General features: G+C 44.9%; 3 protein-coding genes and 1 pseudogene across 12 annotated transcripts; 3 read left to right on the top strand and 1 right to left on the bottom strand.

The window, feature by feature from the left end:
* Positions 1–919: 919 nt before the first annotated feature.
* Acaa1a (acetyl-Coenzyme A acyltransferase 1A) lies at positions 920–10,188 on the bottom strand. Of its 5 annotated transcripts, none has more exons than XM_006511923.2 (13): positions 10,057–10,188; positions 9,531–9,829; positions 9,298–9,391; positions 8,436–8,493; positions 6,964–7,043; positions 6,708–6,750; positions 4,648–4,746; positions 3,406–3,486; positions 2,445–2,635; positions 2,116–2,295; positions 1,807–1,862; positions 1,579–1,724; positions 920–1,258 (listed from the first exon to the last, which is right to left on the bottom strand). In XM_006511923.2, the coding sequence occupies exons 2-13, from the start codon at positions 9,699–9,701 to the stop codon at positions 1,183–1,185; spliced, it is 1,275 nt and encodes a 424-aa protein (XP_006511986.1). In that variant the 5' UTR covers positions 9,702–9,829; positions 10,057–10,188; the 3' UTR covers positions 920–1,182. The 5 variants fall into 5 exon arrangements, with proteins under 5 accessions (XP_006511986.1, XP_030099879.1, XP_030099878.1 ...); XM_030244019.1 differs by having other exon boundaries at positions 10,106–10,169; XM_030244018.1 differs by having other exon boundaries at positions 9,958–10,083.
* A 1,009-nt stretch (positions 10,189–11,197) lies between these two features.
* On the top strand, positions 11,198–15,282 carry Myd88 (myeloid differentiation primary response gene 88). The gene is made up of 6 exons (NM_010851.3): positions 11,198–11,584; positions 12,506–12,640; positions 13,030–13,210; positions 13,371–13,462; positions 13,706–13,881; positions 14,317–15,282. The coding sequence occupies exons 1-5, from the start codon at positions 11,257–11,259 to the stop codon at positions 13,858–13,860; spliced, it is 891 nt and encodes a 296-aa protein (NP_034981.1). The 5' UTR covers positions 11,198–11,256; the 3' UTR covers positions 13,861–13,881; positions 14,317–15,282.
* Positions 15,283–28,531: 13,249 nt separating this feature from the next.
* On the top strand, positions 28,532–112,784 carry Oxsr1 (oxidative-stress responsive 1). 5 transcript variants are annotated; one of them, NR_045693.1, is made up of 19 exons: positions 28,789–29,211; positions 46,299–46,411; positions 56,693–56,801; positions 60,351–60,479; positions 66,529–66,670; positions 78,232–78,287; positions 82,427–82,536; positions 83,972–84,073; positions 86,333–86,466; positions 91,118–91,166; positions 91,949–92,014; positions 96,331–96,453; positions 99,992–100,027; positions 104,088–104,234; positions 105,610–105,674; positions 106,508–106,560; positions 108,428–108,496; positions 109,441–109,505; positions 110,000–112,784. NR_045693.1 is itself a non-coding variant. In NM_001359582.1 (19 exons), exons 2-19 carry the CDS (start codon positions 29,142–29,144, stop codon positions 110,072–110,074), a joined length of 1,584 nt encoding a protein of 527 aa, NP_001346511.1. In that variant the 5' UTR covers positions 28,789–28,959; positions 29,089–29,141; the 3' UTR covers positions 110,075–112,784. The 5 variants fall into 5 exon arrangements, 4 of the variants coding, with proteins under 4 accessions (XP_030099862.1, XP_011241234.1, NP_001346511.1 ...); NM_001359582.1 differs by lacking the exon at positions 60,351–60,479 and having other exon boundaries at positions 28,789–28,959; positions 29,089–29,211; NM_133985.2 differs by lacking the exon at positions 60,351–60,479.
* Positions 112,785–119,523: 6,739 nt separating this feature from the next.
* On the top strand, positions 119,524–130,725 carry Slc22a13b (solute carrier family 22 (organic cation transporter), member 13b; annotated as a pseudogene). Its single transcript, NR_033303.1, has 6 exons — positions 119,524–119,901; positions 120,541–120,644; positions 128,263–128,477; positions 128,661–128,769; positions 129,880–130,095; positions 130,293–130,725. The product of NR_033303.1 is annotated as a solute carrier family 22 (organic cation transporter), member 13b (transcript).
* The last annotated feature ends 10,429 nt before the right edge of the window (positions 130,726–141,154 follow it).

Here is a 141,154-nt window from a genome sequence, read left to right as displayed (position 1 = left end):
CAGGTGTTGAAGAACAGACCCAGGGAAACACCAGAGACCGGAAGCTGAGGCGGAGCAAGCTGGTAGGACTCTAGAGACTGGAGCCTGGGCAGCAGCTGAGGCCAAGGGTTGGAACATAACCTTCCTGGGGTGCCAGCGGTCAGAGAAACTGCCCCATGGAGCCCAGAGCCGAGCTAGCAGGGGAACCCCATTCTCCAGTTGTTGGCTTCCTGAACATTCAACGGCTGTAGTTCAAGACAGCAGCCATATGAGAAGGGTCCATTAACAACTCACCATGGAGGGCAGAGAGGGCTCATGAGGTTGAAGACATGAAAGCCTTTACCCATCTCTGGGGGACTGGGGGGGGGGGGGGATGTGTGACCAAACATAACCTATGCAGGTAAGGAAACACAGACAAACTCTGGTTCATTAAGCGGGACCTGAGTGGAACCACCTTTGACCTGTTGCTGGCTCTCTATCTGCAGAAGAGTCATTTTGTTTGTCCCTCCTTTGGAAAAGATCACATGACAGCTCCATAGAAGGGAGGAGGGGAGGGTGACCATGGGAAGCTAACCCCGGGACCTATCCCAGGAGCAGTGGGCTAGACCGAGTCCAGGTGCTGGAAGGTATGCTGGGCTGCAGCTGTGGGCAAGAGGCTCTTAGGATAGGATGCCTCCTATACATGGTGCCTGGGGATATCTAGTCCCCAGCCGCAGCCTCTGCTGAAGAGTTCCACATGGCCCAGGGTTGGAGAGCAGGGGCAGTGGCTATGGGCTGAATGACTCCTGGGATAGGGGAACCTCCTCTAGGTCAACGGTGTCCACTGAGGTCCCGCATGACAGGTCTCCAGATCTCACCGGAGAGACCCTGGTTCTTAATCATTCATGCACAGAATCCAGGAGGCGAAAGCTGACCCCTGAAGGAAATGACAAGCACCAAACTGAGACAGTACACATTTACTGCATCCCTCCCTCAAAGGTACAAATGGCTTTGCAACCAGGGTGTCCCATGCTCACTTCAGCACTGTTCAGGGTACCTGACGGGGCAGTCCCACCCTCTGTTCCAACATCAATTATGTTTTCTAAAGTAAAGTGCTGTGACACACCCCTCCACTGCTGAGTGTCCCACGCAGACGGCTTCTGTAGCGTCCCTCTCTGGACACCACTGTGGCACTCTCTGGGTTGTGCCGCCTGCAGCCAGGCCTCAGTTCCCAGGGTATTCAAAGACCGCAGCAGCTCCCATCCCAGTCCCGATGCACATGGACACCACGCCGTAAGCCCTGGGAAAGGAACCAGTGTTGGCTCGCGCAGCCAAATCCCAGCCCATGCTCCCGCCAGGCAGAGCTGCAGCAACAAGGGCTCATGGACAGAGTAAGAACCTGCAGAGCAGGACTGTGGGAACTGAGTCCCAGACAGACACACACCCAGGTGACAGGTACCTGGTTATGCTGTTTTTGAAGCAAGGCTTCTGGAAGACAGGTCTCACCCCTCCACTCCCAGTTCAGAACACCTGTGTGTGGGTGCTCGCCTCCCCAAGCCCCAGCTATCAGACACCCCAGCTCGAATAACCCCCACAACACCCCACAAGGAGCAGCCTTACCGTCTGCCACGACGCTTCAGTTCATTGAGTAGCGTGACAACCTGCCTTGCTCCCGTGCAGCCCAGGGGGTGGCCCAGGGCTATTGCACCCCCCAGCGGGTTCACCTTCTCTGCAGGAATTCCTAGCTTCTCCACACAGTAGACGGCCTGGAAGGAACCAGAGCAGCAGCTGAAGCCGCCATCTGCTCTGAGCTGCTCCGATCAATCCCACCATAACACCCAGGCTCACCTGACTTGCAAAGGCCTCATTGATCTCAAAGATGTCTATGTCATTCACAGTCAGCCCTGTAGACAAGATTTGGATCAGAGCTGACAGTTCTGGGCAGGACTCTAAATCCCCTCAGGCTCAGCCCCAAGTTCAGCTCTATTGTGTCTGTCAGGTGAGTGGGTTCTGGTAGTAGGCTAGGGAGGTCTTGGATGTGAGGTGCTAGCCTGACTCACCTCCATCCACAGCACCCACAAGCTCAAACCCAGCTCTCCCAGCCCCAGATACAGGTCTTGCAGGATCCAAGCACAGGATGAGAAGGAGCCACCTCACCTGCTTTCTGCAAGGCTGCAGGGATGGCATAGGCAGGTCCGATGCCCATGACGTCAGGAGGGACCCCGACCACTGCATAGGACCTCAGGACCCCAAGGATGGGGAGGCCCAGTTCTTCAGCCTTGGACCTCCGAGCCAGCAGGACGGCAGCTGCTCCATCACTCACCTGACTGGAGTTTCCTAAGGGAGGAAGGGTGGGACAAAGAGGCATCAGGCCAAGCCAAGGAGAGCCAGCCCCCCACCATCACCTTCCCAGGGGGCCTGGTCAGCTCCAGGTCTCAGAGTGGAACAGGCCACCACGATCCTCCTTACTCCTGGCCTGCGCTCACCAGCCGTGGTAGAGCCTCCATCCTTGAAGGCAGGCTTCAGCTTGGCCAGGCCCTGCATGGTGGTGCTGGGACGGACACCCTCATCCTGAGACACGGTGATGGTTTTCTTGTCACCCTTGTCATCCAGGACAGTGGTTGTCACAGGCACAATCTCAGCACGGAAGCATCCTCTGCTCTGGGCGCTTGCTGCCCTGCCAGCACCATGGGCATAAGACATAGGCATGTTTGGGATCCATTCTTGCCTGTCCCTAGCCTTGGCCAGCTCAGATCATGCACTTCAGGATTTGGAGTCTGGAAAAATACCTGGCCCCTGAGGAGCTCGGATGGAAAGGAGTTCCTCGGGACCCTACCTTTTGGTAGGTACAGGATGCCTGAGGACAATCATAGCCTCTCCTTCATCTGCCCCATGGTGCTCGCTAGATCACCTCAAAGGGGAGGAGGAAGTTTGAAGATGTTGGCCCTCTTTACAACCCTTTTAAAATTAAATGTAATTTGTGTGTGTGTGTGCATACATCCCCACCCCCCATAGCATCTATATAGAGGTCAGAGGTCAGCTTTGCGGAAGCAGTCCTCTCCTTTCACCTCTTAGGGAACAGTCTCATTTCTGACGTTACATCTAAGTTCTGCAAATTGCTAGACAACAGCTCCTAGCTGCTTCTCGCATCTTTGCTAAGAGCCCTCCCTCCTGAACCAGACCACGCACTTCTAGCCTGCCCAGAGATCTCAGGCTTTGTACTTCTCTGATGGCAGCTCAGCTTTGTCTGAGGTCACCTCCCCAGACTCAACCTCGTCCATGATTTGGGAAGCCAGTGCATTTGCCCAACCCATCATGATGCTGGCCACTGTTACCTTCCAAATAGAGCTATGAAATCTGTCCCTTGGCAAAACTCTACCAGGTCCACTCTCCAGCTCCCCCCCAAATCCCGCATCCCCCCAGCCCATCCTGTCCTGCCACACTCACTTCTGCTGGGAGGCCAGCGCAAAGTCATCCTGCTTCTGCCGTGAAATGCCAAACCGCTCAGCCACATTCTCCGAGGTCATCCTAGTGCACACACAGGAAAGCAGAGGCCGTGGGTCTGCGGGCCTGAGGGCGCCAGGGCCACACTGAAGGACTGTGCTTGCACCTCTGGGTGTCCATGTCAGAGAGAGAGCTTCCAGCCATGCCCCAGGCACTCCTGGGTCATCATAAATACTGAGAGCCCATGTCCACAGACCTCAAAGGGGGAAGAGCGGCCTGAACTTCCTACAGAAGGAATTGTCCCCTAGTGAGTCGTCTCTGCCCATAAGAGAAGGGCAGGAAGATGCTAGGGACACGATCTGGTCCCAGTTTCTCCTGTGGCTTCCAGGCTACTCTTGGAAACACACAGGATGTGGAGAAAGACAGGTCAGGCTAAGGTTCTCCTACGGTGAGCCTCCCAGAATCCCTTGCCCTTGGACGCGCATTGAGGAGCGCACACAGACATGGTTGCAGAACTATATAACTGGAGAGACTTCCCACAAGGTATCTCACGGGCCTGAGCCCTCCCCTACAAGTCCAAGAAACCAAGCTCCCTGTGTCCTCAACTGTTGGGGCCTCCCAAGGCTCTGGGGACTGTTCCCACTGCCTACCCTGAGACATAGCACCTCAGACACAGTGATGAAGAATGAGCTACATTGGAAATGTGTGGAGTCAGAGAGGAGTGTGAGTGTGTGTGTGTGTGAGAGTGTGTGTGTGTGTGTGTGTGTGAGTGTGTGTGTGAGTGAGTGTGTGTGTGAGTATGTGTGTGAGTATGTGTGTGAGTGTGTGTGTGTGAGTGAGTGTGTGAGTGTGTGTGTGTGAGTGTGTATGTGTGTGTGTGAGTGTGTATGTGTGTGTGTGAGTGTGTGTGAGTGTGTGTGTGAGTGTGTGTGTGTGAGAGAGAGTGTGTGTGTGTGTGAGTGTGTGTGTGTGTGTGTGAGAGAGAGAGAGAAAGAGTGTGTGTGTGTGTGTGTGTGTGAGTATGTGTGTGAGTGAGTGTGTGTGTGAATGTATGTGTGTTTGGTGGGAGGGGGGGTCCTCAGGAAAGCGAAGTCAAGGACAACATCAATCTCATACCTATCAAGCGCATGACAGCCAGGGGAAGAAGACGAAGCGAAGTACTGCCAGCCAGAGAAGAAAATATCCTGGCGTCTGGTCAAGGACAGGCAGAACAGTGACCACGCACAGCCGCCTGTGAACACTCACCCCATAGGAGTCAGGCAGTCTCTGGCTTTCTCACTCTCCAGCAGGCGGGAAGAGATATTCCCAGGGTTCCCCATCCCAGACAGGGACATGGACTCCACCCTAAGGAGGAGGAAGAGGAGTGAGCTTTAGGCTCTAGTAGGAAGCCCTAGGGACAGCCAGCTATGTGGCAAGTGCTAGGGAATAAAGATCAAGGGAGCCCTTGGGGAGTGGGGTAAGCTCTCTAGGAAGCCTGAGGGCAGAAGGCCCATGGGATGGGGCAGGTGGAGGTTACAAGGCAGCTGAGCCTGCTCTCCCTCAAGCTTAGGACCCAGCACTTTACCAGACATACTCCCAGTGCTGCTGCAGGACTCTGGCAGTCCCCAGGAACAGTCTTCTGGTACCCACCCCTCAGCCCGGGACAAACGCCCAGAGCTCGGCCAAGCTCTCAGCAATATCAAAGTCAAAGGGAGAAAGGAGAAATTCCCTTAAAACAAGCACAGAGTTAATGTCAATCAAAGAGAGACCTGTCTGGAACAGGCAAGGAGGAAGTCCAGGCAGTCGGCGTCCAGGGCTCGGAAAGGGTGTGTGGGTTGGGGGTAAAGCTTACAGACAAGAGCAGATGACCTTAACCGAGAGCTTTCTCTACCTCTAGCACTAAGTTTTTTCTACCTCTAACACTAGCTTGAACTCTTTTACAGCATAAGAGCCCCTCAAATGGTGTCACCACACAACACAGACCCCATGGTGCCATCTGATCCTCTCGTAAACTTCACAGAGCTGAAGTAAGTGTCCCTTTATAAAGCTGAGGAGAGTGAGGTCTGAGCGGTAGGGGAATGTCCTCAGCTGTCCAACCTGGACCACAACTAGGCAGTCTGGCCCCAGAGATAGCCCTCAGCTAGGGGATGGTCAGGTCGTGATGTGGGCATCCTATAGATACACCTGCTTTGTTTCCAATACCAGGGTAGTCAAGCTAACTTCGTCGAGAATCCCCCAAGGAACTCACAGAGCCCTAGCTCTTTTCCGTCAGCCACATCCGCTGGCCTCACTGTGACAAACACAATGAACAGCAATGGCCAGGCTGGCTGTGACCTATGGCCATCACAGTCCTCATTTGTGGACTTGGGTTGTCTTCCTACCCATACATAGGTCAGGACAACCTGGTGCAGGCAGCCAGGACCTGGCCATAGGCCAGCAATGCTTCCTATCAAAAACTATTCTGCAGAACCAACCGCTAGCTCCGAAGCCTGCCAAGGCCTCCCTTAACTGTCTTTCCAGCTTCGGACAACCCCAAGTCTAGATCCTAGCACCCTGGACTGCAATCTAGGTGGTGTCAGGGAACAGATACCCAGCAGCCTCTCCCTCAGAACGCAGATGTACCCGAGTGCCAGACTGGTGGCAGGAGAATGGCTGAGGAGTAAAAGCTGTATAATAAAAGCTGTCCCTGGGGCTGGGGCTGGAGAGATGGCTCAGTGGTTAAGAGCACTGGCTGCCCTTCCAGAGGTCATGAGTTCAACTCTCAGCAACCACATGATGGCTCACAACCATCTGTAATGGGATCTGATGCCCTCTTCTGGTGTGTCTGAGGAGAGTGACCGTGTACTCATATACATAAAATGAATAAATAAAAAATAAAAAATGAATAAAGCTGTCCCTGGCTTTACGATGGCTTCCAACCTAAAAGCCCTCTTGTCTCACTAGCTGGAATGGGCTGGGATGGACAGGCATGAGCCGCTGGGCTTTACTCTGTATGTCTCTGAGTTTAGAGAACCAAAACTGACATTCCTTTCTGTACAGGCAGAGAGGACACACGAGCACCCTGGGGGCACTCTCAAGGGCAGTGCTTTCTCAACATGCATGCCTATATGTCCCACCTTAGCAGTTCCCCAGGGTACCTTAGAGACAAACTCCCCTTCCTTCCCAGTGCTCGGGCCACTCCTAGACACATTTCTGGAAGCCCAGCCTATTCAGCTGTCTTAGTTGGTAGGGAGAATCATGGAATCACAGCCCCTCAGAACTGAGGAGAGAAAAATTAGTTTGATTGCTGCATTGGTTAATAGGGTCCGGCAGGAAGGCGATCTTACCCACAGGCCATGCCAATGTCATAAGACCCATTTCTGATGCCACCTGCAATAAAAGCACTTCATAACCACCCCTGACCGCAGCGGGCCTGCCCCGGAGCGGCATGGCCTGTCCCCTCCCTCACAGGAGACCCAGGAACACCCAAAAAGACTTGGGATGTGGCCATGGGTGTTCCTCTTTTCTCTCTGCCGATGGTCCCGAGGGTCAAGGACCAAGGTCAGGGTACACTCATGGGCACACCCAGCAGTCACCACTTACCAGCAATGTTGGCCACTGCCTGCAGTCCCGATGAACACTGTCTGTTGACCGTAGACAAAGGTACAGTCTCTGGGATGCCGCTGAAACAGAGGGGAGATGGCAGTCAGCCCTGGATGTGTGGCCAGCCCTGGACGTGACCCAGTCTTATGGAAAGTAGGTCCCATGAGTCTTCAGGGTCCCAATAATGGCCCATAGCAATGCACAGACCAGAGGGTAACAGCTGGCCTTGCCTCCACTATGGTAGATATATACAACTTCTAGAAACCCCTGAGGAACTCACAGAGTCCCAGCCCTTTCCCGTCAGACACATCCTCTGCCCTCACTGTGACAAACATGACCAACAGCAACAGCCAGGAACTAGGCTGGCTGTTACCTTTGGCCATCAAAGTTCTCATTTGTAGACCTGGGTTGTCTTTCTACCCACACACAGGTCAGGACAACCCAACGCAGGCAGCCAGGATCTGACCATAGACCAGCAACTACTAGGTAAACCCTGTCGCTATAGCCACTTGCAACTGAAGAAACAATTGGAAGCCTTGCCATGAGACCTCGTTCTTGGGCTGGTGGCCAGTCTCTTCGTGGTCAAAGGAGATGTCTACTTTTCTTTGTCAAGAGAGCAAGATCATCAGTGGCCCACAGTTTCCCCTGCCCGAGCTTCGAATCTCAAGGTTGCAGAGCTCACGTTTGCAGACCCTTGGGTGCAATGTCTGTATCTACAGGGAGGCACTTGGCAACCCAGTGAACAAGAAGGTCACTCATCTTGAGAGTCAGTCTTCCAAGCTGTCTATGTAGGGACTGGCCAGAGCTAGGTGAGTAGGAGAGAGCTCTCTATGGGGACAGAATAGGCAGAGTGAGTGTATAGGGGGCAGCCTGCACAGCAGAAGAAGGGAAAGTCAGAATGAAGAAGCGGGTGAGAGATGAACTGGAAAGTTACAAGAGGAACTAGGAGGCTAAGCCGACCCATCCCACATCTCTAGAGGGAAGGTTTTTCCCTGTTCTGACTCTGGCTACTGTTGCTACTGTTTCTCACCCACGTGGTAGGAAGAACTAAGGGAGGTGGGTTTTAATCTACACCTGGAAGTAACTGGACGACTGTTTCCTCACCTGGAAGGCCAAGATGACCAGGGACCCTGGCTTCCCCACCCCTCCCCTCAAGCTTCTGATAACTGACTGAGCCTGGGGTTCTTAAGTGGCTCAACTAGGAAATGAAGAAAAGGCCCTGATCAAGTGGTCACGTGATTATTAATCTGCCACGTGAGGACAGAGTCCATGCCTCCAAAGGGTAAACAAGCTGGCTTTGGGAAACACCTGGTCACCTTTGCTCCAGTCCCTGCCTCTGGGCCGGGTAACACACCCTTCAAAGCAGGAGCAATGTTGGGTCCAAGGATTCTGGCTGACTTGGTATCGAGTATCCAATCTGATAACCTGTCACCTACAGACTGGTTAATCCCTACCAGAGGGAAAAGAGTTACCTCAGAAATTGGGCGATGCGTGCCATGACAGCCCCGGCTCCTGGCTCAAGAACATTGCCTGTAGATAGAAAACGTATTCAGTACCAAGTAGTGTCCTGCATACTAGGGTTCAGCTGGGAGTCCCAGAGAAGAGACATTCCAGATCTTTCTTCCGGATCACTTTAGGGTTTTCCCAGGCTCATGTGAAACTATAAAAGTTCAGTGTGTGGAAAATAGGGAGACAGCTACCCAACAGCTTGTCATCCACCTGTCCAGTGATGGAGGGCCAGAGCATGCTCCTCTAAATCACAGGCTTGGGGGCAAGGGCTTGCCTGGTAACAGGAGAGACTCTAGAGTAAGAGACACTGTGCAGAGCCATGGGCAAAGGGAGTCTGCAACTGCTCACCTCCCCAAGTGTCCTCCGCCAAGCCCTGCGTTGCTGCAGGGACGAGGAACAGGCTGGCACCTCGGGACAAGACCGTGTCCTACTCTATGTTCTAGTTCAGGTAAAGCAGGGGTTAGGACAGGGTGGGGGTGAATCCATCTGCACCTGTAACCCAGGACACCATGTAGGTAGAGAACTGCGTTTTCTCACCTCCTGCAGTCTCCAGGAACATCTAGGCTTCTGTGGTGACCCCCAGCCATAAAGTTATTTTTCATTGCTACATCAGAACTGTAATTCCGCTACTGTTAAGTATCGTAATGTAGATATTTGTGTTTTCCGATGATCTTAGGCGAACCCTGTAAAAGGGTCCTTCAACCATCCCACTTAAATCGGTGGAGTCTGTAGTCTTGCTCAGTGAAACCCAGGTTCTCGGAGAGAAAGTGAAGCTTCGGGAGGAGGGCGGGGGAGGGCCGGTGCAGGACCCGCAGGGGAGCTCACCCACGGAGATGTCTCCCAGCTGCTCAGGCTTTAGCCTCACGTCCTGGAGAACCGCGGTCAACACGGCCGACAGAAGCTCGTCGGGGGTGGTGTTCTGCAGGGCGAGGCGCAGCAGCGGTGAGCCCAGCTCCCGCATCCCCGCCCGGGGACTCTGCGGTCACCGGACCCCCGACGGCAGAATTCCATCCGCGCTGGCCGCCTTCTGCTCCCCTCGCCCGCCCGAGGGGCCTCACCTTGAAGCCTCCACGGCTGGCGCGGCCGATGGGGGTGCGCCGTCCGTGCACCACCACCACGTCGGAGGCCGAGGCCTGCGGGAACCTAGCGGAGCAGGGCGCAGCTTGCAGCGCGGAGCTCGACTCGGGCCGGCCGGCCAGGTGGCCCAGCACTACCTGCAGCCGATGCATCGCGGAGGTGGGTCCTACCTACTCGTTTAGGTTCTGGGTGCAGAGCTTTAGGAACAGGAATGATGGCAGGCGCAGGCGCAGGCGCAGGCGCGGGCGCAGGCGCAGGACAGCCTTCTACGTCGCAAGGCCTGAAAGGGGATCACAACCCCGGTAGAATGATACTGCGAGAGGTAGGATGGGGTCTTTAGAGGGCCTGCCCACTCCTAGGTACAACCAATTAGATTAAGGGGAGTCTGATTGAGGGCCGCCCACTCACCCCTTGCCCCAGAGTCCCGCCCAACGCCCGTCCTAAGACGCTTTCTCTCCACTCAAAGCCCCGCCCGCCAATCCTACGGAAGCCAATCGTAATGCGCACTCTTAATCCTCCTTGAAAGGCAGACTGGAAACTTCCAAGTTTGCACAACCTTTTGTAGACATTGGGGAAGGAGGTTTCCCAAACTTCTGGTTTCCTAGGATGAACTCAGCCTCAAGGGAGTCCCTCCCCTTGAGCTCAGCGCGCAGCCGCGTAGAAGGCGGAGCCCGGCCCATGGCTTCTCTGCTGAGCTAGCCCGAGAAGACCCTTGTCTCCCATCAAAATTTGCTGTGCTCAGCCCCGGGTCCCAAAACCGAGAACTGAGGACCTAGAAAATGTTGAGGCACCTAGTTAAGCCCCAACCGGGTTGGCTGTCACAGAAGCTCTCTCAGAAAACAAAGTAATTTTGGGTTCCGGGCTGGTGTGAAGAACCGATTAAGGTGCTGAACGGCAGGCAGGTTCTAACTGTAACGTGCCCCACTCGTCTTAAGCCTGTTGATCTACGTTTGTTTGGGATAGTGCCATTAGTGCCCACATTCCCCTAGGAATTCTACTAAACCCGGGGATGGGGGTGGAGGGTGGAGGGAGACCCAGTATTGGAGATTGACACCTAAATAGATTAACCAAGTGAATTAACGAAAAAATCTTCCTTGGGTCTAGACCCAACGTTAAAGAGTAAGGTGGTAGGTTCCGCGTGTTTTTTGCAGACCCCGGGAAGGTAGTGCTGTTTGTCTCAGAAAACAAAGGACAAGATACCCTAAATGCCAATTTATGGGCAAGGTCGTGGGCTTTCCCCTTTAAAAAGCAGAGTCACAAGTGACATCAGATAGCTAAAGGTAGACTGAGCCTTCGGGTTACTACTTCCGAAGCCAGTCTGTCTCTTCCCTCCCTACTACCAGAATATAAATTACTGTACAGAAGGGCTGTAACTCCTTCAAGTCCTAAACAAGGCTGATTGAGCTAACCATGCATAATAACCACTACCAGATCGCCTAGTCCATCCACCTTGATCGGTGGGCCAAGGCAGATGCCAGAGGCGGTTTATATAAATTCTCACACCTTCGAGGGGAGGTGAGCAAACGTTAGAAGCACAAGTGGGTTGACTTTTAGGCTGGGTAGTTCTGGCCCCGTAGTCTAGATTCTAGCAAAGGGCGGAGCTTCTCGGAAAGCGAAAGAAGGAGGGGCTGGCAGGAGACTTAAGGGAAGTAGGAAACTCCACAGGCGAGCGTACTGGACGGCACCGGGGGCCCAGGGTTGCCTGCCATGTCTGCGGGAGACCCCCGCGTGGGATCCGGGTCCCTGGACTCCTTCATGTTCTCCATACCCTTGGTCGCGCTTAACGTGGGAGTGAGGCGCCGCCTATCGCTGTTCTTGAACCCTCGGACGCCCGTGGCGGCCGACTGGACCTTGCTGGCGGAGGAGATGGGCTTCGAGTACTTGGAGATCCGAGAGCTGGAAACGCGCCCTGACCCCACTCGCAGTTTGTTGGATGCCTGGCAGGGGCGCTCTGGCGCGTCTGTCGGCAGGCTGCTAGAGCTGCTGGCCTTGTTAGACCGTGAGGATATACTGAAGGAGCTGAAGTCGCGCATCGGTGAGGAAACGTGCTTCCTGGCTTTGTGCCAAGGATCAACGAGGCTAGCCTTGGCATATTAATCTTGTTCATTTTTTTCTGGGGTGCGCTAGGGAGGAAGAGAGTGACAGTCGAATTTTCTGTCAGTATGCAGGTCAGCGTAGGGATTGGGAGAGGGGTCAAAAACCCTGAGGAAAGATGGAAAGAGCCTAGGCAAAGACCTTCAGTTGTACCAAGAGTCAAGATCTGCTTTTCTCGCGGTATCTCAGTTGTGTCAGGATCAACCGGACAAGTGAGGACCCCTTCCATCACTCACTGGCACTCAGCACAACACCCCCGCCCCGCCCACAGTGAGGTACACCTTGCTAGATGGGGGTCACCATTCTCATTGAGCACTAACTGGGTGCCTGAGCCCTTCTGACATTCAATCCTCTGCTCCGATTGCTCTGTGCCCTGCTAGATGCCCAGTTTGGCTCCATTCTCTAGAGCCTTAGAAAGGGAAGGCAGGAGGAAGGCTCAGAGAAGCAGGCTGACTTTGGAGTCCTCTCAGATGCTCATTTTGGGAGAGTCCAAAAGGAAGTGTTAGTTTGTAGAGCCATCCATGGTACCAGTGGCTGGGGAAGGCTCGGCCCAAGTAGGCCCTTTTTAAATTTTTTTTTTAACATTTATTTATTATTATACATAAGTACACTGTAGCTGCCTGCAGACACACCAGAAAAGGGCGTCAGATCTCATTATGGGTGGTTGTGGGATTTGAACTCAGGACCTTCGGAAGAGCAGTCAGTGCTCTTACCGGCTGAGCCATCTCGCCAGCCCCAAGTAGGCTCTTTAAACTAATTCAGGATTTTGAGTGTGTGTACAGCAGCAACCTGGGGCATGGGGGGCGGGGGTGTCGGGGATGGGGTGGGAGGAGGAGCCTCTACACCCTTCTCTTCTCCACAGAGGAGGACTGCCAGAAATACTTAGGTAAGCAGCAGAACCAGGAGTCCGAGAAGCCTTTACAGGTGGCCAGAGTGGAAAGCAGTGTCCCACAAACAAAGGAACTGGGAGGCATCACCACCCTTGATGACCCCCTAGGTAAGGGCCCAGTACTGTGCCCCTAGGTAGAATAGGTGGGCCACAGCCTCAAACATGTGACCTGCAGAGGGCATGGATACCGGAAGCAGATGGATGGACCTGGGACCTTGGGCAAGCTGCTCATTCTGAGCCTTGGTTTCCCCATCTAAGAAATGGGAATAATGGCAGTCCTCTCCCAGAGTGGTTCTGAGACTTTAATGGCATGCCTCCATCATAGTTAACCGGGATTTCATCTGGGAGGAAGTTATCTGTTCACTGGTAGAGAGGGCATGTATATGACATTGCTTTGATATGGATACAGGCCCAGGTTCCCTTGATGGAAGACTCCAGGTTGGGCTCCTTCCAGCCTTCTGCAGAGGCTGATTGATTCCCTTGTCCCCTGTCCTCAGGACAAACGCCGGAACTTTTCGATGCCTTTATCTGCTACTGCCCCAACGATATCGAGTTTGTGCAGGAGATGATCCGGCAACTAGAACAGACAGACTATCGGCTTAAGTTGTGTGTGTCCGACCGTGACGTCCTGCCGGGCACCTGTGTCTGGTCCATTGCCAGCGAGCTAATTGAGAAAAGGTTGGTTAAACATCTAAGAGGGTAGGTGGGTGAATGCATGAAACCCAGAGGTCCAGATGCAAGGACTGTCCTGCTAGCTGGGCTCTGTCCCGCCTGGGTAATGTAGTCCTTCCTGACCCCATCCTCTGAAGGAAGTCACCGCAGTGCCACTCTCCCTCAGGTGTCGCCGCATGGTGGTGGTTGTTTCTGACGATTATCTACAGAGCAAGGAATGTGACTTCCAGACCAAGTTTGCACTCAGCCTGTCTCCAGGTAAGCTTAGGCCTGCTTTGGTCAAAGAGAGAGTAGAGATATAGCCTTAGGATGATAGTCCAGGAATGCAAAACCAAAGCACTACAGATCTCTGAGGACGGACCTGTGTACTTCCTTATGTAGTGGATATGTATCATGGATACCTGGTTGGTGGAGAGCTGGTGTTAGCCCGTGCTTTAGGGACTGAGCCTGTCCCACCCTAGGGCCCCACGTGGTCCTAATACCACACCCTTTGGCCTTCAGGTGTCCAACAGAAGCGACTGATTCCTATTAAATACAAGGCGATGAAGAAGGACTTTCCCAGTATCCTGCGGTTCATCACTATATGCGACTATACCAACCCTTGCACCAAGTCCTGGTTCTGGACCCGCCTTGCCAAGGCTTTGTCCCTGCCCTGAAGATGACCCTGGGAGCCCTAGGTATGTCAGTCTGTCTGTGTTCTTCCGCTTGCCTCCTTTGACACTGTAGTGGGGAGCTTGTGGTCCGTCTATCCCTAGACATCTACAGTAGCCAGATGTCATCTCTCAAGTCCTTACGGAACCAGTGACTGCAAGTGACATTATGACTTGCCGGGTTGCCAGCCAGGACAGTGTTTATCAGGGCTGCATGAGTCTAAGCGAAGGACTAGTTGAGCTACATCTCAGACATCTTTGGCCTCAGGGTCTCCTCCTGAGAAACAGGATATGGAGATCAGGCAGGGAAATAGTGAGGCACTCTTCTGGCTATCCTAGGAGACCCAGTGTGGGCTGAAGGGGAGCTGAAGGAGCACACACTGGCTGTTAAGGAGCACCACAGGCTTGCCAGGACAGCTGCTTTGACCTGCCAACCTTAAACTCCCTTTCTTCCTCCCACAGGGCAGAGGGGAAGATGAGACTGATGCGGAGCCAGATTCTCTGATGCCGTCCTGTCTACATCTTTGACTCCCCTGGGCTCAACCCGTGTTCAATGATGACTGGCCTGAGCAACTAGGACTGCCTTTCCTCCCAGCCACCCATGCCTGTGCACGCACCTCAGTACACACATGCCTCCTCGCACACACAGGCATCTGCATATGTGTGTTTCCTTTGGGACAGCTCCCAAGGATAGCTGAGTGGAAGAGTTCTATCATCAAGGGGGCCTGGCCATCTCCCTGGACAAAAGTGGGGTGCCTTTGCTACAGGTAGTGGCACGGGCCTATAGTTTCAGCATTTGGGAGGTAGAGGCAGGAGAATCAGGAGTTCAAGCTTATCCTTGGCAACACACCTAGTTTAAGGTCAGCCTGGGCTACATGAGAGCCTACCTCCCCCATCCCCTACCCCCAGAAAAGAAGGAAAATCTGGGGGCACTGTGGATTTCTCCTCTCTTTTCTCTACCTGTTGAAAGCAAAGTCTAGGAAGGCCCCAAACATGATAGCATTTGGGCCCTTAGTAAGCTGAAGATAAAAAGGAGAAGCTGTTTGGCTTCGCCCCACAAAGCAGCTGCAGGCTCAGCTGTTTTCTCCCCAGCAGCGAGGTTTGCATCTTCTTATTCCTTTCACGTTCTCTACCATAGAGGCAATGTCATGGTCCCTCTCAGGGTACACCCCAGGGCCCTGAGTCCCCAAGAAAGTGAGTCTCCCCTCAGTGTCTGGGGGAGGAATGAGGCCTCTGTGCACGGTCTCATGGGGCATTTCACTGCTTGATGTTGAGCATTTTAAAGCAACCTGGGTCAAGTGTAAACCTCCTCCACCTGTGTTAGAGGTTTCATGGGAATGTCAATAAAGAAAAGAAGGGCTCGTGTTTGTACTTTGTACTTCTGTGTGTGAATTTATAATAAAAAGTATTCTATTTTGAGAAAGTGTACTTGTGACTGACGGTATGTGTGTTAAGGTGTTTGGAAGCAGAGAGGTAGGCTATGAGTTTCTAGTATAAGAGAAAGTGCTCTATAATGTGGTGCCCCCTAGGGCTTCTAGATGGCTGAGCCTTGGGCTTCCAGATGGCTGAGTCTTGGCCTCACGGGCTTGGGCTTCAGCGGGGACCAGATGGAGCTAAAGGTATCGTCATCAGCTCCAGAAACCTGCTCCTACCCAGCAGCCTGAGTCTTTTTTAGCTTAAACTATGTCCTGGCCCTGGTATGTAGTCTCAGGGATTGAACCCAGGATCCATGTTAGGCAAAGTATGTCTTCTGAGCTGCATTCTCAGACTACCATCTGTCCCTTGATTATGGAGTCACACCAGCCATTGGATGACCAAGTGCTATCTATACACACAATGCTGATGCTACATTTGTAGTCTTCAGATTGAAGGAGATTGTGTGAGGAGTGTAAGAACTCGGATCACCTTTCCAACTTCCTCGGGATCTGTAATTATCTCAAGGAAGAGAGTTTTTAAGCCAGGTAAGGTAGTGTGCCTGTGGTTCTACCTACCTGTGAGACTGAGGCAGGAGGACTGTTTGAGCCCTACAGTTTAGGAAACAGGGAATTCTGCCAAAAAAAAAAAAGTTTTAAAAATTGTTTTGTTTTGTTTTGTTTTTGAGGTAAGGTCTCTACTATGTAAGTCTGGCTGTCCCAGAACTTTCTATGTAGAGCAGATTGGCTTTAAACTCACAGAGCTCTGCCTACCTCTGCCTCCTGAGTGTTGGAATTAAAGATGTATGTGTCACCACACGCAGTACTTTAATTTTTAAAGGAACACTTCTTGTTTCTGCATCTCTGAAAGTTCATGTATTTCCAACCACCCCTGCATTTCAGAAACTTGCTTTTTTGAGGATCTGTTTGTTCCCTGGGGCCAGGCCAAGGCAGAATATAGAAACTAATCATGCTCTGATCTAAAGGAAACTAGACAGCAGTAGAAGAAGCAAGATACAAATGCAGAAAGTCAGAACCACCCAGGAACCAGGCAGTGGAGCCTTGGGCAGCAGGTATGCTGGCTGGACCAAAGGCACGCATCCTCCATGTCCTGAAGATGGGGCTCTGAGAGGTGGTGAAGGAGACAAGGTAAACCCTATGCTGGGAGACATACTAAAGGAAAAGATCTGATCGAGAGGCATGCCTAGGATGGAGACTAGAACAGTCAGATGAGACCTGTGGGGCTCAGGGGAGATGACCGCAGCCATAGCGTGCAGGCTGCAGCGGGGCCCTGGCTTCCATGTGGGCAGCAGGGAGTGCTAGACTGAACTATGTTGGGAGGAGCAGAGGAGTGGCTGCCCGGAAGGTGGATTGGGTAGGTGGAAAAGCTGGGTTGCTGTGTCTGCTTTCAGGAAGCTGCTTGAAGGAGGATGAGAACGGAAGTGGTGGTGAGCTGGCCGTGGTCCCCACGGCTTCCTCTTTCCTTGGATCACACCCAACTGGCCTTGTTCTCACATAGCCAGGCTTGCAGCAGCCACATTGCAAGCGCTCAGTTGTTACGTGTAGATGGCTCCCACTAGACTGACCTACTTTGAAACCCCCGCTACTGACCCCTGAGCCAGTAGCATCAACATCACCCCCTCTGTTAGATATGAGGCCTCTCTTTGTCGGGAGGAGGCACTGGGAAGATCATTTATCAGGATGCCTGTGCTTTTTAATCTCTTAAACGATTTTTAGTTTGTGTATGTGAGTGCTTAGCCTGCATGTTTGCATGTGTACCACATGCATGCCTGGTGTCACAGAGGGCAGAAGAGGGCGTTGAATCCCTTGGAACTTGAGTTATAAATGGTCATTAGCCACCAAAGGTTGTGGGCGCTGGAAACTGAATGTGGGTCCTCTCCAAAAGCAACAAGTGCTCTTAATCACTGAGCCAACTTTCCAGCCCAGAATCCCAGGACCCAAGAGTCCTTAGGTGTCGGGGTCCAGCCTCCACACAGGACTGGAGTTCTCAACTGGAAGCAGGGATATCTGGAAGGCGCATAATAAACAGACACAGACTACTTTTTGGGTACAAACTGACAGGCAAGTTTTCAAGGCTTAAAGCTGCTTTCTCTCTCTCTTCTCTCTCTCTCTCTTCTCTCTCTCTCTCTCTTGCTCACTCACAGCTTGAAGCTACACACACTCTGCATTCTCTTGCACACTCTGTTTTTCTCCTGTGTGCTTTTCTTTTCTCGGCCCCCCCCCCAACTCCTACACACCTCTGCGTGTTCCCCTTTCACTCTCACACACACTCTCTCTCACACTCTCTCCACTCACTCTCTCTCTACTCACCTCATGCGCACCTCATGCACACCTCGCTCTCTCTCCACTTGCTCTCTCGCCTTTAACTTGCCCCAGTCTTTTACTGTTACTCCAAAAAGCAGGTATAAAAAAAGACATTGTGTAATCATTGCCAAATCAAATTCAAAAGAATAACCCCATTCCACAAAGAATCAAGAATTGCAACTGTTCCCCAAAGTTTCAAGCTTCCCTACTCCCAGGCCTTTGGCCAAAATAATAATAATTGCAAACTTTAACTTATTTTACTTCAGAGCTCAGAGCTCTGATGTCAGCTACTTGCATTTTCTTGTGAGGCTCCAATGATAAATGACGTGGGCAAAGCTGCCAGGCAGTGACCAGAAAGAATCAAGTTAACCCTTAACTCAGTAGTTCCAGTAGCTTCTGCTTCTGCACATTGCACACAATGACTCTCCTAAGAGTCCCAGTGTTTTGACTCAATATTATATAATTATATAGTATATAATTTTATGTATTCTATAATTTCTTATCCAGGAACCACTCTTAAATGTTGTCCAAAACTTATTTCATAACTTCAATAGCTTTTTCCTTTCTCAGGGTCCCAATGTTGGCTCTATTTCACTTTCTAATAATTTCTTCAAACTTTCTTTGCAAGTCAAACGTTAATCCGGAACCACCATTGTGCAGGTGTTACATTGTTTCCAAGATGAGAGGGCACAGAATGCACCTGGGCCATTAGGACTGTGCTGTGCTGTGCTGTGCTCCATGCCTCAATTTTTAATTGTTTAAGAATCATTACATCAGGGAACACCTAGTTTCACAGAATTCACCAGAGCAGAAGGAGAAAGAAATAGGAAAGTAAAATATAATAGAATAATTATGCACACCAGAGCCAACAGAAAAGCAGTCGCACACAAATTAAATCTATACAGCCATTGTCCAGGGCTAAGGTTAAGAGAATTGGGAGCAACTGTTTTGTTTGTTTGTTTGTTTGCTTGTTTGTTTTTTCAAAGAGCTGCCATGGGCTACTGAGAGGTCTCCATCCTGGCCTACTGCGGGTAGACCCTTATTTCAGATGGTGGGTCCCCTGGAGGAATGTGTCTCCTGCTTCTCAGGGTCCCAGACACTATTCTTTTTTACAAGGAGTTGTCACGGACTTCTGAGATGTCTCCATCCTGGCCTGCTGTGGGCAGTCCCTGTCATGGTATGCTGTCCCCATCATCTGACCAGCATTCTGAGGTTCTATGCTCATTCTAGGCTATCAGCATGGCTGAATAGAGAAGGGATTTCTTTTTTCTTTTTTTCAAGTTGCTTTTTTTTTCTTCACAGATTTTTTTTTAAATCACATCTCTGAGTGTCTTAGTTAGGGTTTTACTGCTGTGAACAGACGCCATGACCAAGGCAACTCTTTTTTTTTTTTTTTGTTTTTGTTTTTTGTTTTTTTTGAGACAGTGTTTTTCTGTATAGCCCTGGCTGTCCTGGAACTCACTTTGTAGACCAGGCTGGCCTCGAACTCAGAAATCTGCCTGCCTCTGCCTCCTGAGTGCTGGAATTAAAGGCATGTACCACCCCACCCCCACCCCCCACCCCCCAGCGACCAAGGCAACTCTTATAAGGATAACATTTAATTGGGGCAGGCTTATAGGTTCAGAGATTCAGCCCATTATCATCAAGGTGGGAGCATGGCAGCATCCAGACAGGCATGGTGCAGGAGGAGCTGAGAGTTCTACATCTTCATCTAAAGGTTGATAGCAGAATACTGTCTTCCAGGCAGCTAGGATGAGAGTCTTAAAGCCCACGCGCACAATGACACACTTCTTCCAACAAGACCACACCTCCTAAGAGTGGCACTCTCTGAGCCAAGCATATTCAAACCACCACACTGAGAACAATAAGCAATGCAGTAGGCATCTCAGTGATTCCAGGTTGAGAAGCTCTGACCCACACCTCAGCGTCAATATTCTTCTTCAGGCTGTGTGTGATGACTTCCCTCAACACTAGCTCCTATGGTCTGAGGACATGACTTGGCCAAGTCATATACCCTAACCAGATTCAATGAAGCCTCTGGAAATTTCCAGGATGCTGAGTGCAGAAGGTTGAGTTCTGGGGCCTGGGAGCACAGACGTGTAAAATGGAGGGGAGCTGGTGGCAGCACTTGGAAGCCCTGTGTCAAGCCTTGCTGCTTGAGTTTTCAGGCATGTACAGCAGCAACTGCTCTGTGTGTTTAAATAAGTCTAGGCGGGGTTCAAATCACGCGGTTTTCTCTGTATCTCTTCCTCTTCCATTGGGCTCTAAGCCTCAAGATGCTGGCGGACCTTGGAGGACTGTGGGTCCCCTGAGTCTCTGGTTTGCTGATGGGCCAGCACCTGCAGATTTAAATGTAGGAGCAGAATGCAGGGGTATTTACAGAACCGTGGCCTCTCCTGTCAAGGGATTACTGATGACTGCTCTTTAAGTATGCTCAAAGGTCACACTTCAGGTGCTTCTAGAAGTCCTCATCCTGGGATCACTTGGGGTTGCTCCAGATCATCAGCTTGGAAGAGTTCCACTCATCCCTCCACTTGTCCCTCGGTCTTCCTTTGTCCTGCCTATCCTTGGCAAACAGCTCCCTTGCCAAACTTTTCTCAAGTTATCCACTGTGGTGCTGTCATTTATTTCTCACTGGTACCCGATGCAGTAATTGGTACAGGGAATGGCCTGAAGATGGGGTTCTAGAATGGAGTTGATCACACATGTTCTGTTGGAAAGTGACAACCTGTCAATCCACAGCAAGCATCATCATCAAAGAAAGGAAAGCTCACACCAGAGGTACGGGTGCTGGGCGAGCCAGACTATCTGAGCGCCAGTGCCAGGAGCTACCTGCTACACTGATCCATCAAGTTGGACTGGCACCTCAGGCTCCCATTGTGCAATGAAGTGCTATGTGCTGAGCTTATCCAAAGGTACGAGGAAGTCTTCTTACCCACAATCCCACCCACTAGGTCTCCACCCGTGCCTTTAAAGGAACACGTTTCATCGGTGAGTGGAGGAAAAGAAAGCACAGGTTTCATTCAGAGAGGAATCGAACAACTCTCGTATGCAGCCTCCTATGGAGTGGCTGGAGAAGCCAGTGGCGGAGGGCTGGCTTTGGTGGGACTGCTGCAGGTGGAGATCCAGTGTGGGATGGAAAACCATGCCAGGAAGTTTGGTAAGATAGAGCAGGCTGAGACCTGGAGACCCAGCGTGTCCTAAGTCAGGAGTCTGGCAGGGAGCTGGGAGTCGCCTTAGCCTTGGATGTGTGCCCACTGTGTCTCCCTTACCAAACTTCCTGGCATGGTTTTATGTCCCACAGTCCAGATCTGATTTACTCATGGGTAGTGACCAATGGGTATGTCAGCTGGTCAGGGATTCGGAAAGGACAGACTCAAAGACCAATGACAAGGAGGGCAAGGCGGGGTGCGGGGGGGGGGGAAGGTCTGTAGATGGATTGTTCACAGTGTCCCACATAAATGGTTATCCAGTGGCATTTCTTGGGAAGACTCTCAGTCGTCAGGAGATGACTCCACCTGGAGACATCAGTTGGCCTCATTCTCAGATGTGCTAGTATTTGCTGTTAGGTCTGTTTATAAAGAGACCATAGTGCGAGGGAAAGGGACCGTGGTGGCATCACAACACAGATTTCTCTCTGGTTAAAGAGGTGGACATCTAGTCAGAAGCAATGAAAAAAGGGGGCTGGAGAGATGGCTTAGTGGTCTGAGCACCATTGTTCCTATGGAGGATCCAGGTTTGATTTCCAGCATACGCATAGGGGCCCAACCATCCATAACTCCAGTTCCAGGGAATTCAATCCCCTCGTATGGCCTCTGAGGGTCATACATATGGTGCACAGACATACATGCAGGCTTTCAGGTACTCATACATATAAAATAAAGTAAATGAGTCTTAAGAAAAGGAATGAAAGGATAGATTTAAGTAAATGAGGGAGATATTCTGATAAGGAGCAATCTGGAAGAGTTAGCTTAATCGTAAGGACAGTTGTTTTTATGAGGTGAAGTCATGGGAGTTGAGCCTTGAAGTGAGTCTGAAGAGTTTATGGAAGATCCCCTCGCAACTCCCTACAGAGGCATGAGAAAATGTGAAGGCTCTGAGGAGAGAAGGGGCTGGATAAGGACTAGAAGGAAGGCCTCATGGACCACAGGACCTAGAAGGCAGGCCCCCAAGGATCTCAGGGACCTTCCCATTTTGTTTTATTTTGTCTAAGAGTTTCTTGTATAAGTCAAGCCTTGAACTTGCCGAGTAGCCAAGAGCTTTGAACTTCTGATTGTCCTGCCCCAGTATAGGGATTAGAGGGCTGTACCAGTTGATTTTGTGTCAACTTGACACAAGCTAGAGTCAACAGAGAGCAAGGAACCTTAGTTGAGAAAATGCCTCCATGAGATCCGGCTGCATGGCATTTTTTTCTATTAGTGATCAGTGGGGGAGGGCCCAGCCTATTGTGGGCGGTGCCATCTCGGGACTGGTAGTCCTGGGTTCTATAAGGAAGCAGGCTGACCAAGCTAAGGACAGGAAGTTTGGGGAAGCAAGCCTATGAGCAGCATCCCTCTATGGCCTCTGCATCAGTTCCTGCCTCCAGGGTCCTGCCATGACTTTTTTCAGTGATGTGGAAGTGTAAGCCAAATAAACCCTTCCCTCCCCAACTTGTTTTTTTGGTTACAGTGCTTTGTCCCAGCAATAGAAACACCGAGACAAGGGCTATGCCACCATGCCTAGGTTCCTCTGTCTGTCTGTTTGATGGTGCTCTTACTTTGTGTCTACCTTCTTTGAGAGTCCTTTAAGCTATGTTTATATGGCTGTGGTATATTTCTGCTGCTATACAGTACCAATTATCTTAATAGTTTCACATTTTACTCGTGCGGTTTCCTTACTTCCCCATTCTTTTAAATGTTGCTGTAGGTATTCTTGGATATGTTGCTTAAAATAGATGCAAAAGAGTTTATCTTGGCTGTAGACTGTACAGTGGAGTTTGGGGTTCAGAGCAGAAGCATGGTTTCGACTTTGCCAAGATAATCAAGCTGCTTTCCAAACTCACATTCCCATTAGGATGAGAGGATGAGAGTTTCTGTTGTCTTTCATTTTGGCAAGCATGCAATATTCTCTCTTTTAAAATTGTTTATCTGGAGAATGGTGAAACATCTATTTTAGTTACACACACACACACACACACACACACACACACACTATGTATATATATTTAAAGCCAGTGTCTCAATCAGCCCAGCCCAGCCCAGCCCAGCCCATCCTGTCCTGGAACTTTCTATATATTGCTGTGATTAAAAGCAACTTGGAAAGGAGATGGCTTGCTTGTCTTACAGAGTTATTTATCATGGAGGGTAGCCAATGCAGGAACTCAAGGCAGGAATCTGGGGGCAGGAATAGAAGCAGAGGCCATGGGAATGATGCCATGATAAGCATCCTAGCGAGGTTTGACTTATTGTCTATTGAGATGGTGGTCTCATGGCGGCCAGGTTAACCATGCATTCGCTGATGTAGCTCAGGGTGACCTAGGTTTGACTCATTGTCTATTGAGATGGTGGTCTCATGGCGGCCAGGCTGACCATGCATTCGCTGATGTAGCTGAGGGTGACCTGGCTCTCTTGCCTCCACTTCTCAAATTCTGGGGTTACAAGAATCTGCCACCATGCCCAGCTTTGAAGTGGGTCTATATATTTACTTGTTTTTGAGCACAGTGAATATAGGTTGCATGAGAATGAGTTCCTGAAAGTAGGAGGAGCACAGATGGAAGAGTGAAGTAAGTAGGCTTTAAGGCCTACTCTAGTAGTTACTCAGTCCCACATGGCAAGCAGGCAAGGGAGCAAGAGCAAGGCTCCCTCCTTCCAATGTCCTTATATTGTCTCCATCAGAAGGTGTAGCCCAGGTTAAAGGTGTTTTCCACTACACCTTTAATCCCAGATGACCTTGAACTCAGAGATTTAATCTTCTGGAATCCATAGCCACTAAGCCTCAAGATCTCCATACCAAGATTCAGATCAGAAACTTCTATCTCCCAGCTTCCAGATAAGGGTCATTGGTGAGGCTTCCAATTCTGGATTGTAGTTCATTCCAAATATAGTCAAGGGGCTGGTGAGATGGCTCAGTGGGTAAGAGCACCCGACTGCTCTTCCGAAGGTCCGGAGTTCAAATCCCAGCAACCACATGGTGGCTCACAACCATCTGTAACAAGATCTGACGCCCTCTTCTGGAGTGTCTGAAGACAGCTACAGTGTACTTACATATAATAAATAAATAAATCTTTAAAAAAATATATAGTCAAGTTGACAACCAGGAATAGCCACTACACCTACTAACCCTGTAATGGGTAATGTTGACAGCACCTAGGAACCGGCCACCTCAACCAAATATTTCCCATTTTGCATTCAATTAGCCTGAATTAATTAAGCTGCTTTGGTGCAAGGTTGGAAGAACCTGGCACTCTTCTCTAGCTCAGAGCCCAGTTTGATGCTGAGACTCCACTGTGGGCATGGACTTATTATTTGTCCCCTAAAATTCCCTTTACACTTACCCTGCATGTCCTAACTGTCTGTCCCTGTGGACATTTGTGATCTGGATTCACCAAGATGACAGTCCCTCACTGGGCTCCAGATTCCTAGCTTAGGTGCTTTCCTCCACAGTCAGTTCATGTGGTTGATCAACAAACACTCTGACCTAACATGTTCTTCTGTAGGGTATTATGTCAAACACAAAGCAGAGAGCACTCCCAAGTGGGGTATGGTTATTGTCTCTTCTCGTGAGGAGGGATGACATCACATCTCATGTAACATGTAATAAGGACTCTATGGGAGGGACAAATCCAGAATACTATAATTGGCCCCTGGCCTGATAGGGAATTGAGAAAAACAGCTCATGACAGAGACATGACATCATGCTTTAAAAAAATATATTCATGGGGTGGGGCTCAGTGGTTCAGTGCCTACCCAGGATCTGTGAAGTCCTTAGTTCAATCCCTGGTACTGCCAGAAAGGGAAAAAAAAAATCAGATTCCTCATAGGGGTTACCCACTAATTTCTAGACTTCAAAAGCAGTTTTACTTAAAAAGCCCATAAACCTTGAATTCTAATCATTACATAACTACATGCTATTACCCAAGACATCACTGGTCTCGAAATCTGTCTTTCCCTCTCCATTCTGCAGATGCTAATGGCAAAACTCAGTGCATGCAGCTGCTTCAACGAGAAAGCATGAATATTCTTTTACATCCAGTTTCTCAGTCCAGGGATAGATGGTGGTAGGTCATGTTCTTTGGCCTGTTGCAGAGTTTGCCTTCTGAGAGTCTTGGTACATGAAACACATCTGTAGCTGCCTGTGTGCTCTCTGAACCCACAAGCTTGCTTTTCTAGGCACTGAGCTGTGGAGGAGTGTGGGAGAGTTAACACTATAAGGGCAAAGATACTCCTGATTAATATCTCACCTTCTGTGTGGTCCTGAGGATTGGCATTCGTGAATGCTAGGCTAGCAAGAACTGCACCGTCAGCCACACTCTCAGCCCTTCCTTGTTTCTAGTCTCTTAATACAACAATTTTGAGATGTGTCTGCCTTTCTTTCTTTCTTTCTTTCTTTCTTTCTTTCTTTCTTTCTTTCTTTCTTTCTTTCTTTTGTTTTTTAAAAGATTTATTTATTTTAATGTTTGTTTATTTATTTATTTATTATATGTAAGAACACTGTAGCTGTCTTCAGACACTCCAGAAGAGGGCATCAGATTATTTATTTATTTATTTATTTATTTATTTATTATATGTAAGTACACTGTAGCTGTCTTCAGACACTCCAGAAGAGGGCATCAGATTATTTATTTATTTATTTATTTATGTATTTATTTATTATACGTAAGTACACTGTAGCTGTCTTCAGACACTCCAGAAGAGGGCATCAGATTTCGTTATGGATGGTTGTGAGCCACCATGTGGTTGCTGGGATTTGAACTCAGGGCCTTTGGAAGAGCAGTCAGCGCTCTTACCCGCTGAGCCATCTCACCAGCCCGCCTGCTTGCTTGCTTTCTTTCTTTCTTTCTTTCTTTCTTTCTTTCTTTCTTTCTTTCTTTCTTTCCTTCCTTCCTTCCTTCCTTCCTTCCTTCCTTCCTTCCTTCCTTCGTCCTTTAGACAGGGTTTCTCTGTGTAGCCCTGGTTGTCCTGGAACTCACTCTGTAGACCATGCTGGCCTGGAAAAAGAGATCTACCTGCCTCCATCTCCTGAGTGCTGGGATTAGAGACGTATGCCATCACCATCTGGCTGTGTTGTGTTGTTTTTTAGGTTACACAAAGAAGAATGAAGCCCATCACCCACACACTAAGCCCTGATTAATAATATCCATCAACAATTATCCTTCTCTTCTCTCAACTCTTCCATTCTTTAGAGAGCCTCTTTGGGTTGCCCTTAAATAAACTTTGCACTCAAATTCTGGTCCTAGAGCTTGATTTGGGAGGAAGGGAACTGAACCAACACAAGAATGCCTTGAGAATGTGGGGAAAAACAGATTCTCTTCCTGTGAAAAATATGCCATACTCTCAAGAAACCAGGGTGGGATATGGGGAATATTTGAATATAAGGATCAGGGTTCCAGAACCATTCCACATTTCCTTTCCTCTCTTCCTCTAAATGATTATCAAGGGAGTCACAGGCATAAGTGGGAGAAAACCATAATTTTACTAATAGTTTCAAAAGCAGATTTCTGAGTTTGAGTCCATCCTGGTCTACAAAGTGAGTTCCAGGGTAGCCAGGGCTAACAGAGAAACCTTGTCTCGAAAAACCAACAAAACAAAACAAAACAAACAAAAAACTCAACAAAACAAAACAACAACAACAAAAAAACCAAAAAATCCTCCTCCTATTTAAAGCACACTTTACATAGCTGGCTCCCTTTGCTCCGGGTTCGCTGAGGTGATGTCACGGCGTCACGGTCACACCCTTGAGACATGCAAGCTGCGCCTTTCCTGTATGGTGCTTTATGATTTATAAGTACTTATTTTTTTTAAGTTTTATTTATTTTATGTATGTGAGTACATTGTAGTTCTCTTCGGACATACCAGAGAAGGGCATTGGATCCCATTGCAGACAGTTGTGAGCCACCATGTGGTTGCTGGGAATTGAACTCAGAACCTCTGGAAGTGCCAGTGCTCTTAACTGCTGAGCCATCTCTCCAGCCCAATTACTTAACTATTAACTTAAATGCTCCCTACTGCTTACTACAAAAACTCCATACTCCAGCAAAAAAAAAAAAAAAAAAAAAAAAGGGGGGTGGGGGGACTAAGTCCCTGATCACTGTTGTGAGAGTGCTCACATGCAAGATATTTTAAAGGCTGAATCTTGCTTGAGCTTATGGCCTCAAATACCCAATTCCTGGCTTCCTTCCTCATTAAAATCATGGTATTTTAACCTCGACTAGGCCACAGAAAGTCAGGGACAGGGGAAACAAAATGACCAGATTTATAGAGAAGGTTCCTGCTCTACCAATCCACTGAGGTACATGAATGAGGAGGTAAGCAAGAACACATTAATGAATGCACTATAATGTTATCTAATAATAATTAAGACCCAGTATCTTGAAATTTCACCATGAAACTGGTAGTTCCTTTTCTTGGGGGAAGGGGAAAGAAGGCAGTCCCAAATTCTAAGTTATATAATTTATTTTCATGGTAATGAAAGAAAATTGTAAAGTGTATCCGTGGTCCACAGAGCCCAACAATTCCAGATTATTTTTGGCTTATTGGTTTTCTATTGGTACACACCATGAAGAGTTCCAATCTGTCCCCACTTCCTCTCGATGTTACTTTTATTCTTCTTCCAGCAAGAAAAAGTTATCACACGCACTAAATGTGTCACAAGTAGTGGCTGCAACAAATTTCTTCCTTCCTTCCTTCCTTATTTTTTTTTTTAAAGATTTTATTTATTTTATATATATGAGTACACTGTAGCTGTATTTAGACATACCAAATGAGGGCATTGGATCCCATTTCAGATGGTTGTGAGCCACCATGTGGTTGCTGGGAATTGACCTCAGGACCTCTGGAAGAGCAGTCAGTGCTCTCAACCACTGAGCCATTTCTCCAGCCCTGAAACACATTTCTACAGCAAGACCTTGCACCTTTGCCGGGTCTGGAATATTCTGTCCTCCCATTTTCTGTTTGCTGAGATCCCCTTAGCACTGTAAGGTCTGGCCCAAATGGGACCTCTTCTTGAGATGTTCCATAAGTCCTATCAACCAGACGCGCTCATGGCCTTCCCACCGAAGAGCTCAGCAGTGCTGCTCAGCTGAACACTTTGTCCGCAGCGACCCTGTCCAGGTTGATGTTTTAATGTTTTGTTTCACCAAAGCGCGATCTTCTAAGGCCAAGAAAACGGAACTTATTTTTGTGAAGATGACAAAAGCCAGGGCCGGGGGCCTAGAGCTGACCCCTAAGTCGCGTGACAGAAACCACTGAACAGTCAAGGCGCTGCCTGGGCAGAGACAACTAACCTAGGTCCCAGGCAGGTGCTGTTTCTTTAGACCCGAAGCGGAGAAAAGACAGAAACCGCTTCCTCCCGGATCCTGGAGGCGGCGCTGAGTACTTCCGCCTTAGGAAAAAAAAAAATGTCATCACGGGCCGAGCTTCCGGCTCCACTCGGGAGCCCGCAAGACCTTTTATCCTAGTTGGCCTTCGTCCGCGCACCCCACCCGGCCGCTCCCTCGGGCTTCTCCACACCCCGGGGCGCGGTTTGCACGTCTCGAGGGTGTGACCGTGACGCCGTGACGTCACCTCAGCGAACCCGGTCCTGAAAGGTTTTGGCGCTCGGTAGGAACTGGGAGTCAAGTTCCCGGAGGCGGGACTAACATATGACTGATGTCCACACGCTCCAGTTGCCGTTCTCATGCTTTCTCAAACCAACCAATGAATGCAAAGCAGAGAGGGCAACGCCCCTCCCTCAGCTTCTAGAGGAAGCGCCGCTCCTTCGGTTTAGCACTCAGTGGCCGCCATGCTTGGTGTGGCTCCTCGTTCTGCGGCAGTTTGCTCTGTTTTGGCTTTCAGACGCCCTCAGTGAACTCCTCCACGAGCACTTCTGCTCTCTAACTATCGACTTCCACTCTTTCCGGCTTCCTTCTCGCTTGCCTCTTGTCCGGCCACACTCAAGATGGCGGCCGGGGGGCGGCGAGCCGCGGCCAGGCTTCCCCGGCGTGGTGACGTCAGCGCGCTGCGTGTCGGCAGGTGGAGGGAGAAGGGAAAGTTTGGCCCGTGCTTGGGGTTCGGGTGGAGGGCGGGACGGAGGGGCAGGGCTGGGTAGAAGCTTGTTTCGCGGTGCCGCGGAGGTTAAGGCCGGCTCGTGGGCTGGGCCGGGGACTGCGGGACGCGGAGCCGCGGGAGGCGAGGTCGGTCGCAGCCGCGCGTCTCCGCCTCGGGGCCGCGCTTGACCCGCGCGCCCCGGCGTTGTGCGCCCCAAGGCTGGGCCAAGCGGCGGGTTGGGGGCGGCGGCTGGGCGTGGGGAGGCGCGCGGCGAGGTGACCTGAGAGCCCGGAGCGTGAGGAGCACGGAGCCAGGCGCTGCAGCCGTCATGTCCGAGGACTCGAGCGCCCTGCCCTGGTCCATCAACAGGGACGACTACGAGCTGCAGGAGGTGATAGGTGAGAGCCGAGGGGCGACGCGCCGGGGTTCTGGGCCCGAGCCTTGCTGGGCACTGGTGCGAGCCGTGCGCCTAGGGTGGGGCTCCCTTCGGAGGGAGAAGCGTACCTGAGACAGATGCGTCCTGTGCAGAAGAGCCATGTGGATGGGCGGCAGGCCTGGCTCAGGGGGCACTAGGGTCCGTGGGCAGAGCCGCGTGGCTCTGGGATTGTGGGGTCTGTGCACTTGAGTCCATCCCTGCATCCACGCGACGATGCACTATTTCGCAGGTGTGAGGCTGAGGGCAGCTCCAGGTACCGGTGCTGAGCAGGTTAGACCCGCCTCTAGCTCTTTACAACTGACTTCTCAGATCCCGGAGGCAGACGTCAACTACATAGAAAGAATGGGAAAAGCGGTAACAGGTCTCAGTAGGTGGCCGGAAGGAACCGGGCAAGATGTTATAAGGAGTGGTTTGAACAAGTTACGTGATTTCAAGGAAAAGTTGAGCCCTCAAAGCGAGTCGGAGGAAGATCGCCTTTCCCCCTCCATTGAGGAATAAGAAAATACTTAGACTCTGAGGAGAGAGAGAGTGCTTGATAAGTTGAGGGACCAGAAAGAGGGCACACATTAGTCTCAGGGACCTTTAAAGCTATGGTAAAGATTTGGAGTTTCAAGTTGTCCTTGGAGGGCTTCAACTAGGGACCATGGCTCGCTCCATAAATCTGGCTATTATGTGTGAAGTGGCCCTGAATAAGATCCGAGAATACCAGTTGGTCGACAGCAAGCATGGATTGTTACTCTCAGAGGTGCAGCGTGCTTGAGGAGGTTAAGCGGCTAGGGATGAGGGAGAGTTTGTAGCCCAGCAGTAATGCAGTGGCCATAGAAATCGAAGGGAAATGGGTTTAGCAAAACAAAGGCTTAATCAGCAGACCACTGTTTGTTGGAAGAAGTCTGTCTACACTGATAGCATTCTACCTTAAAATTAGCTTTACAATAGAGACCTGCCAAAAATCCCAGAGCTTCCTTAAAGGTGCCAGTGTTTATTTCTCGGTGTTAAGGAGAGCAAAAACAAAAAGCCACCAAATTTCGTTGTAGGTCTCTGTGTGGCTCTGTGTAGGTTTATGTGCTCGTGTAAAGGCTAGCTTTTCACGTTCTTTTTTTGTTTGTTTCTTAGCTTTTTTTGGGGGGGGGGTGGAGGGGGAGGAGAAGGATAGGGTTTCTCTGTGTAGCCCTGGCTGTCCTGGAACTCACTTTGTAGACCAAGCTGGCCTTGAACTCAGAAATCCGCCTGCCTCTGCCTCCCAAATGCTGGAATCAAAGGCGTGCGGTGCGCCACCACACCCGGCTTTCCCTTGCTTTTTGATGAGTCTCTTTAGTTGATCCGGAACTTACCTTTTGACTAGATTCCTAAGACGCCTGAGTCCTCCTGTCTCTGCCTGGAAGCACTTGGATTTCAGGCTCTTTCTAGGATCCCTGGGCCTCCCACTTCACATGGGGGCTGGGGATCCAAACTCAGGTTGCTAGTGTTCACTCAGCACACATTCTACACTGAGCTATCTCCCCAGCCCCCTCCTCCCCCCCCCCCCCGTTTTTTTTTTTTTTTTTAAAGGCAGGTCTCTGGTTGCTCAACTTGGCATCAGATTTGCTGTGTAGGTAAGATGGTTGCCATTTCTCTACATTTCAGCTTTATGCTTTCTCTGCCAAGCCTGATGACCTGAGTTCCATTCCTGGGACACTAGCGGAAGAAGGAGAAGCTTATATCCCCCCCAACCCCCAAGTGCAATGAAACATAAAAGATGCTTCATCTTTAAGTCACTTCATAGGTCTGTCCTTGCTGCATATTGGGTCTTTGACTGGTTGAACTAGGCATGTCTCTGTTTTTGTAAAGACGCTCTTGATTGGTTGTTTCTTGGGAACTTACTTTCATAATGAAGAGAGAGTTTAAATGGGAGACTCCAGAGTGATGTCAGAAAAATAAAGAAAGGGGATTCTGTTATTCTGGAAGAGTAACATTGTTCTTCCCTTCTGGTGGGGTGTGCATCCCTTCTGGTTGTCTACAGCTAGAGGACTGGTTATAGTTATCATCCCTGATGCTTCTGCTCTTCAGCTACAAACTCTGAGAGCTGCAAGGGCTGTGGAGATGGAGTGACACTAAGTTTGCCCAATGATAACTATAGAACAGGATGTCTTAGTGGGCAGTACAGAGGGAGTCTGGTAGTTCTGAGAGTAGATTCACACCCCACTCATAGAGTGGTCCATGGTTCGTCACAGGTTAAGAATGCCAGTGTGATTGGGTCACCTTTTACAAAACAACCTGCCAGCTGGAGAGATGGCTTAGAAGTTAAGAGCATTTACTACTCTTTTAGAGGACCTGAGTTTGGTTCCTAGCACCAATATCAGGGGCCTCACAGCCGTCTGCAATAGAAACTCGGGGAGATCAGATTGTTTTTGGCCTCAGGCACCTGCACATACATGACATTTGAATATAGATATGCACATATACACAGGAATGAAAAATAAAAATAATTTTTTTACCATGAATTCCAGTCATAACGTGATTTTTTCTTTTAGTATGTTTACCGTGTAACCATCATACCATCCAGCTTTAGATTATTCCTGTCATCCCAGTGGGACGCGCTTGTGTTTCCTGCTCCCAGTCCCAGGCAACCACACATTTATTTTTGCCTATTGGTTGTCTTTTCTGGACATTTTACTTAAATAGGATCCTATAATAATGTGACCTTTGGTGTTTGGCTTCTGTCACATAGCACACTATTTTTAAGAGTTTGTGAATGTATAATTTATACCCCATAAAATAACCTGATTAAAGTGTACAGTTCAGTAATATCTTAGTAAATTTACAGAGTTGTTCAGTCATCACCACAATCCAGTTTTAGAACATTTCTCTCATTCCAAAACGATGCCTCATGTCCATTTGCAATAAGGAGTAACCCCTGTTCCACCCCAGCCCAGGCAGCTAAAACCTTACCTTCTGTCTGTATAGATTTTCCCTCTGGACATTTCATATAGGAGTAATCATATAATGGATACTCCTTGGTATTTGTCATCTCTTACTCTGCATACTTGCTGAGGTTCAGCCATGTCCCATAGCATGCAGTAACAGTTACTCATAGTTCCTTGGACTTGGACGGCAGTTGATGGGAATTGGGTTGTTTCTCTTCCTTGGCTTTTCGGGATAAACTGCTTGTATTCATGTCAAGTCTTATTGGACAATGCTTTATTTTCCTTGTAGAAACCCAGGAGTAGAATTGCAAGGTCGCAACAGTAAGTTCTACTTCTCTCGGTAAACCACCAACATGTTCGTTCTCTCAGAGTGCTTGCACCATTTTACAGTCATCTGCTTTGTGTGAGAACTACCATTTCTCTACAACTTAGCCGCCTGCAGTTTGTCTTCTTTTGTTTCTTTTGTATGTGTGACTGTATCGTATGTTCAGGGGCGCACCAAGGCCTCACACATGGTAAACGTGTGCTTTGCTGCTGAAGTCCATGGCTAGCCCTGTCTCTGGTTACCGCTCTTGTAGTGAATTGGTCCATCTCTCTGAGGACTAATGATGGTGAAGATGGTTCTGCGTGCTTGCTTAGACGTTCACACACTCACCTTGACCTCTCTTGCTTGGGTAGTACTTTGGTACCTTTTAGAGGAAAGGCTCCCCTCTGGAGCACAGGCCGGTCTCAATTGGTGGCAGGTCCCCCCCCCCCTTCCTCCCACTGCCCCTCCCTTTCCATTTTTCATTTTCATTTTCCTTTCCCTTTCTTTTTTCCTCCCCTGATACAAAATACCATATAGCGGGCTGGTGAGTTGGCTCAGTGGGTAAGAGCACCCGACTACTCTTCCGAAGGTCTGAAGTTCAAATCCCAGCAACCACATGGTGGCTCACAACCATCTGTAACAAGATCTGACGCCCTCTTCTGGAGTGTCTGAAGACAGCTACAGTGTACTTACATATAATAAATAAATCTTAAAAAAAAAACAAAACAAAGAAAAAACAAAAAAAACCCATATAGCTCTGGCTGTCCTGGAACTCCCTATATAGGCCAGGCTGCCTTCGAATTCACAGAGATCTTCTTGCCTCTGTTTCCCAAGTGTTGGGATTAAAGGTATGCTAACATGCCTGGCTCTAGAAATTTTGATTAATTTTTTATTATTATTAATTTATTTTGAGATAGGGTCTAGCTATATAGTTCTTACTGGTCTGGAACTTGCCTAGGTAGATCAGGCTGTCCTGGAACTTGAGGCGATCCTCCTGCCTCTGCCTCCACCTCTGCCTCCAGACGTTGGGATTATAGGCCTCAGCCTGGCTAAAAATTTTACATTTTAAGGAAGTTTCTTTTTATATTGATTTTGCTTTTGCTGTAGATATATCTAAGACATCTGTACTAACCCAATATCATAGAGATGTTTTGATAATTTCTTTAAGTATTGTAAGTGTAGCTGTGATATCTAAGTCTCTGATACATTTCGAGATTTTTTTTTTGGTATGGTGAGAGATAAAGTAAACTGCCTTCTTTTGTACCCAAAGATATTGAGATGTAGAAGATGAAAGAACAGCTTTTGGGAATTCTCTCTCTCTCTCTCTCTCTCTCTCTCTCTCTCTCTCGTTGGTTCTGGGGATCAGGTTCAGGTCAGTAGGTACCTTTACCTGTGGGCCCTCTCATTGTCCCCTTGTTCTTCTTTATGGTAAAACAAGGTACCTGCCCTGGGACCATGGTAAACATATATGTTGGAGCTCAGAAGGCTTCCTTTAAAAATTTTTACCATCTTAAAGATGTTTTGGCAAGCCTTAAAGTCTCCTATGTGATTATTGTAAAAGGTGTTAATATCCTCACAGTTAATCATTTTAGTAACTTTGAGCTTGTTTCTCGTCTAGTTTTGCATGAGAAAATTTCAGTATATTATGGCTGGAGAGATGGTTTAGTAGTTTATAGCACTTGCTATTATTCCAGAGGATCCAGGTTCAATTCCCATGTTTGGTAGCTCACAGCTGCCTGTAAGTCCAGCTACAGGGGATTTGACACCTTATTCTGGCCTCTCAGTGTGTGTGCACACACATAAAAATAGAATGTTTAAAAAAGGAATTTCAGCATGGTTATGCACGCTGTATTTGATATGTGTGGAAGCAGTTTTAAAAATAAGGAATTTGTGATCAAATTGACTAACCTTGTCTTTACTACTTAATAGGTTTGTGATTGTGGGCCCATTTTCTGTAGCCAGTTTTAATATGGTGTTCTGATGCCAATAGTACCTGTCATGGGGACAGTTTGGATTGAGAGTGCTGCTTGTTTCTGCATACTGTTCAGCATGTGTTAAATACTTCCTAATGTCGTTGTTATTGTCTGTTTCCTTTGTCTTCCTTCTTTTTGTCGTTTTTTTTTTTTTTTTCCTTTCCTTTCTTTCCCTTTCCCTTTTTTTTGGACAGGGTCTTGAAATAGCCCTGATTGACCTGGAACTTACTATGTAGACCAGGCTAGCCTCAAACTCACAGAGAACCATCTTCCTCTTTGCCTCCTCAAAGGCTTGTACCACCATGCCTGACCCCTTTGTCTTACATTTCTCAGATTCTGATATTATGAACCATGAAATTCTATGTGATTTCAGCTCTTTAAAAAAAAATTATTTGTGTGTGGGAGGGGGCTTGGTGATCTACGTACATCTATATAAGTAGTTGTCTGCATCCCTTGTGTGGTGGACAGAGGTGGACGTTGGGTGTTTCCTATGCCTCCCCACTTTGTCTTGTCTCTGCACCTCTACCCTCCACCCTGTGCTGGGGTTACAGTCACACGCCCCAGCTTTTGCACAGGGTTTGTGTCTGAACTCAGTTTTCATGTTTGCACATTAGCCACTTTCCCCACTGAGCTATTATTTCTCCAGTCCCATGTTGGAATCGGAATCTTGTAATAAACATTTGAATCTGCTTATCAGCTTGTTGCTACATCTTTGCATGTCCCCTCTCCACTATTTCAGGTTTCATTCAGGTTTTGGTGGATTGGATGTTTATGCTAGCTAGTCAGGGTAATACACCTGTATAAGGCTCTGCACCATGCGTGACGTCAACACTGCACTATGGTGACAGACAAAAACCAGCCTGGCAGAAACCACCTTGGCTAGGAAGGACTGTGCCGTGTGGCATTTACTGCCATAGCCGAGTCTTAGTAATAACTGCTTACTTCAGATCAGGTTTAAAACTGGAAAGCTTTAGACTAGTTTTAAGACTTCACCCAGCTTTGACAAAGGCAACGCTCTAGCTTTATCATTTACTTTCTCTCCTTACCATTTTAATGTTTATGAGTTTTTCACTAGCTGCACATTTGAATCTTTAAAATTGTGGTTTCCAAATGCAGATTCTGGAGTGTTCCTTCAGACTTGTGAAAACCCTGATATTCTGTGTGTAGTGATATGTTTTCTGCTTAGTTGGGTGGGAGAGCCATCATTAGATCCTCAACTTGTTAAACCAGACACTGCACTGGTCTCCATGTGACATAAAACACATAGCTATGGTTTAGTACTGAGCTTTCCCTCCCCTGCATGGAAGCCTGAGGTCCAGACCTCACATCGTTACAGTCTAGCTTTCATAGTTAAGTGGTGTTCCTCTCACCTCTGGTTTCACACTTACATCTAGTCCAGAAGAGTGTAGCAGAAGGACAAAGCCTTGACAGACAGATGAGTCAGCACCTTTCAAAGATCCTTTCTTCTTGGGTACCTTAATTGGTGACTTTCTTTATTGGCTTAAACTGTGTAAGTTGGTCATTGCAAAGGAGACTGGGGAATGAAGCTTTCTAGTAGGTAGTACACTATTACTTCAATAAAATAGCAGAAAGTTGTGAATAAAGCTAGTGTGTTGTTTTTGTCAAAATTAGGTGAGTAAGGGCTGCAAAGATGGCTCAGCAGGAAGAGCACTGACTGCTCTTCCAGAGGTCCTGAGTTCAATTCCCAACAACAACATGGTGGTGGCTCACAACCATCTGTAATGGGATCCAGTGCCCTCTGATATGTCTGAAGACAGCTACAGTGTACTACTCATATACATAAATAGTTCTTTAAAAAAAAAAAAGCTGGGTGGTGGTGGTGCTCGCCTTTAATCCCAGCACTTGGGAGGCAGAGGCAGGTGGAGAAACCCTGTCTTGAAAACTGCCCCCCCCCCCCCCCCAGTTAATTACCTACCAGTACCAGTTAAGGGCATAGTATTGGAATATAGTTTCAGTCTCTGAAATCCTGCTTTCCCTTGCACTAACTGGTTGACCTACATCTTCTTAAAAATATTTATTATTATTCTGTGTATATGTGTTTTGTCTGTGTGTAGGTCTGTGCACCATGTGTGCCTGGTGACTGAGGATGCTTTAAGTGTGTCAGCTCCTTTGGAACTGGAGTTACGGATGGTTGTGTGCCCTTAACCTGAGGCATCTCTCTAGCCCAGGACCCAAGGCCTAACTTTGCTTGTACTGCTTTGTTAGCATTATTTGTGGCACCAATGAGAGCTGAGTGATGGGATTATTGTAATGATCAGATGGGAAGCAAAAGGTATTTATGAGAAGTTCAACATAGTGAGAGCTCAGTTACCATCAGTGTGCATGATGATGGCAGTGAAGCAAGACCATAGAGACCCGGCACCTCGATGCTCTCCTAACCCAGCAGTTTCTTCCTGAAGAATAGCCCATGATTTGATTAATATGTTCAAGTCTTTATTGTACACCTGTTATATACCAGGTACTGGAGGGAAAGCAAATGCAGAAATCCTTCCTCTCCTGAAGTTAATGCCCCTGCTATGATGAAAAGGGAAAGGATTATAGGTTGCTAGAGATAAAAGTGAGAGTGCTTATGTAAATAGGTCAGAGAAATCGTCACCTTGGGGAAGCCTCACCTTGGGAAAGCCCTACCTAGAAGTTGACATCTGAGGAAAGACCTGAAGGGCATGAAGCAGTAATTGGTATGTTTGTTGTAGAAAGTTTGTTTCAAGCAGGAACTGAGCAGGACTGTGAGAATCTTGCCAGTGTGAGAGAAGAGGTAGGGGTGGCAAGAGCAGAGTGTGGAGTAAGGTAACACCGGGTGAAGAGATTCTAAAGATAGTGTGGAGATAGAAGGCCATCAGAGTCTAAGTCATGGCAGGGACTGATGCTGTGTATTTGTGTATACGTGCGTATGGCCTCATGTGGGCATGGAGGTCAGCTTGTAAGCTAGTTCTCTTCTTCCACTGCGGTGGTTTGAGTGAGAATGGCCCCATTGGCTCATATGTTTGAATACTTGGTCCCCAGTTGGTGGAACTGTTTGGGATGGATTAGGCATGGCCTTGCAGAGTCAGACGGGTGTCACTGGATTGGGGGTCAAAAGACTCCTGAGATTCCCAGCTTGCTCTCTGCCTCTTGGCAGAGAATCAGGATGTGAGCTCCCAGCTGTTCCTTCCTTCTGACATCATGGACTCTGCCTTGTTGTTTGATAACATTTAGGTTTGCTGTTTCATTGTTCGTTCATTCACAGTTAGTGGAACTTGTGGGTTCAGGAAATTAGAACTAAGCTAAAACCATCCCATTGTTTTTATAGTAGTCCTATTATCTGTGTTTTGTATTCTGAGTTTTTAGTTACCTGAAGTTTTTAAATGGGAAATTCCAGAGTAGCACCGTGATATTGGCTGCATTGTTCTCTCTGCACGCTGTGGTTGTCCAGTGTGTTAGTGCTGTCTGTGAGGAGGGCTCAGTGCCCAGTGCTCACTTGCCTTCTCTGTCAGAGGTATTCCCTGACTAAACCATGTGCTATTGTACTCACTCGTGTTCAGCGAGCCCTTAGTGATGGGCCCATGCGGAGCCGGTGGTGCTGGCAGGTCTCATCCATGACAGGGTTTCCCGGTGGTGCTGGCAGGTCTCATCCACGACAGGGTTTCCCGGTGGTGCTGGCAGGTCTCATCCATGACAGGGTTTCCCGGTGGTGCTGGCAGGTCTCATCCACGACAGGGTTTCCCGGTGGTGCTGGCAGGTCTCATCCACGACAGGGTTTCCCGGACAATAGCACAGAAGCTGCATTTGCAGCGCTAGCTTTTTTTTTTTTTTTTTTTAAAGATTCGTTTATTTATTTATTTACTTATTTACTATATGTAAGTACACTGTAACTGTCTTCAGACACTCCAGAAGAGGGAGTCAGATCTTGTTATGGATGGTTGTGAGCCACCATGTGGTTGCTGGGATTTGAACTCAGGACCTTCGGAAGGGCAGTCAGTGTTTTTAACTACTGAGCCATTTCTCCAGCCTCATCTGTCATGTTCTTAAATTTGTGAGTTGACTTGTAATTAAAGAACAATTAACAAAATTATCAAATTTCTTTTTCTACCACATTTTTTTCAAACCCAGAAATCTACAATTATTTTCATTTCAATATAATAGAAATGCTTTTTTAATGAATAAAAACATACATCATATAAGTTGCAAAAAAAATGCCATATTTCCTCATTAAAAACTATAGACAACAGCACCCACGAGGCAGAGGCAGGTGGATCTCCAGGAGTTCTAGGTCAGCCTGGCCTACAGAGTGAGTTCTAGGACAGCCAGGGCTACACAGAGAAACCAAACCCTGTCTCAAGAAACCAAAAGACCCCCAAACCACTAAAACCTATAGACAGAAAATCATCATCATTATTGTTTAATTTATTTATTTGATTTTTTTTGAGTCAGGGTTTCTCTGTGTAGCTTTGGTTATCCTGGGATTCGCTCTGTAGAACAGGTTGTTCTGGAACTCACAGAGATCTGCCTGCCTCTGGCTTCCAAGTGCTGGGATCAGAGAGACCAAAGGCAGGCACCACTATGTCCAGCTTATTGTTTTTTAATTATGATTTTCTGTGAGGCTGGCTGTCACTATGTAGCCTTAGCTAGCTTGGAGCTCCGCATGTAGACTACGCTGGCCTGGAACCCAGAGATTCCTGCTCCTGCCTCTCCAGTGCTAGGATTAAAGGCGTGGGCTAGTGCACAGGGCTCTGACATGATTGCTCATGTTTATTTGTAGAAAATGTTAACTGCGTATCCTTTTATTTAGCATTTTGCTCAATATTTTTTTCCTGATATTTGGGATTTTGTTTTGTTGTTGAGATGGGGTTTTACTTTGTAACCTTGGCTAACCTTGAACTCCCTGAGGCTGGGCTGGCTTGGAACTCAGGATCTTCTTCTCTCATCCCAATGAACACTTGGGACTGTAGACCTGTGATGCCGTGATCACTGGGATAGCTACCCTAAACCATGGCGATTAAACTGCTCGGAGCTTTTAGTTCATTAATGGCCAGACCAAGAGCGGGCTTGGGCTTCTGAATAGTCTCTTGTGACCAAGCTTGGATGCAGCATTGTAAAAGGCAAAAACGACAACATAATTTGAATTAAAGTTAATTTAGGGTAAAAGTAACATTGACATGTTTATTCCTGTCAGAGCATAATTATTTTAGCTATAACATAACAATTTTTTTACTTACACCTTTTTCAATTACTTCACTTAATTATTTTGGTTAATGTATCTGGAACATGGTCAAGGACATGTCACTCTCAGTGTATTCCAGGCAGATGTAACTGCTGGGGAGGTTATGGAGGGCCGAGAACTGTCTCAGCAAACACACAGTGTAGTGAGACCAGGATGGCGGTATCTGTCATTTCAGTCCCACTGTGCTTGCCCCATCTTAGGTTGTCCTGTACTTCTCCTGGGATGCTGCCGCTGCTTTTGGAGGACTGAAGAAACGGTTCTGTGGTTAAGAGCATTGCCTGTTCTTCTAGAGGACATGGGTTTCATTCTTAACACCCATATGACAGTTTACAACCATCTGTAACTCTAGTCCCCACGCCCTGCTCTGCACTCTGAGAGCACCAAGTACACACATGGTGCACACATACACACACATGCAGGCAAAACATCCACATACATAAAATAATAGCAACATTTAAAAAGTCTCTCTTTGTGTGGGATGTGTATGCATGTGTAGCACACATGTGAAGGGCAGGTGTAGATGTAGGTGACTTTTTCAGTTGCTCTGCACCTGTATTTTTTTTTTTTTTAAAGATTTATTTATTGATTATATGTAAGTACACTGTAGCTGTCTTCAGACACTCCAGAAGAGGGAGTCAGATCTCATTACGGATGGTTGTGAGCCACCATGTGGTTGCTGGGATTTGAACTCTGGACCTTCGGAAGAGCAGTCGGGTGCTCTTACCCACTGAGCCATCTCACCAGCCCCCTGCACCTGTATTTTGAGACCCAGTCACTTACTGAACCTGGGGCTCGCTGATCACAGATCCTCCCCTCTCTGTTTTCCCAGCACTAGGACTACAGCATGTGCTCTCAGGCTCAGCTTTTACATGAGTTATGGCTTTCTGAACTCTGGGTATCATGTTTTTGTGGCCAGCACTTTATGGATGGACCTGTCTCCCCAACAACCCATTTTACAGGTGGATTCTGAATCTTATTAAAGGTAAACTCTTGTGAAAGTAAATGCTTGTTACAAGGGAGTCTAGGCCTAGGTAGCTTCCCCCAGAGTAGTGGGAACATTGTGAGTTTTGTGTCCAGCAGTCCACTGAGGGCTGCTCTCATCACTACAGTTACTCTGCAGTACGTAAAGCATTCTCCTTCCCATTCACTTGCCAACAGTTTCCTGAAATTGCTTTAGAGGAAGATAAGATAATAGAGAAGGAGGGAGGAAATCTAATGACACTTTCCCTGTAGTGTTTAATGTGTTTCCATCTGGGGCTCACTACACAAGAGGACGTTTACTGTATGGTCATACTAGTGACTAAGTGTTGGGAGTGGAGCCCCTGTCATTTCAGTGAGTATGTAAAGGTTGGAGAGCTGGTAGGGATAATTTGCCCTTCTGTGTTTTGGTAAAGATTCAAGTACTTTGGAACTTTATTAAGCTCACCGTAGCCCAAATAATGCTTGACACACACACATGTGTTTGAACAGATTAAATGACTAAAATTATGTAGTGAATAAAATCAGTGAATAATAGCAATCATTAATTGAGCAGTTCTCTGCCAGGCACATGGCTGTGAAGTGGAAATTTATTCTATCCCTAGTAATGGAGCTGCAGTGTGAATTTGAGTCTGTTTTGTGGTACTGCTGGAAAATAGGCGAGTTTTGAGGACATCACATGGGTCATCTGTAGAAAGAAAGACTGAAGGGAAGACATGATATGCATGAAGGTGGTGTGGGAATGAATTACATTCAGGCTATGGAAATGAGAGAATATGTTCTGTTACCAAGTGCTTACCAAGTGCTTACCAAGTGCTTACCAAGTGCAGGATCAGTGGATGCAGTAATTGAGAGGCTTAAGGAATGACTTGCAAATGCGCGTCATATCTGACAGAGGGAGCACCTAGGTAAGATTTAAAAATAATCCATGTCAGTCAGGAGGGCAAGTGATGGGCCAGAGATGGGAGGAGGGAAGAGTGTGCTGGTGGGTGAAGAGTGTCACGGACTTTGTGACCCCTGGGAAAAGACCATAGATTCAGTCCAGTTATTGTGTTCTGGGATCCCTGGGCCTATCCAGACCCTTGGCTCTGAGCCTGGGATCTCCTAGGCATCTCACTGGGGGCTTCTAAATGTTATGGAGTTTGTAACTCCTGGGAAAACACCATAGACTCAATCCAGTTATAATTCAAAGGTTTATTGATTAGCTGCTAGCAGGATGAACAATCTCTGAGCCAAAGTTGATATTGCCATGTGGGAGGGTTATGGGGATGGACTTTTAAAGGTGAAAACCACGCAGAGATCTTCACATCTGTACAAGCAAGCAGAAAATTGTTCTGCTCTGCCAAGTTAAGTGGTTAAGGCAACTCAAACTAATCTTTGGCAATCTGCTTAAGCAAATTTCAGAAGCAAAAAAGCAGTCATATAACAAGTAGATTGTCATGGCTGTACATTTTTGGGTGGGGTCACTGAGTCAGGATTACTGGGAAACATTTTCCAGGGACTGGAGTCAGAGACAGATGGCTGGTGGGTACCAAGATGGATGCCCAGCACAAATGGAGCTTCTTCAGCCATAGCAAAGAGAATGTGAATGACATTAAATTTGCAATTTAGTTTCCACAACCTTAAAGGGTCAATACGTGCCTCAAACCTTCTTTTTGGGAGTTGGCTCGGAGAAGGGAGACCAAGCAACAAAAGGGTTAAAGATCATCCGTTCAGTTTCTTCATCATGCCTCAGTTGCCGTTGTTTTTGAAGCATTGCTCCATTTTCTTTTCAAAATTATTGGATTAGGAGGTAAAGGTTGTAGTATCCGAAGAAAAGTAGGAAAAAGTTACTTTTTTTTTTGAGACAGGGTCTCTCTCTATGTCATCTTGGCTGTTCTGGACCTGGCTTTGTAGATCTGCTGGTCTCACAGAGATTCTCCTGCCTTTGGCTCCTGAGTGTTAGGATTAAAGGTGTGTGCCGTTATACCTGGGTAAAAGGAACCCACACACCCCCCCCCCCCCCCCCCGACAGGGTTTCTCTGTGTAGCCCTGGCTGTCCTGGAACTTACACCAGGCTGGCTTCAAACTCAGAAATCCGCCTGCCTCTGCCTCTGCCTCCCAAGTGCTGGGATTAAAGGCATAGGCCACCACTGCCTGGCTAAAAGTTACCATTTTAAAATGTACACTTGAGGGCTGGAGAGATGGCTCAGCCGTTAAGAGCACTTACTACCCTTCCTAAAGTCCTGAGTTCAAATCCCAGCAACCACATGGTGGCTCACAACCATCTATAATGAGATGTGACGCCCTCTTCTGGTGCATCTGAAGACAGCTACAGTGTACTTACATATAATAAATGAATAATCTTTAAAAAAATGTACACTTGATGAAAAGTTTTTGCATTTAGGGTGTTTAATAATCATGAAGAGAAAGAATAAACCCAGCTTATGATGCAGTTGCTTCCACTCATCCTCTCAGCTCCTGGCAGCCACTGTTTTCTCTCAATTTGCATGTTCTGAACATCTTACATAAAGGAAAGCTGCTAATATGGGTTTTCCATGCAGGGCTTCACTAAGTTAGCCTGGTTTTTGTTTTTGTTTTTGTTTTTGTTTTTGTTTTAGGTTTACCCTGTTTTAGCATGTGCCAGTATACATTTCTTGGCTCATTGCTATATCATAAATAGCTATATCACACACATATATATGTTTTATATATATAATATTTATATACATATATGTGTGTGTATATACATATATATGTATGTGTATATACATATATATATATATATATATATATATTTATATATATTCATATTCCAGCCTTTGCTTCCATTGTCTTGTCTAATGGAACTCCTGCTTTCCTCTTTCACTGCATGGATCCTTTTAATTGCATTGAGCCGTCCAGATAATTCAAAACAATCTTTATCTCTAGATTACTTCCTTCCTTCTGTTCTTCCATCCATCCGTCTGCCCTTCCTTCCTTCCTCCCTTCCTTCTTTGTCCGTTTATTGTTGACCGAGTCTCACGCAGCAGGCCGACCTGGAGCTGACTGTGGTTGGGCCTGGCCTAAGACTCAGTCTTTTGCTTGTGCTGCTTGAGTGCTGACATAGTTGTGCACCTCCATGCTTGGCTTCAGAGCTTTAATTTGGCAATATCTAGCAAGTATTTTTAATAATATTTTTTATACGTAGATAGATGTTTTCCCTGCATGTATGCTTATGGGAGGGCAGAAGAGGGCTTTGAATTCCTTGGAATTGGAGTTAGAGGTGATTGTATACTACTTAGTGGGTGCTGGGAACTAGCTAGTGCTCTTAACCACTGAGCCATCTCTCCAGCCCTAAAATGGATGATGATGATAATGGTGATATAGGGTGATAATGCTTGTAGGTTTTGGAGACTAGAACATTTATGACTTGGGAGTGAGCAGGGTCGTTACTTTATATATTACATGGGATGTAGATCCCTTGTTGTTACTGCTACCTTGGGCTTTTTCCTCAGACCGTTTTCTTGTTGTTCAGGTGAACTGTTGGTCTTGACTCAGAGTTCACAGATTCTCTCCTCATTTGTCCGTCATTGAGCTCCCAGCAAATACTCTTCCTCAGTCACTATCTGTCTCAGCTGTAGTTCCATTTGGTACTTCAACTTTTGGGTGCACATTTCTTTTCTTTCTTTTTTTTTTTTTTAAGATTTTTTTACTTATTTTTTATGTATGAGTACACTGTAGCTGTCTTCAGACACACCAGAACAGGGCATCAGATCCCATTACTGGTGGTTGTGAGCCACCATGTGGCTGCTGGGAATTGAACTCAGGACCTCTTGAAGAGCAGTCTCTCACTCTCCAGCCCTTGGGTGCACATTACATTTTTCTCTTTTCTTCACATCAAGAGAAAAGATATCTTTGGTGTGTTAAACACACCTCTGTAGATAATCAGCAGTGTAACCAGTTTAGCCACTGCCGCCAGTCACATTCAGACAAGCAAAATTATCTGGGGCTGAGGATGGGTTGTGTTGCTAGACCTTGTTTGTGCTCAGTATTCACAGCCCCCTCTAGACACATTCCTAAATTATTACATTTATGTGTGTGTATGCATGTGTGATTATGGACATACAAATCACTGTATAGTGCCTGTGTGTTGAGGTCAGAGGACAGCTTCCAAGAGTCAATTCTTTCCATCATGTAGGTACTGTGGCTGGAACTCAGGTTTTCAGGCTTGGTAGCAAACATCTTTACCCACTGATGCCCCCTACCCCGGCTCCCTGCTTTTTCATTGAGTTTTTTTTTTTTTTTTTTTTTTTTCCGACACAGGGTTTCTCTGTGTAGTCCTGGCTGTCCTGGAACTCACTTTGTAGACCAGGCTGGCCTCGAACTCAGAAATCCGCCTGCCTCTGCCTCCCAAGTGCTGGGATTAAAGGCGTGCGCCACCACTGCCCGGTGAGAATTTATTTTTTATTATTGTTTTTTGAGATAGGATCTCATGTCCCACTGTCATGAAGCCCAGGCTTATCTCCAGCTTGTCACGTAGCCAAGGATGGTTTTGAATTGATCCACCTGCCTGTTTCCTAAGTGCTGGGACATCTTGCATCATGTCATTGATTATATCCCAGACATTGGGCTATTCTGTTGGCAGATTCTTGGCCCTTTTTTAATCTTATATTTTGGCCAGCAGTTACCACCCTATTTCAGCTTAGTGTGTAGCTTTCCGTCCTGCTTTTGGAAACTGTAATCCTCACCTTGATTTAGTGCTTTTGCAATGTTGTCAGGATCACTGTGGTCTGTTCCATGTAGCAGGAGCTGTCCTGGCCCCAAGTTCTGCTAAAGGCTGCTTGGCTTGGCATTGCCATAGGTGTGCACAGGGCTGAGTCTGCTTGCCATTATTGAAGATGCAGAGTAGGGGCCATTCCTTGCTGCTGCGGGGACATCTGGGCCAGTCCTTGTCCTGGATGAGGACTGGGCAGTGTTTTGACTACGAGTTCAGTGCTGAGCTGCCCTTTTTACAGACCTGTAGGCTCTTCTAGTTTGTTGGCTTGTCTGTGTCTGTTTTCTCTTTCTTGGTGGCTCTGGGGTGCAGGCCTCTGCTGTTCAGTATGCGAGAGAGGAGGAGAAGGCAGTGAGCTCATCATGGATTTCCAGGTCCTGCGCTCTCAGGCCGTCCCCCGCCTTCCTATACCTTCCAAAGCCCGTGGATGGTTAGGTTTCGGTTGGTTTTATGGTATTTAGTTGTGTTTGGAAAAGAACAAGAAGTATGGGTCTACGCTAGCATACTTCAGAACTAGAATCCTAATGAGTTTCCATTTTTTACACTGTTCTTATTGGCTATGGATATGAAATAGCCGAGGCCTTTTTTTTTAAATTCTAAATTACATTTTTCTTTCTTTTGTATGTGTGTGTATGAATGTGGGTGCACAAGTGGTGAGTGTGGAGGTCAGAGGACCTCTTGTTGGAATCTGGGCTCTCTTTCCACCGTGTGGTCCTTGGGTTTGAACTCACGCTGTCAGGTTTGGTGGCAGTGGAACCTTTTCCTACTGAGCCACGCTGACGCCCCTGAGGTTCTGAAGCTTGTGCTCTGCAGCTTCCTCGGGTGTTTCCCCTCGTCCGTCGTCCACTGTGGGACACAGCAGGCTCAGCCGTCATTGTTTAACTGTGGGGTGCTTTATGTGTGTATTTATTTACATATGTGTTTGTTTGCAGGGAGTGGAGCAACTGCCGTGGTCCAAGCAGCTTACTGTGCCCCCAAAAAGGAGAGAGTGGCGATCAAGCGGATAAACCTGGAGAAGTGTCAGACCAGCATGGATGAGCTCCTGGTACGCGCAGCTCAGGCTCCCTCCACGGAGGGAGGAGTGTGTTCTTAGAGTTCATGTTAAAAAAAGAGGTGTTTAGTTTCTTTTGAGAACGTGACTTATTTTCATTAATAAATGATTATAAAATTTATAAAGTTAAAGTAAGTTGAAAAAATTACTTACAATTTTATTACTCTGAGGTTAACATTTAATACATACATTTTTTTAGACTGAATATTTTAATTTCTTAGCATTTTTGAGATTTTGCTCTTTTTGTGTATTCGCTCTGTCCAGGGACTGGCTTGTACCACTGTCTGTTTGCTCGGGTAGGTTTGGTAACTATGTGTGTACTATGCACTGAAGAATGTACATAGTTTAGAGCATATGTCCTGGTATTGTATGATTGATGTTTGTTCTTATTTATATACATGGTGGCTACTTTCGTTCTCATTTCTTTAAGTAATACGTGGGTTTTTGATTCCTGGGTTAAGAATCTTTTAAAAGATACTGTCCTTCGAGAAACAGAGTATCAATGTGTCTTCTGTATCCTGATGGAAGATGAGGAGAGAGAGAGAACACTGATCCTTTACCTCTACTTATTTTAAAAGCTTGTTTTTTTTTTTTTTTTGTTTTGAGACAAGGTCTCACTACGTACCTCAGGTTACTCTGCAACCCTTAGATTCAGACCATAGATCAGGCAGGCCTTAGACTCTCAGTCTCACAGAGATCCAGCAGCTTCTGCCACCTGAGTGCTGAGATTAAAGGCATGTGCCACCTTGTTGGTTTAAAGTTTTTTTAGCGTTTACTTTGGGAGGAGGGGTACTCATGCGCACATGTCCATGTTTGTGGGTCTGCAAGTGCATAGGTAGGCCTGAGGTCAAATGTTGGGTGTCTTCTTCAATTGCTTCCTACCTTATTGTTTGAGGTGAGTCTGGAACTTGCTAGTTGACCTGGCTCACAGTCAAGCCCCAGAGTCTTCCCAGAGCTGGGATTAAAGCATTTGCTAAGGCATGCTTTTATGTGGGTTCTGGGAATTGAACTTAGATGGGAGCAATGCTGATAAAAGATATTCTCTGTCCCCAGCTCTGGAAAAACACAACCCCACAGGGATTGTTTTGTATTTCTGTTGTATTCTTGGATTAGCAGTGCAGTCTAAGAATGTAGTCCTGAGTAGGCTATATAGTGAGTTTCAGGACAGCCAGGGCTATATGGAGAGACCTTGTTTCAAAAGAATATGTACTAAGTGCTTAGTAAGGAAATTTAGCTTTAAAAATCATATTTTGAGACAGGGTTTCTCATTATAATACTGGCTGTTCTGGAGTTTGATATGTAAACCAGCCAGGCCTTGGATTTAGAGATCTGTCTGCCTTTGCCTCTTTAAGTACTGGGATTAAAGGTGTATGCTAAGGGGCTTGGCTCATTCATATATTTTTTGTTATTATTTTTGCAGAGTTAGCAGTCAAGATGTAGGGTGTGTATATGCTAGTAAATGCTGCACTGCAGAGGTTTTATATCCTGTGAGTTGTTCTTTGTTTTGCTTAACATAGAAATATAATAGCCCCTTTGGGGACCTTCCTAAATCATATGGTATTCAAAAGCGGTAATCTACCATACTGGGTGTATTGATATTTTTATTTTATAGTGATTTTTTTTTTCTCCAGTGGAGCTGGAGAGTTGGTGCAGTGATTAAGAGCCCTTGTTGCCCTCATAGAAAACCCACTCAGTACCACACGCAGTTTACCATCATGTGTAACTTCAGTTGTAGGGGAGCTGATGCCTTCTTCTGACCTCCCTCCATCAATGCCAAACATGCACTCAGTGCTTATATATACACACATATATGTAAAATAATAAAATAAATGTAAAGTATATATTTTTAAAAGGTTAGTGATAGAAAAGTTGGGAATAGACTGTAAAGGCATTTACTGATGAAGACCTGAGTTTAACCTCTAGGACCCACAAGGTGAAAGTAAAGAAAAACTTCCCAAAATGGTTCTCTGAATGTCTGTCTGTAAGCACATCATGACAGCATGCACAGATGCATGTAAGCATGTTTTCCATCTCTCTCTATCTCTCTCTGTCTCTGTCTCTCTGTCTCTGACAACAAAAGGCAGGGATTGCCTGCCTGTCTAGAAGTTTTTCCATTGCCCCCTCCTTTCTTTTTATTTATGGTGCCAGGCAGTAGACCCAGATCTTGCCTTCCAGGCAGGGAGCAAACTGCTGAGCTGCCTCTCTGTAGAACACCACGGTCTTCATTTGAGTTGGATGACCGGTGTTGACCACCCTGAGTACTAGGGACTGACTGGAGCGAAGGGAGACATAGTAGTGAGATTCAGTATTAAACAGAGCAGATGGGACAAGTAAGCATCAACTGGAGATGACACATGCGTGGGGGCAAGCAGTGGGCGCTGTGGTGATCTTGTCACCTCTGGTAAGAAACGTAGGTTGGAGGAGAGGCTTGTAATCCTATTTCAAGATCCTGGGGTAACAGTTGCTATAGTCTTAGAGCACCATTTGAACCTTGGGCCAGCAGTGAAGGTAAAGACAGTAGGTGAATTTTGAATTAATTCTGTTAAAATAAAAATATCCAGCCGGGATACACCTTTAATCCCAGCACTTGGGAGGCAGAGGCAGGCAGATTTCTGAGTTCGAGGCCAGCCTGGTCTACAAAGTGAGTTCCAGGACAGCCAGGGCTATACAGAGAAACCCTGTCTCGAAGAAACAAAACAAAACAAAAAACCAAAACAACAACAAAAACTAAACAAACAACAAAAACATCCCTCCCCACAGTAAAGCTGGAATTTAAGAATTCTGATGTGTGGGGGCTGAAGAGATGGCTCAGTAGTTAAGAGCACTAGCTGCTATTCCAGAGGACCTAGGTTTAGTTCTCAGCAACTAGCTCTAACTCTGAACTCCAGTCTTAGGGGACCTGATGCTTTTTGCCTGTGAAGACTCCAGGTTCACATGTGGTGCACTAACATGTGCCCACAAACAGTCTTGCACATTAAAAACAATATGTAACAGTATCTATCTGCCATTTGCCTTTTTTGTTTGGTTGGAGGTGTCTGTGTACAGTGTGTGCTCTCAGTACAGAGAGGGTCAGAGCTGAGGGTTGGGAATTCAGGTCATACTCAGCTGCATAGTGATCTTGAGGCTGATCTGGGATATGCAAGTTCCTGGACCCTGTATTAGGGTTTATTGCTGTGAATAAACACCATGACCATGGCAGCTCGTAAAGGAAACATTTAACTGGGGCTGGCTTACAGTTCAGAGGTTCAGTCCATCATCACCATCATGGCAGAAAACATAGGGCCATGCAGGGAGGCATGGTGCTGGAGAAGTAGCTGAGCCTTTCACATCTGGACCAGTAGGCAGCAGGAAAAGAGTAAGACCCTGGACCTGGCTTGAGCATCTGAAACCTCAGTGCCCACCCCCAGTGATACATTTCCTGCAACAAAGTCACCTACTTCAGCAAGGCCACACTTCTTAATAGTGCTATCTGTTAGTCTATGGGGATCATTCTTACTCAAACTACCACACCCCGAAACCCATGGATTACTTTTACTTATTTTCAATTTTTAGGTTGTTTATTTGATGTGATAGATTCCATTGAAAACAAGTAGTTTCTGTTTAATAAGCGTGTTTTCAAAATATGGTTACAAGGGAATAAATAGGTTTTTATACTCTTTGTTTTAGTTAACTTTCTCCCAACCTCTCATTTCTCCCATCCCCATCTATGCCCCACTTAAACCTTTCTACTTAAAACAGAGAAAAAACAAAAAGCAAGGCTGGTGAGGTGACAGTTCAGAAAGTGAATGAAGGCCCGGGTTTGATCTGGGTGTGATATTTGCAGGAAAGTGGATGGAATTAAAAATAACTACATCAAGTGAGGGAACTCAGTACAAAAAAGCAAATGCTACGTTCTACTTCATATGTGAATCCCTGCTTGACATGTCTAAATTTGTGCTCAACTTGGAGTACCTGTAGAAACCAGGAAACTAGAAGTATGTGTGTCTGTGTCTGTGTGTCTGAAGGTCAGAGGTCAGGCTGGGCATCTTTCCTTGGCAGCTGTCAGCAGTGGCTTTTGTTTTTGATTTAAAGATCCCAGTTTTTAAAATTAAGAAAAAAACACTCTTTATGTATATGGGTGTTTGCCTCTATGTTTGTGTGCTGTGTGCCTGCCTGGTGCTCCCATAGGCCAGAAGAGACTTCACTGGGCCACCTGGGACTGGAGTTGCTGAGGCTTGTGAGACACCATGGTGGTGCAAACCCAAGTCCTTTGAAAGAGCAACTGTGCTCTTAACTGCTGAGCTAGTTCCCCTAAACATTGTTTTAGAGGCAGAATCTGTCATTGGCATGGAGCTAACAGGTTAGGGAAGGTTAGTTGGCCCGTGAGCTTTAGAGACCCAATTATCTCTTCTTCCTAGTGCTGGGGTTATCAGGCCATGTCATGTAGCTTTAGGTAAACTCTAGCATTCAGCTTAGGTCCTCTTCTTTTTAATATTAGTTTTAGGTCATAAGGCCAATAACCTACTAGGTTATTTTGTTTGTTTTTTGTTTTTTGAGATAGGGTTTCTCTGGGGACCCTGGCTGTTCTGGAACTCACTCTGTAGGCCAGGCTGGCCTGGAACTCAGAGATTTGCTTGCCTCTGCCTCTCTAGTGCACCACCTCCTGACTACTTTTGTTGTTGTTGTTGTGTTTGTTTTGTTTTCATTTCAGTGTTTATATATTTGGAGGGGGACCTATAAATAATTTACAACTCACAGTTAACTTTTCACTAGACAAGACACAGAGGCAATGGGGTCCCTATATGTAGTTAGTAATAGTGGCAGAAGAATAAAAGTGTCAAACTTCACAGATGAAAAATTTGTTAGCATTGGTACAAGAACTTCTTGAGGCATGGTTTATTTATTCTATATGGATGAAGAACTGACTCAGTTGTCTGAATGGAAAGTTGTGTAAATCATAGAAATCAAGGTGAGTTTCATAAGCAAATAAAAGCCATCATTAAGAAAGAAATGGGAGGGACTGGAGAGATGACTCGGTGGTTAAGAGCAGTAGCTGCTCTTCCAGAGAACCCAGCTTCAATTCTCAGAACCCATTTGGCAGCTCACAACTGTCTGTAACCCATGTTTTCAGGTGATCCAACTCCCACATGGACATGAATCCAGGCCAAACACCAGTGCACATAAAAAATTAATAAATAAAATTACCTTAAAAAAAGAAATGGAGCGGGGAAGGTGGTGACTCAGTCCTTTAATCCCAGCACTCGGGAGGTAGAGGCAGGTGGATCTCTGAGTTCTAGGCCAGCCTGGTCTACAAAGCAAGTTCCAGGCCAGCCAGGACTACACAGAGAAACTCTGTGTCAAAACAACAGCAACAACAAAAGGGGGGGGGGAATGGTGGGGACAAATTTAAAAGCTAAAGACACAGTACAGTGCCTGTCTATCATGTGAGGCTCTAGGTTCAAGCCTAACCAATAAATTAAGTAAATAAAGTTGTGCACGACGTGGGCGTGCATAGCACTGATCCCATCCACAGGAGGTAAAAGCAGGTGGATCACTGAGTTCCAGGCCAGCCTAGTCTACAGGCAGACCCCATTTTTAAAACATGAGAGAAAAGAAGGAAGGAAGGCTTGGCTGACTGTGAAACACGTTGAAGGAGCAATCTCGTCGGCAAGGGTAGACTTGATAGGTGGTTAAGGAGATTGTTGGAGAATTAAGTGAGGGTGATAGATGCTTGCATGGCATTTGTGTCTATTCAGAAGAGAAGCGTAACTGGAACAGGTGTTATGGAGGGGGGAGGAGATTCTACGCCTCGGGAGGAGGAGGGTTGTTGAGGAGCCTAGGCTGTCAGTCTTTACTGTCCTTGGGAGTCTCCTGCTAGAAACCTCTAGAAATAAGCAGTTTCTCAAGTTACAGCTCAGAATGTAGCCTACCATGTAAAGCTGCAGCTTGTCCCCAGGCCTTCATACTGCTTGTCACTGCTGTCCAGTCCTTTCTCTCACCACCCGCCTCAGCCAGCTTCCAAGTCTGTTGTTTACAGCTCCTCTTCACCTTTTGGCTCCTCCCTTTGGCGTATATTGCCTTTTTAACTTCTTGAAACTGGAAATTGAACCTTGGCCTGATGTGTGCTAAGCAAGCGCTCTATCACTGGGTTTTAAACTTTTATAGACAGTTCTAAGGTTGAAGATTTGTAAGAGTCCTGCTGCTCTCTCAACTTCTCTAATATGAATGTAACCATAGGTCTATACCTAAGACTGAGCTATCTATTGTTGTATGGAGAGTAGTTGTCTCTAGTCTTCATTTATTTCCTAAATTGCAGCCAGAGTGATTTGTGAATATATATTTACATATATATATATACACACATATATATATATCATATACATATGTTATATATATAACATATACATCTTATATATATATATATATTATATATATATGCTAAATTTTTAATATACTCAAAATGACCCCTGGTTCCAGGGAATTAAACAATCAAGAGGGTTTCACTGTCAGTGCGGTAGGACTTCAGAGAGCTTGCTGGTTGTGCCTCTTACTTTTTGTGCCTCTCTAGTGGACTCTTTTGATTTTTATTAAGCTATTTTTCTGTTGTCATGGTATTCTTTAACTTTTTTACCAGACTGTCAGGTTTTATGAAGGTTTGTAGTGGTTAGCAGTTGGGTGTGACACAGTTGGTACAGCAGTCACTTAATAAATACACGTATGACCTGCTCAGTCAGAGGTCTCTGCAGGTCATTGTGCTGCCGTTTGCTTCTTTGCTTTTCAGCCAGGGATTCACCAAGTAACCCTGGCTGGCCTGGACTTTTCTCTGTATAGACCAAGGTGGCCTTGAACTCAACAGCGCTCTGTGCTTCCCTTCCAGCTGCTGCGATTAGAGGCATGTGCCATCATACCTGGCCTGATGCCGATTTTGTGTTTTAATCATGCATATGTTTGTGTTTCTGTGTGGTGGTAGGTATGTGCACACACACGTGGGTACCTGCAGAGGTCAGAGATAGCAGATCCCTTTGAGTTAACGTCAGTTGTGAGCTGTCCAATGGACATGTTGGGAACAGAACTCAGGTCCTCTGCAAGAGCAGCTAGTATACATTCATAACTGCTGCCATGTCTCCAGCCCTTATGCTACCAACTTTTACCTCAAGCTGGGTTCTATTTTCTTCTTGAACTTGTGGAACCTTAAGACCCTTTGCTGACTTGAATAGGAGGTAGACTTGCAGATCAGCTGTTGGGGGCTGGGAGCTTGTAGCTAGACGTAAAAGAAGAATGTTAGGCTAAGGAAAGGGAGAAATGGGGCTTTCTTGGGTATGGATGGAGATTTTCTAAGGAAGTTATTTTCTGTTCTTTTTTATGGTTCTTTCCCAGTGGTTGTCTCAGCCCTGGGTTGGGATGACATTTGACATTTGTGTGGGATTACGCTGAAGTCTGAGTTATCTTGGCAGTCTTTTGGTAGCCACCTGAGATCCACCCAGCTTGTCTGCCTTGCTGGTGTCCTGTCCAAGATTAAGGCAGTGTAACAGTTGTGCCTTAAATCGCTCTCACATATTGTGTCATACTTAAATATTACAATGGGACTGTGAATGTGGCTCAGTTCCTAAATGCTGGGTGGGATATCACTTGTCTTTAATTCCATACTGCTCTAGTTCCTCAAAGTCTGTAGGGCTACACTGAGCTCCCAGCTCCTCCCAAAGGGCTCTTCTGTCATCCTTGCCTGTCTTAGCTGTTTGCTCCTGTTGATTCTTGTAATGTTTAATATGATTACTAATTTGCCATGTACATGCTGACCTATGTGTTCCTTTTTTGCATGCACATATCTTACCTGAAGTCCTGTCTAACTGTAAATGGGCAAGTGCTTTTTTCCTTTTCCTCTCATATTTACTGAGTTTTCTAAGTTAAGGGGCCTTGCAAAAACCTCTGCTGGTGTCTTTAGGGCTTGCAAAATATATACAAGGTCTTTGGTACGAATAAATTTGCCTTTAAGTAGAAAAGATGAAAAAAATAGCATTTACTGAGCACTTCATTTATTAGTTTTAAAGATTGAAAATAAATGCTTCTATCCAAGGCTCTAAGGCATGAGCATGAATAAATGGAGAGCTGTATAGAGCTTTCCATCCAACAGATATTTATTAGAGGTGTACATGTGTGTCAGACACAATGGTAAATGCAGAGAATCCCCTTAGTTTTTGTTGAGCTTACAGTTCTGTGGGGAGGTGTGTGCAGAATAACTCGGCAGTGAGTGTAGGAGCTAGAGATGACTCAGTGATTCTGAGCATTGCTGTCCTCCTGGGGACCCAAGGCAGGTAGCTCACAACTGCCTGTAATTTTAACATCTCCAAGTGATCCATTGCCCTCCTCTGACTTTCATTGGTACATGGGTGCATGCACGCACGTGTACACCCCAAATAAGAATAATTAAAGAATTGGTGTAGGTTCTATTTTAAGCATATACATGTGTGTAAGTGTATGCATGTATGCTTGAGTGTGTGCCTGTGTGTGCATGCACACACATGTTCATATCAGGCATCAAACTAAGGATCTAGTACATGTTTGGCAAGTACTCTACTTAAGCTTACATCTTCAGCTCCATGATGGTTGGGAAAACAGGATTTAGTAGTTGTTGGTTTTATGAGATAGGGTGTTTGTGTAACCCAGGGGGCTGGAGGAATAGGTCAGTGGTTAAGAGCTCTGGTTGCTCTTCCAGATGACCCAGGTTCAACTTCAACTCACATGGTCACTCACAAGTATCCATAAATCCAGTTCCAGGGATCTGATGCCCTCTTCTGACCTCCACAGGCACCAGGCATGCAGAGACATACATTCAGACAAAATATGCATACTCATAAAATAAAATAAATATTTAAAACAAATCTCTATGGAGCTGAATCTGTCCTCATTTCTCTTGCCTTCCCCTCCCAGGTGCTAGGACTGCACACATGTGCCAGCCCGTGTGGGAGTCTTGTTCTTGCCTTCGTGTGGCCCCAGCCTGACAGAACCAGACAGTTAAGCACATAATACTATGTAGCACTATGTATTATGTAGCACTACATAAGCACTATGTAGTATTTATTTGCTGTGAGGGAGATGGTGCACAAGAAGGTGCTTGGAGTTATGGGCTCTTGGGACTCCAGTCCAAGGCCTCTCCTTCCAGAAAAAGGAAAGTTGTTACAGTGCCTTTATTTTAATAATAATGATAGTGATGATGATGATGATGATAATAGAAGCAGCAGCTGCAACATCATCACCTGATGAACCTCAGTACCCCAGAAAAATGGTAAATGAAAAATGTTCACTGAAAGCAGATTGCTAAGTGCAGATGCTGCGGGGATATATGTAATGCAGAGGGAACCTTGGGTTTGAGGTCCAGAGGCAGAGCATGTGTGTGTCTGTGTCTGCATCATAGGAGTGGGGTCGGAAGGGACAGGGTAAGAACAGAGGGGCTGCTTTTACTCGGGGTTCTTTAAAACATTTCTGATCCTTTGTTCATTTGCATTTTATGACCCAAGATAGAATTAGGCTTTGGCACAGGGTTCACTACTCTGGATTCAGTTTATAGCTGTCCATTTCAGTGTATTTCTCTTTGGTGTAAAAATTATTAAGTCTTCTCACAAAAATCAGATGACCCGATATTTTTTAAGATAAAACAACCCCCACAAACAGACAAAAATCCTCTGCCTTCTGTTTATTAGTAATTATTCTCTGGGGCCTGATCTTCTAAGGTGGTATTCAGGGATGCCTTGTGTGATAAGCAGTGAGTATCTGTAGTTTCAGAGACTCTCAGTGCAGTGTGTACAATGAGTAGAGTCAGAAGTGATGGAGGGAAACCTCGGCAGTTTCTGGTTTAGCCTTTTTTGAGGGAAGGGTGGGGTGTTGAGACAGGGTTTCTCTGTGTAGCTGCGGCTGTCCTGGAACCCATTCTGTAGACCAGACCTCAAACTCAGAAATCTGTCTGTCTCTGCCTCCCTAGTGCTGGGATTAAAGGTGTACATCACAGCCACCTGGCCTGGTTCAGCCTTTTGAGACAGGATCTGGCTTCCTGTGCATCTTGGTCAGAGTGGTCACTAACTCTCTGACTTCGTCCTTCTTCTCAAGTCCCAGGATTAGAGAAGTGTGCTACTTTGCCTGATTCCTGGTTCCAGTGGAGCCATTCATGAAGAAATTAGTTCCTTGGAAATCCCAGAAAAGATTGTAACATAGTTCTGGGGTGGCCAGATCTAGATTTGCTTAATTATAGGGATGGTCTTAAGCTGAAATTTAGTCAACAACCATGTGTTTTTTTCTTTGTAGAAAGAAATCCAGGCCATGAGCCAATGCCATCATCCTAACATTGTGTCTTACTACACATCTTTTGTGGTAAAGGATGAGCTGTGGCTCGTCATGAAGCTGCTAAGTGGAGGTGAGTAGACTACAGTAGAATGCTGTTTTATTAGGTTAAAAATGTAATATTTTCCAGTACTCAGGAAGCAGAGGCAGACAGATCTCTGTGAGTTCAAGGCCAGCTTGATCTACATATCAAGTTCCAGGTCAGCCTGAGCTACTTCTTCAATGTGATCCTCTCTAAAAAAATAATTAAATAAAAAGTTTTTTCATCCTGATAGGGTTTTGGGGATATTTTGCGTTTGAGGAGATACTGAGAATGCAGTTTCAATAAAAACAAATGCTAGGACCCTGATATAGCTGTCTCTTGTGAGACTATGCCAGGGCCTAGCAAACACAGAAGTGGATGCTCACAGTCAGCTATTGGATGGATCACAGGGCCCCCAATGGAGGAACTAGAGAAAGTACCCAAGGAGCTGAAGGGGTCTGCAACTCTATAGGTGGAACAACAATATGAACTAACCAGTACCCCGGAGCTCTTGTCTCTAGCTGCATATGTATCAAAAGATGGCCTAGTCGGCCATCACTGGAAAGAGAGGCCCATTGGACTTGCAAACTTTATATGCCCCAGTACAGGGGAATGCCAGGGCCAAAAAGTGGGAGTGGGTGGGTAGGGGAGTAGGGGGGGGAGGGTATGGGGGACTTTTGGGATAGCATTGGAAATGTAAATGAGGAAAATACCTAATAGAAAATATAAAAAAAAAACCAAAAAACAAATGCTAGTGTGTAGCTGGGATAGGTTAACACTTTCCATTTGGCCATTTGGCCTCTGACATCTCTTAACTTAGTATGGTTTCCTCCACCTTCCTTTCAGGACATAAACTGATTGAGAGATTTTGTCCATTTAAGTTGATTTATTTGATTCTTCTGTTTTGATGTCACCTATAGTCTCTATGTCTATTTCTAGCATACGAAGCATTAGATTGAAAGTTCAGCTTGATCAAATTCAGGCCAAGTATTGACCATTCCACAGTGCATCACATCAGGGAGTGTTTCCTGTCTAACTGGGTCTTTAATAGTAACATTTATTTTGTTTGCTTAAGATTGTGACAACCCAGCCGGGCATGGTGGCGCATGCCTTTAATCCCAGCACTTGGGAGGCAGAGGCAGGCGGATTTCTGAGTTCAAGGCCAGCCTGGTCTACAGAGTGAGTTCCAGGACAGCCAGGGCTACACAGAGAAACCCTGTCTCGAAAAACCAAAACCAAACCAAAACAAACAAACAAAAAGATTGTGACAACTCAGGACTCTCTATGAAAACTATTTTCTTGTAGCTATCAGGTAATCTGTGAAATGAAACTTTGACACTATTTTCTATATCCCTTAGGACTTACATTTTATTATTTTAGCATTTAGTCCTTGTTTAAATCAAGTAATTCATTAGAAGTTATTTTTATTGCTGCATTGTTTCTTTTGTAAATATAAGGTGATTGTTTTTTAAGATTTATTTCTTTTTTGTATATGGGTAAACTAACTGTCTTCATGTACACCAGAGGAGGACATTGGATCCCAATACTGATGGTTGTGAGCCACCATGTGGTTGCTGGGAATTGAACTCAGGACCTCTGGAAGTGCAGCCAGTGCTCTTAACCTCTGAGCCATCTCACCTGCTCTCCTGGTTTTTTTTTTTTTTGTTTGTTTTGTTTTGTTTTTGTTTGTTTGTTTGTGTGTTTTAAAAGAGGAACCTCGCCTTTTTAACTGAGGCTCTTTAATCTCTATTATAGTTCCCATTAAAAGGGCAGAGTAAAAAGATTGAGGGCAGGTAAGATGGCGCAGCTGGTGAAACACTTGCTGTGAGGTGTAAGCCTAGTGCTTTCTTGGGTCTCTGGGACCTGTGTGAAGGCTGGATGCGAGCGCAGCTCCGTAAGGGTGTCCTCTGACCACATGTGCACTGGAGCATACAAGCTGCCCTCAGGAGCAAAGAAACATTCAAGCATATATAAGGATTGGTGCTGGCCTAGAGAGAACCGGCTTAGTTAAGACAGTTCGTTGCTGTTGCAGAAGGCTGCTTTCTCTCCCAGCAGCTACGTGGTAGCCTACAGCCACCCACAACTCCAGTTCCTGGAGAGCCAATGCCTTCTGACCTCCAGGGATACCAGGCATGGATGTAGTGCATATTTATACACTGATGTAAAATACTCACACATAAAGCAAAACAATTGATTGTCGAGCTTGGTATGATGGTTCATGCCTGTAATCTTAGCATATGAGCATATAAGAGGCTACGGCAGGAAGATTTCAATCTGGGGCAGGCTTAGAATGGTGTCCTTGCTATTTGATTCACACCCCCTCTCTCTCCTTTCCTTCCCTTCCCCGCTTTGTTCGTGTATATGTTCGAGTGTACATGTGCACACACATGTTGATGTTTTTGTGTGTTTATATTAACTTTAATTTTTTATTTTTTAGATGCCCCGCCTTCCTTGTTTTGAGACAGGGTCTTTCATTGCCCTGGTCTTTGCCAAGTAGCCTAGGCTGGCTGGCCGGTAAACCACTGGGTCTTATAATCCCTACCCAGTAATCTCTGCTGCACTTGTAATGCCTACCCAGGGCTAGGGCTTTGGTATGCTCACCACATCCAGCCTTTGCTTTCAAGTGGGTTCTGGGAGCCGAGCTCAGGTCCTGGTGCTTGCTCTTTTATTGGCTGAGCTGTCTTCCCAGTCATATTCAGAATTTCTCAGGTTCACGTTTGTATCCCTTTTCCCCTGATCTATAGTCAGCCAATATTCTAAGAAGTGTTGACATTTCTTCTCAAGACTGGCCTTACACAGCTTAACTTAAGTGCTTGCAGAGTCCAGTGCTCTTAGAGCTTGGAAATACTGTATGTTACAAATAAATCATAATTTCACAATAATATTTTCTATTGGATATAATATAAATTTGTACAACTTAATATTATACTTGAATCTGATTTCTCTTGCACAGAAAATGTTGATTCCTCCAGTATTAGAATAATTATGTATTTTTTTCTTGTAGAATATATATAATATATACAAGTACATGGACATTTAGCATGTATAGATTGAACTTTTTTAGTGTTATCTGTAGACACATGCTATTTATAGTGATATATCTATTTTTCCTCCTTTGGTAAGGCTCGGGTTTGAATGTGTAGCATAGTTGGGAGGACTTGTGAGTGATAGGGCCTCAGCCTTCCCGTCCCGTGTTGCTTAGTTTCTGTGTGCCTGCCTGTGGGTTTTTGTAAGAGAATGTGAGTTTCCATCTTACAGTGTGTCATTGTAGAAAAAAGAATCCACATTTACTTAATTTGCAGTTTTGGTGTGATATTTTACTTCATAATTCCTCAGAGAAACATAGGCTTTAGAATAAAATATACCTTTCTCTTTAGAAAGTGTCTCTCACTGGAAGAGCATTTCAGGTCTTTTGACTGAGCATGCCTTCCTGTGCTCCTGGGTGTTGATAAGGGTGCCCGGAGCTGGTAGACAAGAAGGTCTCCCTCTGTGCTTTCGTGTGGGTGGTGCACAAAGCAGCTTACTTATACTGGGAGCCTGCCCTTGCTGTCTGATGCTTTCAGCCTAGCCAGAATCACCTTTTTGTTTTAATCCCATTAGTGACACACTGGAGAAACTGGATTGCTTTGTTAAAGGCCCGTTTCATATGATGGTTGCTAACACCAACCACCTTTCAAGATGGTGGTCAAGCATGGTTCTTTTCAGTATGGACAGATATGGGATCATTAGGTAATATTGTATCTTTTGTTATTGATCACCTATAGCACAATTGTCTTTATTTGTGATTTATAAATATGTATGATATAGAGTTTTCCATGTTTTGAAAAACAGTTTCATGATAAATGGGAGTGTCTGCTTAATTCCCATCACTTTCCTATGTGCTCACCCGTCTTTTCTACACTCTGTCCTGCAACGAGAAACAGTAACTGTCTGGTTAAAGATCCCTGTTCCTCTCTAGGATTCTGATCACAGGCAGGTTGGATGTGAAAAGGATAAAGTATTTTTTAATTTGCTTGTTTTCTTTCCTTGTCTTCGGTTTCCTGGGTCAGTGTCTGATTTTTCCAACCTAGCACTAGGATACTTAAAGTGTGCCCTAGTCATAATTCTTTATATAATTACATATATTTTTATAAGTCAGCATTATCTTAATATATATCTATGTATATTATGATATATAATATGTAAATATATAGATTTAAATAGGAAAAGTTCTATGTTTTTTAAGATGGTGAAATCTTTTACTGTTATAGAAGGAATGTTTAAACTTAATAGGTATATTAAGCCATATTTAAAAAACAAAAACTAGAACTATATTCACCATATTTGTATACACACACACACACACACACACACACACACACATATACATATGTATATATACACACATACATACATATATTTTTTACCTTACATTAAGGAATTTTATTCTGGTATTTCCAGCAATAAGAAAAAAACACTATATATGTTTAGTTTAAATTAATTTTTTATTGGTTTTGTTTTGGGGGTAGAGTCTCTATATAGTGTTGGCATTTATTAGTATTCTGATAAATCTTTAGACCCATTTTCTGTCCAAATATCTGTTTCTGCAATTTGTTAGCTCGACACTGCAGTGAAAGACTTCCAGAAATCCAGGTAGCTGGGGCTATCAAGTTATTCTCTGACCTCAACCCACTTGCACGTACCATATTCATACATGTACATGGAAGTAGATAAAATGAATCCAAGTGCTTAAGGAAAATTCCGAGAGGAAGGAACGCAAGTACCTACAATTATTAAAGGATTATGTATAGAATTACAGACATCTAATTTAGATGCATTTTTCTAGAGAGTAAGGTATTTTGTTGTTTATAACCATCCTTTGTCATATTCTTATAGATGAAAATATGGGTAATCCCCTTTTCTAAGCATTAAAATTCTAATAGTGATATGCTTTGCATGTTTAACAATAATTTTTGAGTTTTTAGTTTTTTGACACCTATTGGCTTATAATGGAATACTGAGCTAAAGAAAGTTTGGGCCCCATTAAAGCTCAGTGGCTCAGAAACATCTTAGGAGTGGCAGAAGTCGTTGCAGGTTAAGGACATAGTTGAGTGGTAGAATGATTGACTAGCATGGGCAATGCCATAGCTAGCAAAGTTTAAAAATGAGTTTATTTTTGTTTTTAAATCGAATCTTTCCATAATAGTAAAGTGAGAGCAGCGGGCTGATTGGTTCACGTGATTGAGTGAGTTGCCAGTTTAACAGGCTCAGCGGCTAGCCTAGCTCAGCAGCTGCCTCACTATAGTCCATATTGTTATTTTCTTTAAAATGTCATTAACATTTTTTACTTTTTATTAGATATAATTATTTCTATGTATTAGTGTATCATGTGTGTGCAGTGTCCACAGAAGTCAGAAGAGGGCATTGGATTCCTTGGAACTGGAGACGGTTGTGAACCCCCATGCGGGTGCTGGGAACTGAACCTAGGCTCTCTGCAAGAGCAGTGAGTGCTCCTAACCACTGAGCTGTGTCTTGTCAGCACTGTTCTGATCATCAGCATGATTTCCTTGGACAGGTTAGAAAACCTCTCTGTGCTCAGGTTGTGACGGCACACAGATTATTTGGGGAGTGGAAGGGCTGTATTTTTAACTTTTTGCTTTGTTACAATATTTGTACTAAATCTCATTTTCAGTATTTTGTTTGCTTTATTTTAAAAATGCTTGGGCCTTATTTATTTTTCTTTTGAACATTTCTTTTTGAGATAGGTTTTCATATAGTATAAGGCTGGCCTCCTCCAACGTGGTGTGTAATGAGGCTGACCTCCTATTCATTCAGTCTCCGGTGCTGGGGTTACAAGAGACCCCCATACTTGGTTTATGCATCGCTGGGGATCAAACCCAGACTCATACCTGCTAGGTGAGCACCTGACCAACAGTGGGTTGCAGAGCACATGGCGTTTGATGGATAGCTGTCATCAGAGCAGTGTAGGTTGTTACAGTGTCTGTTAGAGTGGGACTTCTTGGGCTCATTTTTATGTAATGACAGTTTATAGAGTCCCGGAGTCCACTGTTTCTCTTTTGTTGTCGTTGTTTGTTTTGGTTTTGTTTTCTCTGTACACGATTCCTTGCAGATTGTGGTTAGGAGTGCACACTCTTGCAGCTAGTCCCCAAGTCCCGACTTTAGTAAACTGGGTTAATTGTGCTGTCAGTGATCCTCGTTAGTTTCCTTTGGTTACCATGTTTATCTACATCTTTGTTGCGGTTCACATGAACACTTCTGTGTAACTGTAATGTTTGAGGAGAGAAGATTGTAATCACCATCACTGAGTTAAATCTGTATGTTGTTGAATAAATCAAATGGATAGCTCTGTTGTATATGTTCTCACTAGTTCCCATGTCAGCCTGACACATTAGGGTCATATGGGAAAAAGGAATCTTAATCCAGAAAATGCTTCCATTTGCCAACAGGATTGGGCTCTCTCTCTCTCTCTCTCTCTCTCTCTCTCTCTCTCTCTCTCTCTCTCTCTCTCTCATGTTTTGAGATGGGGTTTCTCTGTGTAGCCCTGGTTGTCCTGGAACTATCTTTGGAGAACAGGCTAGCCTTGAACACAGAGTTCTGCATGTTTCTGCCTCTCGAGTGTTGAGATTGAAAGAGTGCAGCACCACTGCAGGCCTGTGGTGTGTTTTCTTGATTAATGATGGGAAGGGTCCATCTCACTGTGGTGGTCCAACCCGTATGGGTGCTATGAGAAAGCACCTTTCTTGGCCCCTGTGTCAGCTCCTGCCTCCAGCTTTTTGCCCTGTGTGAGTTCCTGTCCTGGCTGGCCTCAGCAGTGGAGTGTGAATTGAAAGCTGTAAGTTGAAATAATTTTTCCTCACGCTGTATGTTTCCTCACAGCAATAGCAATCCTAAGTCAGACCATGTACTCTTTTGCTATGTCAGGCTCCTTGAAGTCAGCAAACATATCAGATCGTGTCTTTTTTCTTTTATTTTGAAATATAGTGTCTGTATGTAGTACTGGCTGTCGCAGACTTCATGTAGATCAGGCTGGCCCAGAACACACAGAGATCTGCCTGCTTCTGCCTCCCAGCTGTGGGATTAAAGGCCTGTGCCACTGTGGCTGACATACATATCTTATTTTGTAACAAGTTCTACATAATAATATAATATGACTTCCTTGAGGTTATTTATTTATTTATTTATGTTTTGTTTTGCTTTATGGTGTTTTGAGATAGAAGCTCATTGTGGGTAATCTGGAATTCCGTGTATAGTACAGGCTGGCCTTGAACTTACGACAGACCTCCTGCCTGCGCCTTGAGTGCTAGGAATAAAGCATGGGCAGAATTGTCAAAGGAATACATTCTGTTGATTTTAAATTCTATCAGGAGTTTTCCCATTTCCAGTCTTTATTTTAAAAGTTCTTAAAGTTTCAAACACGGGACTTTATCTCTTCACTGGACAGTTCCTGGGCCTTTTGGAGTGAACACACATGCAGTCTCTTTTGATTGATTTGGTCACTTTTCTTCAGGGTTTAGTAATAAACTCAAGGGAGCTGAACTTTTCCCTAGACCCTCTGGATTACACTTTATAAACTCCAGTGTCAGGGAAGGGAAAGCTGTCCTATAATAATGTGCTAGGAAGTGCTATGTAGCATTTAGAACCTCTCTGGTTCCTTATCTCTAGACAGAATAAAGTGCCTGTCACCTGCTGGAAGTCCTGAGTGTAGTGGGCTGGCTCCCAGAGGCAGAGTAATGAGACTCTCACTTGCAACCAGTTCTGCCCTCTTTCCTCCCCTCCCTTCTCTTCATATGGCATGGGTGCTGGAACTCCAGGTAGGGAGTGCTTTCTTTTTTATTTCTTATTTTAAGCCTGTATTACAGTGTGTAGCTCTGGCTGGCCTGGAATGCACTCTGTAGACCCTGACTCAGTGACTCACCTGTCTCTGTCTCCAAGAGCAGCCGGGGAATCACTTCCTGAATTGGTCCTTCAGGCACTGAAGTTCATTTTCTCTAGTCTGCTTTCTTTTTAAGAAGGTCGTTACCCTCCTTCTTATCTCTTGTGTCTTTTCTTCCTACTTAGTCTGGAGGGAATGTTGCCCACAGAGGTGTCAGGCTTGACCACATCTGTATTCTGTCATGGATGTCTTCTGTGGACTGCTCCAGAGGCTTAAAAGCCTTCTAGAAGCCTTAGCACAGGATTTAGTGTCAGTTCTTTTTTTTCCTTAAGCACTTGGCTTCTGGTGGTGGTGGAGGTGGTGGTGGTGGTGATGGTGATGGTGTTGGTGTTATTATTGCATCAGGCGTATTGAGTCGTGGAATTACTTTGTTTGACAGGGGACGTTTGAGGCTGTATCTCCTATAGTTAAGGTTGCTGTTGAGCTCTCTGTTGTCACTGAGCATGTCCTTCAACTCCTGCCCTCCCGCTGTACTGTCCACATTCCAATATTATGTTTATGAGCCACTGCACCTGACTCAAGTCATTGGTTCTAAAAGAAGCTTGTGGTGACAGTACAGTGCTTTGGTCTTGGGAACTGAGGCTAGGGCACTCTACCACCAAGCTGCACCACTGGCCCCGTGGATTACGATTTCTATGTGTTTAAATTAAGTTCTTCAGGTGAGTTAAGCAAGAGTATGCAGCATAGTGCATTTTCGGTGGGACCTAGTGGCTTTATTTTATTGAAGAAAGATTTTAGAGAAAGAGGGAGACTGTAGGTGGTAAGCAGTGGGAGGAGACCAGTGGAGTTGTTTCTATGTGTTCCTGAGTCTCTGGAGAGGTTTTGAGTGTGAGAAGTTTGGTTGTCAGTGTTGTGTGAGCTCAGCTGCTGTGCATGTTGAGCAGCATCCTCACCTGGAGGGGAGCTGGCTGGGCTGCTGAGACATCTGGGCGTTACTCCAGGGGGAGCTGAAGTTGCTTTTATTCCTGGCTTCACCTTTGCCTTACCCAGTTTATTTATGATCGTTATATTAGGGTTCTCGAGAGTAACAACTTACAGAGGTGATCTCTCTTTCTCTCTCTCTCTCACTCTCTTTCGCAGGCTGTGGTCCAGCTAATCCCCAACAGTGGCTACCTATGAACAAAAGGTCCAAGAATCTGGTAGATGTTCAATCCAGCAGTTTGGACGAATGAGCTGGTTTCTAGATGTCTGATGCCAGTGAAGGAGTGGGTTTGCTAGCGATGGCAAGGGCAAGCAGACAGAGTGAAGCTTCCATGTCCTTATGTAGACTTCCAGCAGGAGGTGTGTCCAGATTAGAGATCTGGATTAGAAGTAGACCTTCCTATTTCAAATTAAGCAAAAATCCCTTACAGATGTGGCCCTCCATTTTGGGGTTATAGTTAATTTGGATGTAGTCAAGTTGACAACCAAGAATAGCTTTGATTTTTACTTTCCATGTGTTTCTTCATTGATCTGACTTGTATTTCAATTGTATTTTTACATTCTTAGTTATAAAATACTACACAGTCTAGGTTGAACACTTCTTTGGTTTGTGATATTTTGTATTAGAGTGTTACTGATTGGTGTGGTTTACCCAGGAGATTCTTCAGAGATGACTAGAAATCCTACACTAACCTTTCCAAGTTCTCATTAGAGATCTAAAGGACTTGCTGGTGTAGCATACCATGGGGCATAATAACTCTCTGTTTTAGGTTGGAATTTCCAGTTTGAAGCATCTGTATTTCCTTGTATTTGCTATTTTTTCCTTTCTTTCTTACATAATTTATTTGATGTGAATGTTTTAAGTGGTTTGAGTTATTATTGAATGAGCTAAAATTTTTAGAGGGCTGTGTTTTCTGTTTTCAGGTTCTGTTCTGGATATTATTAAACACATTGTGGCAAAGGGGGAACATAAGAGTGGAGTTCTGGACGAGCCAACCATTGCTACAATCCTCCGAGAAGTCTTAGAAGGACTGGAGTACCTGCATAAGAATGGGCAGATTCACAGGTGCGTCAAGGTCTCCTTCCTCATCCATAGGAGGGCGGGCTGTGCTTTGTCTCACTGAGAATACTTCCTTTCATTTATGAATTTGTTTTATTTCTGAGCCCCGTACTTTCTGCATTGCTAGTTTTAGTTTGTTTTGCTTGTTACAGTATGAATTATACAACCTATAATTATTAAGAAAGTGATAAATATTAAAATACCAAACAAAAAGTAAGCCAGTTATGTTGGCACATGCCTTTAAACTCAGCCCTTGGGAGGCAGAGGCAGGCGGATGTCTATTGAGTTTGAGGACAAGCTGGTCTACATGCAGGTTTGAGGACAGCCAGGGCTAGATAGTAAGGCCCTCTCCCAAAGAACAAACAAACAAACAAACAAACAAACATGGTAAAGATTTTAGTAAAGTTAGAAAATGAAAAAAAAAAAAAGACAATTTACTTTCTGCCAAGTAGACACTCACTGGTTTGGAATATTGGTTTCCATTTTCTTTTCTGTTTCTTAAAGTGCATAAGATAATGGTACTTAACATCATTTTCTCTCATTTTTGAGGTGCTAGGGGTTGAACTCAGGCTCTCATTCATGTTCTACAAGTATTTACAGCAGAGCTATATATTGCTAGCTGTAAAAAGAACCCCAACAAAATACCATTCCAACTTTTAAAAGTTTTGCTTAGTTGCCCATGCACTCCTGATCCCTTTGCCTTACCTGTGCAGACCCTGGAGTCACAGACACGCACCACCTTGTCCACACTGTCTATTGCTCTTCTCATTTTATTCTTATATCTTTTTAAAATTATCTAATTTGTTTATTTTATTTATATGAGTACACTGCGGCTGTCTTCAGACATCAGAAGAGGGCATCAGATCCCATTAAAGATGGTTGTGAGCCACCATGTGGTTGATGGGAATTGAACTCAGAACTTCTAGAAGAGCAGTCAGTGCTTTCAACCATCTCTGAGCTGTCTCTCCAGCCCTATATTTATATCTTAGATATTGTGAGCCCCTCTTCCCTGTGCAGGCTGCTGTCTGGTCTGGGGCAGTTGTTACTGCTTTTGGAAGTGGAAGGGTTTTCCCTAAGCCATCTTTTGCTGCCTGGTAGGGAATTGGCATACACAGGAGGATTAGGGTTTTTAGTAGCACTTTCAACATTTTTATAAAGGATGCTTCTTGAAGTTTTCTCCTATTTCTCTATCACTAAATGAGCAAGCAGACAAACCAATAAATAAAATTTCATTTTTGTATTTATGTATGCATGTATGCATGCATGCATGCATATATGTAGCTGAGTAAATAACTTTGTAATCATAAATGTCATGTGTATCCTGGTTTATAGCTGACAATAACCAACCATCTTGACTTCAGATACCTGAGAAAAGCATCAGAAACAGTCGCAGAGACGTTTCATATTGTTAGGTCTATCAGAGACAGTTGCAGAGAAGCCTCAGATTGTCAGGCCCACTTGGAACAGTTGAGATCCTTTGGGAAAACATTTTAGACTTTATTTAATAATTATTCTTTCACAGTTTAATACATGTATGCAGTGAACCTCTTCCTGCCCCATTGTCCTCTCACTCCTTTCACTTGACCCCCTGCTTGTTTGAGCATAGTTATGGGGTTACTTACTTGATGGAAGCCAGTTAGCAGTGGCTACACAATTTAGGAATGCAGCCCTCCCTCTCTCTGCAATCAAATTGCTTGTAGCCCATCAAGGAGGCCTTATGAACCCTTCTCCAACCATAATGAAATGTGTGTATGGAGAGGATGTCATAGTCCCTGGAACTGCAGTTACAGGTTCTTGAGAAGCGCCTGATTGTGGGTAGTAGTGACCAAACTTGGGCCCTCTACCAAAGCAGAGTGCACTCTACATTGAGCCAGCTCTCATTGAGCCAGCTCTCAACTCAGTCCTTCGGATATATCTCATTAACTTGTAGCCACCATTGTGCCACTGTTATGTCAGTGTTAACTGTGTAACTCCCATGCCCTGCAGAGTGCTTTCTCTCTCGCTGTTCTCAGGAAGAGGGAGAGGGACAGGGACAGGGGAAGGGACAGACAGACATAGATACACACAGACACACATGAAGACGAGGAGGAGGAGGAGGAGGAAGAGGTCTTCATCATCTGTCCTTCTGTGAGATCATCTGAAGAAAGTTCCCAGAGTCTCTGGTTCTGGGCACACCTCTGATATATTATTAACAAATGTCCAGAGAGATTCCTGACGATAATCAATCTCAAACCCTCTTTGAGATGTTCCCGCTTCTGGGTTAGGTTTTAACTGTTTCACTGTATTGCTGTTGGGCACACAGATAGTTTTGAATGTATGGTTCCCTCCCTCCCTCCCTCCCTTCCTCCCTTCCTCCCTCCCTCCCTCCCTCCCTCCCTCCCTCCCTCCCTCCCTCCCTCCCTCTCTCCCTCCCTGTGTGTTGATTTGTAGATTATCTTTCCTTTTCTGTCTCTTGGGCTGGCTGCTTTTTCATGGATGATAGCATGTTTGCTTTTGACTCAGATTTCTGAAAACACTCTTGATTTTTTTTTTCTTGTCTGTCCTTTAGGTTAATAATTCTGTCTTGAAATTAAAAATTGTTCTGCTATCATCAATCTGCTTCTAGTAGGGTGACTCCCAGTAGAATTTTCAGTAATCCCTTCATCCTCTCTCCCTCCCTCCTCCCTTCACCTGCCTGTCCTCTTCCTCGTCCTCTGTCTTCCCCAGCCTCCTCTTCTAGTGTGTGCTCACTGCCTGTTTCTCCTGTACTTGGTTTACGTTTGTGATGGTTTGAAGTCCGATGAACGAGTAGAGGAATACTCACATAGCACTAGCTGCTGACTTGTGCTTGTCTGCGGATCTTAGGCTGTTTCTTTGCGGAAGCTGAGTGGTGGTACTGCAGTCCAGCACTTTGTGACCAGGCTCTTTTGAAGTCTCCTCTGCTCCTTGTACATATCCTTCTGGTGGGCAGAAGTGTAGTGGTAGCAAAGGCCTTTGTGTCAGTTGAGCAAGTGTGAGCATCTCCAGGGGCTTTGTTTCTAGCCGGTCTGCTACAGACGATAAGAGTTAATCTTTATCTTTCTTCAAGCAGTCCTCAGGCGGTGGGTTTTGTTGCCAGTGTCACTGTGCAGATGTTGCCCACCACTTCTAACCAAACAAGTCTGAGTATCAGAGCTCAGACCAGAGGTGTGTTGATCATCAGGATGTAGACAACACAAAAAATAGCTGTTGCCTTAAAGGGAAAAAAACCTGTTTACTCTGGGGCCAAATGTGAGTGCTCATGGCCTGGAAACATAGAATTATGTTACCCTAAATGTCATGTTCCAATGAGGGAGCAATTTCCTCAAGACTTCATCAAAACAGAACCAAGAAGGTCATAACCCAGGACACTTTGGAGTGCAGTGGCAGACGCGTGAGGTAGGTGTTTCTAGCAGAGGAGGCAACCTCAGTTCCTGCCTTCCAGGCTCAGTTGCTATCTGTCAAGTTCTTAGGTTGTGGTTGGTGGGAGCTGGTGCTCTGCTAAGTCAGTACAGTGCAAAAGGTCTCTCTCACCAGATAGTCTCAAACATGTTATATCAAGCAGGATGGGGTGGGGGTGGGGGGCAGGCTAATAAGGGGGCTAGAGATAGCCCCAGATAAATCTGAATCAAGCTCTGTACCTGCACCATTCTAACCTCTCAAGTTTTTGAAGTTGTAACCAGATAGTCAGCCTTGTAGAAACTTGGGTGCAGGATGGAGCTCCTTTCTGGCAGGCAGGAGTCGTCTGCCTGTCCTAGTAGACCTAGGGGTCTCAGAAGTACTGTTAGCACTTCTTGCAAGAGCTCTTCTAATTACAGATCTTCTTAATTTTGAGATTTAAAGATTTGGAAAAAAATCTTTTATTTTTTTCACTTTTAAAGGATAATCTCAAAGGATAGAGACTAAATTTATCCAACAAATTTATCTGTTTGTCTTTCTATCTGTCTCTTCCTCTCCTGTGCCTACACACACACACACACACACACACACACACACTCACACACACACACACTCACACACCCCTACCTATAGACATGTGACTGTACTGTGTCTTTGAAACAAGGCCTCTGCTACTGACAAATGTTCTTGTGTTCTATGTATGCTTTCCATGTTGTTTGGAATGATTCTCCCCCACCCCCCATATACTGCAAATAATAGATTGTTAACGCTTTTAAAAAATGTTTTAATGATTATTTTTATTTGTGTGTGAGGCAGTCAGAAGAGGGCTTTGGATCCCTGGAACTAAAGTTACAGACTACTGTGAGCTGCCTGATGTGGGTGCTGGGAACTTGGTCCTCTAGAAGACTAGTAAGTGCTCTTAATAACTGAGCCGTTTCTCTAGTCCTGACCCTCAATCTTTAAGACATAGCAAAATCACATGGGAGACTCTTAAGAAGTATTGCCTCCTGGGTCTTCTGCCAGAAATTTATTTAAATTTAGAATAAAGCTTTGGCACAAGTCGGTCAGTGGTGTTTGCATCTTTAATCCCAGCGTTCTGAAGGCAGGGCCACGGGCAACTCTGTGAGTTCAAGGCCGGTTTGCTATACAGAGTGAGTTCTAGAGCAGCCACAGCTGCTACACAGAGACACCCTGTCTCAAGAGACAAACAACCAGAGCCGAGCACTGGGGTACGGCGGCTCTCCAGGTGGTTACCAGTGCAGCCAGAACAAGAAGTCTCTTAGCTTAGATTTAAGAACAGCTCTGAAGTGTACTAACTTTTCATCAGATCTGGGAGAAAGCTGAACTGGGAAGCAGAAATGAATCTTCAGAAGGTTTGCTTTTTCTCCTGTGTGTGCAGTAATAATAGGCTTTCTCCGCTGAAGAAATCAGCCAATTGAGCCACATTAACAGTGAACAGGGCAGGTTCCTTGGGAATGGGCTCCCGGGCAAGCTCACCAGCTTTGGGCAGACGACTTTTTTTTGTTAAATAGATTATAGGTGAAGGAAAAGGAGAAGTCTGCCACTTGCTAGGCTTGTGGAAGGGAACAGGGGTCTTGTGTGGCTGATGACTTCTGGCTGGGGGCTTGGGACAGATGGCAGTAATGTGGGACTGGGTGTTTTGGCCTTTTCTGTTTGGAGGCTTTCTGTGTGGGCGGGGTTGGACAGAGAGAGGAATGGAATTTGTGGGACCTCGCTGAGGAGTGGGGCAAGCCAGCACTTTAACCTAGCATCCAGTGCAGTTGTTACTGTAGGTCTTTATCTAAGTTACCTTCCTTGTCTAGCCCTCTAGACTTTTTTCTTTTCTTTCTTTTTAAAAAGAATTATTTATATATTTTTTTGTGAGTACATTGTTGCTGTCTTCAGACACACCAGAAGAGGGCATCCAATCCATTACAGATGATTGTGAGCCACCATATGGTTGCTAGGAATTGAACTCAGGACCACTGAAAGAGTAGTTAGTCCTCTTAACCATTGAACCATCTCTCCAGCCCCCATCTAGGCTTTTGAGGTTTTTGTTTTTGTTTTCATTGAGACAGGGTCTCAGTATGTAGCTGTGGCTGGCCTGGAACTTGTTAGATAGAGCTGGTAGTCTTGAACTCACAGACATTGCCTGCCTCTGCCTCTTGATGGCTAATGTGAAAGTTGTTCGATCCTGGTGTTCAGGCTGACTAAAGGGTTCTGTGGTGAAGAGTATCTTGGTGAAAGGGCCAAAGGTATGCTACAAAACCCACATGTGATGGCAGGTATATAGGGGTATGGAGCACACACATAGGGAAAATACGTCAGGCTACAGTGGAAATGTGGCATTGGTCATTGGTAATGACCGGGCTGGCCGTAGGCACTGAGTCGTTAAGGGTGGGCGAGCCTGCTTCTGGAATGTTCTTAGCTGACTAGCACTGACTTCAGAGATTCTGACTAGGATGAACGTCTTCTAGTCTTTCCTCTCAGTGTGCGCTAGTGTCTTTCCTAGCAAAGAGGTTAGCTTTAACAAACGTGTTGGACATCTTTAAGTTGCTAATCTAGTATATTTCTAGATGTTGGTTGTGAATCATTGCTTCACTTAATCTCTTTTCAAGTTTTCTATAAATTGGAGAAAGCCTACTATGTCTATTGCAGTCATTTTTTTGGTGGAACCTGCAACTGGCATGTGAGAAACCCCAGTAAGCGGCGAGAGCAGATGAGTGTGGTTGTGAGGTACTAAGCCGGGCCAGCCCTCGACCTGCAGTATTGCTTGCAGTTGTTTGGGACAGAGGAAAACAAATTCTTTAGTCTGGTGATAGTGGCCCATGCCATTAGTACGAGCACTCAGGAGGCAGAGGCAGGGGAATCTCTGACTTCAAGGCCAGCCTGATCTACAGAGAGTTCCAGGACAGCCAGGGCTGCACAGAAAGAGCCTGTCTCGGGTATGTGTGTATGGGGTAGGGGGCAAAACAACAAAACAAGATCTTCAGCTGACAACTGTACTTGACATCTTGAAAGATCCCTTGTCTTGTTGCATGTGCGGCCTGCCTGGTCTCTCAGAGTGCTCAGTGAGCCCTGCCATTGCTTTGCTTTTACCCCTGAAGCTGCTTCTACAGATGACATGTTTAGTTTGAAAGGGAAACACAGACTATCTGGCAAATTAATCAAGAAAAGTAGTTGCACTGAATGTAATAGAAGAGAAAGTGCGGAAAAGCCTCAAACACATGGGCACAGCGAAAAGTTCCTGAACAGAACAGCAGTGGCTTATGCTCTAAGACCAAGAATGGACAAACGGGACCTCATAAAATTGCAAAGCTTCTGTAAGGCAAAGGATATTGTCAATAGGACAAAGTGGCAGCCAGCAGATTGGGAAAGGATCTTTACCAACATACACCCTTACATCCGATAGAGAACTAATATCCATTATATACAAAGAACTCAAGAAGCTAGACTACAAAGAACCAAATAATCCTATAAAAATGGGATACAAAGCTAAACAAAGAATTCTCATCTGAGAAATACCAAATAACTGAGAAGCACCTAAAGAAATGTTCAACATCTTTAGTCATGAGGTAAATGCAAATCAAAACAACCCTGAGATTCCACCTCACACCAGTGAGAATGGCTAAGATCAAAAACTCAGGTGACAGCAGATGCTGATGAGGATGTGGAGAAAGAGGAACACTCCTCCATTGCTGGTGGGATTGCAAGTTGGTACAACCACTCTGGAAATCAGTCTGGTGGTTCCTCAGAAAATTGGACATAGTACTACCTGAAGACCCAGCTATACCACTCCTGGGCCCAAAAGATTCCCCAACATATAATAAGGACACATGCTCCACTATGTTCATAGCAGCCCTATTTATAATAGCCAGAAGCTGGAAAGAACCCAGATGTCCCTCAACAGAGGAATGGATACAGAAAATGTGGTACATTTACACAATGGAGTACTAGCTATTAAAAACAATGAATTCATGAAATTCTTAGGCAAATGGATGGAACTTGAAAATATCATCCTGAGTGAGGTAACTCAGTCACAAAAGAAAACACGGTATGCACTTACTGATAAGTGGGTATTGGCCTAAAAGTTCGGAATACCCAAGATAAAATTCACAGACCTTAATGAAGCCCAAGAAGAAGGAAGACAAAAGGGCGGATGCTTCAGAGCTTCTTAGAAGGGGGGCACAAAATACTCACAAGAGGAAATATGCAGACAAAGTGTGGAGCAGAGACGGAAGGAAAGGCCATCCAGAGACTTCCCCGTGGGGTAAAAATGGGGTCTGTGTCCACTTGGGGCTAGGGCTGCTGGGCGAGGCAGGACATGGGAAGTTTTGACTGCCCACACTCTCACAGAACTGCTGGGCGTGTTTCGGGCTGTGAGAGGCCGCAGGCCCCTGCTCCGGGGGTGGGGAAGGTGCAGTCTGAGGTCCCTGTGGACCTGCCGGGGTTGGCCTCACTCTTGGGCACCACAGACGCCTCTGGGTACTGTGGAAGAGTCAGTTCTGGGGTCCTTGGGCTGCACAGAGGCCACAGATGTCAGATTCTCAGTCTTAGACACCGCAGATGCCCCTGTGGACTCTGGCCTGGGGCAGAAGGGAAAAGGGCATGGAGAGGGCTCTGGCTGGTTACCTCGGTACTTGTCTTGCTCAGTCGGCAGCTTGGGTTGGCAGAAGCTGTGGCTGGGAACTCTGAGAGGCTTGGGTTGGCTGGCAGCCATGGCTAGAGCGCAGGGAGGTCTCCCTGCATGGCTCATTAGGGGAAGACCTGCTCCATTGCTCCAGCATGGTGGGTCCCGATGAAAAGGGGTAGTCCATGGTTCAAGGCTTTTTTTTTTGTAGAAAGGCAGAGAGAGGGAGAGAGTAGGAAAGTAGAAGCCAGCTATGGCCACATGGAGAGGAGGGAGGAAGGGAGGGGAGAAGCGAAGGCAGAAGGAGAGGGAGCAAGAGTAAGAGCGAGAGAATAAGAGGTAAAAGAAGAGGGGGGCAAGCAGCTCCTTTTATAGTAGGCTGTGCCATCCTGGCTGTGCCAGACCGACCGGGACCAGGCTGTCTGTGCACAGTTTGCTGCCCCACACTTCTCCACCTGAGAATCCATCCCATATATAGTTGCCAAACCAAGACGCTGTTGTTGCCGGGAAGTAGTTGCTTATGGGGGTTTGTAGCCCCGTGGGGGTGGGGCAACAGTGTCAACTGCCCAGACTTCCCGGAGCTCTGAGAGACTGGACCACCAACCAAAGAGGGCTTGTTGGACATCAGTGGGAGAAGTGGACCTTGGGCCTGAGGGTATTCGATGCCCCAGTGTAGGAGAATGCCAGGGCTGAAAGGCAGGAGTGAGTGAGTGAGTGAGTGGGTGGGTGGGTGGGGGAGAGCCCTCATAGAGGCAGGGGGAGGGGGACGAGATTGGGGGTTTCTGAAGAGGAGACCTGGAAAGGGGAAAACATTTGAAATGTAAATAAAATATCCTATTAAAAAAAAAAAGGAATAACTAATGATGGGGGTGGTGTGGGGGGTGGGATGAGGAACAAAAGAGCAAAAGAAAAAAAAAAAAAAAAAACCAGGATATATTTTGTAGAGCAAAGGTGGGTAAGGATTTGGCTGTGATAAACAGAAACAAACACAGAGGCATTTTGAATCTGGGTGTATTTTGCAAGGGTTTTATGCATAGAGAAACAGGTGTTAATCTCTGAAAAGCTGTGTTCAGTGAAACAGTGTAATAGAAGGGACATTGTAATAATCATTTGGTACAGCAAAGTACAAATACAAAATCATCCAAATATTACAATTTCAAAAGGGGTGTTTTCATTAAAACAGCCAGGTAGACCAAATATCACTATGATCATTTGGTACATCAAAATATAAAAATCATCCAAGGTTAGTGGCAAATTTCCTAGAATAAACTAATGAATTTTTTGTTTGTTTGTTTGTTTGTTTTTTCGAGACAGGGTTTCTCTGTGTAGCCCTGGCTGTCCTGGAACTCATTTTGTAGACCAGGTTGGCCTTGAACTCAGAAATCCGCCTGCCTCTGCCTCCCGAGTGCTGGGATCAAAGGCATGCGCCACCATGCCCGGCTTAAAGAGTCATATTAATTTTTTTTTAAAGATTTATTTCATTTATGTGAGTACATTGTAGCTGTCTTCAGATACACCAGAAGAGGGCAGCAGATCTTATTACAGAGCCACCATGTGGTTGCTGGGAATTGAACTCAGGACCTCTGGAAGAGCAGTCAGTGCTCTTAACCTCTGAGCCACCTCTCCAGCCCAAACTAATGAATTTTTTTTTTTTTTAAAGATTTATTTATTTATTATACGTAAGTACAATGTAGCTGTCTTCAGACACACCAGAAGAGGACATCAGATCAGATTACAGATGGTTGTGAGCCACCATGTGGTTGCTGGGATTTGAACTCAGGACCTTTGGAAGAGCAGTCAGTGCTCTTAACCGCTGAGCCATCTCTCCAGCCCAACTAATGAATTTTTATGATCAGTTACTGTTTAACTTCTAGCTCCTGTTTTCCTGTAAATCTTCAAAGCATAAATTTAAACTGTTTTAATTCTTTTTATTTAAGGCTTTCTTAAACAATATAACAAAACCTACATCTGATGACACACGTGTAGTCATATAAAATATTGTTGTTGGGAAAGTTATATTTATCAATACTATCTTATACATGAATTATAAAGTGAAGCACAGGTTTTCCCGGAGATGAGGTTATAGTTAGTGACTCCATTTCAAGGGATGGTTTCGTACCCATTATTCTTGCTTAAGATATCCCTCACAACTGCAAGGTCACCAAAGGCAAGGACACTCTCAGAGACACTAGTGAGACCTGGTAGCTAAATGTAATTAGCTGTCCTGGATGGAGTCTTGGATAAAAAGGGAACCTTGCTTAAAAAATAAGGGAACCTGAAGAAGTTGTATGGATGTGAGGGACATAGTAAAGAGCTCACTGAAATGTCCATTTCATGATAGTGCAGGGATGGTTATTGTGGATAAAAGTGAGAACAGCCAGAGTTGGAAGAGTTGAGAGCAGAGAGAAAATGAAACAGTCTGGACGTGGACATGGTCAGGGCTATCTGTGAGAGAGTCATGAGAGCAGCTGAGATCAGAGACAGCCTGGGGCCAGTGAGCATAGTGCATAGTGTGAGAGTCAGAGAGGCAAAGGGCCTGACTTGAAACTTACAAGTGTGTGTGAAAAGAGACTGAGGGATCTGCAGGCCAGCATGGGCTCTTATGTGCAGTCACAGGTGTATGTCAGGGGTGGGTCTGAACCCTGTCACAAGTTCCTGAGCAAAGATGGCTTTTAACCAACCACCAGAAATTCCTCTGCAGTCCGGCTCGAGCTCATTTCTGCCTGAGAGCTAGCACTGTGGGCTTTAGTTCATGATGTCTTACTTGTGTTCACTAATTTTAACAAAAGTACTATATTGATGTAAGATGTTAATGAGATACTAAGCTTAAGATCTTAAACTTTCTTTTCAATTTTTATGTAAAGCATTTAAAAACATCTTATTAAATTACAGTGCTCTGGTCTAAAGAAGATCACTTTTTGCCATTCTGATTCCTTTGAGAAGTATTTTATGTCAATATACACATTTGTGAATATATGTATGTTTATATGTGTGTGTGTATATATACATGTGTAACTATATATGTATGTATATTCCTATTCTGTTGTTTAAGCAAAAAAAGAAAAGTTAGATTATATGAAGCTTGCCCCTTCTTCAGAATATATTTAAAGTGCACCCCTATCCCCGTGTGTTTGGGTTGTTGAGGCAGGAGGATCATGGGATAGAGACCAGCGTGAGCTATATAGCAAAACTTCCAAACAAACAACTGAGAGTTGAGGAACTGGGAAGAGAATGACTCACCGTTTGTGTGTTTCAGCAGTAAGGATTGGGGTGAGATGAGTTGCTTTCTTTGGTCAGTAGCTGGCATCCCAGTCAGTATTTAGTGAGCTTTACTTTCCTAGATTGTCTAAATGTTATGTTCCTTCTTATAATTTTATGTTTGGATTATAATATAAATGGCTAAAATTTAAAAAAAAGTATTGGTTTAATACTCTTTAATATAAAACAGTATTTAAATACTGCAAATGTATTGTAAATAAACAGTTGCTTAAATTTTGCCATTCTAAAGAACAAATGTTTGATGGTGTTTTTTTCTTTGAAGAGATGTGAAAGCTGGAAACATTCTTCTAGGAGAAGACGGCTCTGTGCAGATTGCAGGTAATGATGAACAGGGCCGCCGTGTTTTTCTGGTTTGTGTGAGTGTGTGTACCCGACTGTGTGTGCGTCCACCTGTGTGACTCTGTGTGCGTGCATGTGTGTGTGCACGGGAATGTGAGTGTGTGTTTGTGTGTATGTCACATGATGCATGCATATGCTTTCACCTTTGCTTCAGAGCATCCTGAGCATTGAGCATTCATTACGTGTAGCTCCCATGCCTGCCTAACATCTGTGTGGGTGCTGGGGATTCGGACCTAGATCCTCATGCTTGTGTAGAAAGGATCTTACCCACTGAGCCCCCATCCCAGTTCACAGTACTTCGTTTTATTTTGATATAATAGCCAGCAGAACCACCTTATTTGTTTTTTATGTTTTCTTAGTATCTGATGATCCTGTTCTTAGGACATCTTTCTATGTAAGCACCCTCTAAAGATGGCCTCTATCTCACCTAGGTATTTCACTGGGCATCACTCATTGCTCCCTATTATTTTCCCACTCCTCATCTTCATTAGGTGTAGGATCTTCTGATAGGGTTCTGTCTCAGAGCAGCCCGTGCTTATTTAAAGGAGAAACAGTTATCACCTCAGATGAGAGGTGATACAAAGTGATGGCTGGTTTTAATTGTCAACTTACTCACTCTAGAGCCTGGGACAGAAGTCTCCATAAGCAGATCAGGCTTTTGTCAAAAGAGACACTTTTTCACTGAAGACAAGATGCAGAGTAGGGTAATTCCAGCATTAATATACGTGCAACGGCATGTGTCTGACCCTGACTGGAGGAGAGAGCAGATCAGGCTGGCCTATGTGATGTGTTTATAAAAAGATAAAGAGAAGGGGCATACCTTCTATGGTTCTATGGAGGTGTGGTCAGATGTGGGGGAGGGGTGCCTTCGCTGGCTGTCCTGAGGCATCCCTTCCCCCCGAGGGACCAGCCACACAATGGTATAATATAGAGTAGAGTTTATTCAGGGGTGGGGAGAGTAGTAGAGGCAGAGAGAGATGTGGGGCGGGAGGGGAGGAGAAGAGGAGAAGCAGCAGGTCATGAGCATGGGGAGAGAGAGGGTAAGGGAAGAACAAGAGCAAGAGAGAGCAAGAGAGCAGCACAGCAAGGAGGGGCGAGCAGCCCCTTTTACAGTGGGTCAGGCCTACCTGGCTGTTCCCAGTTAACTGTGGGGTGGAGCTTAGACACAATGCTAACACTATGGGCGTGTGTGGGGTATTCTGAATTAGGTTAATTGAACTGGGCTGACTCACCATGAATGTGGGTGTCACCATTTTATGTGCTAGCTGCTGTGCTGTGAATGAAAGGAGAGTCAGCTGAGTACCAGCGTGAACACATACATCGGTGGCTTGCTGGTCTTGGCTGGAAACACAGTGTGAGCAGCTCTTTCAGGTTCCTGTCACCTTGACTCTTAAATATGAGTGAGCTGTATAACCTAGAATCATGAGTCAGGAAAACTCCTGTCCCCTTGAGTGGCTTTTTAAAGTCACAGCACTAGGAAGGGATAACCCAAGGGTGCCATGGAGTCTCTGCCTTTTAGGGAGCACAGTTCTGGTAGTCTTAGAGCTTAGGGGGAGACTGGAAGTCATGTCTTCCCACAGTTCTGATAGTCTTAGAGCTTAGGGAAGACTGGACGTCATGTCTTCCCACAGTTCTGGTAGTCTTAGAGCTTAGGGGAGACTGGAAGTCATGTCTTCCCACAGATGGCTGTTTTGACTGAACAGTCTCCTTCTGTTTGCTCTCAGACTGCTACCATAATCAAGTGAATCAGGATAATATATTCAGTTTTTAAAAGAAAATTTAGGCGAGTACCTTTAAATCCTGAAGTAAGGTAATAATTTTATCCAACATAAAGTTGATTCCTTTACCATTAACTCTCTTTTTGTCAAAAGAGACACTTTTTCACTAAAGACAAGACGCAGAGTAGGGTAATTCCAGCATTAATATACGTTCAATGGCATGTGTCTGACCCTGACTGGAGGAGAAAGCAGAGGCTTTCAGGGGCTCACCAGCTAGCTAGTCTATCCCAAACCACAAGCTCAAGGCGTAGTGAGAGGCTGTCTCTCAAAAATGAGATGGACACACACACACACACACACACACACACACACACACACACACAAATGAACATAGTGATTGAGGACTACAACCAGTATCACAAACATGCACAGGTGAGCGCCCTTCCATGTACACACATACATGTACTATCAATGGGAGAGATGCAGAGCAAAGGCGTGTAAGGCACTGAACATAAAGCACTTACTAAATGCCAAGTGACTGCCTTCACCACAACACCCAACAGAACCAATTGACGGTGCAGAGCAAGAGCACAGCATCTTAGCTGGTGGTAGAAGCAAGTCTGAGTCTCTGGTGGCTTCATTGAAGTTGAGGATGTGCACATGCAGAGCTATGGCTTCTACTGTGTAGACTGGAGAAAGTCATCCTCACGTGGGCGCCAGCCATCTCAGTCCGGAGTTCAGACATTCCTGATGCCGTTTACAGGTAGACGGTAGACAGAAATTGTGGTTGGTTTTCACACCAGCATACCACATGATGAAAAGTAATACAACTCTGTTACCTAAAAAGCAATGAGGAATTATGAAGTTATGATATGGGAAGGTGTGCTGAACATGAGGACCTTTGTCTAGCTGTGTGTCCAGTGAGCAGAGCTCTGCTGCTCGTGTCCCGTACCCACTCTTTAACTAACTCACAGCAATTTTATTTCTTTTTTTGTTGTGTTGTAATGGAAAATATACCAGTGTTAACCATTCTTAAGTGTAAGTTTTGTGGCTATAAGAGATAGTGTATACCTAAAAATACAACCCACAGATTCACATACATCACATTTTTTACACATTGATATATCAGTGAATTGTCAAATTGTATATCTTTTTGTCTATGTTGAAAAATGTTGTTATAAATTGTGCATAACTGTCTCAGCTCCTGTTTCTGTCCTTTCTTCTTCCCCCTTCCTTCTCCCCTCTCTCCCTTCTCCCCTTTTACTTCTCTCTTACTGTGTATAGCCCAGGCTAGCTTGAACTTCTGACTCCCCCATCTTCTGTGCTAGGACTGTAGCCATGTGTTACCATGCCTGGCTTATTTTCTTCTGGGTATATCTTCTTAGAATTGGTGGATCATATGATGATTTTACATTAACCTTTTTATAAAGAAATATTGTCCTATGTCATATAATCATTGTATTTTCATTTGTATCTGCAATTCATAAGGATTTCAGTTTCTCAACATCTATAACAAAACTAACTTTCTAGCTTTAAAATTTTTTTTAAGACAGTGGTTTGTTTGTTTGTTTTTTCTTTTTTCTTTTTTATATATAGCTAACCCAAGCTAGCCTGGAACTCACTATATAGACAAGGGTAGTCTGAGACTCATAGAGATCAGCTTGCCACTGCTGGAATTAAAGCTATATGCCACCATGTCTAGTTGCTAGGGTTTTTTGTCATCTAATTTATGTCTATCTTATGGTTTTGCCCTGTTCTTTTAAATGTGTTGTTTGTTGCTGTTTCATTGTAGACTTTTTCCCCCACCTCCTCCCCACCCCCTTTAAAGACAGAATCTCGCTTTGTAGCCTGTATTGGCTTCTGACTCTTTAGCACTGTAATGTAATGTAGTGATTCTTTGTACATTCTGGACATTAATACGTTTTCAGTCGTGACTTCAGATATATTCTCTGATTCTGTGATGTTTTTGTGTATGTATGTGTGTATGGAGGGGGGCTTTTGGTTTCATAGGTTTTTAGTCCAGGGCTAACTAGACCCATTGATTTGGATGGTAACCCTGAGGCAAGCAGAACGAGAACATCGGGAGAGTGTTTGTGGGGGTGGAAGCTGTGTGTGGCTGTCAGGAAGCTGAGAGCAGCAAGAAGGGGCCTGCAGCATGGGGTCTTTCCAGAGCATTGGCCACTCCTCGCCCAGTGGGCCCAGACCTCCACACCTCCCCAACTGCTGTCATCGTCTGACTCTGTACAGGGCTCATCCATTGACATACACATATATGTCATACAGAGCTCTCAGGGCTAACCTGGCCCAAAGCCCATCTGTGGCCAGCAGCCCAGGCTGGTGAGATGTGGGGAGATTCCCTGTTCGGCTGCTAAGGCTGCTGTACTGTCTGCTCTCTTTCAGATTTCGGCGTCAGTGCTTTTTTAGCCACTGGTGGTGACATTACCAGAAATAAAGTGAGAAAAACGTTTGTTGGCACCCCGTGCTGGATGGCACCCGAAGTTATGGAGCAGGTACTGTGGGTTTTGTGTTTTTGAAATGGTTCAGGATTTTGTTGTTAGACCAAGCCACAAGCCTTAGTGCTCATGTTTGATCGATGTTCCATGTTAGATGCATGAATTGCATTTTTCTGTTGATTGGTTGAGAGCTTAATCTAAGGAAAGATATTATTGCAGTACAAAGCAAAGCAAACAACAGCAAAAACTACACACTACACAAGAAACTCAAGACTATACCAAAGATAATACAAGGAGTAGGGGAGTAAAGAGCCTAAGAAGTTATCTTAGTGCAGACCAGGTGACCGGGTTGTTCACCCTGGGGTTTTCAGTGCTGGCGCTCTTCTCCTTTTCCTGCTTGCACGGCAGCCGCTCGCTGCAGTCTCCTGTCATCTGTTTTACTGCAGTAAACACAGCTGATTGCAGCACACACTCTTTAGTCCTTGTCTCACCTCCCTTGTGGTATTGAAGTATTGAGCACTGCAGCACCATTCCCTTCCTACTTACACCGTCTTCATGGCCCTCCTGCTGTCAGGCTGTTTCTCTGACCACTTTTGACTCATCTGTTTTTCAAGACACAGTTTCTCTGTGTAGCCCTGGCTGTCCTAGACCTCACTCTGTAGACCAGGCTGGCCTCAAACTCAGAGATCCTCTTGCCTTTAAAGACATATGCCAGCAGGCGTGGCTCTGTCTACTCTAGAATCTTCCTGTAGGATTTGGTAGGGTACACAGGTTATCCAGACGCACACTAGGAGAGGGAGATGGTGAGCTTAAGGCCAGCCCGGGGCAAAGCCAGATACTGTCTCAAGCAAGAAAAGAAGACGGTGTTTCTTCAGGTTCTTTCTTGTTGAGTGCATTAATCGCTGATGGTCTCATCCATGCGAGCATGTGTAAATGGTTCCCAAATCAGATGCAGACCAGCCTTGCTGCTCAGGACTCCAGGCTACTCTCAGCGCTGTATGTGTATAGGATTTATTCACAAATGTCACAGATGTATTACTGTACACATATTTTCCTACATACATACATATATTACTATATTCAGCCTGTGGAAGGAGGGCACTCCAGGCCACACAGGGTCTTAAGAGGCCGCCGCACTCAGGAACAGAGTGAACAAACAGGTTGTGGAGAAAGGCTAGAGCAGGGGAGGGAGGTATGAAGGAATACGAGGCTTCGTTGGTTTTCCTGGGATGGAGGCTATGTTAGGGGCTAAACCTACTTCTCAGATGAGCAGGAGCTGCCCCTGAGCTGTCTGTGAGGAGGCTTGTGGACATACGGAATATTGAATCAAAAATTCAGGGGTAGCCTGGGCTGCACAGGGAGACTCTTCACTCCCGCCTTCCCCAACCCCCCAATTTTTCATGACATACTAGAAACTTGTAAGAGTGTTTTAGGCTGGTTAAAGTAATTGTGCACCTCTCTCTCCTTCCCATCTCCCCCCAATCCTTTTCAGGTTCGAGGTTATGATTTTAAAGCTGATATTTGGAGTTTTGGAATCACTGCGATTGAACTGGCCACAGGGGCAGCTCCTTATCATAAATATCCACCAATGAAGGTGAGGCTCATATTCAAATATTATTCCAGCTCAAGTCCCAGTGACTTTTCAGAACCTTTGACGTTTGCCAACCGTATCTATGGTTATTTATTTTCCTTGTATTTATGTGTATTATAGCAAAATATAATCTTTCTAATAAAATTACCAACGTAACCATTTCTACTTTGTATTATATAGGGACCAAAACCAGGATAAACCATTTTTGATTGTGTATTTAAGTAATAAGTATGTTCATGACGTATAGCCATCACTGTACCCAGACTCTTCTTGGATTCAGAGCCATTGAAGTCTTTTATTTAGTTCTTAACAGAGTGTGTACAGAATTGCTGACCTTCAGTGGCCTTGCTGTTCTGTGAGACAGAGCTGTGGAGTTGAACTGCATTGGTGTCTATTATCCGACCTCCTTGCCTCTCTACTCATCGGCCCTTCATAGGCTCTGCTGACAGAGTAACTAAGGTTGCAGGGGAGGCAGGAAGAATGTGAACTAAGAACCTGAACCAGACGTAGGTTTGTGACAGTTGGTGATTTCTGTAATAGAAATTTCTGGAAGAGAAGTCTCCATACTATGAGAAGTCAAGGAAGAAGAGAGCAAGCAGTAGGTGAAGCTAAGGAGGCCATGCTGTCTTCTGCTGTTTTCACATTTCTAATTTTACAGTAGTTTGGGAATGGAAGAGCTAAGTCTGTGGACATGAAGAGATGAGCGGTTGTAACTGAAGGATGTAATAGCAGTTGACAGTGGGCGCTTGTGGGGATCCACTATCTATATATAGCTTTTAACTAGTGTCCAGTATACGTGGGACTCACAACACCCAGCTGGGCGTGGTGGCGCACACCTTTGATCCCAGCACTTGGAGACCCAGCACTTGGCAGGCGGATTTTTGAGTTCGAGGCCAGCCTGGTCTACAGAGTGAGTTCCAGGACAGCCAGGGCTACAGAGAATACTGTTCTCTGTGCTGTCCAAAATGTGAAGACTTGTGAAATGAGTCACTAGTCCTGGCACATCAGTGAAGACTTGTGAAATGAGTCACTAGTCCTGGCACATCAGTGAAGACTTGTGAAATGAGTCACTAGTCCTGGCACATCAGTGAAGACTTGTGAAATGAGTCACTAGTCCTGGCACATCAGTGAAGACTTGTGAAATGAGTCACTAGACCTGGCACATCAGTGAAGACTTGTGAAATGAGTCACTAGACCTGGCACATCAGTGAAGACTTGTGAAATGAGTCACTAGTCCTGGCACATCCTGTAATGAGTTCCTCAGGCTGTGTTTCTCTGCTTTGAGTTTTCTGAAAAAAGCTGACCTTTTTAGTACAATAAACGGGGCTAATTGAAGGGAAAAAAAAATTGTGGTGCTGGGTGTTGAGCCCAGGGCCTCACAAATGCTAGAAAAGAACACATATCCCCCAAGCTATAACCCTGACCCTAAAGCCCCACATATGCCTGTGTACCCCTGTGTGCCTGTGTGTGTGTTTATACCCATGTATGTGTGAGCTTTTAGAGGGCAGAGGTTGTTGTCAGCTATGTTCCTCAATTACCCTTTGCCTTCTATTTTGAGACAGGGTTTCTTCCTGAAACCTGGAGCTTGCCAGTTTGGCTGGACTGGTTGGGCAACAAGCCCCACTTCTCCTTCCCAGCTGGGATTACAGATGTAGACCACCACACCCAGCTTTTTTTAATGTGAGTTCTGAAGGATTGAACTCAGGTCCTTATACTTAAATAGCTCATATGTCTATACTGTACTGAAAATTTTACAGGTTTATTGGTATACTTTTGTGGGCTACTTTTTTGGATTCCCATATCTACCTCTCTCCCAACCCCCAACACTAGGTAGGAGAGAAAGAAGGTTAGAGGGGAAAGGGGGCATAGACCTCTTTAGACTACTTTCTTCGGCTTAGGGGCATCATGTTCCTTGGAGCAAGTCCAGTCTTTGTCACTAAGACATCCAATTTCTTCTCTTCTCTTTGCTCAAGACCACTTGACAAACTGCAACAACAGAAAGCAGCAGCAGCATGGAGAGCAGCAGCCTCCTCAGGCTCTCTGGGAGTCTCCCATTTACACCCTCTCAAGAGTACCCAGAATTCCAATCATAAACTATCTGCAGCTGGCAAAAATCACATCCCTGCTAGAGTACGAGACAAACCATAGTTAGCTTCTGTAGACAATCTGAAGCCCCCTGTATCCCACACCTGGAATTAAAATAAAAACATAGTCACATAACATCACTGGGTTTTTAAAGAAACCAAACTTCTTACTACACAGGTTTTAATGCTGACGCTCCAGAATGATCCTCCTTCTTTGGAAACTGGTGTTCAAGATAAAGAAATGCTGAAGAAATATGGAAAATCATTTAGAAAAATGATTTCATTGTGCCTTCAAAAGGATCCAGAAAAAAGGTAAAATATTGGAAAATATGACATATCTCTTTTGATACTTAAATCGGGCTGGGAATCCCTAAGAATTACATTTGTATACACAATATTATGTGTATATTCTTAAATGAATGACAAACATTAGAAACATTCATAAAGGCCATCTTACAAGCTTGGAAGGGACTGAGTTGATTTCGTGTACTTATAAGTATATAATATATCTCAGTTGCCCAGATATTTCTTGATTCGTTTCTTAAAGCTATGAAATTATATTTGTGAGTTCTGTATTAGTAACAGGCCATGTTAATGGGCAAGTTTTTCTTTTTTCAACCTTCACTTGAAATATAACTGCCATTTACAATTTAATAACAAAAGGACTGTAACAACATATTTATATTTCATGTCAAATAATTTTGCTTTTTATGTAGGAAAGATTCTAGTAGTCAAAGTTTCAAATAGTTTCCTCGTTGGCTTTAGACACATTGATTGGTAAGCAGCAGATTCTTAACAAAGGGTGTTTATGTGTGGTGGTGTTGAGCAGCACTGTAGGCGAAATCAATGAGTAGAACCTATGCTTTGAGGTCACCCCATCCCTAGTCCTAGAGGTGGAACTTGACTCTGAGGATCATTGACTGTAACTGGGGGCTGCATCCCCACTGTGTTTTACTCTGTTTTCATGTGTGCATCAGCTTCCCACATCCACCACCTCCACAGCTACAGATTGATCTACTGTGGATCCAAGGACTCTGATCAGATTCCATCAGTGCTCAGCAGCACCAGCCTTTTCTTTGTCCACATTCCTTGAGCATCATAGTATACTTGGCATGGTAGCAGCTACCCTCATTAAGCTGGAGGGGGTATAAAGTGCAGGAGGGTCGCGTGGGTTCTACACAGATAACATTCCACTTAGATACAAGGGATTGAGCATCAGGGTTTTGCTGTTGGCAGAGGGTCCTGGAAGCAGTTCTCCTGGGATTCCACAGGCAGACTGTATTCCACTGTTTCTTAATACTGAAAGTTGTTTAATTCTGTTTTCTCTAAAGGTCTACAAAAGTAAAAGACTTAGACATCCTTGGTCATGTGTCTAGTGTATGTAATGGGGCTTCAGAATTTACTGTTGGAAATGTTGGAAAGGGTAAGGAAAACAGGCAGCCAAGTTCACGTTCATGGTTTTAGGATTTCTTCTGTTTTTCATCACTGGCTAAAACTGATAGGGAATTCTTTTGTTTCTGCCAAGTTAGCTGATAAAAAGACCCCCCCCCTTTTTTTTTTTTACAAATACCTAGAAGTAATATATAAAAATCCATCAAATGTAAAGATCCTTAGGTGCCAGAAATAGTGAAGAATATGTAAATTACAGTAGAAAGTCTAACTAATCCGGTGGCCACCAGCAGCACACTACTCAGTCTGATGTTCTACAAGGTTGAGTTTTTGACTCCATGCTGTGACTCTTGAAATTGGGACTGTGGGTCCACCTGGAGGAAATGTTCAGCTGAGTTTCTGCTTAGAGGACCGTCAGAAAATATCTTCCTCATTTATGCATATGAGTTTTTTTGCCTCTGTGTATATATATAGCACATACAAGAAGCTGCCCTTCTCAGTCATTTCCAAGAAGCAACAAAATCTCTCATTGTTTTGACTTTCCTTCCTACAGATCGAGAGTCTGAATTTGTACTCGCCACACTAAATGTGTACCCAGCACCTTAAGCAGAGAAATAACGATTGTTAGGCAGCTTCAGAAGTGCACTCGAACACCTGCCGACCCAGGTCCCATACATAGCTCTGGGCCCGACATGCCCGACTCAAGCTGCTGTCAGCTGTTCCAATGTAAGGTGAACTAGAGTTAGCATACAATAGCATTAGTTCTTCAAAGAATCAAGCAAGACTTTTAGAGCTGAAAGATTCAGATAAAATGTGTGGGCTGGACTCTTGATTTGCTCCTGACTGAATAAAGTGTGAAGAAAGAACTTAACAGTGAAGAGGCTTGGTGGACAGGCACCTTCTCCACTAAGTGATCATACAGCCTAACGAACTCCCGGAGCTGTGCAGTAAGAAAGGCGCATTGCCTCGTGAAGCTTTTCACCTCAGAGAGCCCCAGGCTGAGGAATATGCTATAGAATACTCAACCAGTATTTGTCAGAAGTGTTAAGCAAAGAAAAAAATTGAAAAGCATGACTGGTCAGAGTAATTAGACTTGGAGAACAGGTGTGATGGATGCCGTGGGTGCTCTGACAGACAGGCCTGTGGGAAACAGAAGAAATCAAAAAGAGCTGTACTTTCTACTTAGAGAGAATGTACTGGTAATGATTAGGTTGCTTCTTGATAACTGTAATTCAGTTACATAAAATGTTAACTTCAAGGAGCTAGTTAAGGATATGAAAGAATTGTATACTATCTTCTTCAATTCTTTTATAAGTCAATATGTGTGTGTGTGTGTATCTGGGAAGTATAGAATTAAGCATTAAGTATTTTAAGGTCAAATAACACAAAACACAACTCCATTAAACAGAAGAATTGAAAGAAAACAGCAAAACAACAAACTATTGACTGATTAACTATAACTAGCAGGTGCCTATGAACAATGAATGTGTGAGGGCATGTGCTGTCTGAAAACACACACACACACACACCGTGTGAGCCCGCACACCGTGTGTGCACACACGCACCATGCTCCATCTCACTTAGTTTTCACAGGATCCACAGCATTTTCCACTCCCTGCTTCACAAAGAAGAAACAGATCAGAGCATAGCCAGCCTTGTGCAATGTCTCCTGTAATAAAATGGGATGTTTAACCCGTATATACACAGTCACATGAGTAGTGTAGACTTCTCAAGGAGAGACTAGTGAGAATGGAGAAGTGATATTCAAATAACAGTGGAAATTAACCATGTTAACACAGGCATTAAGGAAGGACTAGGAGGATAAGAAGGTTAACGACCATCCATGGCTATTCAGCCAACTTTGACGCTAGGCTTGGATACACACTATTTACAGAAATAATAATAATAATAATGAAAAGATAAAACGGGCTTTCTAGCTCTTGAATCCCCATGTTAAAAACTGCCTGTCCCAAATCCTACCCAGCATGCCTCCTCTCCTACGTGCTCTCCTTGTGTAGCCTCAATTGTCTCCGAACCCAAGCGACCTCCTCTAGTTTCAGCGGTGAGGCCGGAACAAGTAGTGCTGAGTGAGGATAACTGTCAATTTTCCAGGCAGTCACATTCATATTATTCAAGAGTGAACTTGAAAGTAAGATAGTTTTTTACGTTAATTTAGACTTCACTCTAAAGTTGTACTTTAGAAAAAAGAAAATGGACCTGGAACAACAAAATGAACAGAAAGACGCTGTCCTGGGCAGCGCAGGCACTGCACCACTGAGAGAACACCACTGTTTAACTTCAGTCTGTCGGCATTTGCCATTTGCTCCTTCTGTCTCTGTTAACCTTCAGAAAGAAGCATGGGCTCAAGCTTGGCGTTTACTTGGAATTACCCGGGAAGGTGTAAGAACTACCAGCACCTCTGAGTGTGGTGGCGCTTGCACGCCTTTAATCCCAGCACTAGGGAGGCAGAGGCCAGCCTGGTCTACAGAGTGAGTTCCAGGACAGCCAGGGCTACAGAGAAACCCTGTCTCAGGGTGAAAATATATATATATAAATAAGTAAATAAAAGAACTACCAGTACCTGGCTCTTGCTCCCAAATACTGTGCTTTTGGTGAGGAACTGAAAGTAGCACCCAGGGGTTGTACTGCACAGTAGTGCTTAGAGCCACTGTGGAGGCTGAAGTTGTGCCCGAAGATACCTGCTTACCAGGCTTGTACAAGCCCTTGATACACACCTGTTCTGAGCACTGTTCTGTTCCTCTTAGCTTCTGAGAAATAGCATGGTCTAGCAGTCCATGGTAAGTACGTGGTAAGAGTAGGTATGGTCTTTGAAGAGTAAATTCTTTATTTTTAGTGGTCCTCTTTTAAAAGCTCGTAAAGTTGATAATGAAGAATTTACTCCAAACAAGATCATGCATGACTGAACTGAATTTTTGAAAATTGAAATTTTTTTCTGTTTTTTTTTTCCCTAATTTTTTTCTTACAGGGAAATTGAAACATCATAGTTGACTTAAAATTAAACCTGCTGGGCTTCTATGTAACAAAAACCAGTTGCTTGATTGCTTTTCTTCCAGTTTAAATGCATTTTTATGCCTTGGTAAAAGTTTTAGGTGGTTATTGTCTGGTTCCCTTAAAATGGTATAGCTAAATAGCAAACATTGGGAGTCCCTAAGAGTTCTCTTCTAGAAACAATAGTTTATTAATGAACTTTTCAAACATTCTACAATTCTGATTATCAGTTTTCTTATCCCCACTAACCCCAGGGGCTCCCCTGTGTAGCCATGGCTGTCTTGGAACTCACTATGTAGACCAGGCTGCCTCAAACTCAAGAGATCCTCCTGCCTCTGCCTCTGAGTGCTGGTATTAAAGGTGTCACCCAGCACCTGGCCACTCATTGGCACATTGCTATTTGCGTTTTTGTTCTACTCAGTGTTCTGAACCATTATTTTGATGTTTAGCAGGTGAAAGCAGAATGTATTGAGTTTAGTTAGCTGTCCAGGAAATAATTTCTAATTTTTGAAGATGGAAATTGACAATATGCTTCAAAACTAAAACCTCTCCTTTCTGCTTTTAGGCCAACAGCAGCAGAACTGTTGAGGCACAAATTTTTCCAGAAAGCAAAGGTGGGCATTCCAGCTTCTGAGTGTGTGTTTGTACAATGCTCCTCCCAGCTTCTGAGTGTGTGTTCATGCGATGCTCCTCCCAGCGTTGCTCCTGATGTCTTCCTAGTTGCATTTCTAAGATGATTACATTTGGAGATGGGATGGTGGATAAAATAATTGCTAAAGGTATTATGTATATAATGTGAGCTGGAGTGAAATGCTTTCCACATAAGCATGGCGACATAAATTTGATCCCTAGAACCCACTATTTCCACAAAAATAATAAGGTGTGGAAACTTGGCTTATAATTCCCTAACTGGGGAAGTGGACACAGATGGATCCCTAGAGCTCCTTGTATAGTAAGCCTTGGCTAATAGGTGGCTGCTGGGCACAGTACACACACATGCATATACATCTGTATACACATGAACCTTCTTTTTCCTATTGTAAAAGCAGTCTGTGAAGGTTGAGCTTTCATTTCAAGGCTTAGTGCTAAACTACCAAATGCCTCATATGTCAACTTAATGCATTAGTGTATTTGGTAATGTAGGATCAAACAAAGACAAAGAATGTACAGTAAAGTGAGCTTTTCATAGAAAACGGTTTCTAGTACATATTGAAGGTTTGTCTATAGGTGAAAAATAATGGAAGTGTTGTATAAAAACCTTTGGAGTGGAAACCCCTCATCTCTTCACAGTGCACTTTACTTACCACAGTTAACTGTGACTGACATCTGTGTCACATGGTGGACTCACTAAAATGTTCCGATAACTGACTTTCTGAAACTGAATTTTCTTTTCCAGAATAAAGAATTTCTTCAAGAAAAAATACTCCAGAGAGCACCTACCATTTCTGAAAGATCTAAAAAGGTAAGTTAGGTATTTAATTCAATTTTCTTCGGTTGCTTAGAATAGATTTGCAGGGATTTTGTTTTTGTTTTGCATTTTTAAACTGGGTACTACTCTGTAAATAGAAATGAGGATTATTTATTTTCAGCTATTTTGATGCATTTGATATACCCAGTCAGCAAATATCTGTCAGCTGTGTGCTTAGGTATTACTCTGCTGTATCCAAGCATAACAAGGTAGGCAGTGAGTCAGTTCAAACCCTGTTGAATCACTGTTTCCAGCTATCCAGAGTGAGATGGAGATTTTTGCATAGCAATTATAGCTTGGGGTATAAGTCATATTACCTTCTAAACTCAAGACATGTTATAACAAAGCACTATGTTTTGCGTGTATTATATCTAAGAATGTTGTTCATCATTTGAACATAAGGAATCCACTAAAGTTTCAGTTTGGACAAAATACACATTTGCCATTTCACCAAAATCAAATCTCCCATTTTCCTTGCTCTTCTCCATTTAAGGGAGATTTAGCAAATGTGGAAGCAATACTGTCCCGTGGATGTCTGTTGATGATAGACTGGAGGGGGAAGACCAAGATCCTCTGTTCCAGAGATACAGTAGAAGGCCTACCTGGGATGTTAGGACCCTTCTGGTAGAAGCTCACTACGCACACATTTCACTTGTTGAGATTTCTGCCATTATCCAGAGGTTTTGCTTCATGAAGAACAGATGTATGTTAAATATTCTGAGCTAACTAACAGTCACTCAGAGCACCTCAGCTCGCCTTTACCTCAGAGCTTTGCCATTCTGCAGATATGGACGCTTCCATGGTGTTTCTGAGCAGCTAGCCTCTTCTTTCCCCTGTGTTTATCAACTGCTGTCACTTAGCTGAGTCACAGGCTTTGGCACAGTCATCCCAGATGACTGACACCTGATGTCTGAGGAATGGCAAGTTCAGAATGGTTGAGTATGGGGGAAACGCTCTGTGCGTTGCACCTCCTCACTGTAGGTTGTCAGGGTAGCACTTCCTAAAGGAGTTTTCTCTGACCTCCTGACCGACAGGGTTTCCTTCCCATAACTTCCTTCTCTGACCTCCTGACCTACAACGATTCCTTCTCATAACTCTCTCTTCCACCATGTTTTGCTTTACTTTTTTGAAGAACTTATCACCATCGAACCCTTGACAGCCTTTCTACGTTATTAGAACAAAATCTTACTTCACCACATCTCAGTAGGGTTAAGTTACTTCTTTGTACCCAGTAAACATTTGCAAATAATTTGAATGCAGTTTAAAATCTCTATGCTTGTAATCACAGTAAGTCCTAATTGGAATTGTTTGGTGTCCGCACTGTGATTTCTTTAAGATCAGTGAACTCTGATCTCAAGGGAAGCACAAGCTGGGTGTGTGTATGCATAGCATACACCTGTAACCATACGCCTATAGTATTCTGGCGGCTGAAACAAAAGGCTTGGAAGCGAGAGGCTAGCTTAGGCATCTTTGTGAGCAGCTGTAACATGCAGTGTGTCCACATAACGAAATACGATTTACAGAGCTTCTCCACTTACCAGTGCCCATTATGATTTCATGAGAAGGTAAGTCATTTGGTAGCAGCTGCCGGGGTTAGCACTACATACTTCTAATGTTATTACATGGAGGTTGAGACTTAGACTGAGCGATGTAGTGAGACCTCATCTAAAAAGGTAGAAGGAAAGGGAGGTAGGGTAGGAAGGGAAGGAGAGATGAACACCACAGTATAAACATTTTTCTAGTTCCCTGGAGAGGCTGGCAGCTCCTAGTCAGCCACATCGACAGTGTCACTTGGAGCTTAGTGTTGGTGTTTGCTAGGGTAGGTGGAGCCAGTGTATTTTCAGCTTGCTACACACACACACAAACACACACACACACACACACACACACACATACATATAGATAGATAGAGAGAGAGAGAGACAGAGAGAGTGAGAGTGTTACGTGTGTGTGTGTGTGTGTGTGTACGTATATGTGTGTGTGTGTGTATATGTGTGTGTATGTATGATATATACACACATTCCAATAGGAAGTTCAGGAGCATTTTTAATGATTCATGTTATATCATGAATATACTTTTAAAACGTGTTATTAGTCCACACTATATGATTCTGTGTGAGATGTTCAAGAGTGCACAGAGATGTGCAGTAGGCCAGTTTCCCAGAACTGAGAAAAGTGGGGGAGAAACAGGCAGTGACCTCTGATGGCTGTGATGTGTGTGAAGAATGGTGACCAACATGTTCTCAATTTGGATGTAGTAACAATCATGCAACTCTCTATCTACAAAGCCCAGTCAATTGAACTTCTCTCATCGTGTACACCGTGTGCTGTATGACTTACATCTCAATGGAGCTGTCATTTTAAAGGGAGATCATCATTCATAGTAGTAAATTGAAAACAGTAATAAAAATATTGGTCATCACCCCGTCTTTGGAACTGTCCCCTGAGCCTGAGGTGCAGGGGCTGTGTTGTGGACGGGTCAGTTGGGATGGGTCTACACCTTACATGTTGATTGGTTGCAGTTTTTTGTAGTGGGCTCCATCTTAGCAAAGTGAGTTTCCTTGATGGGGGTGTAGGCTACACTTATGAGTATAAGAACAAATATTCAGAATGTGGTTAGAGATTAGCCCTGGGTGGGTGGTTAGGTTTCTAGTACTAGGCATAGTTTCCCTTTTGTTGAGCAGGCCTTAGGTCCAATATGAGCTGCTCGTTCCCACCAAGGCGTGGAGGTCGGCATTGCGTGGCCGCAGTGCTGACTGTTGTGGTTCCTCGGTGCTGTAGTGGGTAGGACTATTGGTTGCTTCCCTCCGTCAGGAGCTTGGTCGGCACCTTCTGTGCCATGAAAGCTCAGACTTTGAGGAGGTTTTCAGGTCAGTGTTAGCCCGGGTCCTCTGGGCTGGACCCTCTTCCTAACCATGCCATGAGTCCAGTTTAAGATGGAATTGAGGAAAGGGCTGTGACGATGGCTCAGTGGTTAAGAATACTGTCTGCTCTTTCAGAGGACCTAGTTCAATTCCCAGCACACGCGTAGTGGTTCATGACTGTTGCTCCCAGTTCCAGGGGAATCCAAGACCCTCTTCTGGCCTCTGTAGCCTCCACCAAGTGGTAAACAGATGCATTCAGGCAAGCACTCATACACATTACAAATTAAAATCTGAAAAAATAGTTGGCTTTAATAAATATACCACGACAATTCTGGAGGAAGTACATAAGACCGAAAGTCATGAGGTCAAGAAGCTTCCTTGGGCTTTCGAGGCTTCTTAAGGAAGATTGCTGTGGTGGGATAGGTAGTTTTTCTAAACGTAGGGAGAAGAGAGTAAGCGAGATTTTCAGAAGAGAGTAGGACACAGATTACAGTGAAATGCTCATCTTCCACTGTGGAAAGTCCCATACATTGATAACTCCTAAAATAGACACCCCCCCCCAATATCAAGCAGTAATGCTATATACCCAGTAGAGAGATGAATATAACTTTCCAAAGAAAGCTAAAATTAGGAAGAAGATAGTGAGCTTGGTTATTTGTTTGTTTGTTGGTTGTTTTTTTTTTTTTTTTTGAGTCACGGTCTCATGTAGCTCAGGCTGCCCTTTTAACTCAATGTCACTGGTGGCTTTGAATGCCTGGTCCTTTTACTGTCATCCAAGAACTGGGTACCACTTTGGCTGGCATGCAGTATCCACCCCACACCCTCAGTACTGAGCACTGATCTCAGGGCCTTGCTTCCTAGGCTGGTGTTTGACCATTGAGCTACATCCTTTGCCTGTCTCTACTTGCTTGACTCCTGAACTCTTGAATCTCTGTGAAGTATAATTTATAATTTTGAATTAAAAAGTTAAAGCTGGGCATGTTGGCACACCTCTTTAATCCCAACACTCTGGAGACAAGCAGCCGATCAATGTCACAGCCTGGTTTAGACTGCAAGTTGCAGGCTAACCAGAGCTACACAGTCAGGTCCTGACCCAAAAGAGGAAATAAAATATTGGAAAAAGAATGGGTGCTTTCCCTTGGGCTTGGGCTGTGTCTGCAGTGTGTTTGGAACAGTCTTTCCTCCCCTTTAAATGTCTTGGTATGTGAATATGTTAGATTTTTTTCCCTTATGCCTTAACATAAACAATATTATTGGGGTTCAGAGTAAAGAGGATTGTGTTTAAAGTCTGGGTAGAGCAGATTAAGGGTTGGAGGATGTGACGTTTTAGGGACACATGACTCAGTTACTGTTTTCTTTAGGTGATGGAGGGATGGAAAATAGACTTGAAGTTCCTGTTAAGTGTGTACAAAGTACTTTCTTAACCCACACGCCTTTCTCGCTCAGGTCCGCAGAGTCCCCGGCTCCAGTGGCCGTCTCCATAAGACAGAGGACGGAGGCTGGGAGTGGAGTGACGATGAGTTTGATGAGGAGAGCGAGGAAGGGAGAGCTGCCATTTCTCAGCTGAGGGTGAGTCACATTTGACAGCGTAGACTGTAGAGTTGCTTCTGAGTCTTGTTACGGCTGGAAGAGCTAAAACAGAAAGAAGACAAGTGCCACAGCCAGGACGTTCTACTTAATTACGTAGCAAATTAGAATGCCGGTCTCTCAATGTGGTATCATGTAGGATATGTTAAAATAGCCATGTCTAGAGGGGAAAACCAGCTTGGTGTGGAGAGTGAGTGGATTGTACTAATGGCTAAATGTAGCTGTTGTTGCTACCCTGTGACTTCTTCTTTCTTCCACCCTTTGAAACCACCAACACCAGTAAGAGGAAAAAAAGGATAGAGAGGAAAGGAAAGAGTTCTTGGAATAAAGTCAGGGGTCTGAAGGGGGCGCTGCTATCCTTAGACTACTTCCTACTGGTTAGGGTGTCAAGTTCCATGGGGCAGCTTTGATCTTCCCTGTCAGAATATCTAATTTCTTCTTGTTTCTTCTTTGTGTGTGACTTCTTAACAAACCTCGACCAACCAATAACAACCAACAATAATATCCCCCCCCCAGGGGTTGGGTGGGTGAAGTGCTATAATTTACAAGCCCTCTGAAAAGTTCCCAGAATTCCAAATGTCACACAATTGCAGAAACTCTCTGCAGCTGGCAGGATCAAGCCCCCTCTATAGCATGAGGCAAATAAATGGTGGTCATCTGCTGTGGACAGTCTGAAGCAGTCCCATGTCACATCCTAGCATGGGATCAAAACAAAAGCACGTTCTTATGTTTCTGTGGTTTTTTTTTATTATTATTATTTGTTTGTTTTAAAGATTTATTTATTTATTTTCTGTATATGAGTACACTGTAGTTGTCTTCAGAAGAGGGCATCAGATCTCATTACTGATGGTGAGAGCTACCATGTGTAGCTGGGAATTGAACTCAGGACCTCTGGAAGAGCAGTCAGTGCTCTTAACTAGTGAGCCATCTCCAACCCTGTTTCTGTGTTTTTAAAATAAACCAAAATTGTAAAATTTTCAGTAGAAAATTTGTAGACATTGTAGAAGAGTTGTAACTAGAAGGCTTTGCAACATAATATGCTTTATTTGGAGAGGAATAGTGGACTTCTTTAGTTGGTATATACTGAATATCTTGTGTGTGTCTCTGTCTGTGTCTGTGTTTGTACATCCGCGCTTGTGCTCGAAGCCTTGAGGTCTTTCTTTTGGAGTGGGTTTCATAATGGGCATGTTTGCCTTGTGGGATTTACTCCCATAGAGTTCTTAGGACCACTTTGTTTTTGTTTTGTTTTTTGAGACAGTCTCTCTGCAGAACTGACTGTCCTAGAGATCTCTATGAGCATTCTGGCCTTAGACTCATAGAGATCCTCCTGCCTCTGCCTCCTTAGTGCTGGGATTAAAGGTGTGCTAAGTTTTTTAAGACCTTGCCAATGAAAATTGACAAATATATATTAAGCATTAAGTTTAGAAAAGTCCTGCAAAAGACACAAATGGCCAACATTTGTTTCCCTTCTAATTTTGGATAGTTCCTGTTCTGTTCTGTCCTTCAAGATTACTTACCGTTCCTTTATCTTCTTCACAGCCTCTCCAGGCTGTCCCATGTTAGGCGTTGCAATAGAGCAGATGGTTATTCTTTTGCTTTTTCTGTCCCCACATAGCTGCCTCTTTAATACCAGACGTTTATGTAGTGTTTCCCCTTATTTTATCTTCATATTGCTATTTAGTTTTTAAAAGATAAGTAACATCGCTACAGACACCGTTTGTGATGTCTCTTTGTTAACACTGACACCCTTGCTGCTTCCCTTTGCTTCAGTGTCGACACTGCCTTAGGAAGGCTGTTGGCCTTATTCATTGGGTACTTGGCAAGGTGAATTTCGCCCATTGCTTACCAGTAAGTCTGTGATTTATAAGTAGAAGGGTTTAGTTGCCATGTAGGGTCGTGGGCTCCCTTGGCATATGTTCCTACCTATGCAGCACTGCACTTTGTCCTCATCTCCTGCTGCTGTCCTCTCTGTCCTCCTGCAGCACGCCCTCCCCTCTGCTTCCCTGTGCACAGCCTCCGTCTCTCTGTCTGCTTAGCTAGTTGTGTGCCATGCTGTGTGTCTGTTCCTCTCTTCTCTCTGCCATCTCTTTTAGCCTAGATTTCTTCGTATAACAGAGAGTTATATAGTTTATCTGAGTCTTGCTTATTAGCTTTACCTGCAGTTTCATTCATCTCTTGAAAATGGAATCCTTGTTGATGGACCTCTTACCAGGTTCTGTGTCTGGCTATTGTAAGACTGAGTGAGAGCTTTAAACCTGGAAACCTACATCTCTACTCTGGCTTAAATTCCTTCATGCATATATACAGTTGTGCCATACTCAGCCACATGATTATTCTCATTTTAGTTTTTGTTTTTATATTTATTTACCTTGAGAATTCTTAAAATCAGTTTAAAAATTAGTATACAAAGTGGTAGGTCTTGCTTTGCATTCTGTTCACATCTTGTTCTTGATGTCTTGTTCACAGCTGTATTCTTGCTCCATCTCCTTCTTTGTCTCCAGCTTATGTCTTCCTGGTTCTCCTTCCTCCCTTCCAATATCTCCTGTTCTGTTTTCTTGCCACGTGCATCTCATGATTTCCAAACCAACCCTAGGAAAATATGTTCTTCAAGTTTTACGGTTCTCTTTCTAGACTCACTAAAAATGCAAATATAAATGACAGTTTGAATATAGGCACCACATGTGTATTTGTCTTTTACAGAGTGGCTGGTTTCCATTTAACCTAATGATTTCCAATTTTACTCATTTTCCTGCAAATGCCATGTTTTTTGTTTTTCTTTATGGCTGAATAAAATTCCATTGTATACTTAGCACACTTATTTTATCCAATTTTCTGTTAATGGACATGTAACTGTTGTAGATAGCTTAGCCATAAACATGCATATGCAAGAACATTTATAATGGGACTTAGAAAATGTGTTGATAAGTAGCTTGACGGTGTAGTGTCCCCCTGTAATTGGCCGTAGGTACATAATATGCTTATGGTCAGTGAGAAGAGATGTGCTTTGGAGGATGGCCTCTACTTCCTGGGAACTCAGACCATCTGGGTGTTTGCTTATAAAACTTCTTTGTTCAATTTTATTTTTGTTTTGTTGTGTTATATTCATTCTATTCTGTTTGAGATCGGTGCAGGGGTGGGTAAGGGTGTGTGTCTCACTACGTAGCCCTGGCTGGACTGGAGCTCAATTTGTAGACTGGCTTGGAGAGATCTGCTTGCCTCTGCTTCCTGAGTGCTGGTGTCACATGCATGAGACACCATGCCTAGCTGTCACCGTTAACTTGTAATACAGTAAGTATATTGATATGTTCAGTATTGACTACATGGACAAAGACTGTAATGATACCACAACAGCTTTCTCTTCTCAGAAAACTTAGATTTGAGTTAGTTTATGGGTCAGAATGGAACAGAGTGGCTTACAGTTGGCATCACTTGCAGTTTCTTGGAATTCACTATTTGAAACTGACCACCAAGCCATCTTACCGACTCAGTTAATAAGCATCTCTTTCTGTGTCTCTTTCAGTCTCCCCGAGTAAAAGACTCATTATCCAGTTCTGAGGTAAGTAACTGGAGGTTACCAAGCTCTTGCTAAAAGAGACATTTTACTTTGTTCTTAGTGTTAATTAAGCTTGTCCAAGCAGTCTGTGTGTGTCTCTGTGTGATTACGTGTTAATGAGGCATTTATCATACCAGCCGGACTTTAATGTGGCTTCCTTGCTTGCTGAGTTGTTTGTAGGTTTGGTTTGCTTGAAGTGGAAAGTGATAGGAAATCCCACAAACATTGCCCTGTAGAGTGGACTGTTCTTACTACCAGAGGGACGCGGCTTCCTGGCCTATTGTGTTGTATATTCTTCTCCTGGTAGCCCCTCTCTTTTCGTATGGTATGTGATTTAAAACTTACATTTGCTCTTAATCTGTGGACACTCTGACTGTGGACTAACGCAGCTTATGTGCGTTACTGTGTACATGACTTATGTGCACTACTGTGTACATGACTTATGTACTCAGAATAATCTCATGTATCTTAAGTACCAACACTCGGGTGACACAGTCCCGCTGCTGTGTGTTCCCATTCCTCACTCTCAGCACGCCTGAGATCACTCTCTTTCCAAGGCCTGACATCATGCGCAGTGAAAATCCATCAGGGGCTGAGGTCATGGCTTTGATGACAGCATAGCAGACGCCTTGAGGTCCATCCCCCATGCTACATAAAACTAAGTGTGATGCATATCCCTGAAATCCCAGGTTTTGGCAAGTAGCAAGATTAAAAGTTCAAGATTCTTCTTGGCTTCATAATGAGTTCAAAGTTAGCTTGGAATACACTGAGACCTTGTTCTTTACCCACCCTCTTAAAAGATTGGGAGGCAGAGGCAGGAGGTTCTCTCATTTTGAGGCCAGCCTGGTCTACAGAGTGAATTCCACAATAGACAGGGCTACACAGAGAAACCCTGTCTTGTTAGGATAATCTTTGTGCACTATGTAAAAGTTGTCTCTGCATTATTCAAATGTTGATTTCCTACCAATAGAGAGCTGAGAATGGACGTTGGTATTGCTATTCCAGTTGTTCAGTACCTGCATCATATTTTGTAAACATTCACCTCCTTCACCTTCTCACTGGTTTAATAAAGAGCTGGCAGCGTGAAGGCACAATAGGAAAAGCAGAACTTCTGGGCAGAGATAGGAGCTGTAGGAAGAATTGAGAGGTGTGGAAGTTGCCAGCCAGAAAGGGAGGAAGTCCGACAAACTGAGTCGTTGTAAGAGTTGGTTGCAAACGTGGACTAGTATAGATGGGCTAGTGAAGTTATACGAGCTAGTTGGGAAATCGCCTAAGCAAAGGCCTGAGTTTTAATAAGTAATAATTGTCTCTATGTCATTTTGGAAGCTGGCAGGTCAACACAGTTGATTATTCTGTGTGTTTTGTATTAGTGGAGTCACAGTGTTTTTTATTTTCTCATCGGCTGTTTTGCCCACACAATGTCCTTGTGGTGCATCCATGTTGTAGCAGCTCTCAGATGACATCTGCAGGTTGAAGTGCTTCCGTCCTGTGAGTAGTGGATAGTGCTGCTACGAACGTCAGTGTGTAACACCGGCTCTCAGTTCTCTGAGCTAGACGTCTAGAAGTGGAATTGCTGAACTGTGGGAATTCTGTTTATGTTTTCAACTTGTTTGGTTTGAGACAAGGTACTACTTTGTAGTCCAGGGCCTCAGACTCCCACTCCCTCTGCCTCAGCATCTGAGTACTGGGACTACAAAGTGTGTGCCGCTGTGCTCTGCTGTTTTGTTTTCTTCTTAGTGCTGGTGTGGTGGCATTTGGCTTCCCTACAACAGTATTCTGATATTTCAACATTTCATATTTACTTTCCCTGACTCCTGCTTTTGTTTTGGTGACAGGATGTCATAGCCCAGTGTAGCCTCCATCTCACTATGTAGCCGAGGCTGACCCAGCTGAACTTCTGCCTCTGCCTCCTCAGGGCGGGATTATAGGCTTTTACTACCGTGCTTGGTTTTATGCAGTGCTGAGACTCAAACCTGTGAGGCTGGGCTACAACCATATCCCTTCACGTTTTATTTCTTTGTTTTCTAGATCATGTATGCCTTTAAGGTAGATAATCATGTGGACATACAATGTGGAAGCTGGCCTTTTGAAATTCTATTAATAATACATGACTTACTGAGAACTAACTAATCTTTAACTTCTATTTTTCTGTCAAAAATCTAACACAAGTATGAGCTTTTTACTATGGGATTAATGAACATAAAAGTTTCCTTAAGGTTTATTCTTGGTCTCCTTGGTTCTTAATTGTAAATTTAATTTAAATTTGTATGTATGTATGTATGTATGTATGTATGTATGTATGTAGGAGCACACGGGTGTAGGTGTTCACAGAGGTGAGAGACTGCATCAGATCCCTGGGCTGGAATTACAGGCAGTTATTATCTGCCTAATGCAGGTGCTGAGAGCCACACTCTGGTCCTCTGCAAGAGCAGTCCTCCTAAGCACTGAGTCATTTTTCCAGCTGGGCTTTACTTAGACACAGTGTTAGGGAAGGGGTGTGTGTGTGTGTGTGTGTGTCTGTCTGTCTGTCTGTCTATCATTATTTTCTGTCAAAAGTAAGACTTTATTATTGCCCCTTGACTTTTATCTTTTACTAGTAAAATATTTTTCACTTCATTGATATTTTTCTCAGTAGCTAATTTTAAATATGTTTAGCTTAGTTTTATAATCAAGCTCTGGTTTTCCTCTAGATTCGCTAATTAAACTGTATTAAACTGCATTTGAAGCTGACTGGGTCTAGAGTCCGTGTTATTTACACACTTCCCATTCTCCTCTAGCCTCAGACAAGATCTCACCAGGGATCCTGTCTAGCTTTGTCCTCCTTACCTTCCTGCCTCAGCCTCCTTCTGTAATATGATTGTGTGTCATAGTAAGTAAATATCTACGTACATATCCAATAAAAGGACTCCTCGGACAGCCTGGCTGCTCTTCGCCCCTTGACTTCCTTCTTCTCTGTTGCTCTCCCTTCCCCTCCCCAGCTGGAGTCTCTCCCTGTACTCATCTCCTCGTCCCCTCACCCACTTCCTGCTCTTCCTCTCCCGGTTCACCCCAGCCCTGGTTTTTTCTTGGTTGCTGTGGTTTCTTGGTCTACTTTTTACCAGGGAAGTTCATGGCTTCAGTTTTCTTTACAGCTGAGTATAGCCTGTTGTGTAATGAGCCATACTGTCTTTGTCTACTTACTTGCTGAAGGGCATTTTAAGTTGTTCCATTTAGTGGCTGTAGTGGACAGAGTAGCCATGAACATTGCCGAACAGGTGTCTGTGGAGAAGGATATTAAGTCCTTTGGGCATATCCAGGAGTGGCCTCGCTGGATTTCCATGGTAGATTTATTTCTAATTTTTAACCGCCATTTCCCTACCACCACCTGCACTTGTCAGTTGGTTTGTTGATCTCTGCAGTTCTGATTGGGGTGGTGAAATGCCAGAGTTGTTTCAATTTGCATTTCTGTGGTTGCTTAGGACGGGGCACTCCGTACATCTTGAGGTGTTTCTAGGCCATTTTCATTCTTTCTGTTGAGAATTCTGTTTAGATCCTAGAACACTTTTAAATTGGATCATTCATTTCCTTGATTCCTTTGTCTTTTGGGTTCTTTGTGTATTGTGGTTGTTAGTTGTCTGTCAGTTAGACAGCCCTTTCTCACAGAGTACTGATCTACTCTCCCTTTTCCAGAGGCCGGGCAGTGACAACCCAGTCCCTCCCACTAGGTTCATCTTTCACAGGTCATACCTTAGAACGTGGCTAGACAGGTGTGATGGCACATGTGCATACACTCACACTTGGGAAGCGAGTGGAGATTAGTCTCGACTACCTAGCAAGTTGCAGACCAGCCTCTTTAATAAAACAACAAAACACTCTCCTATAAAAACCAAAACCAAAAAGAATTTAGAATGCTTAGAAATACTGAATAGTATATAGTACAGACAAGTGCAGTGAAATAGTAATAATTCAGAATTAAGACAGCCTGTGAGTATCACCTGGCACAGAAGTTTGATCCTTGCCCCGTGTGCCCACTGAGATGGTGCAGAGCTCTCCTACTCTGCAGCACTGCATGTCTTTCCTGCAGCTCTTCGCGGCAGCTGAGCCCATGGGGACTTTGCTTCAAGTTCCAGAACAGATTTCTGCTCATCTACCTCAGCCAGCTGGCCAGATGCCCACACAGCCAGCTCAAGTCTCTCTCCTGCCCCCTGCAGAGCCAGCAAAACCAGCACAGGTAAGTGGGGACTGTTTTCCTGGCCCGACGCCTGTGGGCAGATGATAGAACAGTAGTCATGCCCATTGATACTTTGGTTTGGAACAAGTGAGAAATTCTGTCTTGATAGTGTTACAGGTACTAATAAAAGAGCTTTATAAGGATCACACAGGTTTTTAAGCATCAAAATAAGTCACTTATGAAAATATACCAAGTACAAAAAATCTGGTAGCATATTGTCAGTTGTTCTTCATTAGATCTTTGTGAAGTTTAAGGAAGTTGAGTGCAGTGGAGGAGTTTCCTCTGAGCCTGGAGAGTCAGCCATCAGTTTCCCCTTTGCTCACTCACACTCATTAATGCTGAGTGTAGTTCTTTAGGCGCTCTCTTATCAAATGTATTCTGTTGAAGATACTTGTCTATTTTGTAAGGATTACCTTTGTTAAAGTAGGTAATATTTACTTAAGCACACGCAATTGTCATTAGATTGTAGTGTGGTGACAGTTTTTGGGTAGTAATGGCTTCTGCGAGTCCCTGCATGCTGAGTAACTGGGGTTCTATCTGGTACTCTGCATCACATGATAGCATGCTGTTTGGCTGAGTAAGAGTTTCACTGTCAGCTTGTTTATTAATTATTAGAAGTGCCAGGAAAAAGTGTATGTGGGGCTGGAGAGATGGCTCAGCGGTTAAGAGCACTGACTGCTCTTCCAAAGGTCCTGAGTTCAGATCCCAGCAACCACATGGTGGCTCACAACCATCTGTAAAGAGATCTGATGCCCTCTTCTGGAGTGTCTGAAGACAGCAACAGTGTACTTACATATAATAAATAAATAAGTTATATATAAAAAAAAGAAATGCTAGGTGAGAAGAAATGGCAGTTCTGAAGTCTCCTTTTGTTCTTTAATATATCTTCATCTTGTGTCCTGTGCCCGGAGACCACTGCTCTGAGTACTTCTACTTAGTCACTGAGTACTTCTACTTAGTCACTTGGCTGACTTCCCTTCCTTCATCTGTCACATGGGAAAATTACAGGTGTCTTAGAAAAACTGACAGAAAGATTGGAATTAAGTGAGACAAATAGAATGTATGTCCTCCAGCAAGCAAAGCTTTATAGGTTTCAGAAAGATTTCAGAAGACCCTGAATCTTGAGTTGAATGGAGTCCTGGGAGACAGCTACTTTAGGCCTGTCCTTGGAAATTAACTTTCTGATTCCACTGACTTAGCTGAGAGCTGCCTTTTGTTGATCATTTGGAGGTGGCCCCTCCCACCATAGGGGCTGTCTTGGGGACTACAAGGACTTACGCTGGGGAGGATGGAAACTCCTGCCAAGTGTCTTTCTTAGATGGCCATTGTCCTTGCTTCATGTTCCTGACAGGGACTTTATATCAATGCATTTCAGGCTCAGTCTTCAGGAGAACGGTCCCAGGAGACCAAGATCCCTATCAGTCTAGTGCTAAGATTAAGGTAAGTGAGCATTTGCTGCTTCGGAGTACTCTAGAGATGCTGTCATCGCTGGGCCTTAGAGTATGCTACTGCAGAGTACTGTGTGTTTCCAACATGAATTTCTGGTTGTTTGAGAATTCAGCTCTTAACAGGTTTGTTGACTGCCATGCATATCTGCTTAGCAAGGAGCAGCATGTGCATTTACAGTGTTGCCATCTGGGTTGTAATGGAGGATGCTGGGGCAGTGGCAATGTTGGCTGCTCCTCTGAGGAGGAATCTGACGATGGGGTTTGTGGGCATATGAACTCAGGACAGGCACTTCATGGCTGTGATTGAACAGCCTGCGAAGAAGTTTGTAGCTTCTCTGTTTTACTGCCTGTGTTGTCATTGGTTCATGGTGGGATGCACAGAAAGGCCTAGGGAGGTTGCTCAGGAAGAGACATCATTGGTATCAGATCTGTGTTTTAACCTTTCCTTACTAATAGTTTGGATCAAGATTCTATAATTTTCTTTGTAAAATAAATTTGGATGTTATATTGTTTCTTTATAGTCATAAATGAATATGAAAAAAAATAGCTCAAAGACAGGCTAGGCCTTCTTTCAGTGTTAAAGAATGCCATTTGAAGTACCACGTAGTAGAGGACCACACAGGAATTATAGGTAGAGGTCACAAGAGCTGTTTAAAATGGTTTCTACTGGGAACAGTGAAATTACATCATCAACATTGAAAAGCAAATGTGGTTATTTTCTTTCTCTAGGAAGTACTCAGTGGTAGATGCCCTTACCTATGGCACTGTACAGAGAGTGTAAGCATATATTCAGAAATTCTTATTTTCCTTATTCTGGTTTAATAGGAATTCCAAAAAAGAACTAAATGATATTCGATTTGAATTTACTCCTGGGAGAGGTGAGTATTACAAAATATGACTGACAACAATGAATGCTAATTTGCTACTTAGGTAGGTATGAAGCTTTTGTTATTTAGATAAGGTTTGCTTTTAAAGGACGGTGAAACTTCCTCGCTTAGGTTTTGGAAAATATACATGAAGAAAAACTGCAATGGATTTACTAGTAGTTTCATTTGGAGATGTGACTCTAATAAGCTGTATAGTAATCGATACAAGCCTATTAATAAATGCCACTCACTATGAGGCATGCATATCCCTAAACGTTATCCCATTCAGTTCTTAAGACAGGGATCTAAGGAACAATTATTCCCATTTGGAGAGGATGAACTCCAGGTTAGAGGAACCCAGAGCAACCAGTTCATAATCTAGAAGGAGGCACTGAAGTCAAGTTCTTCCAGAGTCCATAGTCCTTGCTCTTATCCTTGCATATGCTTCTCTCTGATAAACACGCAAGAGACAGGGTTCCTGGCTCCCTTTCCTCATGTGGAAGCTGAACCTTGTCACAATACTGCTTCTCATTGTGAACTTCGACCTGGAACAAGGTGTCGTTTTTCTTGCCTTTGTTAACTCATGGTTAGGAATGGCCAGCAAATGTCTGTTCCTAGGTTCCACAGTCTGCATGCAGATATACAGAGGGTGTTTTTCTTTTTAGGTATGTTTTTAGGAGTTTTAATTGCTAGGCATCTGTATGAATGTGTGCACACTACCTGTTTTAGTTAGGGTTTTACTGCTATGAACAGACACCATGACCAAGGCAACTCTTCTAAGAACAACAATTGGGGTTGGCTTACACGTTCAGAGGTTCAGTTCATTATCAAGGCCGGAGCATGGCAGCATCCAGGCAGGCATGGTGCAGAAGGAGCTGAGAATTCTACATCTTCATCTGAAGGCTGATTGGCTCCCACGAGATTAGGAGGAGGGTCTCATTACCTACCCCCACAGTGACACACTTCCTTCAGCAAGGCCACAGCTATTCCAATAAGGCAACACCCCCTAATAGTGCCACTCCTTGGGCCAAGCATATTCAAACCACCATGCCTCCCATTGGTTCTCTTGTATCTTCTAGAGACTCCAGTACCTATTCAGTTAAGGATGAAATTGGTTGGTTTGCTGTTAGAGGCAGTTAGAGCAGTGTTAGAGCAGTGTTAGCTGGCCTTAAACCCAGAGAGATCTGCCTCCCTCTGCCTCCATGGTGCTGAAATGAAATTAGACTGAGATCGTTTACTTCATCTATTTGCTTTCTGTTGTATCTGTTGCTTACATTGTCCCACCTAGGATGAGTAGGTAAGAAAATAAACTGCCATCATAATGATGATAATAAACTTTCATGATTCTCAGGAAAGATTGTAAGGTATTTTCTCAAGTTTTGAATTTGAGAAATTCACTCCAAAATTTCATGTCTAAGCTCAGAGAGCTCAAGTTTAGAGTTCTTACTAGATGTTCTTTGTAGAATATTGAGTGAGCAAGACAGAGATTGAGTCCTAGAAAAACCAAAGTAAAAACAGGCTACAGTTGCTAATACTGATGGGAAGTGTCAGGCATGCCAACACTTTGGGTTGAAACACTAGCAAGTGGATTTGTCTCCACTTGTAGTTCACTCACTCTTCTGATGCGCTAGTGAGCTCTGCCCCATACAGCTCAGTGATTTGTCTTCTGCTTTGAGCCATATAGTTCATATAGACTCTGTTCCCTAGCCGGACCTTTAAGAATGCTTCACCTGAGAGTCAAGGAAAACCCCCACCTGCCTTCCTAATTCTGCAGACGGAGCAGTTAGCTTGGCTCTGGCGTGTTCTCCCTGTGCCGACCGTGAGCATTACAGTGACATGTGTACACAAGAAACACAGCACTGTGTTCTTTGTTCTTCAGATACAGCAGAGGGTGTTTCTCAGGAGCTCATTTCTGCTGGCCTGGTTGATGGAAGGGATTTAGTAATAGGTAAGCATACTATTTTCTGCTCTTAGCCCTAATGTCATGATGTATACATGGTACCAAGAAATCCTGCTTCCAGTGAACAGGTCTGGTGCTTCTGGAAGTAGTCTTGGCTTCATTAAAATTATAGTATCAAAGACAGTTCCTGAGCAAACCAGCAAAAACCTGTCCTACCTCAGACCCTTGGTAGACTATCTCTGGGACAGCAGAGGAAATGACAGGAAAAATAGTGAGATAATGGCTCTGTTGCCTCTGATACATTGGCCCGACTGATCTGTGTTCTCTGCCTCTCATACATCGGCCTGACTGATGTGTGTAGACATTGAAATGAGCAGGCTATAGATTGAGTCCTAGGAAAACCGAAGTGAAGGTGGGCATCCCGGCACTTGGTCTGAAACACTAACTGATGGATAGTTCAGGCTGTGCATGCCTTGTATATCTGTGTCTTTTTTCCTTATTTTCTGGGGGCCAAAGTCTTGCTCTGAAGCTCAGGCAGGCCTGAAACTTACTTCTTATCTCTTGCCTCAGTTCCCCAACCCCCCGGCCCAGTGCTAAAATTGTACAGGTGTACATCTCACATTGTAGTTTGTAGTATGCCATTTGAAAAAGATTCTCACTTATGGAATAGTAGAACAAAAACAGATCACAGGCTATACTCAGTTGCCTCCTAATCACAGGCTTTTGGTGTCTTAACATAAGTCATACCTTTTTACTCCACTGTTGCTTTAGGGGAGTCAAGACAATTTAAAGAGTTCATTTAACAGTGACTCAGGACTTATTTATTCAGCCTATTGATCAGTGATAGCTTTGCTTTGGGAAATGACTGGCCCTTTCTTCCCATTCTGATTGTCCATCGAAGATTCTTAACTTTCACATTAACTTCAACATTTTAGGATTTTATGAAAATGTATTTGTGTAGCTACTCACTAATTTTCTTTGTATGATTGCAGTGGCAGCCAATCTGCAGAAGATTGTGGAAGAACCTCAGTCAAACCGATCTGTCACTTTCAAACTGGTACTCACCCTTCCTCTCTAGACAGCTGTTCCATCCCCTAACTGCCAAGGCTAGAGAGTATGCTGAGTCAGTGGGGCAGTGGTGGTGCACGCTTTTAATCCCAGCATTTGGGAAGCAGAGGCAGGTGGCTGAGTTTGAGGACAGCCGAGGCTACACAGAGAAAAACCCTGTCCTGAAAAACCAAAAACGGCTCTGCCGAGTTGTGTTCGTTCATTTTGCCCAAGCCCTGACTGCACTCTTAGTCTGCATGGCCTCACTTCTCTCCTTCCTAGAAGCTACAACCCAGGCCTCTAACTCTTCCAAGGAAGTTATAAAGCTATTTGACATAGTTATACAAACAGCCCCAGCATTTCTAGAAGAAACACAGTGGCCTCTTTATATCTCAGGGACCTTTCACCTACCGCCTTCCTTTCTGCAGCCCCTTATCCGTTTTTATTGCTACCCGAACTTTTGTTTATAAATTGCCACACCTTGTCATTTTGTTTGGTTCGTAGGCATCTGGTGTTGAAGGCTCGGATATTCCTGATGATGGCAAACTGATAGGATTTGCCCAGCTCAGCATCAGCTAAACCACAGACCTGGAAGAGTCAGCCTAGGAGATGCCACACATGCACATGTCTGTTGCTTCTGTTGGCCTGAACCTACAACTGCCAAAGAACCCAGCAACAAACCTCCCAGCTTGGAGCTTTAGTTTTTTTCTTTGTTTTTCTTGCTGCCCTCCTCCCTGCCCCCCTTTTCTTACAAGGAAAGAAAAGTTGGATCGTCAGTGGCCAGCCTCCCCTCAGAGAGTTCCGTTGGTAGATACGCTGCTCATGTCCCCTCTCCCTCCATCTGAGAAGCAGAAGCGGCCAGTGTGCCTCAAGGCCCAGGATGGAAGACTCTCAACTCATTCTTGCCTTACTACAGTGATGGTCCCAGTGGATAGAGCAGCTGCACTGGGCAACCTCATCTTGCCTGCTCTCCCGCACCTGCTGGGACATGAGCATCTTGGGATATCTCTTTAACACTCAAGTAGCAATTAAAGTTGATTGTTCAGCTGGAGCCCAGAGAATTTAATTACTGTTTTTTTCTTTGTACCTGATGTGAATTCTAGCAACCTTTGTTAGGAAAAAGCACAGCCTCGAATGGAGGCAGCCTAAACTCTTGTCTGTCCTCTTCATGGTGTCTCTTCCGTGTTTTGCTGAGCTGTTCTCAGGCACCCCCTCACTGCTCCCTCTTGAAAGGGTTGCTAGCCTTAACTTCAGCTGGTGCGAAACATCTGACTGTTGTCAGACTCCAGCCATCTGCTCCTGCAGCGTGCAGCTTTGGATTGTTTGTGCAGAAAACAGCAAGCGATGGCTGATAAATCTTATCTTGCCAGAGGTAGTTTTTGAACAAGAAAAAGAACTTTGTAAATCATATCATTGGGAAAGTATTTTCAATATTTAAAAAAATTAAGCTGAAGAAAAACTGATCTTTGATCCTCCTGTGAAGATGGACTTGCCTGGCCTTAGTCATGTGGAAATGGTGTACCCGGCTGAGATTTTTACAGCAATAAAGGGGACTCTCACTAGGCTAGAGGCCGCCTTCTGCTCCTCTCTTGCACTGACTCTGTGGAGGGGGTCTTCATTCACTAAACTGACCCAGGATGGAACACGAAACCACACGTGCCGTGACCTTTAGGTTTATGAGTAGACAGTGTTAATTTGATTTTCTACAGGAATTATGTAACTTATTCTTTAGGTTTAAAAAGAATGCTCAAAGGCTATACAGAGAAGCCCTGTATCAAAAACCAAACCAAACAAACGAACAAGATCAATGCAATATGGGAATAATCAGTGAGGTTGGCTTTTTTCCCTACTGTTAAATAGCATTTGTCTAATTGCTAATAAGCCTGTCGTTACCAAATTTTATATAAGAATGGAATAGTCAGTCTGGCCTTAAAGAGACACACAAAGATGGGCTGTGAGCCCCTAGAAAGGGACTAGTTAGTTGCCTTTGATAGAATTCCTTGCACCTGCCATTGTTGGTTTGATGAACACGATTAGGTACCCAGTGTGATCCCACCCTCACCCCACCTCACCCAGAGCAAACCGTAGGACTGCTCCTAGAAGCAGCTCTGTTGACTTCTCTTGGAACACACCTGAACGCTTTCCTCATTTCTAACCTGTGCCACCTCTTGTTTCGTTCATGCTGAGCCTGTAGTTTCAGTCATGGACTTTTGTACTGTTGAGTGCAAAGGCATGTTGGGAAAGGTGTTGGGGAGGAAGAGAAGATGGATTTGAGAGGGGAGTTGGGAGACTAGAGAGTTCAAGGTCCCAGCAGGTTGGTAAAAGGAGGAGCCTACCAAGTTAGGAGGGAGAAAAAAGATTAACCAGCTAGTTAGAAAACCATTTATTTTTCTTTCTTCTTTCCCCACTTGTTAGAGGTAGGGCTATGAGGAAGCAAGGATGGGAGGTGGGGTTGAGGTTTGGGAAGCAGGCAGCAAGCGTTACCTTTGCAGAAGACTCGTGTCTTGCTGTAGAATCCAGTTTGGTTTCAGCAGCTTGACTTAATGCACTTACAGGCTCAGGAAGGAATTTGCTATCACTGTTGTGGCTTTTGACTTGGGGTGGTCCAGTGCCAGGCTGGAAGTAAGCACAGCCCATCTCCTGTTCACATTCTCTAGACCGTCATCACCTTTGCCCTGCTCTGGGGGACAGACATGACAGTAAAAGTGTCCCGGGACTCTTTCCGTTCATTGTTTGCTTTTTTGGCAACTAGGAGGTTGGCACTAAGACCCAGGACAATGTTACTTCTCTGTGATGTGTGGTGACTTCCCTCTGCTGGCTTATGCAGTGATGGTGAATGAACCAGTCAGTGGAAAACTGCTGAGGTGGGACAGCTGGGAGCCAGGGAGCCGAAGCAGTGCTTCAGGGGGTACTGTCACTAAGCCCTCAAGATACCCTTGTCCCTGAAGTAGGGACTAACTATAGCACAAGATAGTATGTGCCAATATAGCCAAGATAATATGTGAAATGGTCTTTCTAAATGATTAAAGAAATCATTTGCGTTGGTTCTTGTTTTTTGTGTTTTCCCTCTATTTTCAACCAAATCCTAGAGCCAGCTGAGACTGCTGAGTAATCTGAAGGCGAGAGCAAGGATATACCAGCGAGGTCAGCCCCTCTAGAATGTTTGCTGGATGGTGGAAGATGTAAAATATTACCTTCTCCCTCTCCTCTTGACTTGTATTTTACTGCATGGTTTTTTTTTTTTCATTTTTAATCAATAAAGAGTAAATTGTCCTTAATGATATATAAATGCTTTCATTTATTTATTTATTTTGATGGCGGTGGTTGGGAAGAGCTCTGAGTAAGACATGACATCACTCCTTTTAGTTTCCATGTGACTAGAGTGAAGCCAAGGTGCACATGCACAGTAAGGTGACCATGCTGACATCCGCGTCTTTAGTAGGATAGCTTAAAACTGTTGTGCTCCGTTTGGGGAAACACATACCCCAGATGGGAAGAAGGAAGACTACTCCCCAAGGAAAGTGGACATGACAGGCAGTGAACCATCCCCATTATGTCATGATTTTTTTTTTAACTGAATCTTACGGTTTTAGACAGGGGAAGATATCAGACTGTAGCCATTGGAATTTCTGTTGGAAGGTGTAGAGCAGTTGTTAGATTCCTTTCTAATAGGTATTACCATTCCCATTTTACTTGTGAAGATTGGGTAACTTTCAGTTCTAGAAGCAGTTTTCAAACTCCTCCTTTTGCTTGCTAATTACTCCAGCGTCCCTCCTCTTGGCCTAGCATGTCATCTAGCTTCTCCCCACGGGGTTTGGATACCTGAATGGTATGGCTTTGTGGGAGATTCTAAGCTTCTTAGCATCTTGTCCCCACCTGCTCTGGCTAACTTTCTGATCATACATAATCTTTCCTAACAGAAGTAGCCAACGTCTGTGACAGAGCTGCTGTTTCTTTGAGAGCACAGAGCTTTGGAGCTTGAGTTGAGAGGACTGTATAGCTTGGAACTGCTGCAAGCTTACTTTCAAGACCGCAAATGAAGAAATGAGCTGTGTCATGCGCACAGAGTAGGGCCAGGTACTCAAATGTGGCTATGCCATGTGCAAGGGGTTAGGTCAGGGCAAGAGTAAGGTGGACCTCTGCTTACCTGTTGGAACAGATTGGAGAGTCCCAGGCTAGCTCCTTAGCTATACTTCCTCCTTTGGGTCAGGTCATCTATCCCATGTTTGTTTTTAAAGTAGACTTCAATTTTTAAGATAGTTGGGTAGTTTCACAGCAAAATTAAGTAGAACGTGTTCCCTACACTTGAACAGCCTATTTCTGCCACCAACATTCCATGTGAATTATATTTTTGATGTAAACTATATCTGTGCCCCTAAAATACTCTGTTCTGTCTGGCCTGTCCATGTCTTTCCACACTGACCCTTGGCAGCCAATGTTTTTGTTAGTTGTGGATTGTTTTCATTTTCATGTCACTAACATGGGGTTGAGCCTAGGACCCCATGCTGGACAAGCACTCTTCCTTTGAGCATCCTTACAGGATGCACTAGTCTATGTGTACTTAGGACCAATTACACAGTATGTAGTCTCTTCAGATTGGCTTCTTTCATATCTTTTTACAACAGCTGGAGGTTTTTGTTCATTTTCTGTTGTTTTCTAGCACCGAATTCCAGTGTCCGTACCACAGCTTACCATATCCATCCACTGAAGGGCATGGTTTGTACTTTTAAGTTTGGACAGTTAAAAACAAAGCTCCTGAAATCTTTGTGCAGGGTTTTGTGTGGACATGGTTTCAACTCATTTGACAAATGCCAGTGAACATAATTGCTGGCTTTTAAGGTAAGAGTGTGTTTAGTTTTGTAAGTAAATTGTTAAGCCACTGTTTAAAATAGCTGTACTGTTTTATATTCCTGTTGCTCTACACTCCTGACTGCTTGTGGCGATATTTTTTTTTTTTTTGGTTTTCCAAGACATGGTTTCTCTGTATAGCCCTGGCTGAAACTCCCTCAGTAGACCAGGCTGGCCTCAAACTCAGAAATCCGCCTGCCTCTGCCTCCGAAGTGCTGGGATTAAAGGCGTGCGCCACCACTGCCCGGCCTGCGATATCATATTTTGAATGTAGCTGTTCTATTAGGTATGTAGTAGTTTCCTGTCTTAATTTGCAGTTTCCTAGTGATTATGCTATTGAACATCTTCATGTATGCCAGCTTGCCTTCTGTGTGTTCAGAGACACGGCTATTCAAACTTTCTTATTTTGAAGTAAGCTGAGACTTAGAGAAATATTTGCAAGTAATACCAAAGGTTCAGCTTTATCTACCTTGTTCTCTGAATGTAAATCTCTCTCTTAACTACACACCTATGAAGATTAGGACATTGGCTTTGATAGGACACTGTGAGCTAATGTACAGACTGAGAAAGCTTCAGCTACTTCAGTATTGTGCCTTTTCTGGACTCTGTCTTTACCTTGATCTCTGGCCTGGCTCTGCTGGATCTTTGTCTCTTTTGACCTTAACACTTGTATCAAGCAGTGACTGGTGACTTTGCAGATCTATCTCTCTCTCACTGTGAGAGCATTTATGTAAAGAGTTGGTCAGCTTTTGTGTCCTTATAATCAGTTGCATTTCTTACTGAGTTGTAGGAGTTCCCGCTGAGGATGATGACCCAGGTCTCTAACCCTAGCCCTTGGGCAGCAGTGAGGTAGGGGAGTTGAGAAGTCCCACGGCTACCCTGGAGGCAGGCCAAGATCTGGCCTTGAAACAGATTTTGGGGGGGGGTGGGTTGCGGGGGGATAACAATATTTTCTAGTCTGTGGCTTAAAAATCTCATCCTAACAGTGTCTTTCATAGAGTACAAGTATTTTATGTTCAATGAAGGCCAAGTCATCAATTATTTTATAGGTTGTTACTGATATTTAATATAAAAAGCCACTTGCATGCCCAAAATTGTCCTAGTTTAAGTCAGTATCATCTTCTGGAATGTAACATTTTGTATTTTATATTTAGATTTACAGTCCAATTTAAGTTTTTATATATTGTTTCTGTTTTTCTGTATGCACTGCCTTGCCCACATCATTAGGTAGGGCTTTCTGCACTTCTGCTGGTCTAGGTGCTGCCTGGTTCATGACTGTTTTCTTATTTAAGTTTAATCTCTAAAGCTTTAGGAAGCTGAGGACAACTTCACTGTTACCTCAACACATGATCTGTCTCTTTCTATAGACAGAGGATTGCTGGTGATTTTACTGACACTAAATAGAGAATATATTTATTTCATGTAAAAGTGTCCTGGTGGTTACATTACATTTCTGGATTTTACAGTAATGGGAAAATAAACTAGGATATATATTCCCATTCTCTCTCCCTCTCCCTGTCCTTCCCCCTCCCCCTCCCTCCTCCCCTCCTCCCGAGAGAGAGAGAGAGAGAGAGAGAGAGAGAGAGAGAGCGCACACAAGCATCACAGCGTGTCTAGAGGACAGTGTTGCAGAGGCAGTTCTCTCCTACCTTTCTGTGGGTTCTGGGGATTGAACTCAGGTTGACAGGCCTGCCTGCTGAGTTATTTTTTGAGGTAGTGTTTTAGTTAGGATTTCTATTGCTATTGCTGTACCATGACCAAAAAGCAAGTTGTGGAAGAAAGAGTTTATTGGCTGTATACTTCCAGATCATAGCCCATCATTGGAGGAATTCAGGACAGGAACTGAAACAGGGCTGCAACCTGGAGGCAGGTACTGATGCGGAGTCTTTGGAGGGGACCTGCTTGCTGGCCTGTTCTTTTTTTTTTTTTTGTTTTGTTTTGTTTTTTTCGAGACAGGGTTTCTCTGTAGTCTTGGCTGTCCTGGAACTCACTCTGTAGACCAGGCTGGCCTCGAACTCAGAAATCCGCCTGCCTCTGCCTCCCAAGTGCTGGGATTAAAGGCGTGCGCCACCACCGCCCGGCTCTGTTCTTTTTTTTAATAGAACCTAGGTTCACCAGCCTAGGGATGGCACCACCCACAATGGGCTGGACCCTCCTCCATTGATCACTAATTGAGAAAATGCCTTACAGCTGGATCTCCTGGAGGCATTTCCTCAACTGAGGCTCATTCTTCTCTGATGAGTCTAGCTTGTGTCAAGTTGACAAACCCAGCCAATACGGATAGTAAAGTCTCACTCTGTAGCCTAGGCTGGCCTGGAGCTCACTGTTTATCCCTGGTTGGACTCCAGCTCACAGTGATCCTGCCTCAACCTCCTAAGGGTGCTGTGGCTGAGGTGTGAGACACCATACTTGGCTTGTCCTACCTACCCATTTGCACCATTCTCCTTAAGAAGTACAAGAATCTTCAGAGACCACTTCACCTTTCTCCTCAGGCAGGTGACTGAGTGAGAAAAAGACTTGGGATGAATCAGTGGCCCAGCAAGCTTCTCACCTCTTCAGTCGTTCAGGGTAAGAATACTCCAACTAAGTGTGGGGGAGTGATGGAGTACAGATGGGGCAAGGACTGGTGAGGGAGCCTGAAAGTGCTCTTTTTACATACCGTGTTTGGCTTTGTCACTGTCCTGAGCTGGCCAGCTACGGGCCAGGGCCACCTACCTAACTCTTAGAATGGTTCAGAATTCAGAACATGAAAGTCCCTCTTCCTGTGAATATATAAACAGGGTTGTGTACTGCACATGCAGGCACATATGCTTGTGTGCATGTGTAGAGGTAATGGTAGGGGGAACTTTGTCCTGCGTTGTTATCATTGATTGCTTTGGGTGATTGGGATACACCCAGAGAGCCTGTATTTGTCTTTAATGTAGTAAAATAAGTTTCTAGATTACTAGAAAACTGGTTTCTTCCTTGATTAGAAGTGGAAATAAAACACACACACACACACACACACACACACACACACACACACACACCTACCTTTCTTGTAACACTCTGTGTTCTTGATTTGTCTTTGGTAGTAAAAAGAAAAAAAATAAATAAAATAAATAAAAATAAATAAAAAGAGGGTATGTTTTATCTTTTGTGTGTCTCCTGGGCTGCTTGCTGCTCTGGGATTGGCTACTATTACTACTACCAGAAGAAAAGAAGGTCAGCAGTAGAATAGCAAGGTTCCAGGCCAGAGCTGGGTCTTGGCAGAGTTGGTGCAGGCAGGTTTTTCCTTTGAGGATTTTATGTTTGTATATCTTAGTCATACCCACCTTCTTCTCCCTCCTTACCAGTTTGCCTTAGCACATCTTCCCAAAATCATGTCTTCACTTTCTTGTTGTAGAGGTTTAAGGTGTTGTTATGAAAGATATATGGTATGTGTATGAATGTTTTGCCTGCATGTATGTGTTATGTGTATCATGCCTGCCTGATGCCCATGGAGGTTGGAGAGGACATTGGATACTCTGAAACTGGAGTTACGGAGAGTAGTGAGCTGCCATGTTGGTGCTGGGAACCAAATCTAGGTTCTCTGCAAGAGCAGGAAGTGCTCTTAACCACTGAGCCATCTTTCCAACCCATTGTTTAGAAAAAAGCAAATTACCCACTGACTACACTTAGTAGACATATGAGTGTATGTGTGCATGGGTGTAGGTTCATCTAAGAAGCATGGTCAACCCGTCAGTGGCCACTCCTTCAGAGAAGGGTAGCTCTTTCTGTGCAGCAAACATCAGCTGCTGATAGCGCCTCAGTTTAGGGAGGAAGAGGAGCAGCATACCAGAGCTGCTTTCTCACAGTTACTTAAGAGATATTGATCGACTTTTATCGTCCCTTCTTCCCTAGGCCCCCAGGACTCTGATAAACACTCTTCTACTCTTACCTCCTGTGAGATAAAGATTTTAAAGATTTCCTAAGGTATTTGGCTTTCTATGCTCACCTGTGTTCAGTTGCTAAAATCTGCAGTTTAAAGTATGCAGTCACAAAAGAACAGAGTTCCATTGGTTGGTTGGTTGGTTGGTTTGTTTGAATGGTGAGTAATATTCTGTTGTACTTATGTGCCATATTTCCTTTATGGACACTTTGGTTGTTTCTCTTAATTGTTGGCATTTTTAACTGGCTTAATCCTAAACAGGTCATGTGTAGATAACTACAGCTGCAACAGTCATGTCATGTGCAGAGGTCAGCATTCCACAGTACTCCACACCAAACTTACAAACAGGCTTACACACATTCTGCCCTCTCTTCCGTGATGGTCAGGGAGCCTTGTGGAGAGGCAGAGAGAGAGCTTCCGTCTGGTTGAGCACACACATTGACTTAGTCTGAACAGTTTGAACAGTTAAGTCTCAGTTAACAACTACCCTCTGCAACAAGCTGATTAAACCAGGATTGAGAGCAGCCCAAATTAGGAATAGAAAACACGAGTGTGGAAAAGACAGTTTTCCAGTACAGTTATTTAACAAAATAACACCCATCGATTCTTTCCTAGGGCATGAGACTTTAGTAGCCATGGGGTCTGATCATGTTTACAGTCACAAGCGTAAATTCTGTTCTGTGGAACAGATCTCGGAACCATGTGAGAGCAGTTGGTTAGACCTAGGGCAGTTTTGCCACACTTGCCCCGGTAGGCAGGTAACTGTGTTGCATTGTGCAATGTGAGGTCGAATGCTTGGTGAAACCAGTGATTAAGGAGCTTTTGCTGGGTCCCTGTTATCTATTCCTCACATCTCGTGAGGTTTCGTCTCTGGAAGAGAAGGTCATGTCCCTCCAAAAGCTGCCAACGCTCTCAGAACCAAGTTTTTAGTGATGGGAAAGCAATAGAGGTGACTGTGAGTTGTTGAAGATGTTATAGTTGGAAGTCAGTGAGGAAGGCAGTTTCATCTTTTGAAGACTTTGGCCTGCCTAGAAAGATGTTCTTCTTGTGATGCCTGTATCTGTCACAGTCAATAACATTCTCACGTAAGTGTGGTTTGGGGGTTTTTGCTGTTGTTGTTTCGATATTCTTTCTTGTCAGACTACGGAGGTAAGGTATAAACTGATAAGTGTAGCTGCCTAAAGCTGGGTTAAACATTAATGTAGCTGCCAGCAGGACCCAGAGCAGCAAGCCTGTGTGGTGTTCCTAGACTCAGGAGTGAGAAACAGACATGGCTCAATTTGCACAGGTCATGGCTGAAGTGGGCGACTTTGGTCGCTTTCAGGTGCGGTTGACCATCCTGATGGGCATTCCCAATTTCCTGACTGCATTCTTCATATTTGGCCAGGTCTTCATGGTCCTTGACGAGGCTCACCACTGTTCAGTGTCCTGGGTTAAGAACCACACTTTCAACCTAAGTGCCGCTGAGCAGCTGGCTATAAGCATCCCCAACGACACAGCGGGCAGACCCGAGTCCTGCCTCATGTTCCGGCCACCTCCTGACAGTGCCAGCCTGGAAGACATCCTGAGCCACCGCTTCAATGAGACACAGGCCTGTGACTCAGGCTGGGACTATCCTGAGAACCGGCCTCAGTCCCTAAAGAATGAGGTAGGATGTTCTGCTGTCTGTGTGCCCACTTGTGTGGTGTGTCAGGTACTCTGTCTGACCCTGTGCCTCTGATACTTGCTGCTCTGTATCTTGTTTTTATGTCTGTTTTCTCCTTTGCCAGTCATCCTGGTCCACTCCCCCATTGGGCATCATAGGCCAACCTGTGCCCAACCTTGGGCTCTGAATGCCACTGTAACTTTCTCTGAGTGCTCTGCTGCCCGAGTGGCTGTTGTCTTTGGATGGTCTCTTGTTTGTATCTCTCAGCGTGTCCCTTATCTGCCCAGCTGCCTGCATCTGTTCTTCTCCCTCTTCCCCTGATATGCCTGATTCCCTCCCTTTCTGTCCTACTTCCTGTCTCCTTCTATGTCTCTTTACCTGCCTTACTGCTTGCCCAGAGTGGGTACAACTTCTTCCCAGGTGTGCCTCTGTGCCTGCCTCTGGCTAGCAGTTGACATCCTGTCAGTCAGAATTCAAAGATTGTCTCATGTGTTCCCTTTAAATTTTAAACATTCTATGCTTAATGAATTCCCTATGGTGCTGAGAATTGCCTTGATACACAATGTAGGAACCAAGGGAATTCGATGATAAAGTTGGCCCTGGCTGTTAGACCCAGTCTTACATATCTTGCTTTCCTTTCAGTTTGACCTGGTGTGTGATTGAAAGAACCTGAAGAGGACCTCTCAGTCGGTGTTCATGGCTGGACTTCTTGTTGGAGCCCTGGTCTTTGGGCCTGTCTGTGACTGGTATGTGCTGCTGGTCCGGCGTGCTTTTAGGCTTCTGGTGCTTGCTCAGTTACCCCCTCCCCACCCCCCAGAGCTATACCAGTAGCCATTAAGATAAGTCCTATTGCCTACCTACCAGGGAAAACCCTATCTCCCCACTCTGACAGAGGGCCAGAATAGGCTTGCCGGGGGCTCTCTTGATTCAGTCCTGGGCCAGCCTCTTCACTTCAAATCCTGTCCCCCTGTTACCTCAGGATTGGCCGAAGAGCCAGCCTTCTGCTGCAGCTGCTTCTGTCAGGTACCATAGGTGTGGCCACAGCCTTTGTGCCCAGCTTTGAGCTCTACATGGTTCTGTGCTTCTTCTCAGCTGTTGCTGTTGCAGGATCCATAATGAGCACCATGATTCTGGGTGAGTGTCTGAGCCCTGGAGCCACTTGGACAGTCTGAAACCTGAACTCTTCGAGAGCCCCTGAATGGCCTGTGGGGTTAGTTTCAGACATCTCTACCTATCATATGTCATAGCAGAGCTTTCTATGCTGTGAATGAGGCACAGTGCTACGGACTGGCCTCAGTCAGCCCCCTCAATCCGAGGGAGAATTCAGGGTCCTGGTACAGGTGGGCAGGAGTCTCAGAAGAACTCTAAAGATGAGTGGAAATACAACAATTACTAAATAATAATAATGATGATGCCAATAATAATAACAAGCAAGATTAAATATTGAACCCAATCCAAGTGATTCAATGCCCTTAGGTTATTTTTTTAAATCTCTGGATAATTCATCAATGTTCCCAGTATCCGAAAGGCTTTTGTTAATATCTGAAATTTCTGCCTTTAACTGTTCCATGTCATGTGAAATATCAGTATCTCTCCACACTCCCTGAAAATGAGCCTTAGTCTTTTTCCAACCAGTGGTAGCATTATAAGGTAATGGGGTATACATTTACAGCAAATTCTAAACAAATATATTGAAATGAAGCATGACATTTAGTAGCTAACCTTACCTTAATATTTGCTATATCCTGTCCCATTGCGAAAACTTCTTCTAAAGTGTTAACCTTTGCCTCCAGGTTCTTATCTATAATATGTAGTTCTGACAGAGCAATGGAAATATTCCTATGCATCTCATTAACAAAATGAGCAGTATGTAGCTGCTGAACTCAAGCTGTGGTAGATAATGCAAAAGAAGTTGAAATTGCAATTAAGGCAGTAATCCCTAAAATCAGAGCTGCAACAAATCTCTTAGGTCCAATAAGCTCATTTAACCTTTTCAAAGTTTGCGTTCCCAAATTCTCAAACCAAGGATCACTTCCTAAATCCACAGGCAGCAGAACATAAGCAGGTCTCTTTAACAAAATCATAACAGTTGATTCCTTATCTAAATTAGGATCTACACAATTAGTTAATTGACAAGAATTACAATGCATATGAAAAGATTTGCCAAGATTGGTGATCTTAACTCTGTCAAAACTACCTAACAATATAGCATACGGATAAGGACCACAAGCTTTTACCACTATAGGGGAGTTGGCCTGAGCTTTGGGTTTCTTTAAAAAAAAAATCAAACTAGCAGCAGCAGCAGCAAATTCTAAACAAGTCTGGTTGAAGAGCAGTAGTATTCTTGCTCATTCTCTGTACCAGGACCCTCCACCTCACGAGTCAGCTTCTTTAGTGGTCCCCAGGTCTACACCAGGTCGGCTCTCGTTGTGCAGTCTGTGGTGGAGATAGGGAGAGTCTCCATTTTGCTTGCACATGTCTGCTTTCCTTGCTTCCTCCTTCTCTGTGCGTCCAATACAGCTTTCTTGTCATTATTGTCAGGGCACTCAGCAACTCACAGGTCAGCCTGTCACACGAATCATTCTGGAAGCTAGCATGCTCCTGCAGCATTCTGTGGAAAAAACACAAACATGCTGTCTTCCCCACATTAAGTACCTGAACAGGATCATGCCATGTGCCAGTAAGTGGATCCTTTCACTTCACCTAGGCATAAGTATGCCTGGATGTAGAGTACTATAAGGAACTCACTCAGCAAGGAGTTCTTTGGCATCCAAATTTCAGCGTCATAGTAAGATGTTAAAAACTTTACTTGGAGATGAAGAAAGATGATTCTACATTAATGTTCTCTTTTGCCAAAGAATTGCTGTGGGCACATTGAGTAACAACTGGAATGAGCAGCTAACAGTTGATTACCACTGATTACAATTGATACCAGTTGATCACAGATGTTTCCTCTACTTTATGTAAAGCCTTTTGTTTTTTACCAGTGAATTTGAGTCTCACTTGATAGCATCTAACAAGGGCTTAAGTCCTCCTGTGGTGAGTTTAAGGTGAGGTCTTAGCCAATTAACATCTCCTGGAAGCTTTTGAAAATAATTTGTAATAAGCAAATCATCTTTTTTTTTTCTTAAATTTTCTGTACCACAGTTTTCCTAGGATAACTAAGATAAAAGATATTGTATCTGAATCTTTTTTGGGGCAACAGCTACTGCCCAAAACTTTAAAGCTCATTGTGTGAGAGCAAAGATTTGAAGTAAACTTCTCTTCAGAGGCATTTGCTAGTAAATTACTTTCCATTTAAGAAACACTATACTTTTGGTATAGCATTGGAAATGTAAATGAGCTAAATACCTAATAAAAAATGGAAAAAAAAAAAGAAACAATATACACTGAACGATTCAAAGTCTTAGCTTCTTGTATTGAAGCAGAGACTAAAAATTTTTTTCTTACATAATGTAAGGCTATATTAGCCATACCTAGAGGCAAAATTTTCTAGTGATCAAGCTCACTAGAAGCAAACCCTTTATAATTATCAGGATGCAAAGGAAAAAACAAACTTTCAAATCTATACTAATTTTAATGGAGTAGGCAAGCCAGCTTGTAATGCCATTATAAGTTCTACAGCCTGATTGACCTTCTATAAATCTTGAGTTTAGACTTTATTTTGAACAACACCTGGATAGACCTGTATTGTTTAAGTTAAAAAAAAAAAAATATTCCCTGGAAGGCAGGGAGAGGTGAGGTCCCAAGAACTTCACTAGGCACAGTTTGTAAAACAAAAGAAAACTCACACAAACTTTAATGAGGCTGCTCTGAGCTTTGCATTAACTCAAATGTAAATATTTTTTTAATCTGAGCATACTGCCTGAGTCCTGACCCAAAGATTATACCTCCTGTAGTAAGGACAGATTCCAGGGGAACAATTCGACTGTCTATCAATGCCTCTAATTTTGGACAGTCTTTCTTAAGACGACTTAAAATTAAAACATTCCTTATAACTTTAGTGCTGTGAAAGCATTGCTTGTACTGTAGTCTCCTGCCAGGCAGCAACCATAACCAAACTGTACGAAGGTCTAATTTCTGTACAAAGACAAACTTACCTAGATAACTCTCTGCTTTTGCTTTATATGGCTGGATGGCCAAAGTGAGCTGTATGAGCGCTCTCATAAGATGATTACTCTTGTAATAATCTTAATTAACAATATATGGGTGAGTAAAAACTCTTTTTTTTGTTTGTTTTTTTTTGTTTGTTTGTTTTGGGTTTTTTTCGAGACAGGGTTTCTCTGTGTAGCCCTGGCTATCCTGGAACTCACTTTGTAGACCAGGCTGGCCTCAAACTCAGAAATCTGCCTGCCACTGCCTCCCAAGTGCTGGGATTAAAGGTGTGTGCCACCACCAGCCGTCCCTAAGTAAAAACTCTTAAATTTGCGATCAAAGTGCAAACTGCAGTCAATGGAACATTGGCAATTTTAACCATAATTTTTAAGTTTCTAACACTTTTTGGTAAGCAAAACCCAATTTTAAACAATTTATTAATCAATACCAGAAACATCACTATCACGTTACGAAGTTTGGCTGCCAGTTCACATATATGAATGCATGACAGTGTAAATTTTAATGCTTTATTAAAGAGATATTGTTTTGAATCTTATCTCTTATAAGTCTGGTTTCTAGGATAAGAATTACATAAGGCCGGGTGTGGTGGTGCACGCCTTTAATCCCAGCACTTGGGAGGCAGAGGCAGGTGGATTTCTGAGTTCGAGGCCAGCCTGGTCTACAAAGTGAGTTCCAGGACAGCCAGGGCTACACAGAGAAACCCTGTCTCAAAAAAACAAAGCAAAAAAACAAACAAACAACAAAAAAAGAATTACCTAAGATAGTCTCTCAATTAGAAATATCCTTAGAGTCCTAGCTTTTTGGACTGGTCATGCCACAGTGCTGTGGTTTTAAAATGACTCCAGCCCTGAGTTGCCACGTTCAAGCTAACTTTCTTGTTACCAATGTTACACCTTTTTAATCGAACCCAATAACTTATAAGCCAATACTCTATGACCAAGACATGCAGAGCATATTTAAGACCAGCCAAAAACCAAATGAAGCGGCTACACGAATCTTATAAATTCAGACCAATTAAAGAATTTTACTTTTTCTAGCTATAATTTCAAGATAAAAAGCACTTTGTCATTTGCTGAACCCAAGAATCACAATTGCTGAGAATCTTTTAGGAAAAAAAACACCAACTATCAGCTTATTTGCCTTAGAACTAAGAAGTTGCATACTCCTTTATAAAAACAGTTTTTCAGCAGGGCCTCTCCTGCTGTGCTTGATTCTTGGCTAAGGTGCCGGGCAACTTTTAGCATCCACTGTACAAACTGAGACTGAATTAAGAGATGGATAGTCAGCAGATAAAGTTTTAACCAATTTTTTCTTTTACTCTTTTCAACATGAAACATAGAACAACAGTCATTCATACAGCTAAATAAAAACATACATGAACTGACACATGGACAGATTGGTGCACCAAGGACAGGCAATACAAAGAGGGTAGAGAACTCGATGTAACCAAAACTAAGGATGTCTCCTGTAGGGGCCAGAGAGGAAGCAGGACGTCTCCCGATTTCCCTCTGTCCCTGGGAGAGTTCCAAAATCCACTTTCCGTTTTCTTTTCCTTTTCTTTCTATGCCTCCTTATAAGAGGCAGCTTGTCAAACCAGGATTAAAGCCCAGAATTCCCTAACAAGCATCCAAAGCTTCCAGTTTATTTACTCTAAGGGCAATTCTCCGAGCAAACACACAATCGCTATACACCAAATGTCCAAAATAACCCAAAGGTCTACCATGCTGAATCTTTTCTGAAGCCACCATCAACCCACACTTAGTCAAACATTTTACAGCCATCTGTAAAACCTGCTCTGTCTGCTCTTTCAATTTCTGTAACCAACAAAAACACCATCCACAAAATGAATTATGTATGTTTGAGGATATGATTTTCTCACTTCTAATAAAGCCTTATTTGCAAATGTTTGGCAGAATGTAGGATTGTTGAGTTATAACTAAGGTAATAGTAAGATTTGAGCTATCCTTTGACTTTTATGAAGTCTCTTTTAATGCTTTAACCATAACTTTTAATTTCACCTAAAGTATCAGAATCCACAACTTGAAGTTTTTCTTATAACTGGGGCTGTGTCCTATAATGAGGCCCACAGTTCCTGAACGGGGCTAAGAGGGCGCCGCTTATCTAGTTTTTTGTTTTACCTGCTTCTTTAGTGAGCAGAGTCCCATCTTTATGGGACTTGGATTTACATTCATTCCTCCAAGGTTCTCTTCACCACAGCATGGGCAGAGACATGGAGGAAGACCCTTCCTGTTTCCTGAGGGATTTTGACAGTCCTTCCTCAGGTGTCTCAGTTTTCCACAACTGAAACATGTAGCTTCATTCCCCTGAGAATGCTTTTCATTCTCACAGGTGCTCTTAACACTGGCGCTGAGTTTCTGTCTCTTCATTGCTACAGCATAGGCCTTTTGCACTACAGCTGGTGAGGCATCTAAACTTGCTTTAATGTCAGACTGCCCCATGGTAAAACTTACTCGTCCTCCTCAAACTGATGATTCTTTATCAGCCGGTCCGCAGCACCCAGACGAGATCCTATCCTTGCCTGAGGAAAAAGAAGAAAAAAAAAAAGAAAAAGAAATAAAGTCTTACCTGTCTGGGCTCCTTGTTTGGGCGCCATCTGCCATGCACTGGCCTCAGTCTGAGGGAGAATTCAGGGTCCTGGTACAGGTGGGCAGGAGTCGGTGAAAAGGTGACAAACAGACTCGGACACAGAGAGAGTGCTGCATCTGAATGTAATTTCTCAAAGGGAGCATCAGACTTATAAGCGACAAAACAGAGGAATGCATACATAAAAGCTAACAGGAACCAACTGGGATAAAATCAATGTTAACAACTGGGATCAAAAGCAGCCCCACCTAAGGTCAGCTTAATCTTAGAAGTCAGGGGCAAGGGCTTCATGCCCTTGCCATAGTTCCAATTCTAGGCTACTGTATAGCCCGCCTTTCCCCTAGGCCATTGTAAATTCCTGTGTGTTGGAGTGACTCAGCTATCTATTGCTCTAAGTATTTACTCTAGATCCTTCTTAGACCACAGCCTTCCTTCTTCCTAGGCCACTGTAAATCCCTGTGTGTGGGAGTGACTCGGCTATTGTTCTAAGTATACTACGTAGACTAACCCTGAGATTACTAGCTATATTCTAGTAAATTGTAATGCCTGATTTCTTTCACTGTCTCTTACAATACTAGAGGTAATTCTAAATGTTACTGAATAGGTAACATTCTTATTGTATTCCAATGCCAGGGTCGTCTCAAGGAGTGCCTAGGACGTTGGAACATTGGTGGAGGCTAATCTAATTTAGCTATATGTCAAAAACCAATCCTTAGAGGCTCAGTGCTTGCCATGATGCCATCTGGTTATCAACAGAGAGTGAGGAGATTCAGTCCAGACTCAACATTTGTTTTCAGTATCAGAGTGGGTGGGGCCATCCCGGAGAACACAAGCCGTGGTCCTGGCCCAGAGTCACGCTGCCCTTGGGCAGATGGTGTTAGCAGGACTGGCCTATGGTGTCCGCAACTGGAGACTCTTTCAGATAATAGGCACTGCACCCGTCTTACTGCTCTTCTTCTATTTCTGGTGAGGAGACCCTTGCCAGTGACAGGCCTCTGTGTCAGGACACAGGGCCCAGTAAAGGGAGCTGGTGGAGCTGGGATGGGAGGGTCAGTGTGCACTGGAATTCTGGGCGGCTGCACAATGCCTAAGACCCCAGCATCATGGCCATGCGTGGTTGACAGGGTTCTGCCAGAATCTCCACGGTGGCTTCTGTCCCAAGGAAGGACAGAAGAGGCCAAACAACTGGTCCAGAAGGCAGCCTTGGTGAACGGCCGGCCACTTTCCCCGGAGCTCCTGAACCAGGTACCTGTGAGCAGGTGAAGGCACACCCCAACTCAAGCCAATCTCCATGCCTGAGTCCTGGCCCCTCACTCTGCCCTTCTTGTAGCTGGTCCCTGAGAAGACAGGCCCCTCGGGGAACGCCTTGGACCTTTTCAGACACCCTCACCTCAGGAAGGTGACTCTGATTCTCATAGCTGTCTGGTAAGTGTCCAGGACCTTGTCCCTCTGTTAGGACAGACCCAGAAGGCACTTGTGTTCTTCTGCTGTGTGTCACTGGAGGGGTGGACACAGGCTCTAACTGTGACGGTTTCTCCTCAGGTGACCCACGTCTCCTGGTCTGAACGCATTAAGCCAGGATGTTCCTTTGGGTGTGACCTGATGTACACCTAGCAGTGACAAGGATGCTTGGGTACTTTGTAGGTTTGTGGACAGTCTGGTGTACTACAGCCTCAGCTTCCAAGTGGGGGACTTTGGCCTGGATATCTATGTGACACAGCTGATATTTGGAGCAGTGGAAATGCCTGGCCGCTTCCTCAGTGTCCTCATGATGGAGAAGCTGGGTCGCAAGTGGAGCCAGCTGTGTACTCTGACTCTGGCTGGCATCATGTACATCATTATCATCTTCATCCCAGGAGGTACCAGGCTGTTTCCCAGCCTCTTCCTCCCTGCCATGGCTAGATCCATTGCCCTTCCCTCTTCAGGACTAAGTTTCCCGGGGTGTGGGTATAGATGGTGAGGCACTTGAGTAGACACGGAGGTGTTGAGGCTTAGGTGATGGCTGTCCTTCTCTGTGTGTGTCTGTCCTGCTCGTCCTCCAGATCTTCCCACGGTGGTCACTGTGCTGGCTGTGGTGGGGAAGTTTGCCTCGGCTGCGGCCTTCACCATCTCCTATGTGTACACTGCTGAGCTCTTCCCCACCATCATCAGGTAAGAGCTGCTGGCTCACTTTTGATCCTTTGCTCTGGGATCTAATTCACTCAGTAAGTCTGCCCCTCTGTTATCAGCCCACAGCCAGCCAGTGAGCTGCCTACAGGGCCTAGGAAGTCTAGTGCCATTCACCAAGGTGCCACTTGTGGTCATAGGCAGGCCCTGGCCATGCCAGAGCTTGAATGTGGGACAGAAGTAAGACCGGAGAGGAGAGGAAGGAATGCTCCCAGGGGAGGAAGGGGTGCTCCAGGGGAGGAAGGAGTGCCCCCAGGAGAGGAAGGAGTGCTCCCAGGAGAGGAAGGGGTGCTCCCAGGGGAGGAAGGGGTGCTCCCAGGAGAGGAAGGAGTGCTCCCAGGAGAGGAAGGAGTGCCCCAGGGGAGGAAGGAGTGCTCCCAGGGGAGGAAGGAGTGCTCCCAGGAGAGGAAGGAGTGCTTCCAGGGGAGGAAGGAGTGCTCCCAGGGGAGGAAGGAGTGCTCCCAGGGGAGGAAGGAGTGCCCCCAGGGGAGGGAGGAGTGCCCCCAGGGGAGGGAGGAGTACCCTCAGGGGAGGGAGGAGTGCCCCCAGGAGAGGAAGGAGTGCTCCCAGGGGAGGAAGGAGTGCTCCCAGGGGAGGAAGGAGTGTTCCCAGGGGAGGATGGAGTGCCCCCAGGGGAGGAAGGAGTGCCCCAGGGGAGGAAGGAGTGCTCCCAGGAGAGGAAGGAGTGCTCCCAGGGGAGGAAGGAGTGCTCCCAGGGGAGGAAGGAGTGCCCCAGGGGAGGGAGGAGTGCCCCCAGGGGAGGGAGGAGTGCCCCCAGGAGAGGAAGGAGTGCCCCCAGGAGAGGAAGGAGTGCTCCCAGGGGAGGAAGGAGTGCTCCCAGGGGAGGAAGGAGTGCCCCCAGGGGAGGAAGGAGTGCTCCCAGGAGAGGAAGGAGTGCTCCCAGGAGAGGTGCACTCCAAAGGGGAAAGGGAGTTTGAGTCTCTTGAGTGACAGGGGGAAGACAGAGGGGGCTGGCTGGTCCTGTAAGCTCTACCCTGTCTAGACCAAAGGTGGCTGAGACCTGGGCCCTCACAGCTGTGGACAGAGTGTAGCTTCCATTAGTGGGTGGAACCTCAGCTTGTGCTCTTTCCCCAGGCAAACAGGCATGGGGTTGGTGAGCATGTTCTCCAGGGTCGGTGGCATCATCACACCCCTTGTGATGCTGCTGGAACAGTACCACCAGGCGATTCCCATGGTCATCTTTGGCAGCCTCCCCATTGGAGCAGGCCTACTGTGCGCTCTTCTTCCTGAGTCCCGGGGCCAGACCCTGAAGGACACCCTCCAGGACCTGGAGCAGGGGCTCCCTGCAGGGTAATCACAGACTTGCTGGCCTCTCCCCAGGCCCAGTCCTCCCCACTACCTTTACTCTATCTGTTACTGGCTATCATAGCACCACAGCTGTCCGCCTGGCTTTAGAGCACATTTTCCCTTCTTTAAGCAGGGGATGCTAAGAGAACCATCTCGCACAATGTGTTGGGTAGCTGCTGACTGTCTTTTGTTCCCTGCAGGTCCCACAAAACAGCACCCCAAAGACAAGACATGGAGGCTTCGGGAAGAACTTCCAGTGTGAGGGTGGCTGTTGTGAAGAGCTCGTACTTCTGACTGTGGCTGCTGAGGGCCAGCCTATCAAGAGCAGAGGACAGGTTTCTGTTTTGTCACACAAGCTGCATTCCCAGACCTGCCTTTGGGGTCTTTGTAGGCATTTTCTCTTCCATTTCTTAGGGGTTATCTATGTCTAGGAGAGATAGTTCCATTCTGTAATGCTTAATTTTCATTGTCACCCTGACCGGATGGGAATCGCTAAAGGAGGAGCATCTCTGGGTGGTGTCTGTCAAGGTGTTGTCAGAAGTTTAACTGAGGAGGGGAGACTGTCCCTGAACATGGGCAGTATCCTATTGGCTAAGGTCCTGAACTAAATAAATAAAACCATGAAGGGAACTGAGACCAGAGTTGTACTGTCTACTTCCTGTCACGTGACAGCACTGATTAAACTGTACCCTCACACTGTAGAGCCGGGTTGGTTCTTCTTCCTTCAGCTGATTTGATATGTTGTCACAACAGAAAAAAGGACCATAGAGAATTGGGACAGAAGTTTTGAGCTTTCTGTGACAGATCTGATCATGCAATTCTTAGGCCTTTAGGGAAAGGTTTGCAAAGAGAAGTATGTAAACTTGTAACTTTGAGCCATGGATCCCTAAAACACTCTAAGCAGGGCTTGGTGGGCCATTCTACTGGGAGCTTGTAAGACCAGAATGCTCAGAGGAATACAGGCAGTCTAATGCAACTTAGGAGGTTTTAGAGGGAAACAAGGACTCTACTGGGAATTGAGCTGGAAGCCTTTGATATATATTTTGGCAAAGAATTAAGCTGCATTCTATCCTGCAAGAAATTGAGTGAAGCCAGATTCAAAACAGCGAGGTTGTTTTGTTTTGTTTTGTTTTGTTTCTTCCAGAGACTCTAGACAGTATACTCTTCAGGGTGTGCTCTGGCTATTGCTTATATACTCAGATTGACAGTGTGAGAGAGCAGAAAGATAAGAAAGGAAGGAAGTGAACCTTGCTGGGAATGCAGTGGGAGCCACCTGAAGTTGCAGATAAAGAAAGTGTAGACCAAGCACCATAATAATCGTTAGAGGAATTAGTACCATCAGAAGAAACCTTCTCTCTTCACTGAGATAGTAGAAAGGCTTCCCTTAAGGATAAGCACCCACCTATGAAAGACTAGAATTTGTGACAATAGTTCATTCATTCAAAGGAAGAGCCTAAATCGGGAGTGGTTCTGAAATAGTTCCCTCATTCCAAAACTAAAGAAATGTTGCTCCCAGAGGCTGCTGCAAACTGCAGCTGTCACCCGAGGGGACCAGGCAACATCTCAAACTGGCAACAGGACTTCACAGCATCATATGCATCAGTGATCCTCAACCTTCCTAATACTGTGACCCTTTAGTACAGTTCTTCATGCTGTGTGACCCCCCCAACCATACAGTTACTTTGTTCCGGCTTTGTAACTGTAATTTTGCTACTGTTATGAATCATAAAAATCTGAGATGCAGGATATCAGGCAGAGATGTCCTCATTGGTAGTTAATCGAAGATCATGCCAGATACATAGGCCTGTGTTGTGAATCATTTCCACCATGTATGACATGGCCAGTTCTACATTGAAATCAGAGCAACTCTGATTCCCAGTGTGAGACCATCACAAGATAGGCTGCATTAACATTGGCAAATAAAAAGAGTTGGGGGAGGGTCATCGGACCCTGACCTGAAATTACAACTTCCTCATACCTCATTCTTCCATGCTAATTTTCTATGTGGTCTTAGCAGGTGCTAGAGTATACAGAAGAGTGAAGGGTCACGCCTGCGGAGACTTGGTTTATACAGTTTTTAGGTTATCACTGAGCTAGGGTTGGACTTTTCAGTATGCAAATGTTGAAGGTTATCCACACCTTTGTAAGTAACCCCTTATATATACTTGGTCAGTAAGCCCTGTGAACTCATAAGTTTATCCAGGAGGATTTGGGTAGATCATTTCTCTGTTCTGGGTATGGTGGTTCTGTGGTGTGAATAGACATTTACTCGCATCTCCCTAGGGAAGTAATGCCATAGTGTGTTCTTGTCTCTGTCTTAATGAGCACAACAGAGGGCTTTATACGAAATGATATGGCTAGCATGTGGTAGGCAAACTGTACCTGTCCCCGGGAGGGTGCTATTGAACAGGGAGTAGCCCATCCTGGGGGGAGGGGGCAGGGGAACAGTGGCCCTACTGCTCAGCACTGTGTCACAGTTGCATCTGGTACACGATTTAGGTCACACAGGGTGTGGTGGTTGAATATGCTTGGGGCATGGAGTGGCACTATTAGGAGGTGTGACCTTGTTGGAGTATGTGTGGCCTTTTTGGGAATGTGTTGGGCTGTCGGGGTGGGCTCTGAGACCCTCCTCCTAGCTGCCTAGAAGACAGTCTTCTGGCTGCCTTTGGATCAAGATGTAAAACTCTTGGTTTTTCCAGTACTATGCCTGGCTGGATGCTGCCATGCTTTCTGCTTTGAAATGGACTGAACCTCTGAACCTGTAAGCCAGTCCCAACTAAATCTTGTCCCTTATAAGAGTTGCCTTGGGTCTGGAGAGGTGGCTCAGCAGTTAAGAGCACTGACTTCTCTTCCAGAGGTCCTGAGTTCAATTCCTAGCAACCCATCTAATCTAATGGGATCCAGTGCCCTCTTCTGGTATGTCTGAAGACAGTGACAGTGTGCTTACCTACCTACATACATACATATGTAAATCTTTTTTTAAAAGTTGCCTTGGTCATGGTGTCTTTTCACAGCAATAGAAACCCAAAGACATGGAGGTAGTTCTGCAATCCAGAGCATAGATTTACTCTTTTATAGGGGACATTTTCACCTAGTGTGTTGGTTTGAATGAGAATGGCCCCCAGAGGCTCATATACTCAAATGATTAGTCACTAGGAAATGGAACTGTTTGAGAAGGATTAGGAGTGTGTGGCCTTGTTGGAGGAAGTGTGTTACTAGGCTTTGAGTTTTTAAACGTCCATGCCAGGCCCATGTCTCTGTCTCTGTCTCTGTCTCTCTCTCTCTCTTGTGTGTGTGTGTATGTGTATGTGTACATGCACATGCCTGTCTGCATTCCTGCCTGCCTGTAGATTAGTATGTAAGCACTCAGCCATGCCTTGCTGTCTGCCACCATGCTTCCTGTCATGATAATGGACTAATTTTCTGAAATTGTGAGCAAGCCTGCAATTAATATTTCTTTTATAGAAAATGTTGCCTTGGTTATGGTATGCCTTCACAGCAATAGTAAAATAGCTAGGGATTGGCTTCTCGGCCAATGCAATAAATGCAATTGAGCTGAGATTTTAAGTAAAAGGCAGGTTTATTTGGGTGAGTTGGCCAGTCTCACATCAGGAGGTCAGCCAAGTCCCACTCCTAGGCTGGGGTGGGGGCTTCTTAAAGGGGAGGGGGAGGGAGTGGTGACATGATGGTGAGGGACAGAGTGAATGAGGCTCTGTAATATGCTCTCAGGTCTGGTGGTCCCTTTGGAATCTGGAGCTAGGAGCTGGCTTTGTGCAATGTTTTGAGAGGTCTTTTGAAAACTGGTCAGAAGAGAAGCGCAGGGACCTCTTGGCCCATGCCATCTTGGCCTTTGTCCCAAAACCTCCAGCCTAACAGCTAGCATGCACGAGGCTTTGGGTATTATTTCTAGCGATATAAACACATACAGCAATGGATGATTTTTTTTTTTTAGCTCACTTTACACTAATCCTCTCAGATTCTAATCTTGGATTTGAAAGAAAATAAAACTTGAGACCTGTGATTCATGTAATTTATGTCAAATAACCCAAAGAGTTGTTTGCGAGCTTTGAAACCTGGGGCTGAGAACATAGCAGAACAGGCCAGAACATGCCCGGGCAGGCCCATCGTTAAGATATTCCTGAGGCTGCTTAGCCATAAAGATAATGACATGCAGGACTGGCCTGGCGCCTCCCTATCTCCTGCCCTTCTAACCTAAGTTAAATGTTATCTGCATGTACAGTCAGTTGATGTTTAAATGGACCAATCATATGAAACCTCGCCAATTCCTCCCCCAGCCTCAGCCCCTTTTCTATCAAAAACCCTAGCTTCCAAGCCTCGGGGTCGAATCCACTGTCTCCTGCGGGAGATACGTTTTGACCCGGAGCTCCGCCATTAAACTACCTCATGTTTTTACATCAAGGCGTTCTGTTCTGTTTGTGAATCTTGGGTGCACGCCAAATCGGGAATTGAGTGGGGGTTTCCCCACTAGGTTCTTTCAGATTCCATGACTAGAGATTAAAAGCTAGAGGATCTGGAAATCCAACCCTCTATGAGATTATCACAACCCTGTTGTGCTGTGGGTCTTGTGATTTTCAAGTATGGAAGCAAAGTCAAAATAAAATCCCATAGCTTTTCTACATATCAGTAGGAAGCATGCTGAGAAGGCAGGAAATCAAAGAAACACACCCATGCTTTCACATGCTCAGCAAAGAAAGACTACTACAATGAAAAGTTTAAAGCCCTAAAGGAAGAAATTTAGAAGACACTAGAAGATGGAAAGATACCTGATGCTTACGGATCTGCAGGATTGATATTTTGAAAAATGCATATATTTTTTAAATCAATCGATAGTTCAATGTCATTCTTCATAGAATTTAAAAAGCCTAAAATTCATATGGAAGCACAAACGAGTAGCTACCCTGAGTAGCTAATGCATTTGTAAGCAGAAAGAGCAAGGCTGGAAGTGTCACGTGTAAGCTGATGTGAAAGAGAACCCAGAGATAAACCCATGCAGCCAAAGCCACATGATTCTTGACTTCAGTGCCCAAAAGCTACATTAAAGGAAAGACAGTCTCTTCAACCAATGGTGCTAGGAGAACAATAAGCAAATCCTCTGTACGAAAATTGAAAGTGGATAAAAGACCCAAGCCTTAGAATTATTAGAGGAAAGTGTAGAGAAAACACTTCAAGATAGAACTCTAGGCAAGGAATTCCCGAAACTGACTCCATCAGTACAAGAAATGATTGCAAGTTTTGACAAATGGGATCATTTGACCTTAAAAAGCTGTATAACAAAGGAAATAATCTGCAGAACAGACAGCCTAGAGAATGGGAAGTCTGTGCGGTGTGTGCTTTGAACAGGTAATGGTTGTTCACAATATGTAAAGGAGTAAAAAACAACCTCTCTTCCCCAAGAGAGTAATGAGTGGGCAAACAAGACATTTCTCAAAAGAAAAATAAAGATGATTAATAATTACATGTAGTGAAAAAGTATAACGTAAAAACAAAATTCTAGGTCTTTAGGCCCAGGCTTGAGAATGTGACCTTTGTGACTCAGTGCTCCAAGACATGCTAATCATTAAACAGCAACATTCCTCCACCCACCCGCTTCCTGGGTTCAGGGAGTGTTCATTCAAAGAAAGTCACCCTGACTGTTGCTGGAACCCACTATGCAAAGGTGCTATTGTTAGAGGCTCCTAGAAAACTGTCTTGACTTTCCACTTCCTTGTGAATCTTAACTGGTATTTTTGGTATTTTCCAACAAGGCCCTCCCCACCTCCCTGAGTTGTGGTTTCTTCCTTTATATACCCCCTTACCCAGCTACTTGGGGTGCTACGGTCCTCTACTCCTGTGTGGTGTATGACTGTGGACCCGAGAGCGCTCTTGAAATAAAAGTCTTCTTGCATTTTGCAGCAATTCTGTTTCTTGTGAGTGATTTGGGGTGTCGCCTCTCCTGAGTCAGAACATGGGGGAGTCCTCACATTGTGGGTCTTTCAGTAGAAATGTCCAATATCTTTAGCCATGAGGAAATTAAACCAAAACTACATTGCAGTTGTTTCACTGCAGTCAGAACAGCTACTATTATTAAAAGAAATCACAAGAGATGCTATTGACCATGTGGGAAAAGGAGCCTTTGTACCAGGCTAGTAGGATCACATGTTCACTGTATGGGGCACATAATGTCATGATGTGCGAACCAAAGGATTTGGACAGCCTTGCTGACTGCATCCCACCTGGTTACTGCTCTGGGGTGAATCCACTCAGTGTTTGTGGCTTTCCTTGGCATTTCGTGTTCTGGCCTGCCACACCCACTCCAGTAGTGACTCGAGTGACAGGTCCAAAACTTGGATGCAGTCCCGAGGCAAAAGTTCACAGAAACAGTCTCCTGGAACCATGACATCCTGTAAAACGAACGCTTCAAATCTGTCCTTGCTTTAGTCAGTGAACAGATCTGTGTGCTTTCCTTCAATATTGTTTTATTATAAGTGCCTCTAAGGATTGATTTTGACATATAGCTAAGTTAGATTAGCTTCCACCAGTGTTCCAATGTCCTAGGCAGTCCTTGTGCAGACCCTGGGCTTGGAATTCAGTAAGCATGTTACCTATTCATTAACATTTAGAATTACCTCTAGTATTGTAAGAGACATTGAAAGAAGTCAGGCATTACAATCTACTTGAATAGAGCTAGTAATCTCAGGGCTAGTCTACATAGTATACTTAGAACAATAGCTGAGTCACTCCCACACACAGGAATTTTTAGTGGCCTAGGGGGAAGGTGGACTATACAATAGACTAGAATTGGAACTATGGCAAGGGCATGAAGCCCTTGCCCCTGGCATCTAAGATTAAGCTGACCTTAGGTGGGGCTGCTTTTGATCCCTGTTGTTAACACTGATTTTATCCCAGTTGGTTCCTGTTATCTTTTATGTATGCATTACTCTGTTTTGTTGTAAAAGTAAGTTTGCATCAGATAACTTCATTGTACTTAACTCTTTTGTTTTCTGTAATATTTAAGACTGGTACTCACTTTGACAAATTACATTCAGATACAACACTCTCTCTGTGTACGTATTTGTTTGTCACTTTTTGCTGACTCCTGCCCACCTGTACCCAGAGACCATGATTTCTCCTGAGGATTGAGGGGGGCCAATTGTGGCCAGTCCGTGGCAGGTGAAAGGACCGACTGAGGTCAGTCCGCAGCACTGGCCATCCCTAGGGTCTTCATTACAGCCTTAGCAGCATCCTCGTGGCTTAAGTCATTGCTTGTTCAACAGCTGCTGAACAGACTTCAACTCCAGAGCATATTATCTGGGCTCACAGACTTTCCCTGCCCCCTGTGACCCCATAATTCTGTATCACTACAAAACCAGCACCATCTGGACGACTGGAAGGCCTGGCACAGGTTGTAGAAGTAGCTGAAGTAACTGCTCAGGTCTTAAGTATCTGAACACAACGAAGTATTTCCTTAGGTTGCTCTGCATTGCATGTGCAGGATGTCCCAGCACTCTTTCTTTCTTCCTTCCTTTCTTTCTTTCTTTCTTTCTTTCTTTCTTTCTTTCTTTCTTTCTTTCTTTCTTTCTTCCTCCCTTTCCCTTCCCTTCCCTTTCCCATTTCCCCTTTCCCCTTTCCTTCCTTTCTTCCTTCCTTCCTTCCTTCCTTCCTTCCTTCCTTTCTTTCTTTCTTTCTTTCTTACTTGTTTTTTTGTTTGTTTGTTTGTTTTTTCAAGACAGGGTTTCTCTGTGTAGCCGTGGCTGTCCTGGAACTCACTCTGTAGACCATGCTGGCCTGGAGCTCAGAAATCCGCCTGCCTCTGCCTCCTGAGTGCTAGGATTAAAGGCATGCGCCACCACACCCGGCTAGCACTCACTTTCTTAAAGCAGAGCCTCTAACGCGAATTCACAGATTTCCACCCTTGAGCCTGGAGTGGGAGGGGCCAGTCTTAAGCTGTTCTCAAGACATCTTCTTGTTCCAATGGAAAAACCTTGGGCTTCCCTTAATGGCACGAATCTTTTCAGTAACTGAAAGGTTTAAAAGGTAGACCAATGTTAAGTGGTCTCCTTTACTGGCCAACGTTTTCAAATCTTTATACTTCAGTTTTTATTCTGAATTCTCACAGTAAACCTACCTGAGAGCAGCCAGCAATATGTGTGCCATTGCCTGGATATGCACTGCCATGAAACCTCCTCTACCAATGTTGTGAACTCAACATCACAAAGTCACAGAACAGATTAAACATGGACAAGTGTGCACTTGTTTTCTGGAATGTGCCATGGGTACATTCTATTCTGGTTTCTAAATCTCCTTTTCTGTCAGGAACCCATGAGTATGGCCCTTACTCAGCATTCCCGTCAGCATTCTGGTCTTTGGTACTCTGCCAGAATCATCCATGAAGGTCTCTTTACAAAACGACGAACCTTCCCACTGTCCTCAACCAACCCATTCCAAACAGCAAGCATCCTATGTAACTTTAATTTTTCAATCTTATTTTTAATGGTGGTTCGTAAATGCTTTAACCTTCCTTGTAACCTACCACTCACCAGAGGTAGTGGAAAAGAAAGGATACAGGGGAAGTGGACCTGTTTAGAAAGGTTCTTTGGAACAACTCCCATCTGTGTTGTCTGGAAATCAGCAGTTCAGTTCACAGGTTAGCAGCAGCAGCTTGATCCACTCGCAAACACTTCATGGATATACCAGCAGTCCAGTACAGTAGAGTCAGATTAGCAACAGCAGTGGGTGGCACTACCTAGCAGACAGAGACAGCTAGGTCTCATCCTTGGCTTCAGTGAGCAGGAGGGACTCAGAGGGACCCCAGGAGAAATTCTCAGCAGTACCTCTCTCAGAAAAGGGAAGATCAGAGAAGACTTGAGAACCACACATGTTGTACAGCAAGCCAAGCTCTGTCTCCATCACTCTGTGGAGTCCTATTTATACACTCCTAACATTATGTGTCTTCCATGGGCCTTGCCTCAGCACATGCATCTAACCAGCCCAAGTCCTTGGACGAAACAAAAAACTGCAGTACACTACCAAATGTTTTCTGGTGCGTTTTTCTCTTTGGAGTCCTGACAAATGTAGTTCAACCATGCAATGCAAGGCAGACCAATACATGCATGTTGTTAGCAAAGAGTCCTTTCTGCCCTTTCATGTGCCTACTTTAGCAGAACAGTCTTTCCCCTGTGTCATATTCAGCAAATGTCCCTTCATGAGCCTTTCACACCTGTGTCCACTTTCACACGTTTGCCCCAGCAAAACACCATCCCACCAGCTTTCCAAAGAACTCTTATGTTTCCTCTTTACTCTGGTTGTGAATGCCAGTTTTTGGTGATAGTAAGCTTTCTGTGCTGTAATACCATGCTTGACAGCAAGAACTTAATGGGGAAAGTGTGGGAAGCCACATACACCATTACAAGATGGCGCTGGCTACCGCTGGCCACCGCCCGTAAGTTCAAGTAAACAACCAATGTGCGCATGTGCATAAGGGTTTTTTGCCAAGTCACAGCCCATCCCGGGGAATGTAAATGAGGTACTGAAAGCACAACCAATCAGGTATAGACACGCCACTCCTAGGCCTATATAAGCAGCACCAGTTCTGGGGCTCGGGGTCTTTCGCCTTCGCTATCAAGCTCTCCCAATAAACGTGTGCAGAAGAATCCTGTTGTGGTGTCCTCCTTGCTGGTGAGTCGGGCATCCACAAGTGGTGCCGAAATCCGGGAACAAAACATCTTCAGGCACGAGCGAAGACCCCCTGTTACAGGGAGGATTCAGTACTACATCACGGGGAAGGAGTAATGTAAGTCTCTGAGAGGTATGCTTCCCTTTGGAGTAGATCCTTTAACAGTTGCTTGTCTCATTCCAGTCATCTGTATAGTAGTTCTGATTCTGTGCTATTGCCTTAGTAGCCATCGTCCAGGGCACGAGTGTGTTTGCTGGGAAGGGAAACTGAAACCAGGCACTCGTCTGCTTTGGAAACTAATTGGGGCTTGTATACAGGATAAGAAGTGTGAAAAAGAGGGACAAAGACTGTTACAGGAACATAAGGAAAGTATGTCAGAAACAGAGAAAGATGAGAGGACCGAACCACGCAGAAAACAAAAACTAAAAAAAGGAAAGAAAGAAATGAAAGGAAGGAAGAAAAAGAAGGAAAGAAAGGAAGGAAAGAAAGGAAAGAAGAAAAGGAAAGGAAAAAAAGAAAAGGGGAAGGAAAAGGGAGAAAAGGAAAAGGGAAAAAGGAAAGGGAAAGGAGAAAAAGGAAAGGAAAAGAAAGGACAAGTTAAGGTTCACGGTTTTGGGATAAGTTGCGCCAAGCACCATTGGGACTTGAGGTTTGCAGAGGAACAGAGGGTTTTACTAAAAGGGGTTTTGCCAGTCTGGAAGTTGGTGAGAAATTGCATAGAAGATGGAGAAAGATGTGGTGCAGAACTCCAGAGAGGTAATGAGGCGCTGAATCAGGTGAGAGAGGAGTGCTCTCAATAGCTTTGGGCCAGAGGGTCTGTTTGTGTTTCCTCAGGATCATCAACAACAGCTGCGGGTCCCAAAGCAGCTGACCAGAGCAATTCAGGGCAGGTGGAGCTGTGAGGGCGTGGATGTTCCTGTGGCTGGGAATGCTCCCGCTAGTGAGAACTGAAGATCTACATTGGGGAATTATGACTGTGTTCCTGAAATCATGCCATTGACGCATTCAAGTGTTTCCTCAATTCTTTACATCTAATGCCAGACTTTAAGCCTTAATGGAACTCGAATAGAACCCATCACTGTTGGCGATTTTACCTCTTGGCTTACCTCTGCATTTTCCTACTTTAAGGAGTGGGTGGGAGTTGTTCTTTTTGGCGCTGCCATATGCTGTGGATTGGTAGTCATGCTTTGGTTGGTTTGCAAGTTCAGATCTCAACAGAAATGTGACAAGGTGGCCATTACCCAAGCACTCATGGCCATTGAACAAGGGGCCTCCTCTGAAGTATGGTTATCCATGCTACATAAATAATAGGCATTCGAGTCCTTAGCTCTAGCACCCCACAGGTCTGTGTACCCATTGCACTGGGATGAGTAAGACTCGATTTCCTTG

The sequence above is a fragment of the Mus musculus genome, chromosome 9 (assembly GCF_000001635.26).
Source record: "Mus musculus strain C57BL/6J chromosome 9, GRCm38.p6 C57BL/6J".
Lineage (NCBI taxonomy): Eukaryota > Metazoa > Chordata > Mammalia > Rodentia > Muridae > Mus > Mus musculus.
The sequence above is the reverse complement of the archived record's forward strand: the minus strand, read 5'-3'. Positions and strand labels throughout refer to the sequence as shown.

Excerpts from the sequence above, each read along its gene's own strand:
- Myd88 (NM_010851.3), top strand. The coding sequence starts at position 11,257 with ATGTCTGCGGGAGACCCCCGCGTGGGATCCGGGTCCCTGGACTCCTTC. Across the intron at positions 11,585-12,505 it reads GGAGCTGAAGTCGCGCATCG|AGGAGGACTGCCAGAAATAC; the intron begins GTGAGGAAACGT and ends TCTTCTCCACAG. Across the intron at positions 13,463-13,705 it reads TGCACTCAGCCTGTCTCCAG|GTGTCCAACAGAAGCGACTG; the intron begins GTAAGCTTAGGC and ends TTTGGCCTTCAG.
- Acaa1a (XM_006511923.2), bottom strand. The coding sequence starts at position 9,701 with ATGCATCGGCTGCAGGTAGTGCTGGGCCACCTGGCCGGCCGGCCCGAG. Across the intron at positions 8,494-9,297 it reads GCTGGGAGACATCTCCGTGG|GCAATGTTCTTGAGCCAGGA; the intron begins GTGAGCTCCCCT and ends TTCTATCTACAG. Across the intron at positions 1,725-1,806 it reads ATGAGGCCTTTGCAAGTCAG|GCCGTCTACTGTGTGGAGAA; the intron begins GTGAGCCTGGGT and ends GGTTCCTTCCAG.
- Oxsr1 (NM_001359582.1), top strand. The coding sequence starts at position 29,142 with ATGTCCGAGGACTCGAGCGCCCTGCCCTGGTCCATCAACAGGGACGAC. Across the intron at positions 78,288-82,426 it reads CGGCTCTGTGCAGATTGCAG|ATTTCGGCGTCAGTGCTTTT; the intron begins GTAATGATGAAC and ends GCTCTCTTTCAG. Across the intron at positions 82,537-83,971 it reads CACCCGAAGTTATGGAGCAG|GTTCGAGGTTATGATTTTAA; the intron begins GTACTGTGGGTT and ends AATCCTTTTCAG.